The 122,596-nt window shown below is 52.0% G+C and overlaps 6 protein-coding genes across 11 annotated transcripts; 2 read left to right on the top strand and 4 right to left on the bottom strand.

Moving 5' to 3' along the window:
• The first annotated feature begins 14,503 nt into the window (after window positions 1–14,503).
• On the top strand, window positions 14,504–27,943 carry MYLK2 (myosin light chain kinase 2). Its single transcript, XM_045444957.1, has 13 exons — window positions 14,504–14,624; window positions 14,721–14,820; window positions 15,291–15,819; window positions 16,738–17,039; window positions 18,585–18,690; window positions 19,290–19,383; window positions 21,593–21,702; window positions 21,787–21,928; window positions 24,446–24,516; window positions 24,656–24,784; window positions 25,579–25,731; window positions 25,922–26,054; window positions 26,978–27,943. The coding sequence occupies exons 2-13, from the start codon at window positions 14,769–14,771 to the stop codon at window positions 27,056–27,058; spliced, it is 1,902 nt and encodes a 633-aa protein (XP_045300913.1). The 5' UTR covers window positions 14,504–14,624; window positions 14,721–14,768; the 3' UTR covers window positions 27,059–27,943.
• A 9,201-nt stretch (window positions 27,944–37,144) lies between these two features.
• On the bottom strand, window positions 37,145–40,030 carry FOXS1 (forkhead box S1). The gene has a single exon (XM_045444938.1). The coding sequence runs from the start codon at window positions 38,400–38,402 to the stop codon at window positions 37,410–37,412; it is 993 nt and encodes a 330-aa protein (XP_045300894.1). The 5' UTR covers window positions 38,403–40,030; the 3' UTR covers window positions 37,145–37,409.
• A 122-nt stretch (window positions 40,031–40,152) lies between these two features.
• On the bottom strand, window positions 40,153–52,955 carry LOC123580328 (interferon regulatory factor 4-like). Of its 4 annotated transcripts, none has more exons than XM_045444934.1 (8): window positions 50,393–51,513; window positions 45,831–46,020; window positions 45,417–45,517; window positions 43,731–43,836; window positions 43,547–43,612; window positions 42,376–42,744; window positions 41,663–41,781; window positions 40,153–41,186 (listed from the first exon to the last, which is right to left on the bottom strand). In XM_045444934.1, exons 1-8 carry the CDS (start codon window positions 50,621–50,623, stop codon window positions 41,052–41,054), a joined length of 1,317 nt encoding a protein of 438 aa, XP_045300890.1. In that variant the 5' UTR covers window positions 50,624–51,513; the 3' UTR covers window positions 40,153–41,051. The 4 variants fall into 4 exon arrangements, 3 of the variants coding, with proteins under 3 accessions (XP_045300890.1, XP_045300889.1, XP_045300891.1); XR_006703253.1 differs by having other exon boundaries at window positions 41,075–41,186; window positions 41,663–41,761; window positions 50,393–52,947; XM_045444933.1 differs by lacking the exons at window positions 40,153–41,186; window positions 41,663–41,781; window positions 42,376–42,744; window positions 43,547–43,612; window positions 43,731–43,836 and adding exons at window positions 43,865–44,833; window positions 45,006–45,144 and having other exon boundaries at window positions 45,247–45,517; window positions 50,393–52,949.
• A 54-nt stretch (window positions 52,956–53,009) lies between these two features.
• On the bottom strand, window positions 53,010–61,766 carry DUSP15 (dual specificity phosphatase 15). 2 transcript variants are annotated; one of them, XM_045444940.1, is made up of 7 exons: window positions 61,644–61,766; window positions 60,616–60,649; window positions 58,925–59,007; window positions 56,562–56,611; window positions 55,753–55,827; window positions 54,451–54,622; window positions 53,010–53,599 (listed from the first exon to the last, which is right to left on the bottom strand). In XM_045444940.1, the coding sequence occupies exons 1-7, from the start codon at window positions 61,653–61,655 to the stop codon at window positions 53,327–53,329; spliced, it is 699 nt and encodes a 232-aa protein (XP_045300896.1). In that variant the 5' UTR covers window positions 61,656–61,766; the 3' UTR covers window positions 53,010–53,326. The 2 variants fall into 2 exon arrangements, with proteins under 2 accessions (XP_045300896.1, XP_045300895.1); XM_045444939.1 differs by lacking the exon at window positions 61,644–61,766 and adding an exon at window positions 61,385–61,626 and having other exon boundaries at window positions 53,011–53,599.
• A 6,650-nt stretch (window positions 61,767–68,416) lies between these two features.
• On the top strand, window positions 68,417–109,352 carry TTLL9 (tubulin tyrosine ligase like 9). Of its 2 annotated transcripts, XM_045444936.1 has the most exons (16): window positions 68,417–68,498; window positions 71,867–71,910; window positions 78,205–78,297; window positions 80,125–80,208; window positions 80,393–80,504; window positions 81,271–81,456; window positions 90,432–90,500; window positions 91,096–91,170; window positions 92,325–92,415; window positions 93,340–93,380; window positions 94,287–94,374; window positions 99,962–100,020; window positions 101,035–101,231; window positions 102,971–103,084; window positions 104,482–104,606; window positions 108,963–109,352. In XM_045444936.1, the coding sequence occupies exons 1-16, from the start codon at window positions 68,484–68,486 to the stop codon at window positions 109,037–109,039; spliced, it is 1,470 nt and encodes a 489-aa protein (XP_045300892.1). In that variant the 5' UTR covers window positions 68,417–68,483; the 3' UTR covers window positions 109,040–109,352. The 2 variants fall into 2 exon arrangements, with proteins under 2 accessions (XP_045300892.1, XP_045300893.1); XM_045444937.1 differs by lacking the exon at window positions 80,125–80,208.
• A 1,730-nt stretch (window positions 109,353–111,082) lies between these two features.
• PDRG1 (p53 and DNA damage regulated 1) lies at window positions 111,083–117,547 on the bottom strand. The gene is made up of 5 exons (XM_045444941.1): window positions 117,361–117,547; window positions 115,668–115,743; window positions 114,588–114,662; window positions 112,607–112,687; window positions 111,083–112,008 (listed from the first exon to the last, which is right to left on the bottom strand). The coding sequence occupies exons 1-5, from the start codon at window positions 117,445–117,447 to the stop codon at window positions 111,926–111,928; spliced, it is 402 nt and encodes a 133-aa protein (XP_045300897.1). The 5' UTR covers window positions 117,448–117,547; the 3' UTR covers window positions 111,083–111,925.
• Window positions 117,548–122,596: the final 5,049 nt, after the last annotated feature.

Below are 122,596 nucleotides of genomic sequence, written 5' to 3'. Positions count from 1 at the left end.
CTTCTTCCCTAAATGTGCCTTTTCTTGTCTGGTAAACTTCCTTATAAGACTCAAGTAAAATCTTCATAAATCCTTCCTTGACCACCTGACCTCCTCAGGTAAGGATGATCACTTCCTTCCACCCAAATGCTTCTTGTATATTTCTCTAGTAGAACAGTTTCTTGTACTTGTTCACAAACTAGTAGAGACCCAGATACCTAAAATTTTCTTAGTCCTCAAAGACAAAAATTACCTTTGTCATCTCTGTATTTTTTGTAGCTGGCACAGAATTCACTAGGTCCTTGTTAGGTAGTGTATTTTCTTTTAGCCTTGATACTATTTATGAACTCTACTAGTTACCTACTCCTGTGCTAAGGAATATAAAAGCATCCATATTCTGCCCCAGGCCAGTCCTAGGCACCAGGAAGACAGTAAACCTATTTTATATTCCTTTTGTTTATTCATTCAGTGAGCATTATGAACAGGTCATTGTAGATTCAGTGATGGATGAATTGATGACAAAGCCAAGACGTGATTTGCAGATCCCTAAGCCTCCTGAAGACCCACAAACTGATGCAAAATACAGTTCCTCTACTCATTTCCCAGAAGTTGAGTATGCAGGTCCATAATGACTTCTGTAATTCATTTAGTAAATATTTATTTGGTGCTAACTGTACATACCTTGGGACTGCTTAGTCTCTGGGAATACAGCATTGAACAGAAATAGAAGAACTTGCCTTCATGGAGCTTACCTCTTAGGAAGGCAGACAGACCATAAGCAAGTTGCTGTCTTCTCTTCTGTCACATGGTAAATGTTTCTCTGCTGTGTGGAAAGTAGACTGGGGTCGGATGGGGGGCATGTGAGGGTGGAAACAAGACGGTGAGAGCTAATAGGAGGTTGGGCTAGGTGGTAGCATTGGAGGTGGTGAGAAACGGTTGGGTTCTGACTGTATCTTGGAAGTTGTAACTGGCAATCTGCTGACAGATTGGACGTGGAATGAGAGAAAGAGGGTCATTAAGGAGGGCCCCAGAGACCAAGTTCTCCATCCTTTGTCCTGTGAGAAATCCAGTTCTACCGTGGTCCTCATATCTCTTGTGGATCCCTGGAGGGCTTTCATTTTTTCTGGTCCCCTCTTGCTACGGTATTTCTCATTCTGTTCATCTCTTGGTCCCCTCTGTGTCTGTCTGTCCTCTGTAGCTTTCCCCCCTCTCATGTATCAGTTTTTTGACCGTTCACAATCATTCCTATATTTCCGTCTGGTATCAGTTTTTTAATATATTTTGCCCATTTTTTTTGTTTTTTTTTTTCAGGTACGAGAATAAATCCAGCCCTCAAGCTGAGGGTGTGGAAAGAGGGTTAGTGACAGTTATGGACCTTAGGGGAGCCTTCTACCCCATATGCTCCAGTCTGGATGATCCCACCCAGACACGCCCATTTCGGGGTAGTAATGTGTGACAGTCTGTAGAGGTAACAGAGTGGGATTGTAGTACTTTAGAGCAAATAGCTTAAAATTGAGACACAGACATCCATTGCCTCCTGCTTCCCAGAATTCCCCAGCTTCCCAGTGGCTGTCTACTCAGCACGGTCCGCCTAGGGTTGAGTTCTCTCTGGACCACCTCACATGACCTTCATTTCTAATACAGCTTCCCATTTCCTCCAAGGCTCAAAATCTCCACTTCTATCTTGCAGAGAAAGTCTAGTTCTTTAGGCCATATTCTAGAGGGAGCTTCTCTTTCAACATTCAGAGGTCATTCTGAGATTTTCCTAAACAAAGAACATGTCCTCTGATAGGAATTTACTGAGTTTTACTGAGAAATTTGGCTGTCACACTTTGCTTGGCAGTTTTGCAAATCTCCTAGCTCATGCACACAGGCAGATTGTTAGAATTCCCACAATTTCTGGGAAGGACTCTGTTTTCAATGTTATTTTGACTTGGTCATGGTTCCCCATTGCTAATAGTCCTGGGCTCATTAACATACTTGTAAGATTACTGTTCACTCTTACTTTGGTTGGTCGCTTTGTCCTTGTGTGGTGGTTGTGTTGCCGTCTTGACTGCTGTTCTATTCCTTACCGGTTCTTTATCCCTGGAAAGTGGAGCTTGAGTGGTAGACTGGCTGCAGTTGCAGCTGCCCCAGAGTTTTAAAGGAGATGAGACCCATGCACAAGGCATCGTAACACAAGATAAGATGGGACTCAGTAACGCCAGACACAAAAAGGGGGAGTTTAGACACTGCTTTTTGAGGTGAGATTGCAGTTCTTAAACACGTTTCTTTCTTTTTCTTTTTTAAGTAAAAATTGCCAAAGTCGAATGTCTTTTGGAAACAATTAAAATACAAACCATATGAAATAAACCATGCAAGTCTCCTTATTTCCCTACTCTCATTTTCCAGGAGTACCTCATTGACAACAGTTGCATATTCTTCTAGAATGTTTTTATGTACACACACAGATTTCTAGAGCATTTTTCTTTTTTTGTAACAAGAAGATTATAGCATTCTGCATTTGTTTTTAGTTGTAATTTGTCCTTTGAAACATTATACGTTCACATGGTGCAAAATTCAAAAGCTACAAAGGTAAAGTTCTCCGCTTTTCTCCCAGCTGCTCGGTTCCCTCAGAGATCGTGCTGCCAGGTGTGCTCCTTTGCAGAGATCGCATCACCATATGCATATTTCTATCTCCTCACTCCTTTTATTTTTATGCAAATAGCGTCCCGCTTTTCTACACTCTGTACCTTGCTCTCTTTGTGTTCTGGATTGAATGATGTGGTTCAGGTGCTAACGTGGGCATGTCTGCCTGGCTTCCTCTCAGACTGGAGTGTGAAGCCTCTTAGGAGAATCTGATGACATGGAGGTTGACCTGTAGTGGGGTCTAGGTCCCCTGCATGATATCCTAGGCTAGTGACCTGAGGTCCCAAGGACCCAAAGAGAGGTCAGCAACACCTGGTCTTTTACTTCCTTCTGGCTTAGCTGAGCCTGGGGGTGCTTCTTGGCTTGAGTATCTGGTTAAACCTGTGTATCCCCTTTGACAAATCTTGACGTTACTTCCTTTTCAGTTTCCTTCTGAGTTTTGTCTGCTGAGGAGGTTCCTCACTGCTGAGAGTAGCAGTTAAAAAAGCTGTTAGCCACGTGGCTGGGCTCCTATTTCTGCACAGGCAGAGGCTGAGTTACAGCGCGGTGGTGTGGATCCAGGTAGGAATCAGTCAACATTCTGAGTCCTGAGCTGCCATCTGCCTTGCAGCCTGCTGGGATGCTCAGTTTAGACAACATATAAAGTTTCCTGGGTACGGGACAAACCCAGGCCTATGGAAAGAGCAGGAAGGTTAAAGCGTGTGGTACTTTGAGTGGTGACGAAGGCGTAACCAGGGAGCTGACATGTTTGCACCAACGCCAAGAATTCCAGGACAATTTGTTATCCAGCTGAAGCCAGTGTGGTTGCTACCAAAAAGAAGCCTGGGGACAAAACATACTTTTCCCCTGTTTCCTTAGTCTTCTTGCATACCCACTCTATTTTCTAGTGCTGTAGAGAAGGTTACTGACATTGAAAATGTTTCATGGTATTTGTCATTTTCTTTCTTGCAAGAGAGTAAGACATGGGGCTCAGGTCAAAGCAGGGCTCTTATGTGCTGAGGGTATCAGCTTCCTGAAAGGGTTTTGGCAGATGCTGACTTTTCACCCAGAGAAACCATAGTTGGAGGGGTAGGGAAAAAGCCTTAGAAAACACTGGGTTTTATCAGGAATTTTTCACCAGCCTAACCTTGACCTGAAGGCATCCATTACCCTCTCCCTTTCCCTTGAAACTTTATTAGCCAGAAAGGAATAAAAAACTGGCCTGTCTGCTGTGCTGAGACCCATGCAGTTACGGGACTGGTATCCCAGAACATCCCAGGCGAGTATGTGAGTGTGCTAAGATTTGTGGCCAAGTGCCGTTGCTTGGTCTGTTTTGGCACCAAAGCTATTACCAGGTTTTCTTTCAGGAGCAGGGGTGGGAGATCTAGTTTTCAAGCGGGTCAAGGTGCAAAATAGAGTCAGTGGTCATAACTTGTAACATGAAAGCAGTTTGGGGCAGCATTGTTCAAGCTTGCTTCGTGGTAAGGAGAGTTGAAAAGTCTCTAGCCTGACACCGACGTGCTCCCCCTCGGAGCACACACACACCAGTCAGTGTCCTAGAGATAACCTGCTAAGTGACTCCAAAGTGACTGAATTTGCTCTATGCAGAAAATCTTGAGTGGGTTTTATAATTATTTTTTCAGTTTTTAAGGTGGGGTTTATTATTAATTATATACCATTCAGAAAATACCTGGTAATAGGAGAAAAGAAAAAAAAATCTATGACCCACCTTGAGCACTGGTGCAGAATTCTTTGTATAATGTTTTTTTTTTCTTAGATAAAACTTTAGTCTGTTTCTCTACATTGAAGGATATATACATGTATATATATTCATTCTGTTTTTCACTTAGCATAGTAGTAACTCAAATATATTTCCCTATTACTGCATACTTTGTAAATGCCAATTTTAACAGTCACTTATTGTTACATTGTTTTGAGTTTGCTTCTCCCCGTTGAAAATGCTTGTTTTGCAAAGGATTTTCCTAGAGTCTATTTATAGGACAGATTTGTTTGTGCTTCCAATGTATCATGTCTGGCTCTAAACTTGAAATGGCTGTTTCAAACCATTTTCAAGCTGTGTAATTAAAATATTAAAAGGAAATAACAAACCCCTCTCCAAAGCATACTTAATGGCATTATTCTGGCATACACATTTGCAAAATGGAAAGCTTTTTTTGGCTGAGGTGATGTCAATGTTACTGGCACTCATGCCCAGAGAAAAAGTTTACTGGCCTTTGGCAAAGCCTTTCTGGAGACAACTCTCATTATGTTATTTTAAAGTCTTAAAACTACATTTGCAGACAGACTTACAAAGTTAATTGGTATCTCCAAGCCTGTGAGATCAGATTTGAAAGAATACCCTTTGTCTTTCGTGACTCTACCTGGGGCTGTGATGTGTCTTTTGGGAAGAGTAAGAGCGGGGAATATAATCTCACTTCTGTTGTTGACATGCTGCGTGATTTGTAATAAGTCACTCTCCTTTTCTGGACTTCAGTTTCCACATCTGTCAAAGGCGGAGATTGAACTGGAAAGATCAGTAAGGCTCTTTCAGCTTGAGTATTTTCAGAATTTTTAACAGGCTGTCTGTTTTAACCACACCAGACCTACTTTCATATTCATATTTTTCTATAGCCACCTGCTCAACCACTGCAAAAGGGCACCTCTAGTGAGCTCTCCTGCCCCTGGATTGCCATTTGAACTTCAATGAAGTATGTTGGAGACCTGTGTGCTATCTTGTTGAGGGCTTTCCAAGGGTTGTTCTGGAAGCGGAAATCTAGCCCAGATCACTCCAGGGGACTAATCCCTGAATAATGTCCTCTGACACACACACATATTTTCTGATGTTTCTCTTGACCTTGGAACTGGTTAAAGACTGCACAGAATGTTCACTGAATTCTTACAGACTACTGCGAGGAAGTCCCTCCCATCCTTGGCTTTTCCAAGATGTGAGGATATCCAGTAGTGGTTTTTCTATTGAGGCAGTTTAAGGACATCACAGTGAAACCAATGATCTTGCCTTGCTGCTCTTCTGTTTCTCTCCACCATAATTCAGCTTTTACAGTGTTCGTGGTCAAGGGGATTTGGATTGTTTTGGGATAATTGTCACAGGCTTCAGGAAGAACACAAAATTATTTAGTGGAAAAAGTCCTAGATTAGGAATTGGGAGAATGGCTTCTGGCTTTCTGACCTTGAGCCTGTCATTTGAATTCTCTAGGCTCAATCTCCTCATCATAGAAGTTAGAATGATGTTTCTAGAAAGGACTTTCCTCCAGCTTTTCAGATGACAGTTTGCTCCCAGTTTTAACGTGACCCAAAGGCACTCTGAGCAGCAATGGTGACTGTCACATTGGGCACTTATTCATCCCTGTTGGCCAATGTGACTCAGTGTGACCATGCAGGAGTCATATGCTCAGTATTAATTATCAGTGGGTATGTGTCACCAAGGGTTGCCAGAAGCCCCTGCTGTTTACCCAAAGCTAACAACCTGACAGGACAGGGCTAGCAGCTGCTGGTTAACAACCAGCAAAGGGAGCAGGGAGACCTCTCAGAGAGAGACTCCATGGGAGTTTGTGCAGGCAAGAAAGGAGAGGGGTTTGAGTTGAGCCTGTAGAAATCACCCTTACTGGCTGGAGGTTGATGTCTGCACTGTAGGCTCACTGATTCTCATTTGCTCATTAGCCTTTTTTCTCGTGGTGATTTGTTACTGCAGCGATAGAAAACCTGGCACAAGCGTCAGAAGGGGCTGCCGGTACCCACTGCCCTTCACTAAACAGCTTTGCCTTTTGTGCAGCTCCCTCCCTTGCAACATTAGCTGTACTGACAACTGGGTCTAAGCGTTTCTGCGTTTTCCTCACACACACACAGAACGCTTCTATTACTTGGAGGCCTCATGAAAACGGGTAGGAATTAGGCCGGAAGCTCAGCAACTTGGGCTGGGGGACTTGTCCCCGGGATAGTGGTCCTCAGGGTGTGGTCTGTGGACCGGCAGACCAGCCTCATCAGGACTAGACGTGTGAATTCTCTAGCCGTTCTGCAGACTCTGAGTCAGACTCTGGATGCGGGGCCCCTCCGGGGGACTGAGGCACTCCCAGGCGGGAGGACAAGTGCCGGGAGAGAGACCTGTAGGTCCTGATAGACAACAGGTTTCCCAACTCAAAGGTCCCTATGGGCCAAGGAGCCAGCAGCCATTTTCTCCCGTGACCCTCAGTGCTGAGGCCAAACAAGAGGGGATCTGGAAGGCAAGAACACTCTTCCCCTCTGGAGCAACTTGGGGCGACACGTTTGTGAAATCCGTTCGTGTGACATAGGAGAGCTGCTGAGTTTGTTGAGTAGGTATTTATCTCCTTAGCCAAGGCTCCATTACCAGAATAAAGGAGAGCAGAAGGCTTGTCCATAGGGCCTTCCAACAAGTCATTTGACAGATGAGGAAACTGAGGCTCCAAGTTTAAGTTGGAGTGTCCCCAAAGTCACACTGCTAGTAGGTGGCAGTGTGGATCCGGGTCTGTCTGCCCCCAGGTGCTCTCTGCACCACCCCGGTTGCATCCCTTGAGTAGAGCCAGCTGCAGAGGATGGACATTCTCAGGAGCTCCTGGCTCTTTTTGGAATCGGGTGACACTTGGCCAGACCCTCCTGGGTGAAGAAGAGATTGTGTCTGTCAACCTCCAGGGCCAGCAACTTCACTTAGGACCTGGGAGCAAGTGTCTTATGAAGGCTGCAGCTCGGGCCGGAGCCCTCACTCAGCTCTCGCACTTGCCGCAGGAACCTCCAGCTAAGCATCCCAGAGGCCGGAGGCAGGCGCCCCCTCCTCCCTTTCACCCAGCAGGCATCTTCTCAGACCGTGCTGGATGCTTGGGTTCCCGTCAGGGAGGTGGCAGCTGCCAGTCAATTAAGTCACAAGCCTTAGCAGGACAGAATGGTGGCCAGGGTGGTCAAACTGCCAAGTGACCGCTGCCGGGAGGTGCTTTGCCCTGGCCCACTCCCCATCCTTCGTCTGGACGCCCCCTCACCATCCCAGGCAGGGCCCTCTTCTCACAGCGGTCGCTCAGAGCTTGCCAAGCACCCCCTGGATCTTATGGGAACCCAGTTTAGCAAATGGACTTCGAGTTTTATAAATAGCACAATGGTAGGCCGGGAAGCCATCCTGTGCAACGGGACAGAACATGCATTCCCCGCTTTTTGAGCCATTTCCTGGGATCGAGTGGTGGGAGTGACTTCCTGTGCAAAGTTGAATTACTTTCAACTCTCAGGTCTGTACTCCGTACCTGGGTCTCGCTTCTACTCTTTTATGTGTCTGCAATTGTCCCCCACCCCCACTGGCCCTGCCTTCCTGAAGTGGTGCTTCCAACTCTGCTCCTGGGACGTTTCCTGTTCTTGGAACAGCTGCACCAGCCTGGGGTACCCTCCTGCTACTTGATCCTATAGGGAGGTGTCCAGTGGCCCTGGGTAATTTTCAGATGACCTTGTTCCTCTGACGTCATTACATGGCTATTTTTGGCTTTGCTGTTTATTGCTGCAGAGTTGGGCTGAGATGGGGGAGAGCGAGAAAGTGAAGGTTTCCCATTGTCCCAGGGCCCCGCCAAAGTGGGAACATTTACTCTTCAACACTTACCGAGCACCTACCGAATGTCAGGCCCTGGGCTACCAACCTGATGACATAGTCCAAACATTCTTCACTCACTCACTCACTCACTCACAAATTCTTTGTTCTGTGGGCATTTAGTGATACGGGTAGGAATTAAGCATGGGGGCCCTGGAGCCGTATGGCTTGGGTTTAAATTTCAGCACCACTGGAACACTGTCTCCGATACCTTGGGCAAATTACTCTTCTGTGCCTCAAGTTTCCTCTTGGAAATGGGAGTGATAGTAGTATCTACTTCATAAAGTTGCTATGAAGATCAAAGGAATTAATACGGCACATGGTAAATATACAATAAATATTCGTGGCCATTACTATTAACAATGGTACCACTTTTTGTACCAGATCCTTGGGATACAAAGTTGACTGGCCTGATCCCTGTCCTGAGCTGGATCTGGATCCAGACCCCCAGAGCCCCAGTTACTGGGACAGGGGGCACCGTGCATACAACAAGTCAGAAGGGAACGCCTGCCGTGTGCGCCATTGTATCCGAAGCTGTGTGTCTTTTAAGTTTATTTATTTTGAGAGAAAGTGCACAAGAGCAGGGGAGGGGCAGAGACAAAGGGAGAGCGAGAGGGATTCCCAAGCAGGCTCCACGCCTGGCACAGAGGAACCCAACACGGGGCTCGATCTCATGACCGTGAGATCATGACCTGAGCTGAAATCAAGAGTCGGATGCTCAACCGAGCCACCCAGGTGCCCCTGTACCCTAACTTGTAAGGGCATTTCAAGGAAACGAGGTGAAGTTCTTGTCCTGGGAGAGCCTCAAAGCAGTGGTTCTTAACCCTGACTGCACATCAGAATATTCTGGGGAGATTTAAAAACATACCAACATTCTGGGCTGCACCTCCCCAACATTATGATTTAATTGACCTGAACTCAGGAGGGGCTCAGGCTTCGGGAGTTGTAAAAGCTCTCCAGACGCTTCCCACTTGCATCAGCGCTAAGAAGCATGGCCCAGGCTCTAGAGGCCTCTGAGAGCTCATCAGCTACACCAGTGGCGTTCTCTTAGGAGCGCCTCAAAGCGGGTCCTCTGACTTGGGGGTTCTCGGACTTGGGTGCGCATGCTGGTTATAGAGACAGAGTCCCGGGGCTCCCTGCTAAGGTGGCTTCATCTAAAACCAACTCTGGAGCCTGGGTACTGAGGCCAGAGTCCCAGGGCTCCCTGCTAAGGTGGCTTCATCTAAAACCAACTCAGGCCTTCAACTGAGAAGCCTTCCCTGACCATCATTCCCAATCTGTGTTGTCTTTTTATCTCATATACAGCTCATACCCCTTTCTGTCTTGAATTGTAGAAACCTGTGTCCATATTGATATGTTTCAAATTATTTATTAAGCTGTTTAGAGTCACCAATGGTCACTTCGAAAAAAACTTGGAAAATCCCAAGAATGAAAACCATCTCTACTCCCATACCTATTAAATATGTATACTTACATCCCTCTAGACATTTTGCCATTTTATTTTTTTTAATGTTTTATTTTTGATAGAGAGAGAGAAAGAGACAGAGCATGAGCAGGTGAGAGGCAGAGAGAAAGGGAGACACAGAATCCAAAGCAGGCTCCAGGCTCCGAGCTGTCAGCACAGAGCCCGACGCGGGGCTTGAACTCACAGACCACGAACGAGATCATGACCTGAGCTGAAGTCGGACACTCAGCCGACTGAGCCACCCAGGCGCCCCTGCCATTTTCTTAATAAATGTTTTTAGCAACAAAAAAGGATCCTACTTCATGAATGACTTTGCAATCAGTTTTCACTAAAAATGTGCTATGTGGTGATTCTATAGCTATTCTTCAACATCTGTGTTCCCAAAGTGGCCACTTTGGTCTTTGCCACAGAGTAGAGCATTCAGTATGTAATCTTAGCAATGAAACTACGGTTTTGAGATGGATCAGTGTGTCATTGGAGCTTCCAGAGGGATCTCTGTTCAGTCTGCCACACAGAGTGTCCATAGATGCTGCTTATCAGCCTCAGAAGGAAGAACAGAGTCTGCTGTAAGGACAGCTTCACCCAGGCCTCTCCCAGAGGCCTGAGAGGTACTCTCAGAGTGCCAGGCTTAGGGGCCGGAGGTGGGAGAGGGCAGGAGAAAACCGCCCTGAGAGGCTCCCATGTCAGGACCACAGGGAAGTTGGAGGGGAATTGGCCGTTCTCTTTGGAGTCAGAAAGGTTACTCAACTCCCTGGATTTTCCATCACAGCCAGGCAGGGAGAGGGTCAGGCTGGGAAACGTCTTCTCTGAGCAGGGCCTTTTAAAGCCTCTTGGCTGGGTCAATTTCCTTCCAGGAGCCAGGGGAGCAGTGCCCGGGTGAAGTTAACCCCTCAACTCCCAAGCAATTCTCCCAGGGATGGGTGAGCCTGGGAGCCCAGGCTTCTGGAATGCAGAGCCATCCAGGGCAAGAGGCCTAAGGAGCCGTGAACTCTGGCTGGAGAAACCTTCCTTCTGGCCTTGTTAAATCCAACAGGCATAATTGCATCCTGCTGACCTTAATTCCCCTGGCGGGTTTAATTGGTCCTGGCATTGCCCCACTTCCTGCCCTGCCCCTGTAGAGGCAGAGAGGGCGGCGGCCCAGCTGGTGCAGGCCGGGAAAGCCCCTTCTTAAGGGTGGGCAGGGTCTCTGGCAGCCCCCCGCTGGGCTGGGAGGTTTCCCTGCACCCCTCCCCGTGCCTGCAAGAGAGCAAATGAGAAGAAGCCTGGGAACTCCCAGGGCGCAGCTGGCGGAGCTGAGCTTAACCCTGGGCGAGCTGCAGGCAATCCCGCGGACCCGGAACCAGGCCAGCCTCTCATCCCAGCGGGGGAAGGACTGTGGAGGAGCCTGTGGAGGAGCCGCAGGGACAGCTGAGCCCTCTACCTGGGCCAAGCGCTCTACATACCGTGTGCTCCCTAAAGCTCCCCAGCCACCCTGGGAGAGGCAATGGGGCAGAGGGGTGATGTGCTGAGCCTTGACTTAGATGGTTCAAACCCAACTCTGTGAGTCTGCCCTGTGACTCAGTTTTCCTGTCACATCTGTGAAATGGGGATAGAAGAACTGACATTTATACAGCACTTAGAATGTCTCCTCCCCATGTTCTACAGGCTTTATATACCTCCCCCTATGAGGGAGGTGGTCAAACGCGACTGCATTTGTCCAAGCCTCAGTGGCTGATCTCAGAGCTCCTAACCATTGCCCTGGAGGTGTGTTGTCACAAAGTTGCTCACCCCCGCACCTCACCCCCTTACCAAGAGTTTAAGAGAGGCCAGTTATTTGGGAAGCATAACAGTAACAAATGTAGCAAATAAAGCCGCTTATGTTGTCCCAGCTTGGACAGGAGGTGGTGCTGGATTCAAAACTGAACAGTTTGCAGCTACTCAATGGCTGTGTGACTTTGGGGAAGAGTCTCTTACCTTCTCTCGGCATCAGCTTCCGCACCTTTTTTTTTTTTTTTTTTTAACGTTTATTTCGAGAGAGCCAGCGTGAGTGGGGGAGGGGCAGAGAGAGAGAGAGGGAGACAGAGAATCCCAAGCAGGTTCTCCGCGCTGTCAGCACAGAGCCCAGCGTGGGGCTCCAAACCACGAACCGTGAGATCGTGACCTGAGCGGAAACCAAGAGTCAGACGCTTAACCTACGGAGTCACCCAGGCGCCCCCCAGCTTTCGCACCTTTAAAATGGCCTGATCCTTGGCCCTGGAGTCCTTTGTGAGGATCCAGTGAGCTGCGTAAAGCCCTTGGCAGAGTCAGGCCTGGCACTTAGTGTGCACCGACTCAGTAACTGATCAGTACCGACAACCAGTTAGTAACACGGGAATGTCAGCAAGGGCCATCATACTAGAGAGATCCCACAGACCCCGTCCAGAGCCCTGCTAGTCAGTCACTTACCAAACACTGACTTGGCAAGTACACTTTGTGCTGGGACATACGTGAGCACCATAAAGCCCCTGCCCTCAGGGGGCTCCCAGAGACTGTCAATGGTGGGATCAGCCTGGAGCTGAAGGAGGCCAAAGCAGGAGCGTCCAGCGTTTCAAGCTAAACCAGAACATGCTGTGGGAACCACCAAGTAGGGTGCCAGGGGCTCCCAATAACACACATGGAGAGGAAGCATTTCGGGGGCGCCTGGGTGGCTCAGTCAGTGAAGCGTCCGACTTCAGCCCGGGTCATGATCTCACGGTTCGTGAGTTCGAGCCCCGCATCGGGCTCTGTGCTGACAGCCCAGAGCCTGGAGCCTGCTTCGGATTCTGTGTCTCCCTCTCTCTCTGCCCCTTTTCCTCTCTCTCTCTGTCTCAAAAATAAATAGACATTAAAAAAAAATTAAAAGGAAGCATTTCAACCTTCAGGACACCATCAGACCACAAAGGGGATACCTGGCAGGGAGAGGCGGGCAAGACACAGGCCGGGGAAGTTTTAGGGAAGAAAGAGGACTTTGGGCTTTGAGGAAGGACATTTCTGGCTCCACTCCTTGCAGAGTAACTTTGGGCAAGTTACTCTTTTGATCCCCGTCTTCTATTCTAGGAAATAGGATGGAAGTGCCCCACAGAGTGATCACGAAGATGAAGTTTTCAGACAACATGGAGACAGCTAACCGCAGGCCCTCAAAAAAAAAAAAAAAAAAAAGAGAGAGAGAGAGAGAGAGAGAGCTCCTTTCCTGGGTTCAGATCCTAATGCAGCCCCTGACAAGCCATATGACTTTGGATAAGCGACTTAACTGCTCCGTGCCTCAGTTTCCCCATCTGAATAGTACCTAGCTCATTGGGTTGTTCTGAATATCACATGAGTGGATCTTTATAAGAGCACTGGGAACAAGGCCGTGGGACACTGCTGAGTACTAGACAGGCGTTCGTGAGGATTTTTGCTTCCCAGAAGAGGCAGACTTTCACCTGGACCTCGAAGGAGGGAAACGGAGGACAGGTGGGCCAGGAAGGGCAAAAGTCACCAAGACTGGAGAAGGAACTCCAACTTCGGTCTTTATTAGTTTCTGCCAACAACCCCAACATTTGCTCCCTTAAAAAAAAAAAAAAAAATCACTCATTTTGACTGGTATTCCGTTCACATACTTCAAAGTCCAAATAGAAAAAGTGAAAGGGTGTGCAGTGATGTCTCCCTCCTACCTCCGATCCCCCGTTTCTTCCTTACGGCCCCAAAGACGTTCTTACCTGAATGCAGTGAAAGTTTGTGTGTTATTATAGAGATCACCCTCTTTTGCCCCAATGATAGCATATTCCGCACATGGCTTTAATTGCGCCCCCCCGCCCCCTCATTTTGGAGATGGCTTCGTATCATTTCGTTCACAGCATCCTCGATCTTTTTTACCGCTCCGTGATCTCCCCCTTGCTTAGACGTGCCGCTTGCTCCGGTCATTTCCGCCCCCCTCCCTCCGAGGGCAGGGGTGGTTTCCTCCACGTGGGAGAGCACGGGTGGAGGGACAGGATGGTCGCCACAGCGAGGACCTGAACCCAGACGCCCACTCCAGGGCTATTTCCGGGACACTCAGCTCAGCCAGTTCTCAAGGTCCCCCTCAGAGACAGGCTCTGGGCAGGCAGCCCCTGGATGATGGAAGGCTCTTTGGATACCTCTCCTCATCCCATCTCAGCTTGATTACCTCGGGCCTGAGTGGCCCCCAGGTCACCACCGCACTGGAGGACCCTTGCAAAAGGCTCTCCAGCAGCCCCCTCCTTCCAAACAGGCTTCGGGGGAGAACGAATCTGCTTGGTGGGGTGGCCCTGAGCACTGGCCGTCTCCCACTGCTGCTTGGGGCAGCCTCTGTCTCCCGGGGAGCCCAAGAAAAACATATCTTCAAAAGAAAAGGCTTTTAGGCCCATGGGCATGTTGAGCAAATGTCCCTGAGACAATTTCTTGCCCAAAGATTCCCCAAGTAGGTCTGGATGCCAGGGGCAGGGATCATGGGCGCAGAGCTGGGCAGGGGGGTCAGGGTGAATAGCCCCAGGCCTGCATGGCTCTAACCAGCTTCTGGGAAACCCCAGGAGACGTGGCACGCAGGTGGGCAGAGCCAGGGCCCGATGTGAGCATAGCCTTGTCCTCCAGCCCTGCCCGAGACCCCCTGGTGTGCCAGGCCCCCTTCCTGATCCTGTCCAAGCCGGTGACACCAGGCAAGGCCTGGGAAAAGGCTGCTCCCTCAGGGCCCCAGATGCCCCCCTCCCTTTTCTCTTCCTGCTTCTCCCAACACTACTCTCCCCCCAGTCGGTCTGTGGGAAGAATGCCGTGTCCTCTGAACGGGGGCCAAGAGTGACAGGTGGTGGCAGTCCGAGCTGCATGGCCCCTGGTGTAAGAGATCCTCTCCTCCGTCCCCGCCTCCCCTGCCCGCGCCCCTGCCTCCGCCTCTGCCCACCCAGCCCAATCCCTTACAACTGCCCCAGGACTGCTTCTGGGCAGCCGCTGCAAGTCAGACGGCCCTCAAGTTGCCCCTCTCTGCTCCGGGTACCTTTCTCCCCTCAGTCAGCTGGCCCTGGCTCCTCTCGGCCAGACAAGAGGAGGAATCTGACAGCCTGACACACCTCACTCTTCTTTCTGCAGCTAGAAAGACTTGAGTTAGACAAGCAGAAGCACACGCCTCCCTACCTCATGGCGACAGCAAACGGAGCAGTCGAGCTGGGAATCCAGAGCCCATCGACAGGTGCCAAGCTGGGGCAGGAGACAGAGGGAGGAGCCTGGGAAGGGGCGTTTGAATCCAGGGCTGGGCCCGTTCCTCAGTGGGAGTTCTGTGCCCCAGGCCTTTTTGTATGGCGTATGAAAGACCCAGAAATTACAACTATCTCTGGGTGATGTTGGGCTGGGTTGAGGGCCTGCATGAAGCCCTCCTTGGAAAGAACGGGAAAATGGGAAGCCCCCATGCATGGCATCTAAACATCCCGGGCAAGGGATGGTGGGGGCATCAAGGCGCATTAGAGGACCAGAAGTCTCCCAAAAGGGCCTCCCAGGTCCCGGCAGCCCATCTCTAGAGCCCATCAGATGGCCCCAGAGGCTCAGTGGGACCAGCATTTGCAAATCGCTGCCTAGGTAGGGACCTGGGCCCAGAGCTGGTCTCTGGCCAGCCTGGCTGAGGGTGGTGGGTGGATCCTGACTGGTGTCTCACTTCCTTTGCAGACAAGGCACCTAAAGGTACAGCAGGTGAGGGACCCCCGGCTACGGAGAAAGAGCCTGGTCCACCAGATCCAAAGAAAGGTCCTGGGCCGCCAGATGGGAAGAAAGAACCTGGCCCCTCAAACCCAAAGGAAGAAACCGGTCCCCCGGATGCAAAGAAAAAACCTGGGCCCCCAGACCCAGAGAAAGAACCTGTTCCACCCACCCTGAAGAAAGACGCCAAAGGCGATGCCCTAGAGAAAGGGGACGGGTCCCTGGCCCAACCCTCAACGAGCAGCCAGGGCCCCGAGGGAGAAGGCGACCTGGGTGGGGGCCCCGCGGAGGGCAGCACTGGGCAGGCAGCAGCCCTGCCCCAGCAGACCGCGACAGCGGAGGCCAGTGTCAAGAAGCCCAAGGCCAAGCAGGAGACCTCAGGCAGCCAGGGCCCCGGAGAGCCCAAGGTACACAAGAAGGCAGCCGAGGGCCAAGCAGGGGCCAGGAGGGGCTCCCCCGCCTTTCTGCACAGCCCGAGCTGTCCTGCCATCATCTCCAGGTGAATGCCCCCTGTCCGGCAGTGGGGACGGGTCTGAGGCTCTGGCCCCAGAGGTCATGCGTAGCTCCTCTGTTTTGGGCTTCATTGTCACCATGTTCAGCGCTAGATTGGGTGGTTCTGAGACAGTCTAGCATCTGTCCTGGGCATTGGCTCCACTACCTTGTGCCCCTGCAGAAACCAGGATGTGGTGAGCATTCATAGACACCAGGAATGTCAACACAGAGAGGTCCTCAAAGACCTCTTCTCTAAGCATCTGGAGTCCAGAGTTCCCCTTCCTCCGTGAACTTGGTTCTAGCCAAGGGCAGGACTGAGATATCGGGGCGGGGGTGGGTGGGTGGGGAAGATAACTTACCTTCTTACTATAATGCGAAAAGATGACTAATAATCGGATTGATAGATCATTACTAATACTTTCATAAGCATGACATAGCACCAGTCTTAGGCAATCTGTTAGACTTACCTGAATGCTAACCACATGAATGATATTAGAGATGTATTGTAAACCACAGTAGTAACACCGTATCAGTCAGAATTATATATTAATATCAGTTAATACCTTGATATCATTGATACATGATCTATTGAATTACCACGGTCTTTGTGAATCAAGAGCCACACACTGTCCCTAATTGTAGCCACATAACAATTAACCAAAACAACAATCCAATTAGTAGATATTAATGATCTATTAGAGCATTGTTAGTCAAGATAGTGACCACAGACATTTATGGTATTATTAATGTCCCTTGACTTCATTCAAAGTGAATTTGGATGCATCACCCCATGCATTTGAGGGAGCGGTGGGGGGTTGTATTAGCTCCAGATTGCAGAAGAGGCTCTGGAAGCATCGAGACCTCCCGGAGGCCAAAGCACAGCTCTGATTGCTAAAGGCATCATCTCTGCATCGTCATGTTCTAGGCCCGAGAAGCTGCCGGCTGAGAAGCCCCCAAATGAGGCATCAGAGCTCATCTTTGAAGGGGTGCCTGTGACCCCCGGCCCCGCGGATCCCGGGCCAGCCACGGTGGCAGAAGGAGGGAAGGACATCCCGGCAGGCAGCCAGAAGGAAGCAGGAGAGAAGGCTCCAGGCCAGGATGGCCAGGCTAAGGTGCAAGGGGACACCTCAAGGGGGATCGAGTTCCAGGCTGTTCCCTCGGAGAAATCGGAGGTGGGGCAGGCCCTTGGTCCCACAGCCAAGGAAGAAGACTGCTTCCAGATTTTGGGTAGGCCAGGGGCAGGTTGGGGGCTGGGGAGGGAGAGGGGCTCCCCAGATGTCCCCATGTCTCCCAGTTTGGAGCACTGAGTGTCGTATAACTCTAAGAAGTACAAGTTCCTGGTCTCTTCGGATGGAGAAACCGAGGCTTGGGGAAGGGGAAACGTAGCGAGTGCCCCAAATCCACAGCCAGGACAGGATCTGTACCTGTCCAAACAGCCCCACTCCAGAGCTCACTTTTTGCACTCTCTTCTACTTTGTCTACAATGGGGTTGTGGGGCGGGGGGGAATTAGGAGGTTTTGGAGCAGCACCAACTCTCTGGACAGTGGAATTTAAAGTCAGTCTGTAGCAGAGCTCAAAGGCCAAGCTTTGGTAGTTCAACTGCATCCTGGAGGGGGTAGGGAGAGTCATGAGAGCCATAGAGGGTTCATGAACTGAGGAGCACAGGTGTATGTGTATGGGAGCAGTGACCAAGGAAGCTGGGCACGTGAGATGGGGCAGGACTGTAGAGTGGCCTTAACTGATGGTCAGACAAGGAGCTGGGGGGTTAGTGGTCTATTAAGGAGGAGACATAGAGCATGAGTGGGCTTGGGGATCAGCTGAGTAGGGAAAAGGCTTGGGCAGGGGTGCAGCAGGGGTGGGGGTGGGGTGAGATGGGGTCAGGAGAGCCCAGAGTGTCCTGACACCCCCCTCCTCCAGGCTGAGGTGCCATGGAAGCCCAGTCAGCCCGCCTGGTCAGCGGCACGGTGCCACCCAGACAGGGTGGGAGGGCCTGGCGGCTGGGCAGCGGCCAGGAGCACTGCCTCCTCCCCCAAGCAGCAGCAGAGCCTCTGCCCCGCCCCCTTCAGAAATCACATCCTCGGGGTGACGGGACCTGAACAACCTCCAAGGACCGTCAAATGTATCACCAGCCCGGCTTCCCTGCTGCCTCTTGCTATTTATAAAGAGGTTTCCATTCCCGATGACTCAGCCTGTGGGCCGCCAGGGCCCGCTGTTCCCCGTCGTCACCGCTAGGTGGCAGTCTCTCCCTACCAAACACCGCCTTCCCTGTCTCCTCCCGCCCTCGCCCTGCCCTTGGGCGGTGCCCAGCTCGGGGCAGCTTGTGGTGTTATTAGAGGGGATGGTAGGCAGGTCCAATCACCTACCCCATCATTCAGACATAGTAACGCTGATCTGGCGCTCCGCCATTATCGTCCCCACCCCACCCCGCCTTTTTTTTTCTTTTCTTTAATGGAAATGCAGATAGCTTGGGATGGAGACTTCCTACTTTATAATGTGGGAGGGCCCAAGAAATCCAATCAGCTGTCCCCATTGTTGTGCCAGGAGAAGCTGAGCCCCCTCTGACAGAGTCCCAAGGCCATTTTGTGTGTTGGTGGCAGAGCTGAAACTGGAAACTGGGCCCCCTAGCCCCTATCCTGGAGCCAGCTGTCCCCCAGGTATCATCACTTGGTGAACTTTGCTGGATGGGGCCCAGGCCAGGCAGGAGGGGGTGGTGCGGGGGTACATCCTCAGCAGCTCCTGCCACCGACTGATGGCTCTGTTCTGCCTCCCCAGATGACTGTCCGCCACCCCCAGCCCCCTTTCCCCACCGCATCGTGGAGCTGAGGCCTGGGAACATCCACAGTCAATTCAGCCTGAACTCCAAGGAGGCGCTGGGCGGGTGAGAGCTGGGACCCGGAGCCCCTGGCCCACAGGCAGGAGCACATCGAGCACCCAGGGCCTCACGTCTTTCATGTACAAGGCCCCCACACACCCCAATTGGACATGATCTCTGCGGACACAATTACTTCTACGTGGTTAATAACCCCCATCGTACGCAAGCTGTCACGTGTGTTGATATGCACTCACGCCCCCGTCTCTCACACAGATACACCATCGGCCATTCAGTGTTGCCCATAGGAGATGAATGGTATTTTCCTGGCTGTTTCAGTTTTAGGCACCACCCTGACCCCCGCAAGGTGCTTCATAAAAAACCCCGCAGGTGACTTGCCCAGGGTCCCAGGGCCCATGCTTATCACAAGCCTGTGAGCTGTTACGCCAGGGGCCATCCTCTGGATGAGCCGACCTGTCCTGTGCCCGTGGTTTTTGTGGCTCAGCTACTGTCCCTGCAGTGGAGCTCATAGTTTCCGAACGGAGCCAGGCTGTCTGGGACAAGCGTACCGTCACAGAGGGGGATCCAGACGGGAACGGAACACAAGCCCCCTACCTCAGCCCTGTGTCCCCGGGAACCCCTTCACTCCCAACCTCTTCTCTCTTCAGCGGCAAGTTTGGAGCAGTCTGTACCTGCACGGAGAAAGCCACGGGCCTCAAGCTGGCAGCCAAGGTCATCAAGAAACAGACGCCCAAAGACAAGGTAGTAGGGGCTGGCTGCATGGGAGTGTGAGGGGGTCCTTGGAGTGGGGAGTGGGTACCTCTCACCTCCCTCTACCCGTATGTCTGCACCAGGGGTTTGCTGTGTGGACCTTGATGTTGCTGAAGGGGTCACTCAGATAGACAGATGGACAGGCAGACAACCCTGCCACAGGGCCTGAAGCCCCTACCCATAAACAAGACGCCTCAGTTAGTGAACTTATCCTTGCGACTTCCCCTTCTAGGCACAGGACATTCAGGCTTTCTGTTTGGTTCAATTCAGCAAACACTCATGAGTGTGGGCTCTGGGCCAGGCCCTGTGCTGGGCCCTGGGGGTCCCCAAGGGAAGTGAATGTGGTTTCTGCCTTCAGGGAATGCCGAGGTAATCAGGCCCCGTCTAGAGCTGTGCCTCCACACCCAGCCCGGGGCCGGTTCAGAGGAGGCCGAGGGCAGTGTTTATTTAAGGAATGAGTGAATGAGTGGATGAATGAATGAATGAACGAATGTGGGCAGAGGCTCACGTGAAGTGAGGGAGGGAGTCGGGTGTGTGAGGAGGTGATGACCGTCTAGCAACCTGTTGTGGTGAGGGCTGGAACTCAGGAAAGCTGGGGCGGGGGGTCAGGAAGGGGCTGTGGAGAAGGCTCCTGATTCAGCTGGCGGGTCTCTCTAGAACAAAGGCTTGAAGCAGAAGCTGATTCCGGTGGCGGGGCAGGGGAGAGAGTTTCAACCAGAGGGGAACCGTGAGGGGGAAGGCCTGAAGGCCAGAAACGGCAGAGACCTGCTGGGGACCCTTGGGTTGAGGCAGGGGAGCCGAGAATTGAGCTGGTGGGTATTCGAGGCAGAGACCCAGCACCTTCAGAGGCCTGGAGCCTGGGAAGAGCATGAGAAGGAGCTCCAGAGGCCTGCAGCCCTGCCCCTCTGTCACGGCTCTATGCACGCTGGGAAGGCGTGTAGTTTCTCCGTGCCTCTGCCTTTCTCCAACTCCCCTACTCGACTGCCGGGTCTCCAGGCCTCTGTCATAGACCTGGCTCGGCCTAGACGCTCAAGACACATGTGCTGTGGACATTAATTGGAGTCAGCTCTTGACTGCTTTCTTCCTGAGTACTTTTTCTGCGCCATTCGCTGTGCCAGGTGCCGGGGACACGGTGGTGAAGTCCATGGGTCCCTGTCCTCATGGGCTGACAAGCTAGAGAGGAGGAGCAGACAACTAAAAACAAGCACAAAGCATGGCGTCAGGCACTGAGACGCGCTAGCAGGAAAAGTAAAGCGAGGCAGGGTACAGGGAGTGTGGAGCCAAGGGGGCCATAAAGATAGGGTGGTGAGGTCAAGGCCTCTCTGGGGAAGTGACGAGCGCGGTGAGATACGAATGAAGGAGTAGAATCGCAAGGAAAATGGGAAAAATTTGGGCAGTGACGTGATGCTGGGGGGCAAGGGGGCGGGCAGGGGGAGAGGCTTGATTTGTGGCATCTGGCAACTTCCCTGGTGTAAATATTCCTACCATGGCTGATATCAAGCTACCGGTGTGACAGGTGGCTTTCAGCCTCTCTGAAAGTGACAGTTTAGCAGCCTCGACTAGGAAGGCAGTGATGGAGCAGGTGAGAAGGCACTGACTGGGTTTGTAATCCAAGAGGGTTTCCTGATGGCGGGTGTGAGGGAGTAAGAACGTGGGGAAATCTGAGATAGCCTCTAACTTTCTGTCCTGCGCACCTGGGCCAGGGGTCATGCCCTGTTGCTAACAGGCAAGCTGAGGGCAGCTCAGTTGTGGGGAGGGGGCCACGTCGAGGGTTTCATTTGGACCTGAGAGACTCCGCATGTCACTTGGACATCCAAGGGGAATGGCAGTTAGGCATTTGCAGCTGTTGGTGCCTGGAGTTCAAGGGTGCAGTCAGAGGTGGAAGTACGTATTTGGGGATCAATGACATTTGGATAGAACGGCAGGTACTGGGGCTTGAGGAGGATGCCCGGGGAGAGTGGTGAGCGGAGCACTGGCCCTCGGGCACCCCCGTGTTCAGGCGGGAGGAGAAGGGGAAGATCTGGCAAAGGAATGGTGTCCCAGCAGGAATGACCAGGGGTAAGGACACAGTCTCGGGAGCGGGGAAAGATAGGAGGCAGGGAGGCCAGCAGGGAGGAGGCCGGGCAGTGGTCCGGGGTGGAGGGTGGAGGACAGGGAGTGGTGACACTCAGGTGGGGCCCCTGGCTTCCCTGGTCCCCAGGAAATGGTGATGCTTGAGATCGAGGTTATGAACCAGCTGAATCACCGCAACCTGATCCAGCTCTACGCGGCCATTGAGACCTCGCACGAGATCGTCCTGTTCATGGAGTAGTGAGTGCTGGCAGTGGGGCAGGGGACCGGGTGGGGGTGCCAGCCGGCCCGGAAGCAAGCTTGTAGAGGGGTCTGTGCACACAGCATCGAGGGCGGCGAGCTCTTCGAGAGGATTGTGGATGAGGACTATCAGCTGACTGAGGTGGACACCATGGTGTTTGTCAGGCAGATCTGTGATGGGATCCTCTTCATGCACAAGATGCGGGTTCTGCACCTGGACCTCAAGGTACTGGAGCTGGGGCCTCCTGGGAGGGGTCAGGAGCAGCATCCGACCACCTGAAACCTGGTGGCAACCAGCTATCCCTCCGCCCCTCCCGTCGGTCCTTCTCTTCCTCCCTCCATCCTTGTATCTATAGATCCCGAAGGGTTTATTGAGTCTTCACTAAGTACCAGGAGCCAGGGCTACAAGACAGAGTGAAAGAGACTTGGTCCTAGCTCTCAGGGCGTCTAGTCTAGTGCTAAGTACACATCTCTTACAGTCCCGGGAGCCCCAAGCGCACGGTCTCACGCAATGAACTTGCTAAATGTTGCTAACGCGTCCACCTCAGTGCTGGCCCCTTGTAGGTGCCGCTGGTGTTTATTGATTCATCCCACAAGTATTTGTGGAGGGCCTACTCTCTGCCAGGCAGTGTTCTAGGTGGTGGAGATCAGGAGTGAACAAAGCAGATAAAAACACCTGCCCTCCGGGAACTTATGTTCCAGAAGGGTAGTCAGAAAAACAAATCAATTACGTATAGCATCAGTGCAGCAACACACACGTGATAGGCACTAACAAAAACGTTCAGTGAGAGGATATTCACATCCCTCCTCTGACCCTGCTCAGTAACTTGCAGGTAGGGGGTCAGGGACAGAGCGAATCGGGTTTATGCATCATGCCAGCTGTGGTCAACTGGAGCTCCGCGATGCCGGCCGTGGTGCAGAGTAAGCAGGGGCAGCGTGAGTGCTGGGTGTCACGTTTGCAGGATAATCGGCAGGGCTGGCGGAGAATATGGAGCATGACCACTGCGGTGGGTTAGCACCCGCTGGCCTCGTGGATAGCCCTTTCGCTCATTCACTCGACAAATATGTATCGAGTACCTGTGCCGTGCTAGGCTGCTTCTGTGTTGCTGTGCACAGTGCTGGGCACGGGCGTTACCATAGGGATGGCGAAGGACACGCCCCTTTCCCCCGGGAGCCTACAGGTTAGTGGGGGAAACGGACCTTCCTCAAATAGATCATCTGAAACCGGAAAAGCGTTGTGAAAAGTACATGAGAGTAACGGGGAGACGTACGAGGTGAACTTGGAGGAGCATGCAAAGGCCAGAGCAGGCCCGGGGCTGGCCAGCACCCGTACCGCGGGCTCACTTGGGGTCAGAGCTGTTTGGGGCATATGTGCCTTCTGACAGCCCGTGGGGCGGGTGTGCTGTGAGCATCCGCCCTGACAAGTGAAGCCAGGAGAGTAAGGAGATGGGTTCCAACCGGCCAACGTGGCGGCAGGGAATCTGAGGGGTGGTTGTAATGACCAAGGGCCCAGAGGGTGGCGGCCGGGACCAGTGGCAGGGATGGAAGGTGGCCAGACGGTGGCTACATTCTGAAGCTAGAGCCAGTCTGATTTGCTGAGGGTTTGGATGGGGGAGGGGGCAGAGGGCGGGGAGAGGAAAGAGCAGGGTGACTCCTGAGTTTCTGGCCAGAGCTGGTGCCTGCACGTGGCATTGGAGGCCTCCCGTTCCCCCCCGTGAAAGCCACTGCCTCTGGGGTAGAGCAGGGTCCCCAGTTAAAATGAAGTGCCCTGGGAAGAAGCTCATTCTGAAGCCTCTCTATCCTGAAATGTGTTTTTTCAGGAGAGCAGTAAGTTTCTCCTCGAAGAGGGGTTTCGTGGTCAAGTAAGCTGGGTGACCCAAGGCCTGACGGCCCTTCTCAGGGCTCCTCGGGAACTCTCAGACCAGGAGGAGGTCTGAGTCTGTGTCACTTCCCCCAAAAGATCGCACCCTGGGAGCTTTCTTTTCTTTCTCTGTTTTGTTCGAACACCAGGTGAGCGGGTGTCATTAGTGTCCTGCTCTGAGCGGATGCCTCGGTTCAGAAAGCGCCTTCAGAAAGCATGCTGTCAGGGTGCTCCAGTCAAACGCCACAGAGCCCAGATGTGTAACAGGGGCCAGGCCAGGGCCGTGAAGGCCCCCGGGGAACCAGGGGACTGACTAGCACCCGTCGAGGATCACTGACAACTCACCCCGAGCTGTGTGTGGCCATGAGTCGAGGGCTTCTGTTGTTTCGGGAGGTGCAGAAGATCTGGAAAGCAGGGTTTTTGTGTGAAGTCTCCTGCCTTTGAACCATTGTTAACTACCAAAAATGTTTCTGCCTTGCAATCTCAGATTAGCCCCGTGTCCTCGGGTTACGGGAGGAGAAAATGGAGGCCCAGAGCAGGGAGGGACCAGCCTCACAGGAACTTCACTCACACACTCGCCTGTGCTGGGGCCACAGGATTCCCAGGAGCCTTGGCTGAGCACCTACCCGGTGCCTTAATTAGACATTGGTGGGGGGAACAGGGAGGCAGGGAGGGGACAGTCCCTGCCTTGGGAAAGTCCCTCTCTGGGCTGCGGGATCCTCATCTGTGCCTGGAACAGGCAGGCCCGGGGGGTCACTGATCGGCCGCCCACACTGGCAGCCTGGGCCTCTGCTCCAGAGAGCCCGAGACATGGGTGGCCCTAGGTGGGGACGAAGGGTGAGCCAGGTCAGAGGTCAATCCGGGCCACCTCCTTCTCCTCAGCCAGAGAACATCCTGTGTGTCAACACCACGGGCCATTTGGTGAAGATCATTGACTTTGGCCTGGCACGGAGGTACCACCTCAGTGGGGGCGCGGGGGGAGAGGGGAAGGGCAGGGCAAGCCTCTGAGGTGGGCAGGGGGCAGGGGAGGAGCAGAGGGTGCCGGCAAGCGGGCCGGGGTCTTCACTCTGAGCTCTTGCTCTCACCCCCAAGGTATAATCCCAACGAGAAGCTGAAGGTGAATTTTGGGACCCCAGAGTTTCTGTCACCTGAGGTGGTGAATTATGACCAAATCTCCGATAAGACAGACATGTGGAGTATGGGGGTCATAACCTATATGCTGTGAGTCCTGAGAGAATGTGGTGTCTGTGGGACTGGGCATGTGGGTGGGCAGCTGGGGCCAAAATTGGCCCTGGGGTCCTGGTGGGGTAGGTCCCATGTCTCCACTCCCTCAGGAAGGGGGTTGCTGGGGTTGGGAGTGCTAGGGAGAACCAAGAGAAGGGAACTTTGTACCCATTTTATAGATGGAGAAATGAAGGCCCCTAAAGGCATAGTGTCCTAGCCTAAGGCTCTGAACAGCAGACCTTTATGACTCAGGGTGGGGGCAGAGGGGCAGCAGACATCTTTTATGCACTCATCATTCCTCTTCTCCATTGTAACCTGGGAAGCTGGGATGATTATGCCCATTTTACAGATGAGAAGAGTGAGGCTCAGAGAGGGGAAGTGACTTGCCCAAGGTCACCCAGCCAGTCAAACCCAGGTCTGTCCCACTCAAGAAGCTGGGGGTCGGGGCACCTGGGTGGCTCAGTCGGTTGAGTGTCCGACTTTGGCTCGGGTCATGATCTCACAGTTCGTGAGTTCAAGCCCCGCGTCGGGCTCTATGCTGACAGCTCAGAGCCTGGAGCCTGTTTTGGATTCTGTGTCTCCCTCTCTCTCTGCTCCTCCCCTGCTCACATGCTGTTTCTCTCTCAAAAATAAATAAAGATTAAAAAAAATTATGATAAAAAAAAAGAAGCTGGGAGTCTTTTCAGCTCATGGTGCTGCCTTCTAGGGTTTGCCTCCATCCCCTGAGCCCCCAAAGGTGACTCAGGGTCCCCAATTTCATCTCCCTGCTCCCTGACATCCCCTCTCTCCAGGCTGAGTGGCCTCTCCCCCTTCCTGGGAGACGATGACACAGAGACCCTAAACAACGTTCTCTCTGCCAACTGGTACTTTGACGAGGAGACCTTTGAGGCCGTGTCCGATGAGGCCAAAGACTTTGTCTCCAACCTCATTGTCAAGGACCAGAGGTGAGGCTCACCCCAGGACACAAACCCCGTGTATACAAGCCCAGTGCGTGCGTGCCTGCATATGTGTGTGTGTGTGTGTGTGTGTGTGTGTGTGCGTGCACTGCAGGGCAGGAAGAGGGCCGGGCAGTGGCTGGGCTCTGGTGTTTCGCAGGCATTCTGCCCATCCTCACCGCACTGCCCCCTCCCACAGGGCCCGGATGAGCGCTGCCCAGTGCCTCGCCCACCCCTGGCTCAACAACCTGGCAGAGAAAGCCAAGCGCTGTAACCGCCGCCTCAAGTCCCAGATCTTGCTTAAGAAATACCTCATGAAGAGGCGCTGGAAGGTACCACTGGACACGGTGGGGAGGAGGGAGGGGCTGCAGGCGGGAAGAGCTCCTGGCACCTGATCCCAGGCCCCACCAGCCCTGCCTTGGCAGTTTCTATCGACCAGGCCTCGCCCTGTCTGGAAAACAGGGTTGGCTTTTCTCTCTCTGTCCCGGGCTGGTTCCTCTCCTGGAGTAGTGACCCTCCACCCACCCCCTAGAAGCGTCTATCACTTCTAGGCATGGGGAACACACCAGTGGACAAAAGAGACAAGGATTTTAATTTTTATGGACTTACTTTGGGTAGGCGGGGGGGGGGGGGAATATTAAAAGAGGTTAAGGAAGGGCTCTAGAAAAGAATGAGGATGCTCAGGAGTGCCAGGGGAGAGGTTGCATTTCCTAATAAGGTGGTCAGGAAAGGCCCACTGTGAGAGAGCATGTGAACAAAACACCTGAAAGCAGTGAGGAGTAAGCCATGCTGGTACTGGGGAGAAGGATGTTCCAGGAAGAGGGAATAGCCGGTGCAAAGGCCCTGAGGCAGAAGCGTGGTTGGCAAGTGTGAGGAACAGGTGGGGTGGGCAGTAAGGCTGGAGGGGAGTAGGCAAGGGGTTAGGGAGATGAAATCAGAGATGGATGGGAGGCAGGGGGGTGGAGGGACTTGTTGGCCATAGCAAAGGGCTTATGTTTTACTTGGAGCGAAATAGGAGCCACTGAAGCATCTAGAACAGAGAGGTACTCAGGTTTGGCTGCCATACCTGTTGAATGAAGGATGGCGTCCTGGAAGATACAGTATCATGGCACCTCCTGTGGCCACTCTGGGTACTGCACCCTCCCTCCACCTGGCCTTTGGGGAATGAAGGAGACCTACTTAGGGGACGCTCTGCTGGACCACAGCTTCTCCTCTGCCCCGAGGCTGACTGAGACATTTCTCCCTCATCCCTCAGAAAAACTTCATTGCCGTCAGTGCTGCAAACCGCTTCAAGAAGATCAGCAGCTCGGGGGCACTCATGGCTCTGGGGGTCTGAGCCCCGGGAGCGCCTGAGGCCTGGACGCAGCTGCACAGTGGCCGGGGCTGAGGCCACACAGCCCAGAAGGCCAGAGAAGACGGGCCAGATCCCCAGGGTGGGCTGGCTAGGACAAGGCTGCGCCAGGCTGGGAGGCTCGGGGCTCCCCACGACCCCGCGCAGCGACTGCTTCCCCGACGTGAGCCGCCTCAGATGTGGCCTGAATCGATCCTGCTAACGCCTCCCCAGACAGGGCCCTCCCCGGCCCGTCTGTCACAGCCCAGATGCCACAGGCCCTGTTGTCCCCTCCCTGGCTCCCCCTCTTGGAATTGCTACCCCGGTGACCCCTGCTTGGCCTCACCTGGGGCATCCCTGGCCGGGGCTTGCTCCTAGCTGGAACGGGAAGGCTGGGGGTCCCAGCACGTGGGGCTTCTGCGGTTGTGGATGGGAGGCCCTTGGTGGGGCAGGAAGGCAGCGAGGCCAATTCCTGAGGCCCAGCTGCCAGGGGAACAGAGCAGGCTTTGTGAAAGAGGACCTCCATGCCCCCGCCCGCCTCCCCGCTCCCAACAGATAAGGCCTAGTACACACCATCTGGCCCGGCCCGGCCCGGCCCCCGCCCACCTTCCTTACGACCACCAACACACAGGAACTCCGTGTGAGAGAAGGACGCCCAGCCCAGGCCTGGCGGAGGGTGAGGGGAGAGGCCTGGGGGACAGGGAGACCACCCCCAAGCGTGCCTGAGGGCCAGGCTGGCCCAACCCAGCCACTCTGGACCCTCATCCCAAGGGTCATCCACGGCTTCAGATGATGGGGTCAGCAGGCCCAGGAGGAGGGGGAAAGCCATTGGGCAGTCCCCAACCTGCTCTCAGCTTGTGCCTTGTAAATAAATGTACAGGTTGGATGTGGCCCCCTTCCCTGTGTGTGTGTGTGTGTGTGTGTGTGTGCCCGCACTCGGGTGAGGTCAGAGAGGACTACTGTCCATCGAACACTGCCACGTGCCGGGCACTCTAGTGGCACTTGAGCGCATGGCGGGGTGGTTACCGGCGCAGCCCTGGGAGCCACACTGCCCAGCCCGCGATCGGGGCCAGTGGCTTCCCTACTTTGTGCCTCGGTTTGCTCATCTGTCACAGCACCATTATTGGATGCTTACTGTGTGCCAGGCTCCTGTCAAGTGCTTGTATGGATGTTAACTCATTTCTCTCTCACTGTAAGCTTATGAGGTAGATATTCTTATTTCTTTTAAAAAATGTTTTTAATGTTTATTTTTTTTTTAATTTTTTTTTTTAATTTTTTTTTTTTCAACGTTTATTTATTTTGGGGACAGAGAGAGACAGAGCATGAACGGGGGAGGGGCAGAGAGAGAGGGAGACACAGAATCCGAAACAGGCTCCAGGCTCTGAGCCATCAGCCCAGAGCCTGACGCGGGGCTCGAACTCACGGACCGCGAGATCGTGTCCTGGCTGAAGTCAGACGCTTAACCGACTGCACCACCCAGGCGCCCCTTAATGTTTATTTTTGACAGAGAGAGAGAGAGAGAGACAGAGCATGAGTGGGGGAGGGGCAGAGAGCGAGGGAGACACAGAATGCGAAGCAGGCTCCAGGCTGAGCTGTTAGCACAGAGCCCGACGCGGGGCTCGAACTCACAGACTGCGAGATCATGACCTGAGTTGAAGTGGGGCTCTCAACCGACTGAGCCACCCAGGAGCCCCAATATTCTTATTATTTCTATTTTACAGAGGAGAAAACTGAGGCTTAGAGAAGGGAAGGAACTTGAAGGCTATTCAACAGGTCAGAAGCTGGAGCATGAAATGAACTCTTCTGTCCCCCAGAGCAAGGCTCTGCCCATGCACACACCCTGCTTCTCGCCAGAACAAGGTGTGAACAGAAAACAGAGGCTCCGGGTGGCATCAGAAGTTCGGGCAGGACGGTGGTGCCTTCGCTGGAGCTGCAGGGATGGGGGTCTCCCCAGAGGCCTGGGTGGGGGGAAGGGGGGGGGAGAGCTGTTCTCTGCTCTTCCCCGTGGGCCACAGCCTCCTCTGCCCCAGGCCTGCATACAATGCAGGGGAGGGGGCTCCATCTGCTGGAGAGGGCAGCCCAGGGGGCAAGAGAGCTTAACACTAATAGGGCACAGCCTTTCTGGCTGTGAGGACAGCTGAGTCAGAGGTGGGACTGGCCTACGTGGGACAGCGGGTCTGCCTGCTTGGGGTGAACTGGTTCCAGCAGGAATGGCAGGGACAGCAGTTCGCATGCATTGAGCCCTGCTGGGTACCAGCCCTGGTCCAGCGCTATGTGTTCATGATCGCACTGATTACTCATGGTGAGCCCGCGTGGCAGGCACTGTGTTATGTCCATTTCTCAGATGGGGAAACCAAGCCTCAGGGAGGTTAAGCTACTTTCTCAGGGTCACACAGCTCGTCGATGGCAGAGCCAGGATTTGTACCCGGACTATGGGGCCCAGAGCCCCTGCTCTTAACCGTTACACTGCCTACCTTTTGAGAAATCTTGGACTTGCCCACCTACTGAGACCTTGACAGTTCACCCCTACCTCCCCTCCCTCCGTGAATATTGGCCTGGAGGGCAAGGCCAGGGTTCTCACCCCCTACCCTGGCCCCGTACCAGCAGGTGAGTGCAGTGTCCCACGGCAGCAGGTGCCACACGGGCGGGGTGTGGCAGACTTTGGGGACTAAGCCTGGGGGTCTTGCACTCAGGGTTTGAGAAGCCTGGGGAGCCTGGCTTGGGCTCTTGATGGGACTCGTGCTTATGGGCAAGGCCCCCAGGGCTGTAGATCCCTGCCGGCCTGCCTGCCCGCCTGCCTGCTCACCACCTGCCAGCTGGGCCAGGCCTGTGGTTTCCTCTGAGTTCTCTCAGTCGCTGGCCCCCACCCAGGCTGAGCCTCGGCCACACAGCGTGATGATGAGGGATGAGTCACAGCCGTGGGGCGGGGGGTGAGGAAATGAGGTCCGGCCACAGCAGAGATCCAGGGCCTGGATCCAGCTGGGGAAACCGAGGCCAAAACAAGGAAGGCCCCTCAGCAGAGAACGCGGGCCCCTGGACTCTGGGTGTAAGTCTCAGTCTCCTCCTCTACGGTATGCAAACGACAGCCTCCTCTGCTCCCCACTGCTACTCCTAGGGCCATTGTGACAGTCGCAAGATGGGATAGGGTGCCCATTTACCATATTTCACAGATGAGGAAACAGGTTCAGAGAGGGCAGGTGACTTGCCCAAGACCACACAGTAAATGAACATGTCCTAGGAAGGAAGCCCACCCAGAACCGTGGAACAGGGCTGATCACTGCTTCTGACCCTATCACCTCCTAGGAGCGCATCTTGGAAAGCTCTTTTTGATTTATCAGGGGCCCTCCTTTGTGCCTCCCCTGGTCTCTGGAGGTAAAGGATATAGACTCAACAATATGGATGGGGAAATGAGGGTTCAGAGAGATTTTGTCCCCTCCAAGGGCCACAGAGCACACTCAGAAAAAAAGCTACGGTGGCAGCCTTCAGTGTGGGGCTGAGTTTCTGCCTCTGGGCAGGCCTGGGCCCCAGCCCCATTACCACCACTAGAACCCCCATCCCCAGCAGCCTCGCAGGAAAAAGCTTCTCACCCTAGGGGCCATCCTGGTGGAGAGAGTGAATCCATGGCTCTTTGGGGCCTGCCAGCTGGAGCCAGGGCCAGGGCCAGGGCCAAGGCTCTGGTCTGTGATTCTTCAAGTCCCGGGTGCCAGCTGTGAGTATCCCCTAGCTGGTTGTGCCCTACCGTAGTGCCTGGTTGTGGGTCGGTTCCTCAGGCACGGGGCCCGTTACAATGCTGACGCTGTGATCTTCCCTGCAAGGTGCTTCCTGGGGCCACAGGGCCATGAGCTTCCCCTCCCTGCTCAGGGTCCTGGGCACCCCCTTGTGGGCTAAGAAGGGTTAACACCCTCAATGGAACAGCTCCTCCTGGCTGATTCCAGCCCAGAAAGCGTTCCTCCAAGACTATTTCCTGCCTCTGGGCCTTGGCCAGGCCCACAGTGACCACCCCCATGGGTCTGAGGCCGCATCTGGTTTGGATTACACCAGGCCTGGTGACGCTGCCTCTTCCTGTCTGCGTCCAGTGGCCTTGAATTCCACTGGCCACCTTGGACCCAACGGGGCAGTGGTGGGAAAAGATTCAGCCAGTGACAGGGTTGCCCGAGGGTGTGAAGCGGCCAGCGTTGGCCTGAAGGAGGTACATACCTGCGCCGAGCTCCCATTCGTGCAGCTGCCCACACACCTGTTCCTTTCGGCACGTTAACGCTGCGATTTACTGAGCGCCAGGCACAGTACTGAGTGATTTCCATTTATGAACTCATTTCATCCTCACCCTGTGAGTGGGTATTTTCCTTACGTATTTCATTCAGATGAGGCAGCTGAGGTTCAGGGAGTTTGTGGACAGGTCTCTGGGTTCCCAGCCAGTAAACAGTGGGGTCACGATGCAAAGCAGACAGTCCTACTTCTGACACATCCAATCATGTCACAGCTGTTTGTTGAGTCCCTTCTCTGGGCCTGGCCCCAAGCTAGAACCCAGAGGTGAACTGTGGGCACGGTCCCCACCCTCAGGGAGCTCACAATGTCTGGAACCCTACCAGGTGGGAGGTTGGGGGTCAGGGCGAAGCTGGAGGGCCTCAGAAGAAGACACTAACCCCCATTCTCTTCTTTTCAATGGCAGCGAGTGACATCCAAGCTGAGGGCAAATAAGGGGCAGGCCTTTTCCAGATGGCATGAGGTGGGTGTTCCAGGCAGAGGAGATCACATGTCCAAAGACCTGTAGCTAAGGGCAAGCTTGTCTTGGAGCATCCCAGTATGGCAATAGGGAGACATGGAGGGGTTTTGAGCAAAGGAGGCACAGGGCCAGATCTGTGGTTTACAAGGATCTCTGAAGCCAGGGAGGTAGGTGAGTGAGAGAGGGAGACTGGAGGCAGGGAGGCCAGAAGGAGGCTGGGCCAGGTTGGCTTGAGAGGTTAAAGAGAACTGTTGGGGACCGGAGGCAGACGCAGGTCTCATGAGCCTCTAGGGAGACAGGCTGATGACAGGGAGACTGCACTCGGGTCACACAGAATGGGGTTCAAATCTACTTACTTGCCCTCTCTGAGCCTCAGTTTCCTGTCTGTAAAATGGGGTAATAATAGCACCTGCCCCCCAGAGACAGTGCATTACATGGGGTGTGTGGATAGAGCAGGTGGCATAGGCTGCTGAGCTTAATTGTTCCACAACTATTTCTTCAGCCCCTACAGTGTTCCAGACAGTGTTCTAGGTCTGGAACAGCCAGGAGACACAAATCTTTGGCCTTGGGGAACTTTATTCTAGGTGGGAGAATTCTTTTTTTTTTTTTAATGTTTATTTATTTTTGAGACAGAGAGAGACAGAGCATGAATGGGGGAGGGGCAGAGAGAGAGGGAGACACAATCTGAAGTAGGCTCCAGGCTCTGAACTGTCAGCACAGAGCCCAACACGGGGCTCGAACTCACAGACCGTGAGATCATGACCTGAGCCGAAGTCGGACGCTTAACCGACTGAGCCACCCAGGCGCCCCTCTAGGTGGGAGAATTCTGACCGGCAGTAGTGAATTTGGAATGCGTTGATGGGGTGGGTGGGGGCAGTGTCTGGGAAGGCTTCTCTGAGGACGTTTGAACAGAGATCGAAGGGTATTCAGGGCATATTAGTGGAGACTGTCCCCAGCAGAAGGAAGAGCAGGTACAAAGGCTGTTTGGAGTGAGAACGGGGCTGGCAGGGGCAGAGCCAGACGGCACGGGCCCATGGGACGTGGGCTTTTGCCCTGAATGGGTCAGGGAGCCCCTGGGGGCTCCTCTGAGATTTAATCCAGGGCGAATGGATGAATGGGCGGGTGGCCATGACTCCATTTCTCCACTCAGCAAACCTTTATTGAGAGCCTGCTGTGTGCTAGTCACCGGGCTAGGGAAGTAGGTAAAATGAATAAGGCAGACCCAACCCCTCCTCCCTGAAGCTTACATTCTAAGGCAGAGACACAATAAAAAGTGAATACGCGTAGAAATGCATAAATCCACGTTGCAACAGGTGCCTGGTGGAGAACACAAATAGGATGCAGAGATGGAGAATAATCTAGGGGCGTCTAATCAGGGGGGTGAGGGGAGGCTTCTCTGAGAAGGTGATATTTAACTTGGCCTCTGGATGTTGAGAGGTCAGCCCGTGGGGAGTGAGCGTGCCAGGTGGAGGGGACGGCCAGCGTAAGGGCCTAGAAGTGGAAACAACACTCACCAGTGAGTTGGCTGTCTTCAGGAGCAGGAGGGTCAGCCTCTCATTTGTATCCAAAACAGATCAGGGCTCCCTGAGGGCTGTGGTCAGGAGGAGGCAGCCCTTGGCTTTCCAGGGGCCACCACGCAGGATTCTGGCTGTGTGACTAAATGGCCTGTTTTTAGCCTGGAACCACTTCCTTTGGCCCCACCAGCTGCCTCCCTGTCACCACCCAGTTAACCAGTGCGGAGGGAGTAGGGATTAGGCACCTCCGGATGTCCGGGGACAGAAGTTTGCCCTCCCCCCCGCCCCCAACCCCAGCAAAGGAAGGGGCAGACAGACCGGGCTGAGGCCACCAGGCCCTTCAGTGGGGCTGTCTTAACTTCTGATGTCATTCTTGTTGGCTGAATTGTAATCATGGTATGTAGGATGAGGCTTTGCACATACCAGTCCTGGGGGCTGAAATCATTACCCCCAGGTTACGAATGAACAAAGTGGTTCTCAGAGAGGCAAGTCCACTTGCTCAAAGTTGCACAGCAAGGAAGTGACAGAGCTGGGATGTGAACCCAGCCAGTTGGGCTCCAGAGCTCCTGCTTTTAGCCCCTGGCAGCCTGGCCTTCGGGAGTGATGGGAGCCTGTGTTGGGACAGCCTGTTTTGGCTGAAGACTGGATCGCAAGGTTCCGTATACTCGCTGCAGGCAGACATGACAGGCTGGCCGGCCCAACCTCCCCCTTTGTCCTCATCAATGTGGCAGCCTCAGAGTGGCCCGCCCTCATCAGGACAGGGTCTCCGGGCCCCTGGCTCAGGCGCTGTCTGGGGTGTGGGGAGCGTTGAGCTCTGGACAGTGGAATGCCATAAACCGGGGAAGGAAGCGGGTGGGCGAAAGAGGCGGGGAGATAAAATGTGGAGGGTGGAGGAGTCTGAGGAAGGCCCGGCCCTGCGGGTGGGGGTGGCGGGCTTCCCTGGGGGCAGGGAGAGCAGAGACCGGAGAACCAGCAGGTGAAGAACTTCCTGAAAGCCCCTCAGAGCTGCCAGACTTGGGCGGGAAGGGGTGGCCTCTGAAGGCAGTGGGCTCCCCTTTCCTGGAACCCCACGTGACATGCACTTCTTGGTATAGAAGGGATTCAGAAATTGGGCAGGACACGCCCTTTCAGCACTGATATTCCAAGAATCTAAGCTGCTGTGATTAAAAGCTCTGGAATATTCTTAAATACCACTGATTCTACCATTTCAGAATTTGATTTAGCCTGCCTCTGCAAGGCAACTGGGCACCCTTCCCCACTCTGACCTGCTGGGAAAGAGGGGAAGGGGTCGGGATCCCCTTCTGGAGACAGACAAGCCTCCAGGAAGGAGGGTCCCTTAAGCAGAGTCACATGGGACAGCCCCTGTCCGCCAAGAGCTATACAGTTAAGGCAGCAGAGGGGTTACCTGCTCCTGCTTTGCTGCGTGGCCTTGGGCACATCACTTGCCTTCTCTGGCCTGGGTCTGGGTCATCTGTACTGAGGTGCTCTCTCTGGGTTGGCCCCCGCGTAGGCATTCTGGATCTCTGCTAAGCACTGTCCGCTCCTCCAGGTGGGGGTGGCCAGGCAGGAGCACAGGGCGTCTGTTGGTCATGGAAAGAATGTGAGGGCAGGAGGCCCAGTGGGTGGGGTCCTCCGGCTGGGCAGCAAGCAGAGGGCAACATGAGATCATGGTGTCTGGGCCTCCTGGTCCAACACCTCTGGAGATGGGATCCCTTTCAGGCAGTCTCCCATGCGGACCCTCCCCTGGGACGCAGACTCAGAGTCAGGCTGCCCTTACTCCAGCCCCCACTGGGCAAAGGAAGTAAAATCAGGACCCAGAGTGATGGGCACACTTCCAGAATCATAGAGGGAGTCCAAGGCAGGCACTGAGCCCCGGGTCCTGCTTGGGGATTGGAGCAGAGGGGCCTGTCTTCACTTCTTGACTATGTTGGGGGTCAGAGAGGGACGTGGAGAGAGGGTTCGTGCCCCTAGCGGATTTGTGCACCAGGGTGTGGTTGAGCCTTTTTTGCATGTTCTCCCCAGGCACACCCCCGGCCCCCGACCCCAGTTCAGATGCTAACCTCCTCAGAGGATGGCTGGAGCAGGATGCAGAGGCCGGGGCTCCCCGCCGTTGGGCCAGCCTCCCCATCTTCCTACTAGTTCAGGACACAAGCTGGGAAGGGACTGGGGTCACCAGGTCTCCACAGGAATGCACCACAGGGAACAGTGCCCGGCAGAGGCCTCTTTCCCTGACCCAACTGAAAAAGAACTCTTACCCCCCTGAATCTGTTTGTCCCTGTCTCTGTAACTGTTTGCGCATTACACACACACACACACACACACACACACCTCAGAACAAACCCACACAAGTGCCTCCTTCCCCTCTCCTCACCCATGCCTTGCACACCCAGGACTTCCCCCTACTCCTCACCCATGAGGCTGCCTAGACGTGACGAGACAGAACAAACCCTCTCTCCTTCTCCCCATTGCTAGATGGACTCCAGGCTGGGGTCCCGCGCACGTGGTGGGGAGGGCCCCCACAGCTGGCCAGGCATTTTCCCAACCCCTTCCGGTCACAGTGAGCCCCCACCCTGCAGGGCCCCCCTCCACCCTGGCGGCTCTGGAGTCTGTGGGAACCAGACAGTAGGGACTGTCCAGCCAGGCTCGCTTCCTCCCTGGCCCCAGGGGACCTGCTGAGGGAGGACGGAGCAGCAGAGACTGAAATCAGCATGGCTGCCTGCCCGAGTGAGGGCCTCTGGAGGCACTGTGCCGCCTGCCCGACCAAAGGGTCTCTGGACCCCTGGGTGTCATCTCGTGGGACAGAAGACCCTCAAAGCCCCTACAACAAATGCCAGAAAGGGGGTTTCCCCAGCATCCTTGGCCTCTCTCTTTTCTCCCTATACCCAGGATCCAGATGGGGCATTGAGGCTCCACAAGGAAGCCCTGTGCCTCAGCAACGCTGGTATTGAAGGGTGTGGGGACACTGAGGTTTCAGGTCCCTGAGTCTGTTCCTCTGATAGGGGCCACGAATATACCCACGTCTTTTGCTTCTGCCGAGGGGGACGGCCAGAGGAGGCCAAAAGTCAGGGCTCAGTCACTTCTGATCTGTATCCAGGACAGTCACACTTCCCGCATAAGAGAAATGCTTTCTTAAAGAGTCATCAGGGGGCCTTGGAGAGCTGGGGGCTCAGGGAGGTCCCCCATTCATGTGGAAAATGCAAAGGGACTGGGGTCTGCCTTTTTGAGCCTTGGGCTCCCTGTCTGTGCAAAGGGGCAAGGGTGCCTTGTTGGTGTTGGCATTCCAGGATTCCAGAAAAGCCTCTCCCACCCTGGGGGTCACCACCAGCTCTCCTTCCATGTGCCACCCCTGCTTCCTCACTGCGGGTCAGGGGCTGGGGGCATAGCCACTTATTTGCCATCTGGGGTTGGAGCTAATGAGCCCCGAACTCTCTGAGCCTCAGTTTCCACCACTGGAAAATGGGGATAACATCCTGAATTGCATAGGGTCTGGGGAAAGGATATACACAAGCCCACGGCAGAATAAATGCCACAAATGGTCACAGTTATTATGACCACTGATAATGGGGGGGTGCTGAGTCACAGAGTTTGGGGCTGGAGAATCAGCCCCTCAGGCCAGCCCATCTTCACCCCCTGCCTGGTATCTCTTGGCTACACTCCTTTTCTCTCTTCCCTATTCCCTGCTCCCCCTTCCTCCACTTTCCTGGGAAACTCCCTGAGAAAGTCCCCAGCAAGAGAAAGCCTCATATGGGACATTTCCACCCAGGATCCCTTGACTCTGCCCCACAACCCCACAACCACAGCCACCACACACAGAGCCAGGCGTCCCAGCCCTCAGTCCCCAACCATCCAGCAGGCTGACCATCATCATACTGCTTTTATTGGCCCTGAGAGCCACAGAGTAAATCCCACGGGGGCCCTGCCTCCCCTCTCCCTCAAGTCTGTCCAGAGGCCCTGGGGCCTGGCTGCGTGTTCGCTACTCCAATCTTGGCTTCCTGTCCCAGCTGTCGTTGGCTTGCCAGGCCCGGGTCCCTTGAGAGTGCCCCAGATCCTAGAGTCAGGCTCACCCTGGAGGGTGCAGTTGGCAGGGGCCCTGCAGGGACTGCCCGAGGCCGGGCTGGCTTCACTCAAAGAAGAACATTCCTGGTGTCCGGTATAGGCAGGGGGTCAGCCCCAATGGGTAGCTGGAACCTCCCTGGACAGAGAAGCTGCCTGCAACCCAAGGTTCCTTGGGGTCAGCTGGCAGGGGCAGCGGGGCCCGGACTGAGGCTGGAGGAGTAGGTGGTGCAGGAGAGGGGACTGCTGAGGCCAAGAGGTGTTCAAGGCCTGGGTCAGTCCCCATGCAGAAATTCAGTGCCTGCAGCCGGCACTGGTAGCTGCTCCCAACGCCCGCCTCTGGGGTCAAGATGGGCGTAGGGGCCTTACTGAAACCCTCAGCCTCAGAGAAGCCAGCAGGAAAGCCATATGCTGGGCACGGGGAAGACGAGGGGGCCACAGGGAGCTCCCCCGGGCCTGCAGGCTTAGGTGCAGGCATCTCTTTGGGCTCCATGGGTGGCCGAGGCCTGGCGTCAGTGGTTGCAGGGCACACGGTAGCTGGCAAGGCCCCCACCAGACCCCCGAAGCTTAGGCCCTTGGGCTCTGGCAGCTCCGGCAGGAACGGGCACTGCCTGCCAGTTGTGGCGTCGGGGACTCCCGGATCCTGGCTGGTCACTCTGAGGGGTCCACGGCGTGCCTTGGCAGGGCCCTTGGCTCCCTCGGCACCTGCTCGCCGGGTGAAGCGTCGGCGTCGGCGCAGGAAGCTGCCGTGCTCAAACATGTCGTGGCAGTCGGGGTCCAGTGTCCAATAGCTGCCCTTGCCTGGCTTGCGGTCATCACGGGGCACCTTGACAAAGCACTCATTGAGTGACAGGTTGTGGCGGATGCTGTTCTGCCAGCCGGGCCGGTTGTGGCGATAGAAGGCGAAGCGGCCCATGATGTAGCGGTAAATGCCGCTGAGTGTGGCCCGCTGTCCTGGGGAGCTCTGGATGGCCATGGCAATCAGAGCTATGTAGCTGTAGGGAGGCTTGGTCGGCTCAGCCGCAGGGGCCAAGGGCCCAGGCAGGGGCTGTTGCTGCATGCTGGCCGGGCTGGCGGCGGCTGGGACCACAGAGGGGCCAGGCACTGCATCCAAGGCTGGTTAAAAGGCTCACTGGCCCAGCCTCCCAGCCTGGAAAGGCAAAAAGGGGTGGGCCCACCAGGCTGCCCTCCCTTCCTCCCTCACCCCGCTCCCCTAAGGCCCAAGAGGGGCGGGCAGGGAGGCCAGGACTGGGAAACTGCACAGCTGCCAGGGGTGAGGAGATAGGAGGGAAGGGACTGAGACCCTCAGCCCACATGTGCTGGGGGGGGGGGGGGGCGGTGGCTGCAAGGGACAGGACATGCAAACCGAGCGAGAGACAGAAACAGAAAGAGACAGAGGCAGTTAAAAACAGAGAGAAAGACACAGAGAGGTAAAGACATAACAAGAGAAACAGTGACGCACACAGCGAGACAGAGGCAGAGACATACCTAGAGAGACGAAGGTAAGACAGAGACAGAAAGAACAGACAGAGCCAGACACGCACGCGCGCGCACACGCTATATGGAGACAGAGTCACTGAAACAAATAAAGCTACAGAGACAGAGTGAAAGAGCAAGAGACACAGACACAGACACAGACACAAGATGTGTAGGGCAGAGAGACAGAGAGAGATGCACTGATGAGAGAGACAGGAGGCAGAATCAAAGGGGCTGATCTAGAGAACTGGGAGTCCTGTGAGAAAAGCCCCAGGGGCCCTCAAGTCCCCGCCTCCAGCTCCCCTTTTCCCCTCTCCTTCTCCTTCCGGGCCTGGGGTCTCCTTTCTCCCTGCCCCAGACCCGCCCCCCTCTCCCGGCAGTGCACAGCCCTTGAGGTCACAATACTGCTGCCCTCCTAGCTCCGGGGTGTGTGAGGGGCGCGGCCCCATGGAGGCGAGGGGAACCGCCAAACCCAGTATTCTGAGCTCTGGCGCCCTCTAGTGACCGCTGTGGAGAGGACGGCCATCTAGGCAGAGACCTCCCCCCACCACCCCTGCCCACCTCCAAGAGGCATTTCAAGCAAGTCCCTGACCCTGGCTGAGCCTCAGTTTCTCATCTCTAAACTGGAGCTGGCGACTCTTCAGCTGTCCATACTGTGGTGAGGATGTAACACGCCCCCTTACACGGAATCCAGCAGCCTCCAGGAGTTTAGCACAGAGTCGGGGTTTAGACCTGGCTCAGGAATGTCACTTTGGACTGAGGCTCCCCACCAGCTGCAGCCTTGCACCAGCAAAGCCTAGAACAGTCAGGATCCAATCTTAAGGATGCTCTCCATGCTCTCCCATCCATAAGTAACCAAGTCAGAGGATACCTACTGTGTGCCACTCTCCAAGTCAGCCTCCTGACAGCTCAACTTCCCTCTCTGCATTTACTCCTTGCATTTACCAACCTTGCTCCAAAGGCCTTTGTGGTTTCTTTTGAATAGATGGGGAATCTAAGCCTCAGAAAAGTTAAGTGACTTGCCTGAGGTCACACAACTAGTGAATGACAAACCTGAGATCTGAATCCAGGTTTGAATCTAGGATTCTATAACTCCTTAACATGACCCCTTCTATAGAAGAGGAGCAGGAATAGAGGACAGTCACTGCCCCCCCCCCCCCCGGAAAACAGGCTATGGACCCCAAGAGAGTAGGGACATGCTGTTTTGTCTAGTACTGGCCTGGAACAGAGTAGGTGCTCAACCAACATTTGTCCAATGAATAAAAACCAGTGATCCGGCTGATTTCTGTCCTTTGTTGAAGCATACAGCTCACTCCCTCCATAAAAGTGGCTTATTAATGTATCACTAAAAGAGATTTATTATGTTGCCATCTGTAGGAGAATCCCTATAAAGTCAGAAATCAAAAAAGGAAAAAAGGTCTGATATCTGGGGCAGAAAGTGACTTTACTGACAAGGCAGGATCAATTGCCTTTATGGTTGATGGGGTTCCCTCCCAATTCTCAAGGACTGCCTACAAACTGCCGTTTGCAAAAATCAGCGGGGCTTGGGGGAGGGACTGGACCCCTGCCTCCAACTTTGCCTTCTGCCTTACTGCTGTGTTTAGGGGTCTGGGTCAGTTTCCCCAAAGATGGTTATCTACTGGTGCCGATGGTTCAGTCATCAGCCCCCCACCCCCACCCCCGCCCCATTCAGGCCAAGTTTTCTGCTGTGGGACCCCTCCCCGGCCACATAAGAATACAGACCAATGGTAGGTGGGAGGAAGGTTCTGGAAACTCAGAACCTCTCAGAGGCCAGGCAATTCTGTTACTGTCTGGCTTCATGCTAATCCCTAAGGATCTAACTGGTAATCCCAACTTGAAGCAAACTTTCTAATGAATCAGTTGCAGGTAAAATGGGCACTCAAGCAGACCACTGCAGACCTCTTGTGCTCTCAACAAGAAATGAAGTCTTGTTTCTGCCGTAACTGCTGTTTCCAGAACCTCAAGGTCGAGTTTGGTTTCCTCCTGATTTCCCAGGCCCAGCTGCTTGCCGTCTGCCCACGCGCCGCGTTCCAGGGCTGCGTCTCTGCGGCGGGGAGGTTGAAGGGCAGGGATCTGCTTCCGCTGTCCCCACCGACCTGGGCGATGAGTGGGGGGCAGTCCCAAGTCCACTGGCTCTTTGGGCAGGTCTGGGATGGGGTCCGCTGGTGGGGAGGTGCTGACTTCGGAGGGGAGGAGGGGAGTTAGTGACCCCTTAGTGCTGACTCAGCTGTGGCAGCAGGTGAGTGATACCATCGGAGATGCGGGGCTGGGGACCCGCCTTGGCCGTGGCACCATGGTAGTGGCGCTTCCAGCGCAGGAAGAGCTCGCGGGCGAAAACGGGCTCCACCTGCAGGGGGCGTGGGGGCGGGGGGGAGCAAAGAGCCAACTGTTTCCGTTAGCGCCCCCTACATTCCAGTGGGAAGTCATAGACCTAGTGTCAGTCCTGACCCCACCGGCATTTCATTATTTTTTTTAGTGTTTATTTATTTTTGAGAGAGACAGGTAGAAGGAGCGTGCAAGAACGAGAGAGGGGCAGAGAGAGAGAGAGAAAGGGAGACAGAGGATCTGAAGCAGGCTCCATGCAGACAGCGGAGAGCCTGATGTGGGGCTCCAACTCATGAACTGTAAGATCTTGATCTGAGCTGAATTCTATCGCTTTAACCGACAGAGCCGACCTCCGGGCGCCCCACCCCACCGGCATTTTACATGCAGGGTCTTACAGATCAGAGGGTCATCAGGTCAGGAGCTGAGGACTGGAGGAAATCAGTAAGGGGCTGTTTGGAGGCGACTGGAAGGTGTGATTCTTCGCTGGAGGTGACTCACGTGGGCCATGACGAGTCGCTCCTCGGGCTGGTCTGGGGGCCCTGGGTACTCCTCACCAAAGCACAGACGGATCTGGTACTCAGGTTCCTGGTGGCCATCCTGCAGGTGGGCGCGCAGTTCTACAGGGACCAAGACTGGAGGCTTGGGAATCCCACCTAGTGCCCACCTTGCGCTCATATCCCATGGCCATGTCCTATAAGGCCTCATTCCCATTGTGTGCCCATGCCCTGTGCCCACTTCCTCGTCCCTATACCCGCCTCATGTCCCACGTTTGTGCCCACTTCCAGTGCTCATGCCCTGTGCCTTGTGCTCCTGTGCTCACTGTCACACATTTATGCCCACCCCATGCCCACTGCCATTCACCTGTGCCTGTCTTGTGCCCAGTGCCCAGCCTGTGCTTTGCGCCCTATGCCAATACATGTGCCCAAGTCTTATGCTTATGCCCCACACCCAATGCCCCAAACCGCCCCGTGCCTACATTCCCCATAAGCCTATGTCCACATCTGTGCCCAAGTCCCCCCCCCCCACCCCGCCTATAATTCGTTCCCACTCCCAGTGCTTATGTGTCACATCCCTTGTTTCAATGCCCATCCCAAGCCCAGAATCCCATTCCCCTGCGCTCACATCCTGTGTGCCCACTCGCCGCTGTCCACGCCCCTTCTGCCCAGCCACTCTGTCCCAAGCTGCCCGCGGCCCCACCGTCGCGCTCTTACCCTCGAGGAAGCGGCGCGTGTCGAGCAGCTGGCAGGTGCGCTCGCGCTCCAGCTTGTTGGGCTGCGCGCGGTGCGGGGCGAGCGGGCCGCGCCAGTACACGCGGCCCCGGCACAGGCGCTTGGCGAACACGCCCTCGGGGGCCACCCACAGCAGCACGCCGCGTTCCAGGTGTCCCAGCAGGCGCTGCAGCACGCGGGCGCCGGGCGGCGGCTCCGGGAAGCCGACCTGCGCGACGCGCGGTGGCGGCCCCAGCAGGCGCTCGGCTGCGTTGGCTGCCTCGGGGCTCAGGCGGCAGCCCTCGGCCGTGCGCGAGGTGGCCTCCCGCACCAGCTCCGCGCCGTAGAACAGCCGCACGTGCAGCCAGCAATCTGCGGGGCGGGCAGAGGGGGCGCGCCGGGCGTTGGAGGCGCCCGGCACCGCACGCCCTACTCCCCTCCCCCTCCCCCGCGCCAACAGGGCAGGGGAGCCCTCCCCCCCCCCAGGTCCCTCTGGCCCACACCTGGGGAAGTTTTGGTGCTCCCTCCGGATAAATGATGATGATGATTCTAGTATTAGCAGTAGTAGGACTGGCACCAGTTAAATAGCAGCAGCTTCCAGTATAAATGAACTGGTAGCTCGAGCTCCACGGTCAAAAGCACAGGGGCCATCTACTGGGGTACAACTACATGGCCATCTACATGGTACACCTGGGGCAATGTACCAGGACACTGGGGCCTTTCCAGTCCTAACCGCTGGTAGTCTAGGAGCTTCTTCCCAGCAAACAGTTTAATGCTGATAGAAACAACACTCCATACGAGGGGCCAGTGGGATGCTCAATGGTTAAGGCTGGGGGGTCTGCAGCCAGGCCTTTGCATTCTGATCCCCTCACTGCTACTTAGCAGCTGTGACCCCACAGTAACCTTCCCAGGACTCCTCACTGTCTGATTTGGGGCAAGGTTCTTAACCTTGGAGTGCGTTTCTGCATCTGTAAAGTGGGGACGATGGCAGTATCTATCTCACAGGCTGTGGGGAGAGCTTAGAAAGATGCCTGGCATAAACTGAGCCCTCAGCGAACATGAGCTGTTGTTATCCGGGCTGGGTGCTTTGGGTGAAGGGGCCTAGTTGGCCTCACCCCTTGGCCCTCCCCACTTCTGGGCACCTGCCTGAGGGGAAGGCCTTCAGATTCCTTACCGGGGTTGCTGAAGTCCTCAGAGGGTGATGGGCTCCAGCGGTGTGTGGGGTCCTGCGCCTGGTACCCTAGGGAAGGAGGGGAAGCAGCCAGGCACAACTTGCCCTGGGTCCCTCGACCCCTGAATCAAGATCCTGGAGGAGGCCAGGGAGGAAGTAAGGGCAGGCGAGGAGATCCGGTCCTTACTGTGGTCAGCCAGAGGGCCTGGGACAGCTGGTGGCAGGGAGCCCTGCTGGGCCAGCCTGGCGGGGCCCTCCTTGTCCTTATCCTCTGTGGTTGATCTGGAGCCATCCTGGCCATTGGGAGAGAGGGTCATGAGGGTGGGAGAGGAGACTGTGGGTCACCGGAGTTCCCAGACTGTGCTCACTGGGGCAGAGGGAAGTCTGGGCAGACTGAGGCCAGTGGGGTTGATAGAGACTTTGAGGTTTCAGAGCTCAAGACCCTTTCCCTCATAGAAGTAAAGAGAGTCGATGGAGGTTATGGAGTCAGAGGTGAAGCTCACTGTGCTAGGGAGAGACATATGAGGGCAGAGTGAGCAGGTAGGGGACCGAGGTGATAGAGATGGGGACAGAGGTGGCAGAGATGGGGACAGAAGTGATAGAGATGGGGACAGAGGCGATAGAGATGGGCACAGAGGTGGCAGAGATTAGAGGACAGACATGATAGAGATGGGGACAGAGGTGATAAACATGGGACAGAGATGGGCAGAGATGAGGGGACAGAGGTGACAGAGGTGGGGACAGACATGATAGAGTTGGGACAGAAGTGATAGAGATGGGGACAGAGGTGATAGACATGGGGACAGGTGGCAGAGATGAGGGGACAGAGGTGACAGAGGTGGGGACAGAGGTGATGGAGATGGGGACAGAGGTGGCAGAGATTAGAGGACAGACATGATAGAGATGGGGACAGAGGTGACAGAGATGGAGACAGAGGTGATAGACATGGGACAGAGGTGGCAGAGATGAGAGGACAGAGGTGACAGAGGTGAGGACAGAGGTGATAGAGATGGGGACAGAGGTGACAGAGATGGAGACAGAAGTGATAGACATGGGGACAGAGGTGGCAGAGATGAGGGGACAGAGGTGACAGAGGTGGGGACAGACATGATAGAGTTGGGACAGAAGTGATAGAGATGGGGACAGAGGTGATAGACATGGAGACAGAGGTGACAGACATGGGGACAGAGGTGGCAGAGATGAGGGGACAGAGGTGACAGAGGTGAGGACAGAGGTGTTAGAGATGGGGACAGAAGTGATAAAGATGAGGACAGAGGTGATAGACATGGGGACAGAGGTAGCAGGGATGAGGGGACAGAGGTGACAGAGGTGGGGACAGACATGATAGAGTTGGGACAGAAGTGATAGAGATGGGGACAGAGGTGATAGACATGGAGACAGAGGTGACAGACATGGGGACAGAGGTGGCAGAGGTGAGGGGACAGAGGTGACAGAGGTGGGGACAGAGGTGACAGAGGTGGGGACAGAGGCGCGAGGGATGACAGGGGCGAGGGGTGAGTTTGGAGGAAACAGGGCGGATGCAGCCGGCGGTGGAGCCGCAGACGTTGGAGGCGAAGGGAAGGGGCCGGCGGGGCCGAGGGCGTTGGAGGCGAAGGGAAGGGGCCGGCGGGGCCTAGGGCGTTGGAGGCGAAGGGAAGGGGCCGGCGGGGCCGAGGGCGTTGGAGGCGAAGGGAAGGGGCCGGTGGTAGTAGAGGTAGAGCAGAGGTAAGAAGAGGTCGAGCTGGCAGGAGAGACAGGGATGGTGACGAGGCAGCAGCTGGAGAAGAGGACAGGACAGACGACAGTGCCAGAGAGCACCGAGGGCAGAGGTGACTGAGCTGGCAAGGCTGCAGGGGCTGGCAGGACAACTGGCCTGGTCTGTCCTGTGGGCCAGCAGCTCCATCACATCTCCAGGGGGCTCCTGCCGGCTCCGGAGGATGTTCTTCTTCCCAGGCGGGGCGCAAGTCCTGGCCACTGGATAGAGCAAGAACAGCCTGTTGTTTCCCGGGCCTCAAGGGGAGCCCCCAACAGAGGAGCTCCCACACAAGAGTACCCCAGCTCATGGCATGATCCCAGGCAGGGCCCACTTCTCTCCAGGCCTCAGTTTCCTCCTAATCCCTTCTAATGGGAAGGTAAACCAAGAAGGTCTATGGGTCCTTCTGCGTTTACCAGCCCATGAGTTTAAGCTCCATAAGCCCACCGTTTCCCAGTTTACAGATGGGCAGGGTAGGGTCCTTATTGCCCAGAGAGCCATCCTCGGTCACTACCTCCAGGGGCAGGATCATACCTGGGCCATGGGCACTGCCGGACACAATCCGGTAGACCTTGTAGGGGTCGGAGATGTCCAGCTGGCTGCGCTCACGCACCTCACAGAAGTCAGCACTCTTGTTGAGGGCACAGCGGAGCCGGGTCTTCCATGTGGGGGGGTCTTCCTTGTCAATGCCCTCTAGGTGCCTGCCCTTGTGTATGGCCCAGGCCTGGGAACGAGCAGGGGCACGTGGGGAGGAATAGCCTGGAAGAGGGGGCTGCTGCCGTGCGGAGGAATGAGGGTGTACCGTGCCTCTCACCCTTCTCTCTCTCCCTCCAAGCCTCTGTCTCTCTGCCCCTTCATCCTTTTCACTGTTCTTCCCCCCCTCCCTCCAACCCATATTCCTCAAGCTCCTACTGTGCGCCAGGCCTGAGCCAGGAGCTGGAGACCAAATGGGGAACGAGACTGACGTGGTCCCTGCTCTCCAGGAACTCAAGTCTAATGAGAGAAAACAGCTTCAGACAGCCAAGCAGGAATCATTATATTTCAAGTGATGGATTATGATCAATTTTTAAAAATAGGATGATGGGATAGAAAATAATGGCAGTGATGTGCTACCTGGAAAACCAGAAAACTAAATCCTTACCTCTTGCGACATACAGAGTGGATGCCAGATGGTTAGAAAACCAAAGGTTAGAGGAGAAACTGGGAGCTCGTGGAAGATAATGTGGGAGAAACTCTTGTAGGGGCAGAGAATAGCATCCTCAACAATTTCAAAGGCGGGGACCAGAAGGCAAAACATTTACAATGTCTGAAACCGGCAAGGGGCTAATTTTAGAATACACAAGGAACTTTGCAAACCAACAGGAAACAGAGAGCATCCCCTAAAGAAAAAGTTCTTATCAAAGGGCAAGCCCGGGTGGTTTAGGGAGGAGGAAACCAGAAGCCCGTGAGCATATGAGAATGTACTTAAACTCATTAGTGTCACAGAGATGCAAATAGAAATGTGAGCTATCACCCACAAGCCGACAAAATTTAGTGAGTTGGATAATGCCAGAAGGTGGTGGGGATACAGAAGGTGGTGGGCCTGGGATGGTGCAGAACTTCTGGATGGTAATCAGGCATGCCTAGTCAAATGAAGTCTAAATATACCCTGTGAGCAGAATTTCTGATTCCAAAGGAATGCTCACAGAGGCTCATGAGGAGACCCGGGCAAGGATATTCACGACAGCGTTGACTCTGGTCCTGGAAAGCAAACTCATATCCACCCTTGGGAAAGCGGGCTGGGGGTGTGTGTCATGGTACCCAACAGGGAGTCTGTGCAGCATCTAGAAGCATCTAGGAGCAATAAATTAGATGCACAGGGAACAAGAATAAGTCTTCAGCGCATGATCCGGAGCAAAAAAAAAAAAAAAAAGAGTAAGGCACAGAATGAGATCTATAGACCACATGAAGTGTATATGGTAAGAACACACACAAAACATCAATGCCCACTCTGCAAGAAACTGTGCAGACCAAAGATATTCGTTATACACATTAGAGTGAGTGACTCTTGTGGTGGAGGCATTAAATAAATGAATAAATAAATAAATGAGGGCTACTTTAGAAGGGTTGTCAGAAATGCCTCCAGAAGGAAGTAGCATTTGAGCTGAAGCCTGAGTGCAAAGGATGGAGTCCGACAAAGAACTGGGGGGAGGGTGGTCTGGGTAGAAGACAGCAAGTGCAAAGGTCCTGAGGTGGGAAGAGGCTGACAGATGCAAGCAGGGCCGGTGTGGCTGGAGCAGAGGAGCCACAGGGGAGGGCAGTGGGAGATGTATTACTTGCCCTGGTCACATTCAGGGCTGGGGGGTTTTAACTGATGAATCCCATTCACTCGTTACCCCCAGAGGTTCCAGGCCCGGTGGGGAAACGGACACCAAACAGAAAAGCCAGCGCCTGTGTTGGTGCCACTTGCCCGTGGGGAGAGCTTTCAGGCTTGATTTTGTTGTCGGCAAACGGTGCCCAGAATACCTAACCTCGTGTGGTTGTGAGGGGTATGGAATGAGTGGTCTACATAAGGTGCTTTGCACGGTGCCTGGCACACAGTCAGTGCTTATTTATTGCAGTTTTGTTTTTCATTCTATTAAGGACATAACTGAAAGTTGGCCTGGGCACAGGGCACAGAGTGCTATCACCACGATGAAAGAGGGGCCTTTGTTGTGTTCGCCGTTGTGACCCCCACACCTGGAGCAACCTTGTTCGGCCTCGGCTGGGAACATGCGTGTCTGGGGGCTCAAATGTTTCACCATTCTGCACATGCCTGTGGGCCACAGAAGTGCCTTGAGTATTGATTTTGGCCTTGCCAATACATGTTAACGAATACGCCAACTGGCAAATGCGGAATCCATGACTAATGAGGATCAACGGGCCCGTGGTGGGGAAAGGGGAAGAGGAACTAAGAAAGAAGAGACAGATTGAAGCTGGAGCACGGAGATTCTCAAAGGCCAAACTTTATCCCCTGCGCTTAGGGGCACAGGAAGGTGTGAAGCCAGGGGATCCCTTGTGTGGGTCAGCGGTGGATTGAGGGAAGGGGAGGGCAGCCCTCAGAATCTCTCTCCTCTCCGGGGCCCCTGGGTGGCTCAGTTGGTTGAGCGACCAACTCTTGGTTTCAGCTCAGGTCACGATCTCGCGTTTCATGGGTTCGAGCCACACATGCATCAGCGGAGCCTGCTTGGGATTTCTCTCTCTCTCTCTGCCCCTCCCCCTGCTCTCTCTCTCTGTCTCTCTGAAAATGAATAAATAAACTTAAAAATTAAAAAAAAAAAAAGAATCTCCCTTCTCTGAACAGCCCATGTAACCACCTGTTCAACAGCTCTGTGGGCCAGTCACTGCACTCAGTGTCATTCCCCTCGAGTAGCTGGAGGCAGTCTGCTAGAGAAGACAGACTCATACAAGGCACTTACGATGCACAGGGAAAGTTCCTCCAGTGGAGGAAGCAGAAGGAATCAGAGATGGCTGGGGGAAACCATTGAGCTGGATAGATGCATTCAACAGACAAATGCATCAGGGAAGGTTCTGGAGGGGATGTTTAAGCTGAGCACATGGGAGTTGGCCGGGAGTAGGGGGAGAGGAGAGGGTGTTCCAGGTAGGAGCAACACCAAGTGCAAAGGTCTAATAGTGAGAGAGACATGAAGCATTTAGAAACTGAAAGAACTGTCAGGCCAGGCCTAAAGCTGGGGAGGGCGGGGTGGGGAGAGATGAGGTCAGGGAGGAGCAGTTCATGCGGTGCTTTGAAGCCTCCGTAAGGAGTTGGGACTTTATCACAAGAGCAATGGGAAGCTATGGCAGGATTCTAAGTAGGGGAGTGTCAAGGCAAGATTTACATTTAGGAAGATCTCTCTGGATGACTGAGGGGAGAGCTGAGAGGCAGGGGGAAGCAGGGAGCTCTGTGAGGTCACCCCACAATGGTCCTGCTGAGAGATGGTGGGAATGGGTCCAAGCAGACAATTGCAGAGAAGCTTTTGTAGGAAGATCCAGCAGACCTGGTGATGGAGTGCAATGAGATTGGAAGAGAGGGGAAAGGCCAGGGTCAGGTGCCTGGTTCTGGGGTCTGGGTGACAATCGGGGCCATCTTCCACTTGGGGAAACACCGAAGTTTGTCGAGGCGAGCTGACAAGTGTGGTACTGAGGATACGCTGAGTTTGAGAGTTCCGGGGGCCGTTAGACCAGCACACCTGGGGCTTGGAGGGGAGGCTGGAAACTGTAGGGCTCATGCTAAGGCTGTGTGGAGGAGGAGAGGGAGATGAGCAGGGAGGTCCTGGAGCCAGCGCTGAGAGCACCAAAAGATGAGGGGGTGGGTGGATGCTGAGGAAGGGGAGTGGCAAGGTCGGAGGAGGAAAACGGAGCAGGGGGTTGATGGGGGCAGATTCTGGAAACCAAGTGCCACCGTTTCAAGGAAGAAGGGTCCACCAGGCCCAAACTCACCCAGGCATCAAAGATGACGGTGATGGCATCCTTGGATTTGGCAACTAGTGACGTTAGCAAGGGTGGGGGGGAGCCAGATGAGGGGGGGGGATGGGGAGCTATGAGTGAGGGAGTTGATGACCAGGAACTTCTTTCCAGGCCCTTCATCCTATGAAAGGAGAGGGGAGGCCTGAGAATTGGAAGCTGCAGGTGGCTGTGGGGGTTGGGGTGGTGGCGGCTCTTGCTTATTGCTCAGGAAGAGAGATTCCAGAGTTGAAATGTTGATAGGAAGGAGGCAGTTTGGAGGAAGTTAATGATGACTGAAGCAAGTGAGGGAGGGCATCCCTGGAGGCAGTCACTGGGATGGGGAAGCACAGAAAATGTCCTCAGACTGCTGGGATTGGTTTGGCGGGGGGGGGGGGGGGGGGGGGGGGGTTGGAATCCCCTTGGGTGGCATCTAACTTCCCCGTGGAGAGGGAGGAGAGCTCTCCTTGGGGGAGGTGGGGACGGGGCAAGTCTTGCAGCTCTGGCTGATTCTGTTTTAAGAGGGCGTCAGAGGGTCTCTCGTATATGCGGAACACTACCGCAACCTAGAGACCGCTGCGCATAAGGGGAGCGAGTGGCTCCAGGTCGGCGTCCCGCGGCTCCCGCCCCCTTACCCTGAAGAGCGCCGCGTCCTGCTGCGCCTGGTAGCCTTGCTGGGCCGCGTGTTTCCAGGGGATGCGGAAGAGGGTCTTGCCTGCGTCCTCCCAGCGCAACCCCGCATAGCGCCCGCTCTCGATCTGCGCCACCAGCCAGTCGCGGAGGCGCTGGGGACCCCCGGCCCCCGCCATCGGTCGCCTGCCGTCGGGGACCTTCCCCTCCTCCTTCCGCCAGGGGTCGCCGGCCATCCGAGCCTCCGTGCGCCGGAGGGACCAGGTCCCGGGGAGAGCGGGACCCCAGCGCGACAGTGGATCGCGAAGCCACCTGGGTGGCGCGCGGAGGCGGCGAAAGTGAAAGCTCTGGAAAGACAAGTTTCGCTTTCCTTTCTGCCCCCCTCACCCGGGAAGCCTTATCCTTTCGCCCCTCCCTGTGGTAGCCTGGCGGCGCCGAGGGGGCAGAGGCACGGTGAGACGCCAAGACCCATTGGAAGGTAGGGGGTGGGTAGCCCGGGATATGTCCATCCCCAGAGTGGACGGGCACCCAGAGGCGTCCCTTGCCCCGCCCGTGCACCTGTTTTCTGTTCTTCCCAGCCTACGGGACCTAGACTGTAGAGGTTGTAAAGCCATAGTGCTTCTTAGACTAACTCCAATCAGAATTGAGAGGCAGAGACTGGTTTAAAATGTACACTCGTTGCCTCCATCCCAGACCCGCAGAATCAGGCTTTCTGGGCAAGAAGCCCAGTAATCTGCATTTAACGAGTTCTCCCAGGGGATTCTGATCCAGGTGGTCCAAGGGTCACCCTTGGAGAAATAGCTCCTTGAATATTGGAAGTCCTCATCTGCTGATGCCTCACTACAGTGTTGGCCAGGCTAAAGCCTTTCCTGCAGGGTCTCAGTTGGTTCTCACAACGGCATGGTGAGGTGATAATTACGCATTTTATGATTAAGAAGAATAAGGCTCAGAGAGGTGAAAGCCCTCTGGGTTCTATAACAGGGTCATAGAACTAGTATGTGGGGGCAGTCAGGATCTGAACCTGTGTCTCTGTGTCCCCAGAGCCCAGGAACCTAAACAGTTCCCCACACTGCCTTCCAACAGCTTACGCCTGGGGTTTACGGACACCCCCACCCAACCCCGCAGAAAGTGTATGCAAATTTTTTCATGCCTATGCATTTTCCAGGGCTTGTGTCTTTCATTCAATTGCCAAAGGGGGGTGGGGTGCGATTTGAAAGAGGTCAGGCAGTGCAGCCTTTGCTGTGCACATGGGGAAACTCAACCCCGAGGGAGCACAGAGCTGGATGCCCAGTCAGCATTGACCAGAGACTGGTAGCACTGTCCTTCATGGGCGCCTTGAGGGTCAGGGGGGCCTTCTTTATGCTCCTCACCCCTCTGTTCTCACATGCCAACAGCCACTCAGTTCTGACACCTCTATGGGTGTGGCCAGGATTCAGACTCACTGTAGGGCTCCAGTGGGGGGCCCAAAGCATTTCATAGGATTGAATCCAAGGGTAATGATGACATCTAAGTGCGAAACTGAAGTGTGTCAGTCTCTTCATATTTCTGGGTGGCAAAATCATAGTAACTAGGAGAATGGCGTGCCCTCAACTTCCCAGCCTGACTGCTTGGATTCAAATCCCAGCCCCACCACTTGCTAGCTGGTGACCTTGGACACCAACCTGTTTCCTGAGGAGCAGGTTGGGCAGCAGGTGAGGATTATTTCATCCATCCTCGAACTCCCAGTACTGGCATCTGGGCCTCCCCCACAGCTCTGAACACAGTCTTGGTGCATAGTCTCTGAACAGTGCTTGGTGCATAACAGGAACCCCATACAAGTGGCTATTAGGTCAGGGTTTTTTCAGACCCCTCTCAACCCCAGTTGAAAGTAACCTTTAGGTTAGGAAAACTCAGCTCGGATGACCTCTGTGTACCCTTGGGGTCAGTTTGCTGCTTTCTTGGGTTGCCCTGAAGCCTTCTATCCTCAGTGGCTGCCCTGGGGCTTTCAGCTCTAGGTGGGCAGGCTCTTAGTGGGAGAAGGTATTTGCAAATGATCTATCCAAAAAGGAGTTAATATCCAAAATATATAAAGAACATATTCAAGTTACCACCAAAAAGCCCCAAATAATCCAATTAAAATGGGCACTAAGGAACTGATTCTTAACAACCACCACAGGGCACAGACTGCCCAGGTTCAAATCCAGCCTCACCTACTCTAGCTGTCCTCAGGCAAGCTGCCTACCCTTTCTGAGCCTCAGTTTCCTCCCGAGGATTAAGTGCACTCATGCATGTAAACAGGCAGGCATGAAAAAGGCACTCCCCTATGGCTTCCCAGCTAGGATCTGTGAATAGGGAAGAGGAGGGAGCTGGTGAGGAAGAGAAGGGCCCAGAGGAAGAAAGAGGTTCAGGGAGAAGGAGGGGTTCAGGGGCCTTTTCAGGAGGCCAGGGCTCCGAGGGACGGGTTGGGGTGGGGGGTCAGGGCAGCGCATGGAGTCTCGGAGTTCAGCCCTGCCCACTGCAACTTATGGGAGGTGGCAGGCTCCAGCCCCCGGCAGAGTTCTGCACCCCCGCACTTGCGGAATGATTAGGAGGAGCTCAGACAGACAGCTTCTGTGTCTCTTTAATATCCTCCAGGCCCACCTAACCCCCACCCACCCACCCACTCCCACTCCCGCTGCCTTTAAGGGTGGAGGCCCGGGTGCCCCCTCCCCCCGGCCCAAGGACTAAGGCACCAGGCGGCTGCAGCAGGCCGGCCCAGACACAGAGACAGACGCGCAGAGTTGGAGGACACACAGACTGCGGACGCGGACGAGCAGGGCGGGCATCGGGGCGGGGCTCAGGCCGCCGCGGGGGCTCCCACAGGCTCTGGGCCCGTCCTGGAGGCCGTGGGCGGCCCAGACAGCCCCGAAGGGGACCAGTCGAGTCGGGAGGAAGAGGGGCGCGACGGCGGGCCGGGATCTTCACTTGCCGCCCTTGCGGGACAGACACCGCGGGAGGCAAGAGAAAGTCTGCTTGACGCGCGCCAGCAGCGGCAGCGGCCGGTGGGCCTCCCGGGGCGGCCGCGGCACCAGGCGCTGCAATGTTCCCTCGGAGGCCGCCGCGTGCGGTGCGGGGGACGCGGCCGCGGGCGCAGAGCCCTGCCGGCAGCGCTTGCACAGCGGCAGCAGCGCGCGCACCTCCTCCTCGTCGCGGAAAGGGCTTTCTCCGAAGCGCTCCTCCAGCTGCCGGCGGAGCTGGGGGAAGGGAGGGGGGTGGGGACGAGACGGGGATCGGTGCCAGGCCGCCGGCGGGTCCCCGCACCCCGGCCCTCGTCGCTTCCGCCGGCCCGAGAGCTCCCCACCTCGCTCTGGGCCCCTCCCCTTCCTGAGCATCCTCCCACCTCGCCCTAGACGAGCCTCCTCCTGCCTATCTTCTCCGAACCCCACCCCCCTTCCCCTTTGCCACCCCGTCTTCCGACCCGCTAAAGCGACGCCCACCCGCCCCCGGCGCAGGGGAGACCCTCTTCTCTGCGCATCAACTCCACCCACGCCGGTCTCTTCTTTGCCCGCCTCTTTCCTAACGCGGCCTTGCACATCAGCCTCTGAGAACCAGCCTGCCACCCCGGAGAGAGCCTTCCTGCGGCTGCTTGTGTCTCTCATCCCTTGTTCCGAGGGAGGCCTCGGTTCCTGCCATCCCCGTGTGCCCTCTGCCCAGTGGGCCTAAGAGAAGGAACTGATTTGGCCTCACCAGGGACCCAGGGGTGGAGTAGGGAAATGGCATTTCTCCCCAAAGGGGGTCAAACATTCAAATGCCTTCAGGTTCCAGGCAGGTAGAGCAGGCAGTGCTGGGACCTGGTCAAATTGAAGGGTCCATAGTCTGGCCCAAAGGCAACCCAATTCTAAACTAAAAAAGAAAAGGGAACATCTGGCTGACCGAACAAAATACACCTAGGGGCTAGATTAGCTCAAGGATCATGAGTTCAAGACCCGAGCAAAATCTCCTGCCAGGTCTGAAGCACAGGCTAAATTCTTTGCAGTCGGTGCTCAACTCAAGCAGGAAGAGTCTCCTAGCCCTGCCCAGCTCCTGCCTCTGCCCGAGCCCCTACCTTCCGGGAACTGCCCCAGCCAAACTCTTCAAGCTGCTGCCTAAAGCCTGGGTTGGGGTTGGCGATGGGCCGGGTGGCCTTGATGGCTTCGAGCACGTCCCGCCAGCCAAGCCCCGTCACAGTCATCACATATGCCGTCACGATGGTGGTGCTGCGGGAGATGCCTGCAAAACTGGGAGACCCCCCACCCACCCACCCACCAGGCTTCAGGGAAGGTCCGATCTCCTCCATGCCCTACCCCCAGGCACCCGGTCTCCACCTCAGCTCTCCCACCCTCTCCTCCTGAGCTCCCATCACAAAGAACCCACTAGGACCTGTTTTCCTATTTCCTTTGCGCGTGCTGTTCCTTCTGCCTGGAGTATCCCCCTGGCACTCTCCCACATCAAAGGTCCGAGTGAAACATCACTTCATCCATTCAACACACATTTCCTGACCATCTGTTATTTTTCAGGAACTGGGGACATGGCGGGGAATTAATAGACATTGTCTCTGCCATCCTAGGGCTTACAGTATGGTTGGGGGAGACAGACGCTAACCAGGGAAACAATTCAAGGGTGATAACTGCTCTGAAGATGAGTCCAGGAGCTAGGAGATCCTATAGGAAAAGGTATTAATCTAGTTAATGGAGAGGGATTAGGGAAGGTAGTGCCAGCAAGCTGAGTCCTGAAAGATGGGTAAGGGTCAGTCAAGAACATTCTAGGCAGTGTATGAAGCCCATGAGGTGGGAGCTGGTGGATTTGAAGTGTGGGGAGTTGGCCAAGGCGGCTGGAGTGCGGGAAAGGGGGACAGAGGGTGACAGGTTGGAGGAGCTGCTCCTATGATTTGGGCTCTGGCAGGGCTGCCTTGAGCCCAGTGTAGGGTAGGTGCTCAGTGGGAAGTTAAGGGATGAATGACATCAACTGATCCAGGGGCCATAGGAGGACTCAGGGGTCCTGTCTCCCAGCCCAGGGTTCCTGCTCTGCCCTATTTCCTCAAAAACCTAGAGGGGAGGAGAGGGAGCCAGAACTGTTGGAGAGTGTCGAGCTACCTTCCTATCCCTCCTGGTAGCCCAGCAGGTCAACATTCTTTTCCCTATTTTACAGATGAGGAAATGGAGCCTCAGGGAGAAACCGCTCTTTGGCCTTGGCCACACAGCTGGTAAGGCACAGAGCCCTGGTTGGAGCCCCGATCAGCCTCCATGAGAGGACTGATGGACTGTCATATATGGCAACAGGCTGGAGAAGGTGCCTCCCAGGTTCCCCATTCCCCATAGGGTGAGTGTGTGTTCCCCTACTTCCTGCCCTCATTCCTCTCTTAACTCACCAATGCACAAGGCAGTTCCCCCCATTGAGGCGGCAACAGTGGATGAAGTTGATACATTCTTTGAAGTGCTTTTTGCTAGAGAAGAAAGCAATAGGGTAGGGAGCGCTGGGGGGCAGGTCTCCTGGGAGTTGTCTCCCTCCCCACTGATGGGATGTCAAGAGCCCTGGGTCCTCAGGTCAGCCAGCCCATGCAGCGAATAGGGGCCAGGACTATAGTACAAGTGGAGGTATGTGTGAAGCAACAATGGTGGCATTTCAGCCAGTGAAAGAGGCCAATAATGAGAAATCCTGCCACAGAGGCAGGAGCACCTCTCCAGTGGGTCCCACGGATCCTATTATAGAGGGTTTATCTTGATCTTTCAAGGCAACGAGTGGGAGGAGACAGAGGAGTCCCACTCCTCTGGGGTCTGCAATCTGATCTTTGATCCCTCTCAGAGAGGGAAAGCAATTCGTGCAAGGTTACACAGCTAGTAAATGGCAAAGCCTGGCTGGAGCCCAGACATCTTAACTCCAGGGCCAGGAACTGGCTGAGCCTTCAGATCTGCTGGGGCATCTGGTCCTGAGACAGGACAGTCTCTCCATTTCTTCAGCTGAAGACACCGAGCTCTGGGAGATTAAGAGTCTTGGCCAGGGGCATTGGCCAGGGCATGGCTGAGACAGACATAGGTCTGAGTGACCACTGGTGCGAGGGTCCCCAGGACAGACAGCTTTCTGGTGTGAGTCCTCTCTGTCCTCCCCCAGGCCCCCCCCCCCTGCATCACCACAGACGGCAGCTGTCTGTCCATCTGTTGGTGTATCCAGAGAACTTACATGGGTACCTCAGGGGTGTCTGCCACAGGGATGCGAAGGTAGGTTATGTCCTGCAAGTACAAAACACACATGGGCAATGGGGGGCCCTTGGCTGCACCCCTGACCCTGGCCTGGGCTGCCCAAGCACCTCATGATCCCAGGCCAGTTCCCACCCCTCTCTGAGCCACTGTTGCCCTCTCTATCTGAAGAGGGTAGATAGCATGCGTGAGTGCCTCCCAGCTCTATCCAGAACCTTCTGAGAAGATGGTATCCTAAACTCATAATACCCTAAACTTGGGCATGAGGACTTGATAAAAAGGATCCAGGGACCTTTAAGAGGTGGGAAAGGGCCACAGCAGTAACTCTCCTCCGAATGAGGATTACAAAACTATAGCATAAAAAGGGCAAAACAGGGGGCGCCTGGCTGGCTCAGTCAGTAGAGCATGCAACTCTTGATCTCAGGGTTGTGAGTTTGAGCCCCATGTTGAGCACAGAGATTACTTTTTTAAAAAGAGCATGGGCGCCTGGGTGGCTCAGTCAGTTGAGCATCTTGATTTCAGCTCAGGTCATGATCCCAGGGTTGTGAAATCGAGCCCTGTGTTGGGCTCTGCGCTGAGTGTGGAGCCTGCTTGGGATTCTCTCCCCCTCTCTCTCTCTCTCTCTCTTCCTCTGCCCTTCTCCCCCCGTGTGTGCTCTCTCTCTAAAAAAATTTGAAGAATATAATAAAAAATAAAATTTAAAAAAGGGCAAAACATTTTATTACCTTGAAAAGAAACAAAGCCATGAAAATAAGTTTATATGGCTCATTAATTATGGTTATCAAACTATGTGCTAATTATTAAAATAATCAAGGAATGCATTGCCAGTAATTTCTCCAACAAACTTGCTATAATATCCTCTACTTCATGCTTAACCTTCACACAAGATCATAAAAATGATTTGTGCTCAAGAATCACTTTTCTCAAGGACCTCTTTTAATTCTTTGATATTCAAATGACTCTTTTCAAGTGCCTGGCCCACCCTCAGCCACAAGCTAAGGGACCCCAGGCCAGATCCTCATTTGTTAATGGCCTTGGGTGAGATTCCAGCCCTTCTCTGACTCACTTTTCCCAAGGTCACACCATCCTGCATCTTTTGCAAGGTTTGCAATTTCACTTTGCAACACATTTGGCCTTGGGATTGCTTGCCATTATCAAACCCTGGCTGGTAAATAGACGGGGAGGCAGGGCTGCCTGTGGGAAGAGGGGAAGGCGGTTGGAGTGGGGACTCGTTTGGCAAGCAGTCACTTCATTAGTCAATCTATTCACGACTTGACAACCTTCCCTGTGCAATCTAGTGACTGCATACTCCAAATACTCCAAAACAAGTCTGCCCTATAAAGCAAAGTCAGACTCCATTGACCTGGAAATTTCTTGTTTGAATGACACTGAGCACCACAGATTATTGGAAGTTGCTCTTAGAGACCGTCAAATCTGACACAGGGGGAAACTCAGGCCCAGAGACTGAGAGGAACCTGTCCAAGGTCACACAGCAAATCTGTGAACCTGGTTTGGAGCTCAGATCTCCAGAGCCCTTTTCTGCCCACTGTTCTTCCCCTTTAGTGGGTGACACAGACTCTAACAGATTAGGAGGACCTGGCTGTCTTTATGGGATAAGAATATGACTAGCTTTGTTATATCACCTGTAAATTGTTGGCTGTTTTGCGGCTGTTAACAACTCAGTGAGGTAGGTGCAACTGAGGCTTAGAGAGATGAAGTCCTGTGCCCAAGATTACAGAATAAGTGGTCTGGATTTCCTATTTTTCTCTTCTGGTTTATAACACCCATACCCCCTCTTTTCCAGGACTCCAGAAAACCGGTACCAACCCTTCCGGTGGGGGCTGTGCTTTACAATGTGCAAAGCATCTTCACCGTCCTGCAGCCCCTTTGCCTCCTCACAACAGCCTCTCTGGGGGCAGACAGGACTGAGGGATCAGAGGCCCAGAGAGGTGAAGTCACAGCTCAAGATTACATGGCAAGACACAGAACCCAGAATCATCCATTTGTAGCCATCCATTCAGCTGGGCAACGGGAAGCCCATGTAGGGTCCTCTTTAAGATTCAGGGTGAGGCCTCTGGGGTCAGATGGTCAAATCTTAGCTCCTCAGCTTCCTGAATGTGTGACCTCAGGCAAGTTACTTGACCTCTCTGGGCCCTAGTGGCCAAACAGGGATCAAATAGGGATGCTAATGTAAAACAAATCAGTTTTTAATGGAATGACCTAGTATAGGTCAGGAAGACAGTATAGGACCTGGCACATGGTAAGTCCTTGATAAATGGATGTCACTGGGGGTCGGAAGCCCCCTTCCCCACCTACACACAGCCCAAAGATGGGGGTAAAGAGTACCTGCAGCAGAGGCTGGGGTGACTCGTGGATGGAGATGATGTGTGTGATCTTATTCCGGCCCAGCTGGTCCGGGTCTTTGGCATCTGAAAGAGACAGGATGCCTGAGCCAATCTGGTGGGTGTGGCTTACGTGTCCCTGTTGGCCACGAAGGGTGGGAGCTCATTGCCCAGCTCCCCTCCCCACCTCTCCCTCTCCACTTTGGTCCACCCTCTGCCAGCTCCCTGCTCCTTGGCCACTTCCTGTCACGCTCCTGCCATGACAGGTCCTACCACACCCCAACGTTTCAGTCTTGTTGCAGGGGCACCCATAAGTAACAGCCCAGCCTCTTCCTGGTCTTGCCCAGGCTGTTCCCTTCCATGGCAAACACCCTTCCCTGGCATATCCTTGATCCAGCAACTCTTTATTTCCAGGAATCCTGTCTATAGAGGGGTTTGCTCACACAGAAAGCTGGGTGTAGAGGATGAAGTTCTCTGCGGTTCTGCTTATAACAGCAGACACACCAGAAATAGTTAAAAAGTGGGGGCAACCTACACGTCCACTGTAAGAGAACTGGATAAATAAGGTATAGTCATCCTTGAATACTGTGCTGCCCATTGAAAAGACCTCTATGTGCTGATGAGCCAGCGTGTCCACAATATATTATTAAATAGGAAACAGGTTGCAGAACAGGTTCCCATTTGTATTTTACATATTATATCTGTATCTACAAAGATCTATGTAAACTGACCCAGGGATGAACCTCATGCTTCCATCAGTGGCTATTTCTAGGAGCTGGAATCCCAGTGTGTGCAGATCTTTTATCATTAGAATAAATAACACTCCTCCCCTCCTTCTCCAAATGTCTACTTCATTCAACACATTTACTGAGTGCTTACTAGGTGCAGCCTTGGCTGGGTATGAGGGTGTGGGGGCAGTTTCATGGCCCCTACCCTCATGGGGCTACGGACTTAAAAAGGATTCAGAGCTTACTTAGCCTAATACTCCGAAATCAAGTGGCATGAACTGCCGAGGGGCCTTCCAGGGAGGAGATCAGATTTATGAGAGTGGAGCATCTAAGCCGGGTCGGATGGGAGAGGCGCAGGCGTGGTGGGGAAAACCCTGCCCCTCACACAGATGCCCCTCCCTCTCTGAAGTTTTCTCTGACTGCACATGGAAATGTGTGGAGTCTCAGGCTCAGCCTGTCTCTTAGCACAGGCCTGGAACAGATAGAGTGCCATGGCCTTGGGAAAGAGGGGAGGGACAGTGCTCACTACCAAGTTTCTGAGGTAGAGTCTAGTCTCCAGAGACCGCCCTTCTGTGTAGAAGGTTGGGGTGGGGTGGGGAAGGCTCCCAGTTTCCCAGCTAGAAGCAGCACCCCCAAACAGACCTCAACTCAGAACCTCAGGGCTGTAAGAGCCCTTAGAGGTGAGTGGACCTTGTGCTGAGGGAGAGGCTGGGGCTCAGAGCAGGTGCAGACTTGCCTGGCATCTGGCAGAAAGGGCGGTTCTGAGCCCTCGGCACTGAGGACATTCCCCGCCCACATATCCCTTAGTCCTCATGAGCTCCCTCTCCCTCCCAGCCTGGCATTGCTTCCCTGCCCCCGGCCCCATTCCTGAGCGCTTCCAAGGTGCGTGGGCTGGAGCATGAATGGTGGACACAGGCCTGGGACAGGCAGAGTGCCACAGCCTTGGGACAGTGTGGGCAGTGCTCACCAATGAAGTTTCCGAGGTAGAGTCCAGGAAGTACCTACAGGAGAGACAGGCTGTGGTCAGTGGGGTAGGGGTGCACGCCCTGCCCACCTGGCAGCTGGGGGGCCCACAGCCCATCTCTGTCCCATGTGAGGTGTCTGGACCTCAGGACTCAGGGAGCCATCTCCTCTCCCTCTTGGGCCTGGACTGTGAAAGGGGCCGGGGATGGCAGGAGAGGGGCACCAGGGGAAGCTAGCTTGGGCAGGGGTGAGAAGAGAGGGGAGGAGGATCACAGAGGAGTGGGGCAAGGGGAGAGGTGGACTTATCAGGTGCGGGGGGGGGGGGGGCTCTGAAGAGGCAGGTGGGAAGGCAGGGACAGGTGGAGGGTCAAGCAGAGGCAGAGGGGGAAGGATGAAGAAACAGCACCAGACAGAGTCCAAGGAGTCAGAGACAAGGGACACAGAGACACCTGGAGACAGGGAAAGGGACCCAGAGAGATAGAGTGTGGGAGTGACAGCCACAGAAAGACCCAGCAAGAAATAGAGTCGCAGAAACAGGCAGAGAGACAGAGGCACAAGGAGAACAGACCAGAAAGACACAGGAAGACCGAGACGTAAGCAGAAGACACAGGGACGCAGGGTCAGAGAGTCACCGGGAGATAGAGATCTGGACACACAGAGCGTCAGAGAGAGGGCCAGAAGGTCAGAGGCGGGCACAGCGACCGGGGCAGAGCCTGCGCCGCGGCGACACTGGGGGCGGCCAGGTGCGAGCTGCGCGATCCCCGACCCCCTACCTTGGTCATGCCATTCCCCATGATCACGGGGACGGGGGTCCGGGCGCACCCCCAGCTCGCCGCCCGGAGAGCGCTCGGGTCACAGCTGCCCTGCTGGCCCACGCCCGGCGCCTGCAGCCTGGCGGGGAACAGGGGCCCCTGCCCGGCCGCCGCCGCCGCCGCCGCCGCCACCACCGCCCGCCGACCCCCGGCCAGGGAGGGAAATGGTGGTGGAGCCGCCGCCGCCGCCGCCGCCACCGCCGCCGCAGGCTCCTCCTACCCCCTCGGTCATGTGGGGCCCCCCCCACCGTGGGTCGCGGCGGGGGGCTGGACAAAGCCCCAGTGTGCCGGGCCCAGGGCCCGCGGGACAACGGCAGCTTGTTGGGCCGCGTGGGGCCGCCACCTCCGGAGGTGGGGGCGGGGGCTCCCCCCCCCACCTGGCACCGTCTGGCGCGGGCGGGGTGGGCGCGGGGGCGGGAAGAGCCCCCGGCCGGTGGCGCAGCCGCTCAGATCACAGCTCGGGCGCTGCCCGGACCTCCCTGCGGGCCCTGGGGCAGCACGCCCAGCTCCCTGGGCCTGGCCGCGGTTTCCTAGCAGAAACGTGACGGGGGCCTGAACTTGGATCGCTGTGGGTCCCCCCATATTCAGACACTGTGTGGGTAATTCCTTCTTTCGGTCCGTCCCCACTCCTGCCCCGCCCCCATGCGGGCCTCCTACCAGCCAGCCATCCTCGTCTCCAATTCATGCAGCCATCTGCCCTCCCATCCTCCAGTCCACCCATTCATCCCTCCCTCGGTCCGTCCATTCATCCATCCATCCATCCATCTATCCATCCAGTCTCCCTCCCTCCCATCCTTTCCTCCCTTCTGCTTTGGGTCAGCATCTGCTGAGACCAGGCATAACCACCCTTAGAGGCTTCAAGAAATCAGAGCTAAAATGTGAGGAGAGGGAGGTGAGGGGCGGGGGTTACAGACACCTGGGTCCCTTGGAGTAAAGGAGACTCCAGGAGGATATAGTTAGAGGCAAGAGTCCTGGACCTGATAAGGTTCCAGGCCCTCTTCAGCTCTGCCCTGCTGGCTGACCCTGGACAACTTCCTCTGGGGTTCCAGCTACCCTATCTGTGTCTCAGGGTGTTGAAGTGAGCCTTTCTGGCTGCTAGGACCAAAGATGAAGAATGTAAAAATAGTTGAGACCAGGCACCTCCTGGGGGTCTGAAATAGAAGTAGCTGAGCCAGCTTGGCTCCTCCGGCCACCACCACCCGCCCCCCACCCACCATCTACATAGTAGGTGACTGGGGTGGGGGGGAATGTTGGTACAGAGCAGGACCGAGAGTTAACTCGGTTTGAAATGCAGTGACTGGAGAGAACTAAAACTCCCTGGCATTTCTTTCTCCCTTGAATTCACACTATACATGGGTCTGCCTGTCTCATCTCTCCCTGTGCACGGGGTTCTCATAAAAACGAAATTATTCAACAAATGCTTACTGAATACCTACTATATGCTAGATATTAGGGACACAGAGGTGGCTAAAGCAGAGATGGTTCCTACCTTCATTGGCTAACAGTGTAGGCCAGCACCACCCAACAGAAATGTAACGTGGGCCACACGCATAATCTTAAATTTTCTAGCAGCCACATTAAAAAGGTAGAAAGAAACAGGTTGTAAATAAGTTTTTATTTAACCCGATATATCAAAAATATTATCACTTCAACCGGTAGCCAATATTTTCAAATTATTGAGACATTTTACATCCTTTTTAGTGTATTAAGTCTTCATAATCCAGTGTCTATCTTACACGTACAGCACATCTCAGTTCTCTCTCCAAATAAATAAACTTTAAAAAATTAAATTAAAAAAAAACAAAACACTTCAGTGTGGTTCATTGTGGTAGGCAAAATAACGATCTCCCCAAAGACGTCCATGCTCTGATGGGAATTGTGAATATGTTATGTTACATGGGAAGGGGGAATTAAGGCTGTGGATGGAATTAAAGTTGCTCATGAGCTGGCCATCAGATGGAAAGATTGTCCTGGATTATTTGGGTGGGCCCAATGTAATTACCCAGGTTCTTATAAGTGAGAGAGGGAGGCAGGAGAATAGAGTCTGGGGGGATATGACGATAGAAACAGAGGTCTTGGCAATGAGAAAGAATGAAATATGGCCTTTTGTAGCAACGTGGATGGAACTGGAGAGGGTTATGCTAAGTGGAATAAGTCATAGAGAGAAAAACAGATACCATATGTTTTCACTCTTATGTGGATCCTGAGAAACTTAACAGAAGACCATGGGGGAGGGGAAGGGGGGAAAAAAGTTACAGAGAGGGAAGGAGGCAAACCATGAGAGACTCTTAAAAAATGAGACTAAACTGAGGGTTGATGGGGGGATGGGAGGGAGGGGACAGTGGGTGATGGGCACTGAGGAGGGCACCTGTTGGGATGAGCACGGGGTTTGGTATAGACACCAGTTTGACAATAAATTTCATATTATAAAAAAAAAAAAGAAAAGAAAAGAAACAGAGGTCAGAGTGGTAGGATTGGTGGCTTTCAAGATGGAAGGGGGCCATGAACCAAGGAATGCAGGTGGAAAAAGCAAGGAAACAGATTTTCTCCTAGAGCCTCCTAGGACCCAGCCCTGCCGACGCCTTAATCTCAGCCTAATGAAATCCACCTCAGACTTCTGACCTCAAAAACTGTAAGCTCAGGGCGCCTGGGTGGCTCCACTTCAGCACAGGTCACGACCTCACGGGTTCATGAGTTGGATCCCCGTGTCAGGCTCAGCGCTGAGAGCTCGGAGCCTGGAGTCTGCTTCAGATTCTGTGTCTCCCTCTGTCTCTCTGTGTGTCCTTCCCCTGCTTGTGCACTCTCTCTCTCTCAAAAGTAATAAACATTTTTTAAAAAACCCTGTAAGCTCACGTGTTTGTGTTGCTTTAGGTCACTGAGTTTGTGCTAATTACAGCTACAATAGGAACATCATACACTCGCCAATGCCCTTAGGAAAAAGCTCTATCTCTTTAGCATAGCACACAAGGCCTTGTGGGATCTGGCTTCTGCCTCTGTGACTTGGAGCAAATTTCTTAACTTCTGTGAGTCTCGGTATCATCAGCTGTAACACAGGAAGGAAAAACCTCGATAGGTCTCTAGTGAGATGAGGAGGACATATTTCAAGTACCTCGTAGAGAGACAGGCATATAATACATCTTCATTGTTACCATTGTCATTATGATTTGCCTGGAGCAACTGACAGGGAGTTAGGAAGCCTGGGTTCTGTTCTCCTCACTAGGGCTCTGTTTCCACATTTGTAAAAAAAAAAACAACAACAACAAAAAAGGAAACAGCAAAACATACAGGGTTGGCACCCTCATCTCTCCCCTCTTCCCTCTTTCCTGGTCACTGATCGGCATTCACTTCCACAAACATGCTTCACTCTCTCTGATTTCCAATTTTGCACATGCCATTCCCTCTGTCTGGAATGCTCTTCCCATCCCCTTTACCAGACTAGCTCCCATTTCTTCCCGCCAGTCTGCTGACTCCAATTAAAGATGGTTAGACCCCACAGTTACGCATTCCCAAAGCATCCTAAAATTCTTCCTCTATGATAGTATTGATATTCTTTTATTATTATGGCAAAAACCAAAAAAATAAATCCGGATAAGACTACTTTGGCTAATTGGCTTCAACTGTGTTGCTTAAATAAAACAAAATGTTCCAAATAAACTTAAAGCAGTTGGAGTTTCCTCTCCTCTCCCTTCTTCCTTCACTCTCCCTAGAGGAAACCACTATTGTGAGTTTGGTGTGCATCTTTCTAGTCGTATTTTTAAACTTTAAATGCCAATATATCCGTAAGTATGTAGAATACACTTTTGTATGTTTATAATTAGTACAAATTTCAACCTTTAAAAATATTTGTCATCCTGCAAGTCTCTTTTATTCACTCAACAGTAAGCTTGGGGTTATTTTTATGTTGATATAGATCTGGAACATTAATTTTTAGCATTATAGTATTTTTATTAGAATATATTCCATTTTATTAATCCATCTCGCTAGGAGTGGACATTTAGATTGTTTCTAATATTTCTTATGATTATAAAGAATGTTTTGGGGTGCCTGAGTTGGTTGAACATCCAACTCTTTTTTTAATTTTTTAATGTTTATTTATTTTTGAGAGGGGGGAGGGGGAGAGAGAGAGAGAGGGAGACACAGAATCTGAAGGAGGCTCCAGGCTCTGAGCTGTCAGCACAGTGCCCAGTGCGGCGCTTGAACTTACAAGCGTGAGATCATGACCTCAGCCAAAGTCAGATGCTTACCCAACTGAGCCACCCAGGCTCCCTGAGCACCCAACCTTGATTTTGGCTCAGGTCATGACCCCAGGGTTGTGGGATCGAGCCCCACATTGGCCTCTGCACTGAGTGTGGAACCTGCTTGGAATTCTCTCTCTCTCTCTCTCTCTCTCTCTCTCCCTCTGACCCTCTCCCCGCTTGTGCTCTCTCTCTCTCTTAAAAAAAAAAAAAAAGAATGTTGCAATGAACATTCTTGTACATATAACTTATGAACAAGGATGAGAATTTCTTTAGGGAAGGATGACCTGTGTCTCCCTCTCTCTCTGCCTCTCCCCGCTCATGCTCTGTCTCTCTCTCTCAAAAATAAATAAACGTTAAAAAAATTTTTTTTCAATGTTCTTATTTTTATCTAGATGATGTGTTTAAAATAATATTTTATAATTGTTTTGATTTACATATCTCAATTTGCTTATTGGCTACTTGAGTTTCTTCTACTGAAAGTTTTCTATTCATGTACTTTGTCCAGTTTTCTTTTGTGAGGTAAGAGTAGTCTTTTTCTTAATAGTTTGTAGTTCTTTGAGTACTGGTCCTTTGTTATATGTGTTGCAGATATTTCCTCCTCATCTGTAGCTTGTCTTTTTTTTTTTTTTTACCTTTATTTATTTATTTTTGAGAGAGAGAGAGAGAGAGAGAGCGAGAGAGCACTAGTGGGGGAGGGGCAGAAAGAGAGGGAGAGAGAGCAAATCCCAAGCAGGCTTTGCACTGTCAGCGCAGAGCCCGACACGGGGCTTGAACTCATGAAACCGTGAGATCATGACCTGAGCCAAAGTCGGACGCTTAACCGACTGAGCCACCCAGGCACCCCTGTAGCTTGTCTTTTAGTTGAACTGACGATGTTTTTTTGTTGTATGGCAGTTTAGATTGTGAGAGGGTCACAGATTTTTTCTGCTGAGTTGTGCTTTATTAAGAAATATTTCTCCACCATGACATCATAAAATATTATATATATGTATATTTTCTTTTTTTTTATTTAAAAAATTTTTTTTTTCAACGTTTATTTATTTTTGGGACAGAGAGAGACAGAGCATGAACGGGGGAGGGTCAGAGAGAGAGGGAGACACAGAATCAGAAACAGGCTCCAGGCTCTGAGCCATCAGCCCAGAGCCCGATGCGGGGCTCGAACTCACGGACCGCGAGATCGTGACCTGGCTGAAGTCGGCCGCTTAACCAACTGCGCCACCCAGGCGCCCCATGTATATTTTCTAATAGCCTGAAGTATTTGTTTGCTGTATTTATTCTTTAACCTGCTTGAATTAGGCATCTATTTTTCACTCCTACAGAAAGCCAGTTTCTCAACGCTATATACTGAGCTCCCCATCCTTTCCCCACTGACTTATGATGCCACCTCTATTGCACATCAAGTTAAAACACACACATGCACACACACACACATGCACACGGGCACCTGTGTCTGTTTCTAGGATCCCCTTATTATTCCATTGATTTTGCCTCTCTTGGGTTGAGACGGTTTCGCAAAAATCCTGACTGAATTTGGGAAAATACACATCTTTTTGATATTGAGTTTTCCAGTCCATGAACAGGGTATATTCCTCCATTTATTCAGGACTTCTTTAATGTCCTTCAATGTTTTGTAATTTTCCCTGTGAGAACATACACTCCACAAGGGCAGTTGCTTGTTGGTTTTGTTCATTGTTGTATCCTCAGAGTCAAGAATGAGGCATGCCATAAGACTAGAGGCTTAAAATTAAAAAAAAGACTAGAGGCTTAATAATTTGTTGTTTAATGAAGCATCTTGCATATATTTTATTAGATATATTCCTACATAACTTATATTTTGTTGCTATAAAACAAACAACACATTTTTTTAACAGTTTCTAATCAGTTATGGTTGGTATATAGATCCCAAGACAGTGGAGAAGTGAGGCAGGAAAAGGCAGGGAGTCAATACAGGGTTCAATGGCAAACAAATTGCTACTTCAGGCTATATGTAGTGTAGAGACACGATGGGATTCGTGTTCTAGAATGCTCTATAGGGGCGCCTGAGTGGCTCAGTGGGTAAAGCGGCAGACTTTGGCTGGGGTCATGAACTCACAGTTCCTGAGTTCGGGCCCCCTGTTGGGCTCTGTGCTGATGGCTCAGAGCCTGGAGCCCGCTTCAGATTCTGTGTCACCCTCTGCCTGCCCCTCCCCGACGTGCACTCTGTCTCTGGCTCAGTCTCAAAAATAAACATTAAAAACAAATTTTTTTTTTTTAATGCTCTTTAGCTGCAGTGCCAAGAATGAATTGTTACAGATAGGCACTAGCAGACTGGTCAGCAGGCGTTGAGGTGACTCCTGGCATCGAGTTGGTGCCTAAGAATTAGAGAGAGTGGCTGAGCAAAAGCAGGAGTGCCTGGCCACGTTGCCAACTGACCAACTGACAAGGTGACTGACTTAGGCACCGAGTAAAGAAACAGTGCCGTTGCATTTACCAAAGACTGGCCACTTTTCAGGCTAGGTGCTCTTAGGTCAAGCGAAACGTAGCTGGAGGAGGCGCAGTAAGTGCCTGCGAAAGGCAGCCAGTCTCCGGCCGGGTGCACCCCCGGGTCGCGGAGGCTACGGACTAGGAGAGAAAAGTCCGGGGAATAGGGAGATCTGGGACTCTGGGGCGCGCAGGAACTTCCCGCGCCCCGGGTCAGGCGCACCAATCGCGCGGAGAGGAGGTGCCTCGGCTCATCCAATCAGCACGGCGGATCCGGGCACCCTCTGTCGCCTTGGCAACGGGACGCAGGGGCTCGCGCGCGGCGAGGTGGCAGTTTGGGTCTGGTCCTGTGGAATCGTATTATGTCGCGCCCGAAGGTAGGAGTGCCACGGGGTCCAGATGCTTTCAACGTCCCGAGAGAGAGGGAGGGAGGCCGCGGAGGGATTCAGACTCGGGGGGGGGGGGGGTCCCCGCGGAGTGATTCCGGACAAGGGGGAGGAAAATGAATTCAGGGAAAAGACTTCAAGCCCTGGCTGGCCTCGTGCCGCCGCCCGAGATGCTGGGCGAGTCCGCAGCCGGGGCTTGCTGGCGGGAAAGCTACGAACATCTGGGATTCTAAACTGTACTCAGCGATTTCGGGGACCCTGGGGGCAACCTCAGAACCTGGAAAAGCTCTTAGAGATCTATTCATCCCGCCTCCTGTTTGCCTACCTATTCATCCATTCGTAATGCATTCATCCCCAAACGCTAATCAATGGCTTCTCTAAACCGAGCCCACTGCTGACCAGTGAGGAGGACACAGAGGTGAATCACATAAGTCCCTGTCCTCTAGGAGTGCACAGGCCAGCGCCCCCCCCCCACTTTAAAATGGGGAAAATGCGGCCCAAAGAAGGGAAATGAATTACTCTAGAATCCACCCTCTTCCCCACCAGCCTGCTTCTTATCCCGTGTTCTCATGCATGGCACCCCAGTTCTTTTAATTCCATCTCACAACAAAAGACAAGTGATTACATTGGGCTCACTCAGATAATCCAGGATAATCTATTTTAAAGTCAGTTGATTATGTCTGCAACTTTACTTTTCCTTTGCAATGTAACATATTTACAGGTTCTGGGATATTAGGACATGGGCATCTTTTGGGGGATCATTATTCTGCCTACCACAATATTCTATCATCAAATAACTGGAAAATGAAATTGTAAAAAGTACTATTTTAAAAAGCATCACATGGGCACCTGGGTGGCTCAGACAGTTAAGCCTTCTATTCTTGATTTCAGCTCAGGTCTTGATCTCAGGGTCATGAGTTCAAGCCCGCAGCTGGGCTCCATGCTGTGCGTGAAGCCTACCAAAAAAAAAAAAAAAAAAAAAAAAAAAAAAAAAAAAATTAAAAAATTAAAATAACATCACAAAATCAAAGTCCTATGAAATAATTTAATTTATTTTTCAACGTTTATTTATTTTTGGGACAGAGAGAGACAGAGCATGAACGAGGGAGGGGCAGAGAGAGAGGGAGACACAGAATCGGAAACAAGCTCCAGGCTCTGAGCCATCAGCCCAGAGCCTGACGCGGGGCTCGACCTCACGGACTGCGAGATCGTGACCTGGCTGAAGTCGGACGCTTAACCGACTGCGCCACCCAGGCGCCCCGAAATAATTTAATTTAAAATGTCCAATGGAGGTGCCTAGGTGGCTCAATTAGTTAAGTGTCTAACTCTTGGTTTCAGCTTTGGTCATGATTTCACAGTTTGTGAGCCCTGAGGCAGGCTCAGCACTGACAGCTCAGAGCCTGCTTAGGATTCTCCCTTTCCCTCTCTGTGTCTGGCCCTCCCTCGCTTGTGCTTTCTCTCTCTCTCAAAATAAATAAACATTTAAAAAAGTCCAAGACTTCTGTACTGAAAACTAGAAAATATTGTGGACAGAAATTAAAGAAGAGCTAAATGAATGGAGAGATAGATCATATTCAGGGATTGGGAGACTCAATACATAATGATGTCACTTCTCAATATGATCTATAGATTCAATACAATCCCAGTAAAATCCCAACATGCTTTTTTTTTGTAGAAATTAGCAAGCTGATTCTAAAATTTATATTGAAGTGCAAATGACCCCAAATTGCAAAGACAATCTTGAAAAAAAGCAAAGTTAGAGGACCTATGCTACTTGATTTCAAGATTTACTAGAAAGCTATGGTAATTAAGACAGTGTGGTGGTGACATAAGGGTAGATAAATAAGCAAATAAGATGTAGTCTAGAGACAGACCCACATATACACAGTCAACTGAATTTTGACAGAAGAGTCAATGTAATTCAGTGAGGAAAGGAAAAGTTTTTCAACCAAATACTCTGAGCAACTGGATAAACTGATGGAAAATAGAACTGAAAACATGAAAGAGTATAAAAGATACAATAATTAAAAAAAGAGTAGGACACCTGACTAGTCCTGGGGTACTTGGAGGGGCTTGTGTACCTGACTGAGATAAGAGTTCACTTGCTTTTGTGGGGGGCTAGTTTCTGTCTGTTTCATAAAGCAGTACTCTCTATCCCTTTCCACTGTCCTTATCCCTCTGAGGGATAGGATGGTGTGGTAGGCAGAATTCTAGATGGCCCCCAAGATTCCCACCCCTTATGTACACACCTTGTGTAATTCCCTCCCCTTGAGTGTGGGTGGAGTCTATGAATTTGATGGGATAGTTATGACCGTGATTGTATACTGTGCATGGCATAGGACTCTATCGTGGCTGACTTGGAGAGGAAAGGGTTGGAAGTCAGAGAGATGAGCTCCTGCTGGCCTGGAAGAAAGCAAACATCCATGTTGTGAACTGCCTAGGGGGTTACGTTGAAAGGAACTGCGTGGCCTCTAGTTGCTGAGAGCAGACCCCAGTCGACAGCTAGCAAGTAAACAGAGACCTCAGTCCTGCAGCCCCAAGCAACTGAATTCTGACAACAATCTGGATGATCTTGGACAAGGACCCCGAGCCCTGGATGAGAAACATAACGCAGGCCATCACCTTGGCTGTAGCCCTGTGAGACCTGGGCAGAGGATCCAGCTAAGCTACTCCTGGCCAGCGGAAACTGCAAGACATAGATTTATGCTGTTTTAAGCCACTAAGTTTGTGGTAATTTGTTATACAGTAATAGAAAACAAATGCAGATGACAAGTCTGTCTAAGCTACAGAAGTCATCCTGCACGAGACCGATTTTGATTTGTTTCTCATACCTGCCGTTAGGGATCAGTCTTGCCAGGACTGAAGGCCAAACCGTTTTAGACGTGGTAGAAGCAAAATAATATCCACTCTGCTTTAAGGATTTGAAAGGCCCATTTTGGATGCAAGAGATTAACTTTGCTCCGAGCCTTTGACTCAGTCCACTCCTGGATCATGGATCTAATCAAACATGTTTCAGCTCCTTCTCACAGAGCCTGCTGAGCTCAGCCCTTAAAACTCAGCCCTCAAAACTGGGGTTGGACCTTTGGAGCGCTGAAAACTAGGTGTTCACTCTACTGGTCATGCTTGCGGAACAATCTTATGAGGTGGGCCCTTGAATACCTGAGGATTTATCCCACGGACCAAGTTGCTGGGCACATATTGACCAATGTGAACTTGGCCAGGCAGGTCCTTCTTGTCTCAGCATCGGGCGATATTACATCTGATGGTTTCAGCATTTTAAGATCTGCGGTCAGTTGAGCTGGGAAGGCAGAGTGGACCAGTTACAGGACAGTTACATCACTTTCCTTTTCTCATTGCAGAATCAAATTTACAAGGGCCATGGATTATCAAAGGGAAAAGAGCGGTGAGTGGTCCCATGCAATCTAATTAACGCAGAACTAAATTCCTCCTCTCTCCTCCCTCCCACCTCCCTCCCTCCCTTCTTTCCTTCCTTCCTTCCTTCCCTTTTCCCATCTCTCCACCCCCACTTCTTTGCTTCAGTAATGACAATGATAATAACAAACCATCACTGAGCACTTACCATGTGCCAGGCTAGTTGTTTTACCTGTAGTATCTCTTTGAATCTTTACCACAGTCCTTTGAAGTAGATACTGCTATTGTGTCCATTTTATAGATGGGGAAACTGAAGCCCAGAGAGGCTAAGTAGGTAACTTGCTGAAGCCTGTACGATCAGTTAGTGGCAGAGCTTGTTGGGCTCCAGGGCCCACGATGCCCAAAGCAGGAGGGAGCGGTGTGGACTTCGCTGGAGGTTTTTTGTGAGAAGTTAGAAGTTACACCACACACGCCGTGGCGCATATTTTCGATACTTCTGTTTCATTAGGTATTTCTATTCTTTCTAAAGTCACATCTGGCCATGTCACCACTGAGGAGGGTGTGTGTGGTCTCTGACCCCACCTCTCGTGCAGCGCCCATCGACTTTGCCTTCTTTCTCTACGTACTGAGAGAACTTTGCCACCAATTTCAAATCTCTTACTCTCTTCCACAGAGCAGCTCAGCTCTAGTCTGGGTCCTGACCCTAAACTTACACACCCACTCCCACCCCAGCCAAAAAAGGGCACTTCAGTTAACAGGGTCTATTTTATTAGGTCAGACACCAATTAGAAATGTGTTTAGCTACAAGTAACAGGAAACCCAATTAATAGTAGCTTTAAACAATTATATTTGCTTTCCTCATATAACGAAGAGTCAAGAGGGCGGGTGCAGAGTGGTTCAACGCTCTCAGAGCTAGCATCTCTGTGATCGCCTTGACCTTTTCCTTCTGGACACTAAGTGGCTGCTACAGCTCCAGCCTTCATGTCACGATCAAGGTGGGAAGGAGTGGTGAGGGAAGTCTCAAGCCACATCTCTCTTTCTTTCTTTCTTTCTTTCTTTCTTTCTTTCTTTCTTTCTTTCTTTCTTTCTTCTTTTATTTTTAAGGTTTATTTGTTTTTGAGAGAGACCGAAACAGCGTGAGCAGGGGAGGGGCAGAGAGAGAGAGAGAGAGAGAGAGAGAATCCAAAGCAGGCTCTGTGCTATCAGCACAGAGCCCGATGTGGGGCTTGGACTCATGAAACTGAGATCATGACCTGAGCTAAAACCAAGGTTTGGTTGCTTAACCGACTGAGCCACCTAGGCGCCCCATCTTTCTTTATTTTCATCAAAAGAACCAGTGCTTTCCAGGAACCCACCCTCTTTAGCCATCTTATGTTTTTATCTTACCAGAATCGTGTCGCCTGGACACCCCTAGCTGCATGAATGGTTAGGAATATAAGTTACATAAGTGACGTTATCGTGTTATTATTCTGCACCCTGCTTTTGTCACACAAAATTCTATTTTCAGTATTTATCCACGTTGGTGCACGTAGCTCTGGATGCATTTTAACCACTATCTGTGTTCCATTGTAAGCCACGAGTTATTTATCTGCTTCCTGTTGAGAGGCCTTCCGGCTGGGCCTTAGAATTGAATTAGAATTAGAAAGCACACCCTGAGACAAGGGTGTGTGAGCAAGTGGTTTATTTGGAAGGTTGGAAGGTGATTTCAGTAAGGATTGGCAGGGCAGGGGGGATGCGAGGCATCCAAGGGAAGGAAACCAATAAAAGGGGCATTACAGACAGGTTATTGTGGTGGGCCAGCGGGGCTCAGTCCCACTGGGGATTCCTAGGAGATAGTACAGAATACTGCAGACTCGTCCCCACTGAGTGTTGAGGAACTGGAGGACTTACCCATCAACTCCAGTCGTCATTAGTTGTATGCTGGTGTGGGAAGGGCACTTCGGACCTGCTTTAAGCACTGGTTGAGCTGACTGCGTGCACAGGAATGGAGAATGTCCAAGGGACAAGGGTGGGTCACCAACCGTGTGCTGCAGGTTATTTCCGTAAAAAACAGTAATAATTACAAACGAACATCCGTGTACATATAATGCCTAGGGTATCTATCTAGGGTATAGAGCTAGGATGGAATTGCTGGCCATAGAGTATGTGCAAGTTCAGTTTCACTAAATACTGCCATGTGGCTCTCCAGAGTCCCTTCTACCAGTACAGGAAGAGTTTCCATTTTAGCACATTGTTGCCGAACTTGGACGTCTAGGTTTTTGCCAGTCTAATGTGCCTGAATAGTAACTGACAGTTTTAATCTGCCAGATTGCTCTCTAAAGATTTATCTGATTTACAGTTCCATCAGCATTATAGGATAATTGTCATTTCTCTACATTCTTGTGAACACTTGGTATTTGTCTGATTTTAAACATTTCCCCGAGCTGATGGATATTGAAATTGGGTCTCTTCATTGTTTTGGATTAATGTTTAAATACTCCTTACTTTACTACTTTATAGCAGGGGTTCTTAAAATTTGAGCTCAAATTTTCTACTTCAAAATTATTATGGACTCTTGTCAACTTTTATCATAAACACTTCGAAAATTAGAAATTTCAAATGATACATTTAAAAAATTTTATTAATTCATTTGGAAAGCAATAATGGACTCATTACCTGGTAGTGTAAATGATGCAGTTTTACGAACTATAACCGTATTCTCCCTCCTCCAAATTTATTATGATGAGTAGTAAATGTTTGCACATCTTTGTGTATTTCTTAAATGTCTGGCTTAATAGACAACATTTGGCTTCCTGAACCTTCTGGATTCAATCTGTTGTGATATGTTGTTTTGGTTGAAGAAGAGGAAGGAAATCCAGCCTCACAAATATATGTAGTTGGAAACTTGGACCACCCACCAAGAACTGCTGTTTTAGGGAATTACAATACGTATCCTTAACTCATCAATGTCTACTGTGAATCAGTATTATACCACTTCGTGCACAATGGAAGAACCTTAGAACAGCTTGCTCTGTTTACTCCCCTGTGGTCCTTTGTGCTGTTATTTTTGTCATGTATTTAAAAAAAATTGTTAATGTTTATTTTTGAGAAAGAGACACACACAGAGCACGAGTGGGGGAGGGGCAGAGAGAGAGAGACACACAGAATCCGAAGCAGGTTCCAGGCTCCGAGCTGTCAGCACAGAGCTTGATGCAGGGCTCGAACCCATGAACCATGAGATCGTGACCTGAGCCGAAGTCAGATGCTCAACCGACTGGCCACCCAGGTGCTCTGACTCTTTGCCATGTATTTAAACACTAAAGAAAGTGCTTCAGGGTCATGGAAAATTATCCCTGATGGAGATTCAGATGTACCAAAATGGATATGTGAGTAGAAAGAGAGATCAATTGATTGATTTTCCAGATGATGTGAAAATGTTAGGGTTTAGGAGCTAACAGTCAAGAAGGAATTCTTGAGACATCTTTGGTGCAAAAAGGTGGTTTATTAAGGCATGCAGACAGGATCTATGGGCAGGAAGAGCTGCACAGGGAGCGCCTGGGGTGGCTCAGTCAATTAAGCATCTGACTTTGGCTCAGGCCATGATCTCAGGGTTTGTAGGTTCGAGCCCCACATCAGGCTCTATGCTGACAGCTCAGAGCCTGGAGCTTGCTTTGGAGTCTGTGTCTCCCTTTCTTTCTGCCCCTCCCCCACTTATACTCTCTCCCTCCCTCTCTCTCTCTCTCTCTCAAATATAAATAAACATTAAAAATTTAAAAAAAAAAAACAGATTCACTGGGGTTGTGAGGAGTGGGTGATTATATTGGGTTTGGGATAACGTAAGTCTCTAAGGAATTTGGAAGCAAGGTTTCCAGGACCTCGAGGGGCTAGCTGTTGTTAGGATACAGTCATTTACAACGCTCTAGTAAAACCTTAGTCATGAGACCCTTCAGATGGATGTCAGTGGGCCATGTGTTTGGAGGACGATTGCTAACATATATCTTGGTTACGGGGGGCAGGGGGAGAGGTAGAGATAAGGGATTTTCTTTACAGGATCCTAGAGGTCAGGCTAATGTCAAGCTAAGGTTACCTTTTATCTCTAGCAAAGTATTAACATGGAGGCAGTTGAGTTTCTGGAGGAAGGTCACTGTCTCAAGGACTTGTCAGTGTGCTATAAGTTGTAAAGAAATTTAACTTTTTTTTTTTTCTTTTGCCTTTGTTTTCCACTCCACAGAGACCGTAAGCCCTTTCTTCTGACCACTACTTAGGGTTAGGGGCTGATCATTTGATTCCTCCTAAAGCTGAGTGGAACATGGGTTGGGCCAAAGCTTTACAGTGAGTTGGCTCCAAGGCCAACCTCCTGTACTGCCGTTTTGAGCCTTTGCCCCGGAAGGGGGTTGAACTACAGTTCAGTGTTTGTGTGTTTGTTTGTGGGTTGTTTTTTGGTTCAGTTTTGGATTCCATCTGGTAGGGCTGCCAGAATGCCCACACCACATCATTGGGCAGGAGTATGGGTTTTCTCTCTGCATCACTACGTTCTCTACTGCTTCTTTCTTAAGCAAATTTGCCGCAAGGTTGTTTTGGTTCGGTTCGGTCTGCTTTGGTTTCGGAATGGGACTCTTCCAGATTTTGATTTGTTTGGCCGCCCTCCCTCTTGTCCAAGCACAGCTGCTTTCTCCTGGTGACTGCTTCTCCGTGGCTGGCTCGTTCCTCCCCTTGCCCGAACTCAGACGCCCCACCCCCCCCAGACCTGGACACCTGCTATAGCTCTCTGCTTCTCCCTAAGGGCTTTTTTCTCTCTGGAATCGGTTCAGGTTTTCTTTTGTCCATTGCTCCCCCCTAGCCCCATAAGCAAGTGTGCTGTTTAGTTTGCACATTTTTCCCCTCCCTGCTTCTATAGGACTGAGAGTCTTTCGCATCCTCTTCCACTATAACCTGCGATGTTTTAATTTGCGTTTACTTGATTGTTGGGAAGGTTGAGAATCTTTTCTCGTGCTTACTGGTACGTTTCCCCTGCTATGAATTGCCTGTTCGATCCTTTAGGCATTTTTGTCTTTTTAAAAATGATTTGTCGAAGCTCATTATGTACTTGGTCCAAATGTCTTACAGATTGTAAGCATTACAAATATTTTGTCTTAATCTGTAACCAGTCCTTTAAGCTTTATTCGTGGTGTATTTTGTTACAGAGTTCTGTTGTATATACGGAAAGGTGCATGTGTCGTAAGTTTATAGCTCAGTGAATTTTCGTCAACTTAATACACCCACATATCAGGAATCAGAACATCACCAACACTCCAGAAACCCCACCCATGCTCTCTTTCTATCATTCCCCCACAAAGGTAGCCATTATCCAGACTTCTAATGATGTGTTAATTTTTTTAATCAAATAGTTACTTTGAGATAATTGTAGATTTATATGCAGTTATAAGAAATAATGTAGTGAGGAGCGCCTGGCTGGCTCAGTTGGTAAAGCATGTGACTCTTGATCTCAGGGTTGTGAGTTCAAGCCTCATGTTGGGTGAGGAGCCTACTTAAAAAAAAAAAAAAAAAAGTATAAGAAATAATATAGTGAGTTACCATGTGCCCTGTATTTGGTTTTCTCCAATGGTAACAGAGAATACAACTATAATGTGGTATCACAACCAGGATACTGACATCCATACAGTCAAGATAAGGAAAGTTCCCATCACCACCGATCCCTAATATGACCATCTTATGACCACATCCACTTCCTCCTTCTCCCTCTGCCTTCTTCCACAATCCTACCTCCCCCCTGTCCTTAACCCCAAGCAACTGCTAATCTGTTCTTCATTTTAATAACTTTGTCATTTCAAAAAGTTATATAGGGACACCTGGGTGGCTCAGTCAGTTAAGCGGAGAACTCTTGATTTTGGCTCAGGTCATGATCTCACAGTTTGTGGGCTGGAGCCTCGCGTCAGGCTCTGCGCTGACAATGAGGAGCCTGCTTGGGATTCTCTCTCTCCCTCTCTCCCTCTCTCCCTCTCTGCCACCCCCCTCCCCCACTTGCATGTGCGTGCATGCTCTTTCTCTCAAAAGAAAAGCTATATAAATGGACTTGTACAGTATATAAGAACGTTTTAGGATCGGCCTTTTTCACTCGGCATAATTCCCCAGAGATGCATGCAGGTTGAATGTACACATATTTCACTCCTTTTTATTGCTAAGTCAGTATTCCATGGTATGGATGGACCGCTATTTAACCATTCACCCATTGAAGGACATCTGGGTTGTTGCCAGCTTCGGGCTATTCTGGATAAAGCTGCTGTGAACATCCACGCACAGGTTTCTGCGTGACCCTGAGCGAGCGATCTGTCACCCTGTCTTGCAGAGAGCAGAGAGCTTCAATCCGATTCAAGACCACTCTCGTGAATACTCTCATGGATGTCCTTCGCCACAGGCCGGGCTGGGTAGAAGTAAAGGAGTAAGACGCATCCCCACCCCCTGCCAATCTCGGCCCTCTTTCCCTTTGACTCGCCAGGCCTTGTCTCCCTCTGTTTTCTCCCAGTTCCTGTGGGTGGCTACTGGGACTTGTCCCAATTTGGCTGTGACAGGGACCAAAATTTATTTAGCACTCCGAGTGTACCAGGCACATTACAGATGCCATCTCTGCCTTGTCTAAGTCTTAGAACTATCCAGCAAGATATGATTATGGTCAGAGGGATCAAGCCAATTGTTGAAGGTCACACAGCACACGTGTGTCAGAGTGCGAGCTGCTCCCAGTTCAGTTGGACTCTTCCGTAGCCAGGGTCCTAGAGCTCTCTGGAGAATCAAGGAGTGCAGCCATCACAGACTAGCTGGCTTGAATCCTCTAGGGATGGCAGGTCGAGGTCAAGGGCTGCTCGTCCCTGGCCACTTACTAGTCCTGTGACTTTGAACGAGTTACTTGACCCCTAAGCCTACATCTCTTCTATGGTGGGCCCTGGGGATGCTGAGATGAACAACGTCTGGCACATAGCAGGTGCTAATGTTAGTGAGGGCTAAGGTTGGGCTGCATATAACAGAGACCCAAAGCAAAAGAGGCTCTGACGGACCAGAAGTTTATTTATCTCTCCCACCAAAGTCCAGGTGTAGGAATTTCAGAGATCGCATAGAAATTTGGAGCCACCTGTTTCTGTCTTTCCATCCCGCCATCCCTTGAGTGAAGCCCTTCTCACGGTCTAAGGTGAAGCTCCAGTCTTGCATCCACAGGGCGAGCAGCAGTAGGTAGGAAGGAGACAAGAAAGTACACGCCCTGCCCTTGAAGGACACAGCCCAGAAGTCCCTCACGTTGGCCAGACTTAGCCTAGCTGCAAGAGAATCTGGAAAATGTAGCTTTTATTTTGGAAAATGTGGATTACATTTCCCCAGGTAAATGTTGGGAATTCTATTACTGTAGACAAAAGGGGGAGAATGGATAGGAGGGGGGAGGGCCACCAGCTGCCCTGACCTGGTGCTCACCCAATGTTGTTGCATAACAATGCTGAGCCCGTTAGACACTCTTTACTATAGCAGTTTACACGCCTGACCTCTGAATCGTCCAGCAAACCTTCTTCTGGGAGGTGCTATTGTCATACCCATCTGCTGGAAAACGGGACACCTGGGCATGGAAGAGTAAAGAGTGCCATGTTGGAGGTCACTTGGCTTGTCAGGGCTTGGACTGCACCTAGTCGGTCTGTGTGCAGAGTCCCAGGTGCATCTCTACCCTCTCGGTGAATGAGGAAACAAATGAGCCAATGGATGAATCCATGATTCCCACTGCCTGGTACTGGAGTCTAGTCTTCAGTTATTGTTGTAATTTTGTAACTTAAAAAAACAAACAAACAAAAAAACAACATTGGAAGCAACGGTGGTGGCATTATTTTCTTTCCTGTCACATCCTTTTCAAGCACCTCCTCTCTGCACCCCAGCTCTGGCGTCGGATTCGGTAGATTAGCCTGGGTAAGAATGCTGATGCTGCTGTGCCTTGGGCGAGCGAGGTTCTCCTCGACTGAGGGCTCCAGGGATGATTGTAGTCACCTCTTGAGGCTGTTCTGAGGACTCAGTGAAGGGAGGGCTTTGTGGACAGGGAAGGGCTTACAGATGTTATCGGGAGGCACTGCTTGGTGATGTGGGCCGGGGGTGGCAATCCAGATGCTTCTAGAGCCCAGGCAGGTAACCTGATCAGGTGAGGCTGGCTGGTTGCCATGGGCCGTAGGCAGCGGTAGGTAGGGGCTGTGATCTGGAGAGGGTACGTCCCAACTTGGTGGCTGTTCCTCACTCCCGCCGACAGGTGCCAGGAGGCATCAGGACCCTGTGTGGCCGATACCTCGGTTGTTCAAAGGGAACCCAAAGGAAGCCGGCAGCCTGGATTTGTGTAGGAATATTTCTCCCGTTCTCACTCTGGCCTAGCGAAGCACACTGTGGGCAGGGCTGGCCCACGGCACCCCCTTGAGGCTCCTTATGAACCTTGCTTGTCCCTCAGCTGCACCTCCATGGGCCCCAGGCCCTCAGCAGTGCTGAGGTCCTTACTTCATGACCTTTGTCCCACCCACCCCCAGTGAAGGGGACTGGGATTTCTACTGGTGTGACGTCAGCTGGCTCCGGGAGAACTTTGACCACACCTACATGGACGAACATGTGCGGATCAGTCACTTCCGAAACCACTACGAGGTGAGCTGGGTGGGCTGGTGGTGGCGGGGGAAGGGGGGGCACTGAGTCGGCCACTTCATGTCACTCGATGTCGCAACGAGCAGGGGCTGGCACGGGAGTGCAAGGAGCAGAATGGAAAAGTATAAGGGAGTTTGGGGTACATGCCAGGTGGGGAACATGTGCACAAGATACACGATGGGTTAAAGGATGTGAGAGGGTAAGGATCTAATACCCGAGCAGCAGGCTATCTTGAGGTGGGGACTCAGGTCACAGGCTGGTGGGCATGTCAACACTACAGATGTGAGGGGCAGCCTGGCTTGGGGGGCAAGGGCCGCAGGAGCAGGATGCTTGAGCCATATGGTGATTTCAGGGAAGAGACAGATTGAGCAGTTGGGAGTCTAGAGCTGGGAGGGAGGTCCGGGAGGAATCAGATCACAAATCACACTGGAGGAGCCAAAGATGCTGAGATTTGAAAAGGTTAGTGCAGCTTAGAAGTTAGCAACATGAACTTCAGAGTCAGACAGGCCTGGGTCAAGTCCTGGCTGTGCCTTCCGTTAGCTGGGTAGCTCTGGGCAATTGACTTAGCCTTTCTGAGCCTCAGTTTTCTTGCCTGTAAAGCGGGGATGATTATAGAATAGCAGGCTCTCAAAGTTACTCTTACTGTTATTGCTACTTCGTGGGCCGAGAATGGAGGCTGTGGGAAGCAGTGGCGATGGCTGGGGCTGGGAGGTGGAGCAGGGCAGGGGGCACGAGCACTAACAGCCTGTCCACCCATCCCGCTGCCCAGCTGACGCGCAAGAACTACATGGTGAAGAACCTGAAGCGGTTCCGGAAGCAGCTGGAGCGCGAGGCAGGGAAGCTGGAGGCAGCCAAGTGCGACTTCTTCCCCAAAACCTTTGAGATGCCATGCGAGTACCACCTGTTCGTGGAAGAGTTCCGCAAAAACCCGGGGATCACCTGGATCATGAAGCCTGTGAGTGCCTGGTGCCCAGTCCGGGGACCAGGGGGAAGGGGCAGGGGGAGGGAGGACTGCCCAGGCGCCAGCAGGGATCCTTTATGGCGCATCCCAAGACAGAACCCCTGCCTGGGATTTCAGCCTTAGATGCACCATCTGCCTCCGCAGAAGAGCTTTTTTTTTTTTTTTAAGTTTATTTATTTTTGACAGAGAGACAGAGCATGAGTGGGGGAGGGGCAGAGAGAGGGAGACACAGAATTTGAAGCAGGCTCCAGGCTCTGAGCTGTCAGCACAGAGCCCGATGCGGGGCTCGAACTCACAAACTGCGAGATCATGACCTGAGCCGAAGTCAGACGTTTAACCGACTGAGCCACCCAGGTGCCCCTCCACCGAAGAGCTTTGTCTCCTCTTTGCAGTGTTTGAACCCAGCAGCTATGACTGCTAGTACACAGTAGGTGCTCAATACATGTTTACTAGATGGAAAAGTATCCTCAGGACACCAGGGCAGTGAACCCAGAGCCTTGCTGGAGCTCAGATCCCCACCTCTCTTCCTGGCATGAGAGAAAATGGTGGCAGTCAGGCCATGCCAAGCGCTTTGCCTGCATTACCTGATTCTCCAGATGGTCTTTGGGATGAGGTATTACCTTACTTTATTTTATTTCATTTCATTTTTAAATATGTATTTATTTATTTTGAGAGAGAGAGTGTGTGTGCGCTTGCGTGAGAGCAGGGGGTGGAGGGAGAGGTAGAGAGAGAGAGAGAGAGAGGGAGAGACTCCCAAGCAGGATTGTCGTGGGGCTTGATCTCACAAACCATGAGATCATGACCTGAGCTGAAGTCAAGAGTCAGACACTTAACCCGACTGAGCCACCCAGGCGCCCCAATATTACCTTGGTTTAAAGATGAGGAGACTGCGACCCATTTATTCAAGCATTCCACAATGTTTACCGAGCGCTGGCTACATGCCAGGCACAGAAGTAGGTGCTAGGGACACAGCCCTCAGCAAATTGGAAGTGGGTCTCTACCTTCCTTGAGTGCAGACGATACAGAAGATACCTGTGTGAGTACGGTTGTTCTAAGTGACACTAGAGAGGAAACAGTAGGAGGTTCCCTGCTGCCCAGCGGGCTTTTCTGAAGGGAGATTGGGCTCCAAGGTCAAATCCCTTAGTTTAAATACTGCCTGTACCACTTACTTGCTGTGTGAGCTCAGACAGGTTACTTAACTTGTCTGTGCCCCAGTTTTCCCATCTGCAAAGTGAGACTGTGTTACCTGTCACATAATGTTGTGGTGTGATTAACACAGGTAGAGCATACCTTAAGCACTCCATAAATGATAGCTGCCATTGTTATTAGTGTTATTAAAAGAATTGTTGACTTTGACTGAAAGTCAAGAAATATTGACTGTGGCCTGAAGGATGCAGAGGAGTCAGCCTGGCGAAGGGCAGAGGTAGGGAAGAGCATTCTGGGAAGAGGGACTGCATGCATGAAACCCTTGCATCCGGAGGTAGCCAGCCCTTCGGGGATCAAGAAACTGAGTGGAGGGCGGGCGCGACAGAGCACCTATGAGCCCCTCGATTGTTCCTCATGCCAGGGCTGGTTTCTCACCACAAAGCCACCATAGCCTTGAATGGTATCATCAAAGCCCCCTAATATTTTCTGGGCTTGGGACCGTGCCAGGCCCCAGGAAGGGAGCTGGGGGGAGGACGTGGGGGGCAGCCCTTCCTCGTGCAGCTGGGGACTAGACCTGGTGTTGGCTGATATGCACATTCAACCAAGAGCACAGCTGCTTGGAGGGGGAATCGACGTGCCAGACAAAAACGACGGATCCTCCCGACTGGGTCCCAGCCAGCATTGACCCCGGGACCTCCTGCACCTGTCCCCTCCTCTGCAGCCGGAGAAGAAGGGGTTCGTTAGGCACAGGAAGACTACAAGCCACAGGGCGGTCCCAGCTCCCAGCATTAGCCTCTCAGACAAATGGTAATTTGTGCTAATTGGGATGAGCAATTGCATATTAAGTTGATTCCTTTCCCAGCCCACGGCCTTTGTTAGAGGCAGACACAAGACAGCTGTAATTAAGAGGAGGCATCTTGGCTGTGTGTGTGTGTCCTTGCTCCTGAATAGCTGTGGCGCCCTGTCTGGGGTGTGGGGAGCCGGGAGTGGGTGCTCTGAGCTCTAACTCTGTATCCGCCACGCATAAGCCCTGGGCAGGTTCCTCAACTCCTCTAAGTCTGCGTCCTCATCGTCCTCATCCATAAAATGGAATGAATGAGTGCCCCTACCTGCCGGGCTTGCGAGAGAATCCAATGCGGTTATACACATTATATAAAGGGTTTGGCACTTAGGTGTCCAGTCATTGACCGCTTTTACGGTTATTTCCAAGACTCCAGGCGACACCTGGAAAGCACGAGGTCGGTGCTTCCCAAACCCAAATGTGCCCACAATCATCAGGCAGCCTGGTTAAAGGCAGAGACTGATTCGGCAGGTCTGGGTCGGTCTGAGAGTCTGCCTTGCTAACCAGCTCCCAGGTCAGGCCCTTGCTGCTGGTCCACGGACCACACTTTGAGGAGTGAGACCCTAGCGGAATCATTTTCAAAACTGAGAGTGCATCAGAATTTTCTGGAGAGCTTATTAAAGCCCCCCTCCCATCCCCCAGGGTCCGATTCAGTAGGCCTGATGTGGGGCCAAAGAATTTGCATTTCTAACAATTTCCCAGGTAGAGCAACCAGGGTTCTCTGGAGCCACAGAACCATGAACCGCTGGGACGGAGTATTAGTTCTGGGATCCTGTTGTTTGGATCCTTTGGGGTGGGGAAAATGTTAAAAAAAAAAAAAAAAAAGGACATTACTCCAAATTCAGAAAATAGAAAAAATCCCGAATCCCTCCACTCCTCCCACAAGGCCTGTCTCTGTGAGCCAGCTTGTCCTCGTGCACCCACACACAAGAGTTTTCACATAGCTGCCATGGCCGGCGGGTCAGGGTAGCCACTGGCCTGCCTTTTCCCTCTGGCATCTCCTCTGCACGGTGCCCTAGGGCCTGCTGACTCTTCAGCTTCCTCCTCCACTCCCGGCAGCAGAGCAGGGGCGATGCGGGTGGGGTGGGCGGGGCGAGTTGGACTCAGAAGGGAGTAAGCAGCATCGTCCCCTCCCTGCCATCCTCAGGAACCCCTCTTCCCACCGAGCCTGAGCCCCAGCCCACCTCAGAGTATAAGAACAAGCCCTTGGCTTTGCCATTTAAAAGTCCAACTGATGTAAAAATTGCATCGATCCCAACTTCTTTGCCATCGAAACATTCTCCCTTCCTACCAGCTCAGGCCCTCTGAGTGGGCAGGAGGTCGGCAGGATGCCTTGGGCAGCAAATAACAGAAATCACGACTACAGGGAGCCCAAACAAGAGGGCTGGTAAAAATAGTGTTTCACATGGTCACAAAATAGTGTTTTTAAAAGGATAAAATAATTTGGTTATAAAAAGAAGCAACTCTATTGAAAAACAGTTATCAACCGGTTAGTCTGGGTCCTCTGAGAAACAAACGAACATGCCGGGAGTTTTGCCCATGAGGAATTGGGGGAGGGAGTGGGGGGAGCCTGGACGGCAGTCAGACCCCAGCGAGGGAGAGAGGGAAGGAAGAGAAGCACCTAGAGGCCGGGCAGCAAGGCCTGGGGGAGGCCTCATGCCAGAGGAGGCCCCAATCTCCAGGGAGTGGGCCAGCCTTCAAGGCCCCCTCTGTCCTCCGTCCGTGGCAGGAGCGTCCCCTGCAGGCGGGGCCCCACAAGTGCAGCGTGGATTGCGGTAGTAGAAGCTGGCGGTCAGTCCAGCACCTTCCGCAGTTGGAGACCTGCTAGCATGTTCTCACAACGGCCACACAAACTATTAAATGATCTGTATGCAGTAACAGTAACAATATATGTGCTTTTCATTAACAGTGAAAGAGAGTCTAACAGCAGGCCCCATTGTTACCATACTTTCAAAATCATCACAAGCAAAAACAATATTTTGAGACACCTGCAGCAACTCTAATGTGATCTAAAAATAACCGAGATTTCTTCTGAGAGTAAAGTCACAGGCTTGGCTAGTACTACTAGGATTTGTTGTCTGCATTCATAATGGGAAGCAGTGGGAAAATCTGGTTAGGATGAAAAACTTTCTTCTCATTCAAGTTTACAGACCCCAGGACATTTCCTTTAATGACGAGAGGTCGCTTCCAGGGATGATTCAACATCATAGGGCAGCTCGACATCATCGGTTCCCACCCCAGTGGGCTGGCCGCTACTCTTGGTCACAATGTAGCTGCCAAGCTCTAGCTTCACCTCCTCACGCCTCCACTATTGCCACAGGATTGAAGGAACACCCTGGTCTTGTGTGCCCCTTTTGAAGAAGACACAAACTCCCCAGAGGTCACTGCAGTAGACTTCCCCTGGCATCCTGCTGGCCCTGCTTGAACCGGTCACATGGTGGGGGCATGGGACCACCGTGGGCATCAGACCCCGCAGAGGGCAGGGCCACCAGGAAGAGGTGAACCAAATGAGGTTCTGTTGGGAGCGCCTGGCTGGCTCAGTTGGTGGAACAGGTAATTCTTGATCTCAGGGTCGTGAATACAATGCCCACGATGGGTGTAGAGCTTACATTAAAAAACAAATACCCAAATGGGGTTCTGTTGGCAGAGAAAAAAGGGAATTTTTTTCCATACTTGGCGTTGCTGAGTGGACCACCAACTACATCTGTAACACCCAATGAATGCCACACAACGAATGCCTCATGAGAAATGATCCCCAGGGGCAGGGCACCGGGGGCCATGAGTGGCCACAGGTGGTGCAAAATCTAAATATGGTTCATTCTAACAATCCGTTCATATATATATGTTTTTTTACATTTATTTATTTTTGAGAGACAGAGCACAAGTGGGGGAGGGGCAGAGAGAGAAAGAGACACAGAATCCGAAGCAGGCTCCAGGCTCTGAGCAAGCGGTCAGCACAGAGCCCGACGCAGGGCTCAGACTCACAAACCGTGAGATCATGACCTGAGCTGAAGTTGGAGGCTTAACCGACTGAGCCACCCAGGCGCCCCAACAATCCATTCATATTATTTTCCAATTGAAAACATATCTTTTTATAAAAATAATATTTTACTCCCAGATTATCAAGTAAGATTGATAGTCCCAACAGTAGGACTATGTTGACCGTGGGAGTTGGGGGGCACCTGGGTGGCTCAGTCAGTTAAGCATCTGACTTTGGCTCAGGTCATGATCTCACAGCTTGTGAGTTCGAGCTCTTCGTCAGGCTCTGTGCTGACAGCTCAGAGCCTGGATCCTGCTTCGGATTCTGTGTCTCCTTTTCTCTCTGCCCCGCCCCTACTTGTACTCCGTCTCTCTCTGTCTCTCAAAAATAAATAAATGTAAAAAAAAAAAAATAAATAACTACCTGGGTTTGTCACCTACAGGCTGGGTAACCTTGAACAGAGTGCTTGGCCTTGTTCCTTGCTTTCCTTGGCTGCAAAAGGGGGATAATGTTAATGCCTACATAGAAGATTCTTTGTAAAGCTTTAAGGAGCTCATGGGCATAAGTCTTTGTGCCTGGCACCCAGAAAACATCTGAGAAGTATTGGCTACCACTGTTAGAAACCATTCCCCTAAAGTCAGTGTGCTGGTCCTATTCCCGCACCCCAAAACTCGGTGGCTTGAAACGAAAATCCTGTCTTATTTATTAGCTCCTGCTAGTTTGGGCAGCATTTGACAGGGAAGGCTCGTTGCTGTTTGAGCATCTACTGGGACGGCTCCCGTGAGGGCTGCAGGATTCTCTTCTGAGCTGGCTCCCTCACTGGGCTGGCAAGTCAGTGCTGGCTGTTGGCCGGGAGCTCAGCCAGGGTGGAGGGCTGGACGACTCAGTTGCCCTCCGTATGGACCTCTCCATGTGACCTGAGCTTCCTCACGGCATGGTGGCTAGGTTCCAAGGGCAACCATCCCCAAAGAGAAAGCTGTGTGGAAGCTGTGTTGCCTTGGAGGACCCAGCACTGGAATCCACACAGTGTCACTTCTGCCATATGCAGTTAGTAGAGACAGTCCCAAATGCTGGCCCAGATTCGGGGCGGGACATTGAATTTACCTCTTGATGGAGGGTGGAGGTAGCAAGGTTCTGGGAAAACATATGGGAGTGGAAATATTTTTGTGATTGTTTTTGGAAACTACAGTCTGCTGGAGCTAGGGAGCAGGTGGTGGTTTCCAGCCTCAACAACCGTGATAGATCACCAAGCAGGAAGTTTACTTTTCACTCTGAGGATTATTCCCTTAGGAGGGCATCTCCCGGAACAGGCGTGTTTGCCAACATACTAGCAATGCTTCAAACAATAAAGGCATTTTATCACCTCATATAACAAGAAAGCCAGAGGTAGGAAGTTCCAGGTTTGGGGGATGTGCTCAGTGGTGCTGTGAAAAGACCACATTCCTTATCTTTCTTCTCTGTCATCACTCTGCATCCTCAGTGTATTGGCTTTCCTCCATCAGACTCGTCACCTCATTGGTGACGGTTATAGTCCTCACCTCCCCAGAGTGTAGCATTCAAAGAAAGGAAAGGAGGCAAACCTCTCTTTCTCTCTCTCTCTCCCTCCCTTCCTCTCTTGCTCCCTCCCTCTCTTTCTCCTCTTCCTCAACCCCAATGTATTTTTTTAAATGCTTGTTTATTTACTTCGAGAGGGAAGGAGGGGCAGAGAGGGAGAGAGAGAATCCCAAGCAGGCTCCGCTCTATCAGCAGAGCCTGATGCAGGGCTCGATCTCGCGAACCATGAGATCATGACCTGAGCTGAAATCAAGAGTCAGACACTTAACCAACTGAGCCACCCAGGCGCCCACCCCAACATTGTTAACAAGGAAAAAAAAAATCGTTCTCAGAAGCCCCAAGGCCCCAAGCCGATGTCTCTTTGGGCCTCATTGACCAAAACTAGTCGCATGGTTCCCGTGAGCTGCATGGGAGGCTGACCACACAGGTATCTGGTCTTTCCAGCCTCCGTGTGAGAGCTGGGCTCTCCCGGCCAGAAAGAAGGAAGGGGAATGGCTACAGGGAAGGTGGGGGTGGGGGGTCCTAGACCCAAAGGCAGGAGTCTTTAAAAAAAACTTCTTAATTGAAGTTTAGTAAAGAGAATATGCCCCAGTCACAGAGGCACAGCTTGGTCAATTTCACGAGGCGAGCACACTTGAGTAACGAGCACCCAGACTGCAAACAGGGCACTGCCAGCCCCTCAGCAGCTCCCCTCTGAACCTCTCCCACTCACTACCCCTCAGGTCCCTAACAGCATGGATTCATCATTTGTCTGCTTTCGTACTTTGTGTCATTGGAATCGCGTAGTATGGCTCCACTGCGTCCGCTTTCTCTCCCTCAACATCGCGTTCAGGCGACTCATCCACACTGACGCGGGTCGGTGCATTGTTCATCATCATTGTCGACACGATTCCGTTGAGTGCATATTTGTCCATTTGGGAGTTTCAAGGTTGGAGCTATTGTGAATCGTGTGCTACACGTCCTGTACATGTCCACAGGTGCCCGGGGTTTCTGCCGAGCAGGTGCCCCGGAGAGGAGTTTCTGGGTCAGAGCAGATGCCTATGTCCAGCTTTGGTGCACGCCCACCAGCCGTTGTGAGTTCCGGTTTCTCCACAGCCTCGCCAACACTTGCCGTTGTCGTTCTTTAGTTTTACCCACTCTCAGGGAGTATAGGATGGCATCCTCTTGGGGTGTTCATTTGCATTTCCTTGAGGCTAATGAAGTTGAGTGACTTTTTCACTGTTTACGTTGGGTCATCTTTTGTGAGGTGAATGTAAGTCTTGTGGGTAGCTGGGAACTGTGGGAAGCCCTTTATGCACACTATTGCTCTCCCAAATAGCTGTGCGCATGTGGCTTCCCCTGAAACGCTACCAGTACTCCCAGGTCTTGCGGGCACCCCATCTTCTGGGTGTACACAACCCCGAAACAGGCACACAGCACAGCAGGCAGAGCGGGGGCTGAGTTTCAGCTCCCACTGGCCCCATGATGGGGAGCCCTTGTGCAGTGGACAGCCTACCCATCCATGCCCGACAGCCCTGCCTGCCCCTGCATTGTACAGAGAACATCACATTAACCAACTTGGCCCTGCTCCGAGAAGAACAGAGGGAAATGAGAGTTTGCATTACCTGGGTGCCTTAATGCCAGAGAAAAGACGCCTCGAGGGGATCTGCTCAGTGGCTGCAGATTACCCAAAGGGCTGCTCTGGGGCCCAGGGATCAGATTTGTTTTAGGAAGCCCTACAGGCCAGAGCCAGGCTGCCAAATTTTTGGCTCGACACAGGTTAGGCTGTGAAAGCTCCATGAGGTCTGGGTCACGGCTATAGCATAATGCCCAGCACACAGTAGTCACCTAATGGATGCCTTTGGGATGACTGCTTCATAGAGCGATCCTGCAACAAATGAGCTGCATCGGGAGGTAGGGGGAGGGTGGCGAGCTCCCTGGCAGGTGACCATCACAGAGGGATTTCTCAGGGGGGAGTAATGCCTTTGGTGCTGACTGCTCTGCATGATATTAAAGATCTTTCCAGCCCCTAGACTCTGTGAAGCCATGAATTATCCATGCTGGGATTCAGTAAAGGCAGACTGATCAGTATTAGCTGAAGCAAAACCTAATTAGGGAGGCAAATTGATTTCCAAAAAAAGAATTGGATGATGTGTTCCCAAGACTGTTAGAAATGGTTTTTTAATTGTCTGTTGTTTTGTATTATTCATGCCATTGTATGCCTTTGTGAGCGAAGTCGGCTTCTCTCTTTCCTCCCCCCCTTGCCTCCCTCCCACCCGCCAGCCAGGCTTAGTGCCTTCTCAGTGGCTGGCCCCATGGGGCTGGGCTGGGCCATTCCTCTGGGGAGAGCTGGAAGCCCATGGGAGAGATAGAGACAGAGAAATGGTGGGGAGGTGCCCCAGGCACAGGGGCCAACAAGGAACCACCTAGAGCTGAGAGCAGACCTTTCTGCACTCACCCCCACCCCAGGTAGCCCGCTCGCAGGGAAAAGGCATTTTCCTCTTCCGGAGGCTCAAGGACATCATGGACTGGAGGAAGGTAAGCTTACCCCTCCCCCTTGCTCCGGAAATCTCCCTCTGCCCTTGCTGCCATGAGGGGCCCCTCCTTCCCTCCTCCAAAGCTTGAAGGGCTGGCAGCGAAGCTCTGCCCCTGGGAACGGAGTCTCTGAAGCCAGATTGCCTGGGCTCAAATCTTGATTTTGCCCTTTAAAAGCTGTGTGACCCTGGGCAAGATGCTTCTCCTCTCTGTGCCCAAGTAAATGGGGGAGAGTAGTAACAGTACCTGCTGAGGATGAGTTGCTATGCCTAAAACCTGAGAACGTGGCCTCTGTACCTGGGCCTCCTGCTCACCTGATTGGGGAGAGCTTGGCTGACTTCGTCCAAGTCCCAGGCCGAGCCTGAGGTAGCTCCCTCCCTCCCCATGACCCATCCTCATCCCAGGATGCGGGGTAGTAGAAATCCCGCTTCCAATCCTGCCCCTGCCACTCAGCAGCTGTGTGATCTTGGGAAAATTGCTAACCCCCTCTGAACTTTAGAGATGGTAATGGTGCTACACAACCAGCACCTGCTGCATGAGCAGGTGCTCAGTAAGTGAATTGCCTCCCTCCTCTGTATGTCTGATTCCTTCCCATCAGGGCACCGCTGGGAAGAAGCTCACCAGCTCAGAGGCCCAGCCAGCCCGGAGCGCTGTCAATCCACCCGGAGGCCATGTGAGTACAGGTGCCAGGTGGCCCGGGGCCCAGGAAGGGAAGGCCTGGTTGCCTCTGTCTTGAAGCAGCTTGGCGGTGGAGGGGGAGGGGCCTGGGGGATGATAGCAGGTGTAGAAAATTCTGCCCTGAGTTCCAGTGGCTCCCTACCACCAGGCCCTTGTGTGACCTCACCAAGTATGCACCACTCGCCTTTGGGCCTCAGTTTTGTCACATGGTTACCGTGAAGGGGACAGCGGCTGAGAAGGGGCTTTGCAGACCATGAGGTGCTGTGCAGGTGTGAGAGAGAGCCTTGCTGGGCTGGCCAGGAAAGGATTCGCAGGCAGAGAAGGGAGAGGAAAGTCCCCGGGCACCTGCGTGGCCCTCCAGGCAGCACGGACCAATGGAATTTTCTACAGAGGCGGAACGGCGTATGCCTGTGCTCTCCAGTACCGTGACCACTAGCTACGTGCTGACGCTGAGCACCTGAAATGAAGCCGGTGTCCCTCAAGGACTGGATTTTAAATTTCTTTTCGTTCTTTTATCTACATGCCATTTACCATCTTAACGACGTTTAAGCGTATAATTTAGGGGCACTAAGTGTATTCACATCATTGTGCAACCACCACCACCATCCACCTCCAGAACTCTCGTCCGCTTCCAGAACTCTGTCCCCAGGAAACACTAACTCCCTGTTTCCCAGCAGCACCCCCAACCCAGCCCCTGGCAGCCACTCTTCTACTTTCTGTCTCCGTGGATCTGACTCCTCCAGGGACCTCGTCTAAATGGACTCCTACAGTGTTTGTCCTTTTGTATCTGGCTTATTTCACTTAGCGTAATGGCTTCAAGGTTCATCCACGTGATAGCATTTAAATTCACTTATTTTTAAGCAGTTTAAATGTAAATAGACAGCACAGGTCTAGAGGTTAAACGCGGAAGCTCTGGGCCCAGCCTGCGTGTGGGTCCACGTCCCAGCTGTGCCACGGAGCAGCTGTGTGGCCTTGGGCAAGTCGCCTCCCCTCTCTGTGCTTCAGTTTGCTCATCTGTAAAATGGGGGATAACGTTCGTCCTTCCCTGATAGGGTTGATTTAAAGACCAAACGAGGAGAGTGTCTAGCACGATGCCTCCTGCACAGGAAATGCTCCGTAGATGTTAATAATAGTTATTGTTACAACCAGGAAGCAAGAAGTTCTGATGACCAGAAGGATGAAATCCCCGTGGAGAACTACGTAGCTCAGCGCTATATCGAAAACCCCTACCTGATAGGAGGTGAGATGGCGGTCTCTGCCCAGAACAGAGGGCCACTTGGCTCCTCTCACCGCTTCGGGCAACATCCTCCCTCCCCTCCCCCAGTGACCCCATCCTCTCTCGTGGCTTTCAACACCCCCAGATGCCAGTGACCTCCCAGCTTTCTGCCTCCAGCCAGGACCTCACCCCGGCAGCCCGGATCCTGATGTCCCACCGACCCTTGGGCACTTCCCGGCAGCTCACACCCAACATGCCTAAGATCCAACCCTCGCCCTCCCACTGCCATATGGCTCATTCCCCAGCCTCCCCGTCGGGATACAGCCCCTCCAGCCCCTGGTTGCTAAGCCAGAGGTCGGAGACCGTTGTGGGTGTGTTTCTCTCTTCCCCTCCCATATCTGACCTCCATCAAGCTCCCACACAGCTCTTGAATCCATCTGACCCCCTCCATCCTGGTTCTGGCCACTGTCCCCTCCCATCCTCACTGATGCCCGCTGCTACTCTGGTCCCCTATGCTCTGCTCCAGCACAGTACCCAGGGGGACAAGATCCCCCTCAGTGGCTTCCCATGGTTGCTAAAACAGAATCCGAATATTGCACGTGAGCTGGCCCCTGCTGACCTCACTGACCTCGTCTCCTTCCACTCTGCCCTTGGACCGAGCCCTTTGCTCAGGCAGTCCCTCCTGCCCCAAGGCCCACCCCCTCCAGGCTGGGGGGGCACCTCTCTTCCTCTAGGCCACCACTTCTCCACGAAGCCTTCCTTGAGCCCCCGTCTCCAGCCTTTCCCCCACATTAACCACCTCCCCTCCTCGTCGTTACCTTCTCCTTGTACCTCTTGTGCTTTTATTGGCATTCACCTCTGCCTGTCCACTGCTCTAACCCCCAAACCTACCATGCTGCCTGGCACACGGTCAGTATTTGTTGCATGAATTCTTTCCTTGCCTGACAGGCCGCAAGTTTGACCTGCGCGTCTACGTGCTGGTGATGTCGGTGAGTAGCTAAGATGGGGCCCCTCCTCCAGCAGCAGGTAAGGAAGAGCTGGGCCAGGAGACAGGGGGCAGAAGCCATTCTGGGGGGTGCCTATGTGAGCCTGCCTGGGAGAGCCCAGGGAGCGTCTGAGGGTAAGGCGGGGGCACATAAACAGATCCCATTTCTGCCATCTCAGAGACCCGAGTCTGGATTTGCCGTCCGCCTGTCCTTTATTCACTCAGCCATTCGTGGTAACCGCAGCTGACCTTTACCGAGCACCTCCTAAGTACCAAACCCCGGTATTCAGCAGGCTTTACTACGTTTGGTCCTCCTAACGACCAGGGAGGCGGGTTCTATTATTATCCTCATGTTACAGATGAGGAAACAGAATCAGAGGGGGTTGAGTGGCTTACCCGAGGTCACGCACAGGTGACGGACAGACCTGGGCTCCCAATCCAGGCGGCCTAGTGTACTAGGCGGCCTAGTCTACTCTCAGACAAAGAGCTGCCATACCGCCTCTCCCCACCCATTCGTTCAGCAACCGTTCAAACCGTCGTGAGGTGCTCCTCAATGTGGGGCATGAGGACATAGGGGCGTGGGAGGCGGGCTCAGCCCCTGGGCTCCTGGAGCTGAGCGTCTGGTGGGGAAGGTGGACACACCCGGAAGGGTGTCGTGCGTGGTAGCGGAGCAGAGAAGAGTCTCGTTCATTCGGTTCCCTTCTGCGTCTTCTCCCTGCCCCTGACACCAGGGAGGGAGGGGGTGGAATCAGAGGAGGCTGTTTGGACGGATTCTTGAGGGGTGATGTGAGAAGGAAGGAAGGAAGGGCACTCCAGGTAGAAGAAACAGCGGGTACAAAAGCTAGGAGGGGCAGATTGCTCGTATTCACCCCCCTCCCCTTCCTCTCCCTCCTTTCCCTCCTCGACACAGTACATCCCGCTGCGGGCCTGGCTGTACCGGGATGGCTTCGCCCGATTCTCCAACACCCGCTTCACACTGAGCAGCATCGATGACCAGTGTATCCTCGGATCCCGTCTGCCCAGCCCCCTTGTGCCCTGCCCCTCCCCATCCCCCCAGCTGGTCAGGGAGAACTTCTTCATTCCACCGAGTGCCAAGCTGCGGTCTCGGCACAGGAGATACAGCAGTGGACAAGACGGGCCTAGTTCCTCCCTCCAGGAGCTGGCAGTCTTGTGGGGGTGGGGGAACCCCCGGTGATCCCAGGGGAGCAGCTCCACTCTGCTCAGAGCAGCTCACCCCAAACTTCTCTGCTCACTCCACACTGACTCACATTCACAGGATGGGAGAGCTCGAGTTCCTTTGGAGAATGTTTGCATCCTTCCATGTGCCTAGACATTGGCTCATACATTCACTCAAACACAATGCCCTCTTCACCCATAAACTGGCAGAGACCAAAAATATGATCACACACTATGCTGGTGAGGCTGGGGGAATACGTGTGTCGCTGGTGGCATGTAAGTGGGTACAACCACTCCAGAGGCAATCTGGCAAATGTCTATCAAAAGACAAAAGCACATACCCTCTGACCCAGCAAATTCCCTTCTGAGAATTTACCCGACATGTACACTCACAATATAGGAAAAGAGAGGTTTAAAGGCAATGCACTGCTTAGCCTTGTTTGTGAGAGAGAGAAAAAAGGAAATAAATCAAACCGCTCATTTACATGATGGAACACTATGCAGCTGTTAAAAAGAATGGGCCTGTGCTTTATGTACAGATATGAAATAATCCCTGTGACGTATTGTTAATTGGAAAAGAACAAAGTATAGAACTCTGAAAAGTATGCTTCCATTCACATTACAAATTATATCTCTGTATATGTTTGTATCCATGCGCAGACATCTCTAGAAGGAAGTATAAGAAATTGGGAACGGAAGTTCCCTTTGGGATGAGAACTGGGCGGGTGGGGACAGGGGTGGGGAGGAAATAGTTCCTCAGGCACATTTTGATGCCTTTTGACTTTTGAACCACGTGAGTGTATTATCTGGTTAGAATACTGACATCAAAAATAATGTTTCTAAGATTTTTAGATGTGGGGCGCCTGGGTGGCTCAGTCGGTTAAGCGTCCAACTTCGGCTCAGGTTATGGTCTCATGGTTCATGGGTTCGAGCCCCGCTTCGAGCTCTGTGCTGACAGCTCAGAGCCTGCAGCCTGCTTCGGATTCTGTGTCTTCCTCTCTCTCTGCCCCTCCCGACTCATGCTCTGTCTCTCAAAAATAAATAAACATAAGATTTTTAGACATGAGCATCAGAAGCAAAGAGGCTGGCAATCCAGAAATGGAGAGATGATAAATCAGCAGGACTGGATTACCTGCCTGTGGGGGAGAAGGCTATGGAAGGTGCTGCTGCTGCTGCTTGGACAACACAGCTAATGCTTCCAGCCAGTTCCACCCCCTGCCTTAATTTGGTCTCTCGATTATGTGTCTGTCCCGAGCTCATGCACATGCGTCGCCTGCGTGTTAGAATGGGAGTTGGCCCTGCAGAGTATTTCTAACAATTTCCTCCCCCTATTTTTCCAAGTCCAGCATTTTTTAAATTTTTTATTAAGAAATTTTTTTTTAACGTTTATTTATTATTGAGAGACAGAGAGAGACAGAGCATGAGCAGGGGAGGGGCAGAGAGAGGGGGAGACACAGAATCCGAAGCAGGCTCCAGGCTCGGAGCTGTCAGCACAGAGCCCGACATGGGGCTCGAACTCATGAACCGTGAGATCATGCCCTGAGCCGAAGTTGGACGCTTGACCGACTGAGCCACCCAGATGCCCCAACTCTAGCATTTTTAGTATGTTTGTTTAATTATGTGATTCTAGCAAGCATTTAACATATGCAAGTCATCATTCATTGTAGTTTTATTTTTTGGCCGCCATGTGTTTTGTTAAAATTAAATGACACGCGTAAAACCCTTAGGACAGTGCCCGGCACAAAGTGAGCGTTCAGCACACGTTAGTGGTCCCCTGTTCCCTACTTAAAGGTGCTTGTATATCTCGGCGCCTTGTTAAACAGACCCCGGCCTTTCCCAGGACTAGTTTCTAGTGAACAAGCCTTTGCTGTTTTCACAGTGAGTCAATGCACATGATGTTCCACAACTTCTTTTAATTGTTTTTAATTTTCAAACGTTGAAATATTTAAAATATATACAAAAATGCAGAAAAAAGACTATAAGAGAAATCCAGGCATCCACCACCCAGATTTAGCAGATATTAATATTTTGCTATATGTGTTTCGTATATTACTCACCAACTTTTAAAATAATAAAGCAACTTTGGATCATAAAGTAATAAGACATATTTTAACCTGACCTTAAATATACAGATTTACATTTTTTAAATGTTTTTTTCCTTTTATTTTTTTAATTTACATCCAAGTTAGTTAGCATATGGTGCAACAATGATTTCAGGAGTAGATTCCTTAATGCCCCTTACCCATTTAGCCCACCCCCGTCCCACAACCCCTCCAGTAACCCTCTGTTCTCCATATTTAAGAGTTAGAGATTTATATTTTTATATATAGTTCACATACAGTTATTCAAATATATATGCATGTATGTGCACACACAAAATATAAAAATAATGACCTCAGCACTGTAACAATAAATAGAAACAAGTTAAAACACCCTTGAAGGATGGCAAAATGAACGATAAAACATCTACATGCTATTGTACAGCTGTTATAATGAGGCCAATTAAAATATCCTGGAAAGGTATCTAAGACAGACTATTAAAATGAAAAACAACATACAGGTATAGACCTGGTGTGTTTATAATCCTAGTTTTGCTCTTAAGGAAATATGTTTCTATTCAGAAGAAAGTCAGAAAGGATGTTCACTAATTTATAAACTCTGAACACCAAGGAGGATTAGAATCAGGCCAGGAACGTTTATTTTCACCTTTACACGTTTTCCTGTATTATGAATTGTTTTTACAACCATTATGTATTACTTTAATAATAAAAATAATAAAACACTTAAAGAGTATAGCTTTCACAATATAAGTAGTAAAGCCGTTTAAAGGCAAATCAGAAAATTCAGAAAATGTACAAAAAGGAAAAACAGAAAAGAAAAGAAACCTTCTGTGTTCTTATTTTCTTTTTTAAAATTTTTTTTTTCAACGTTTTTATTTATTTTTGGGACAGAGAGAGACAGAGCATGAACGGGGGAGGGGCAGAGAGAGAGGGAGACACAGAATCAGAAACAGGCTCCGGGCTCTGAGCCATCAGCCCAGAGCCCGACGCGGGGCTCGAACTCACGGACCGCAAGATCGTGACCTGGCTGAAGTCGGACGCTCAACCGACTGCGCCACCCAGGCGCCCCTGTGTTCTTATTTTCTAGAGACAATTACCCTGACGTATTTTCTCCCAGGTTCGTTTGTACAGTTTGTTGTTGTTGCATTTTATTTAAAAAAAAAAAATTTTTTTTTTCAACGTTTATTTATTTTTGGGACAGAGAGAGACAGAGCATGAACGGGGGAGGGGCAGAGAGAGAGGGAGACACAGAACCAGAAACAGGCTCCAGGCTCTGAGCCATCAGCCCAGAGCCCGACGCGGGGCTCGAACTCACGGACTGAGAGATCGTGACCTGGCTGAAGTCATACGCTTAACCAACTGCGCCACCCAGGCACCCCATTGTTGTTGCATTTTATAAAGGAGTGATCTCAACTGTATAAACATAACTTTTTTTCACTACACATATCAGTATTTTCCTTGTAGACATTTTTTATTAGTTATAAAGTATCCCACCGAGTAGACTTACTGGTTTATTAATCTTCCACCCTGCAGGCATTTAGAAAGTATTCTGCTTCCTCCAATGATGACACACAATGCTGGAAAGAAACATTTTTCATAAATCTTTTACCATATTTAATTTTTCCTTCAGACGACGTTGCAGAGGTGTAAATACTGGGTCAAGGGTATATGGGCCAGATTGTTTTACAGAAGGTTCTTTTGTATTTTTATTACCCTTCCATTGACAGGGCCCATTTTATCCCAGCTCTCCATGCTGAAGACAATCATTTGATTTTATTTTTTCAAACAGTTTGGAACTTAAAAAAAAAAAAAAAAAGTTTATTTATTTAGAGCACGCATCAGCGGGGGAAGGGCAGAGAGAGAGAGGGAGAGAGAAAAACCCAAGCAGGCTCCGAGCTGTCTGTGCAGAGCACGACACTGGGCGTGATCCCACGAACCGTGAAATCATGACCTGAGCTGAAATCAAGTCGGATGCTCAGCCGACTGAGCCACCCAGGCGCCCCTGAAGACAATCATTTAAAAAAGACTTTTCTGGGGCGCCTGGGTGGCTCAGTCGGTTGAGCATCCAACTTCGGCTCAGGTCATGATCTCGCTGTTCGTGAGTTCGAGCCCCGCACTGGGCTCTGTGCTGATGGCTCAGAACCTGGAGCCTGCTTCAGATTCTGTGCCTCCCTCTCTCTCTCCCCCTCCCCCGCTCGTGCTCTGTCTCTCTCAAAAGTAAAAGAACATTAAAAAAAATTTTTTTAAAGACATTTCTAAAACAATTAGCACCCGTAGATGAAGCCTATATGGGCATTCATTACACTTGCAGTGATTCTGTGAGTTTTGAGTTTTTCCAAATAAAAAGGTTAAAAAATATGTAACTGACTTAATGGGGAAGCAGGGTTTTGCCTTAGAGTTTGCGTTTCTTCCAATTTGTAATTCTTCCTCATTTACATCCCTTTATTTATTGCTTTTTAATTGTTTTTTAATGTTTAGTTTTGAGAGAGAAACAGAGCGCGAGCAGGGGAGGGGCAGAGAGAGAGGGAGACACAGAATCTGAAGCAGCTCCAGGCTCCAAGCTGTCAGCACAGAGCCTGATGCGGGGCTTGAACTCATAAACCATGAGATCCTGACCTGATCTCGTGAAGTCAGATGCTTAACCAACTGAGCCACTCGGGCGCCACCCCTCCCCTCCATTTCCATCTCTTTAAAATTATGTATCTTCTATTACTAGAAACGTCAGGCATTTTCCCAGATGGTCTTTTAGCAGTTATGTTTTCCCTGATGTTTTCATACCCCTATATCTATGTATCTATTAGGGTCATAAATTTTTATTGTTAACAATTTATGTGGGATTTTCATGTGATAAAAACATTAGTCTGTCACATTTGCTACAAATCTTTTATCTAGTCATGCTTGCTTTTCATTCTTGCCCTGATATCTGCTTATTTTTATTTTTACATGGTTGGCTCTGTTCATCCACTGACTTTCTCTGTGATTTCTATTGTCGTTTTTAAGCTAAAAAAAATCCCGCTGAAAGATTTCATAACTAATCAACCCCACTTCTGTCCAGATTGGTTTTGATTGTTTGCTTACTCTTTGCCTGTTTCCCCCACCTAAGTCCCCCCACTTAATAGGGCTCAGGGGTTAAGTGACTTGCTCAGGGGCGCACAGCCAGTAAAAGGCGCAGGTGGGATTTGAACCCAGGCCCATCTGAACTCAAGGCCCACATATGTGACGTCTGGGCCGTTGTGGCACCTTCCTCATCAATGTCCAAGCGCAAGTCTTAGTCTGATCTCTGGGGGTTCCATGGAACAGGGCTCACCCTTCTTGTTCACACTTGTCCTTGACCACCTACCTCTCCCAGATGTTCACCTCACCAATGTCGCTGTGCAAAAGACCTCTCCTGACTACCATCCAAAGAAGGTGAGGAAGCTGTGCTTCTGGCCTCCAGAGCCAGCCTTTTGGGACTGGGTTGGGGTGAGGAGATGGTGTATCACGGAGACCAGGACAGGCCAGTCTTGGGCTCATAGTTCCAGTTCATCAGTGAGGTCAGGACCACCCTTCCCACTTGCAGGACCTAGGACAAGAGTACAGAAGGAGGCCCACACATTGTGTGTCTGAATATTTAAAAGTTACGAATCAAAGACACACACCCTGTAACAAAATGTGTTCTATCCTCCTACCTTGAAAGTATTCTTTCTTTCTTTCTTTCTTTCTTCCTTCCTTTCTTTCTTTCTTTCTTTCTTTCTTTCTTTCTTTCTTTTCTCTTTCTTTCTTTCTCTTCTTTCTTTTTTTCTCTCTTTTTCTTTCTTTCTTTCATCTATGTATCTATCCATCTATCTATCTATCATCCATCCATCCATCCATTTATCTATCTAATAACCTACAAGGCCAAGTTCGAATTTAGAATTCTCAGACTTCTCAGAGTTAAGAGCCAGAACAGAGGGGCACAGGGAGAGCTGGCTCCCAGCTCACACCCGCTCCCGTCTTTTCCCTCCCCCAGCTCCATCCTACACAGTGGGGGCCTCCTGCATATATGTACGCCTAGCCCTCCGAAAACAGTAACCAGTTGGTCATCTTTGGGCCTCAGGGTACACTCATGGTCAGTGCAGTCTGTCCCCGGGAAGGCCGGCCCAGGGAAGAAACCTGTGCAGGGTGTTGGGGCAGCGACTTCTGGGAGCCTGGGGACCCAGGCTGTGCTCTAGAAAGAAGCACAGGCTCTGGGAGGGCACATCCACCCCTTCCCCTGAGCATGCAGTAGCTTTGCCCTGCAAGAGGGACAAACTCAGAGTCCTCCTAACCACAGGACCCTGGCGGGAGCCTCTTGTCGAAACCCAAGGCCCGTGCTGATGGTGACTGTTGGAGGGTCCCGGCCGGCCAGGTCCCAGTTAACGGAGGCTCCCTCTCCCCCCGCTCCCTGGGTGCTTGGGGCCCCAGGGCTGCAAGTGGATGATCCAGCGCTTCCGCCAGTACCTGGCGTCCAAGCATGGGCCGGAGGCGGTGGAGACGCTCTTCAGTGACATGGACAACATCTTCATCAGGAGCCTGCAGAGCGTGCAGAAGGTGATCATCAGCGACAAGCACTGCTTTGAGCTGTACGGCTATGACATCCTCATAGACCAGGACCTCAAACCGTAAGTGGGTGGGCCGGCAGCCTGGAGAACGGGGGGGGGGGGGGGGGTACGTTTCACACACTCTGCACCCAGACGGCCCGGGTGTGGTCTCTGCCGCTTCCTGGTTGGACGCACTTCCTAGTTTTGTGACTCAGTTTGCCCATCTGTAAAATGGACATTGTGCTTACAGAATTATTATGAGGGATAAATGAGGTATTGTCTGTAAAGCACCGAACCCCGTGCCTGGCACTAAAAGACCTTTGCTGAACATCTGCTGAGTCAGCAATCCTTCCCGAGTACCAGGCAAGAAACTTCTCTGTAAACCCTGCTGCTCTCAGGGTGCAAAGTGCCGTGTAAGGGAATATTGTTACCATGTCACTTCCTGTTAAGAACGTGGTGCATTCATGGGGCGCCTGGGTGGCTCAGTCAGTTGAGCGTCCAACTTCGGCTCAGGTCATGATTTCACGGTTTGTGAGTTCCAGCCCCGTGTCGGGCTCTTGCTGACAGCCTGGAGCCTGCTTCGGATTCTGTGTCTCCCTCTCTCTCTCTGCCCCTCCCTGCTCATGCTCTGTCTCTCTCTCCAAAATAAATAAACATTTAAAAAAAAAAAAAAAGAAAGGAATTTGGTGCACTCCCACAATCCCCACAGAGGAGGTTGAGCTGATGAGGAAGACAAGCCTGAGGTGGCAGGGACCATCGTGATGGCCCTCATGTGATACAACAGGACACAGAAGCCCAGTGGGTTTGTTCTGGGCGTTTGGGGTTACACATTAAGTCAAAGGCAGAGCCAGGCCCAGGGTCATAATTCCTGGGCTGAGCTACTCCCTGCCTGCACTGCGGCTCCCGAGCTCCTTCCCCAGGGTCACTGGATAGGTGCTGAGGGCTTTCCGAGCCAGCAGTTGGAGCCCTAGACTGATACCTATGTCAGACCCAAGTTCAAGGAGACAGGGTCCAGGTGCCAGCGGGTCTCTCCTTTGCCCCCTGCTACAAGATGCGGCTGCGGGTATTAAAGTGGACACTGATGGGGAAACAAGCTTGGGGGTGGGAGGGGGGCCCGAGTCTGCCACTCACCTGCCAGATGGGTCCTTCCCTCTCTGTGCCCCAGGTTCTTGTCTGTAAATGACCGGATTTGCACAAAACAAGAGTTTGCAAGCTCTAGGCCCTTGGGCTGCTTTTGGCCACAGACGCTTCAATTTTGGAGTTCAAATGATTTTCCTTGTAAATTCATTTGAGCATCTCGAAAAACTGGGAGATGTTTACACAACAGTCTGGATGTTCGCCTTTTCTGGAAAACTCAGAACCCTGGGCTCACACTCCCACAGGGTGACAGTCTCCTGGAGGGGCCACCGCTTTAGAGTGGAATGTTCTTCCCGGTTCACCGCTCTCCACCCCTCCCAGCTCCTGCCGTCCTCAGCGGCCATTGCCCACACATGCAAAAGTTCACTAGGAAACAGGACTTTGTCTTGTATTCACAGCTCTAGTGGGAGAAGGAAGAGCAATACGAGGGCACCAAGATCATTCCACCCCCTCCAGCTTGCCTCGTTTGGGTACCACCTGGCCCCAGTGGGGATTTCAAGTTTGTGACAATTGTTTTCAAAAAGTTTTAGCCACTGAAACCTTTCTTCTAGTGGAAAAATGGAGACAGCAACCTTGGTTGAATTGAGGGTTGGGCCTAGGCACCCCATCTAGCCTCTCCATGAAATTCCAGGGTCCCCAGGGACCAGGCAACCCTAAGGCTCTCCATTCCCCTCCTTCCCCAGGTGGCTCCTGGAGGTCAACGCATCCCCATCGCTGACAGCCAGCAGCCAGGAGGACTATGAGCTCAAGACCTGCCTTCTGGAAGATACCCTGCATGTCGTGGACATGGAGGCCAGGTGAGGGAAGGCAGCCTCGCTCAGGCACCCCTGTATGTGACAGTTGGGGCTCCCATCAAGGAAGACAGAGAACTCAGAACCCTGGGACTTGAGTGGCCCTTAGAGATGGTTCGGGCCTGCTCACCATTTTACAGATGGACAAACTGAGATGTCCACACAGGGTTGGATCCTGGTCCAAGGACTCAGCCCTTTTGAGGCACAGCAGGGCCACCTATAGCCTTCTGAGATTCAGTCCAGCAGGATTTCCACGAGACCCTGGACTTCACCTGTCTAAGCCTCAGTTTTCTGGTCTGTAAAATGGGAAACCTCATGTTAACCCCCAGGATTGTTAAATTAATCTACTACGATAATTTATTATAAAGTGCCTTGCTCATAGTAAGTGCTCAATAAGAGACTATCTACTGTTATTTTTTTTAATGTTTTTATTTATTTTTGAGACAGAGAGAGACAGAGCATGAGCAGGGGAGGGGCAGAGAGAGAGGGAGACACAGAATCTGAAGCAGGCTCCAGGCTCTGAGCTGTCAGCACAGAGCCCAATGCGGGGCTCAAACCCACAAACCATGAGATCATGATTTATGCCAAAGTCAGACGCTTAACCGACTGAGCCACTCAGGCGCCCTGAGACTATCTACTGTTATAATGATGTGCATATGATGGGAAAACCCAGGGTCTGACTTCAGGAATGGCTGAATCCAGGGCTCAGTCAGTATTGGTTGATTCCCTTTCTCCTTCTCCCTGACCCACCTCTTTCCTGTGTATTAGCTTTTTCCCAATTATTCCAGCAAAAGTTTGAGAGCTAACTCTCATTCTTATTGGTGGGGATTATGTCAATGCCTATCTCTGAACCAATCATTGTGACTCTGATTGCCTGGGCCTACATGGTGTGCCCATCTCCCAGGGGAGTAGGATCAGCCCTGAGCTGAGCCATGTGAGTGAGAGAGGGAGGAGTGGTTCTGAAAAACACCCAAGGTACCCTGAGGCTGAAAGAAGCTGAAATGGGTGCTGAGCAGGTAGAACCTCAAGTGTCCTCTGTATCTACCATCTTTCACTCATTCAACAAACATTTGAGCTCCTACTAGGTGCCAAGACCTGTGCCCCACACCGGGGACACAGTAAAGGACACAACAGACCTAGTCCCTGCTTTCCTGGAGTTTATAGTCTGGGAAGGACAGCAGACTTTAAGTATAAGAAGGTTCATGTTACCGAGGGCAAGGGTGGGAGCCTGGGCACAATATGGGAGACGATCCCTCTGAAACCTGGGAAATGGGTGAACAAAAGAAGAAATGCTAACAGAATGGGCACGAGCAGGGTGCCGGGAGGGATCAGGAGCCTGGCCTGGGTCTTAGGGCTTCACCGGGTGCACCTTCATTAGCCCCTTGTATCTCCTGCCCATCTAGGCTCACAGGAAGGGAGAAGCGAGTGGGAGGCTTTGACCTCATGTGGAATGATGGCCCTGTCAGCCGAGAAGAGGGGGCTCCTGACCTGTCGGGGATGGGGAATTTTGTGACCAACACACACCTTGGTAAGTGGGGCCAGGTGGGGAGTGGGCACGGGGGATGTGTCGTGAGAGGAGCCAGGTAGTCTAGGAGGCAGCTTGGCATAGCAGTTAGACCGTTTTAATTGGATCTACAATTTACCAGCTGTGTGACCTTGGGCAAGGGACTTAACCTCTCTGTTCCTCATCTGTAAAATGGAGACAAAAGAGTTTTTATCTCAATATATGCCTAGAACGCCACCTGGCACATGGCAAGAGATATTATTCATCTATGAGGAGGTGGATTGCAAAAGGCTTAGGTGGAAAAGAACTCCAAAAATGTACAATGTGGTAAAAGAAATTAAGGACTTCAGGGCTTGACTTTAAACTTGGTTTTTAAAAAGTGAAAAATTTTCTTGATTATAAAAATTATTCACTCATTGTAGAGTATTTGAAAACTAAAAGGGAATAAAAAACCATCCAGACATAACCAGCTTCAACAATCTGTTGTATTTCCTTCCAGTTTTTCAAAAATGCCTATATTTATACTTTTTTCTTTACAACATTGGCATTGGGCTGGAGTTTTGAGTCCCACTTTTCCACATAGTATATTCCATGTCATTCAACAATACTAATAAGAGCCTCTCTTTTGGAAACACTTTTTGGCCAGGTCCAAGCTTTACATACATCATTTCATTTTTAGGCAGCTTGTATCATTTTATAGATGGAGAAATGGTCTCCAGGTGTTACACAACTTGCTGAAGGTCCCAGTTATAAGTGATGAGGAGCTGAACTCCAATCCCTCTTACTCTAAAACCTGAATGCTCGGGTGCTAGAAAATTCTATCCCTTAGCACAATTAAAAACAAAATTACTCTACAGCTGTAAAATATTCCAGCTTGTATATAGGTCAACCTTACTAAATCAATTTCTCATAATTGAACATTTGGTATGATTCCAATTTTTTTCTTTTGTAAGTAATGCCATGCTGTGATGAACATCTTCTCACATCAAGCTCAGCTGAAATTCTGGCTATTTCTTTAGGACAGATTCCTAGAAGTAGAAGTACTGGGTCAAAGGGATGGACTTATTACAGCCAAATTGCTTTTTAGAAAGAGTACACAGATTTGCCTGCTCTGAATAAAACACACACACGCACATGCACACACACACACAACACCACAGAAAACCTTTGTCAACTAGATAGGTAAAAAAGTAGATTTGTTTTTATGTGCATTCTGTTTATTCCTGGTTATGTTGCAGAGTTTTTCAATTCGTATTTCTTCTTTGGTAAGCTGTCCATAGTCTTTATGCAGTTTTCAGTGGCTTGTTCTCTAAATTTATAAAGGCCTTGGATATCAATACATTGATGACATTACCCCTCTGTCAAATGTATTTATAAATATTTTCCTGAATTTGTTATTTGCTTTTTAAATTTTATTTAAGTGGCTTTTTTTTTTTTTTGATGAAAAGAAGTTTTATATCTTTTTTTAGGGTTTGATAGGATTTAGGATTGAGTTTGGCTGCAAGCAACTGAAAAGCCAAATAATAGTTACACAGAAAGGGAATGATCTGTTTTGAGCCACAGGATGTCTTGGGGTAGGTGACAGGGCTGACACAATGGATGCAAAATGCCCCCAGAGACCCAGCGCTTTCTTCTTTCCACTTGGCTACACTTAATGGGTTGCCTTGGTGCTCATGCTTGTTGCCTCATGGTTGCAATATGGCTGCTCCTACTCCAGACACTGTGTCTTCATCCCAGGCAGGAAGAAGCAGGAAGGCCTAAGGGCCAAGGCTTTTCCTTCAAGATTTGATTCTTTATTCCAAAAGGGAAACCCTCCCAGGGCTGACATCTTACTGGCAAGAACTGGGTCACATGGCCACCCCAGCTGCAAGGAAGCCTGGAGTGTCGATTAATTTGCTTGAGAAAGGAGAGGAGAGGGGATTTATGAAAGGCTTTTCTACAGCAGTGCCACCTTGTGTTGTTGCAAGATGACTCTACAGAGCTTTCAAGCTTTGATGTGCATATATATAATCATCTGGAAATCTTGTTAAAATGCAGATTACGATTCAGTAGGTTTGGGATGCGGGCCTAACATTCTGCTTTTCTAACAAGCTCCCAGGTGATGCTCTCCTAGTTGACTGTTGCTATGTAACAAACAAGCTCTCCCCAAACCTAGAGGCTTAAAACAACTTCTGTCCCATTTGCTGATTCTTCAGGTCTCGCCTGGGGTCATTCATAAGGCTGCAGGCACCTGGCCAATTCACTGAGACACAAGGCCTAGAATAGCCTCATTCGCACGGGTCGTGGTTGTGATGCTGGCTGTCAGCGGGGCCTCTCTTTCCAGGTGGCCACTCATCCTCCAGCAGCCCAGCCCTGGCTTCTTCCCATGGTAGTCTCACGTTCCAAGAAGGTGGGAGACCTAGCAAAGCCCCCTGAGGCCTAGGCTCTGAAGTCCCACGGTGTAGTGTCATTCCGTCACAATCCATTAGTCAAAGCTGCTGTAGCCCAGATTCACAGGGCAAGGAAATGGAGCCCTCCACTGGGTCAAGGAGCAGCAGTCACCTTGCAGGAAGGCGTGCATATAGGAATGGAAGTAGTTGTTGCAGCCATCTTTGGCAACCATCTGCCTCAGATATTAATGCTGCTTATCCCTGGACCCTGTCTGAGTCGCAAAGATGCAGAACAGTGGCTCTCCATCTTGGCCGCTATAGGAATTATGCTGGAGCTTTCAAAAGTACTAATGTCAGGGGCGCCTGGGTGGCGCAGTCGGTTAAGCGTCCGACTTCAGCCAGGTCACGATCTCTCGGTCCGGGAGTTCGAGCCCCGCGTCGGGCTCTGGGCTGATGGCTCAGAGCCTGGAGCCTGTTTCCGATCCTGTGTCTCCCTCTCTCTCTGCCCCTCCCCCGTTCATGCTCTGTCTCTCTCTGTCCCAAAAATAAATAAACGTTGAAAAAAAAAAATTTTTTTTAAAAAGTACTAATGTCTGCTGAAGGTAAAGATACAGTTGATCTGGCCCTTAGGAGTTTTAAAAGGTCCCAGCTGACTAAAGCACAGCCTAGTTGAGAGCCCCTGCTTTAGAAGTCTCTAGAATACTCCCCAAGTCTCCAGTCGAGCGTCTGGGTGCGAGCACAAGAGATGCTGGTCGAGGTGGGAAGAGCCGGGATGAAATGAAGGATTGAAGGGTCTCTGGGTGGAAAGATCAGCAGGTAACTCAGAGATGAGTCTAGAACTCCAACAAGAGGCTTGCATTGGACACAAAGATTTGGGAGTTATGAAGGAACCAGGTGGTTCCATGGAACTCACTTTGGAAAACCCAGGGGACGCATATAGTGGGCCTCAGCTCGGTGAAGCCTTGATGATCAGTTGAGTACCCAGGAGGCTCTGGGGTGCTGAGAGGGCAGATGCCTCCAGGTCAGTAGTTGTGGCCACAGCGATGCAGTCATTCAGCCAGCATCTGTGAGCGCCATCAGTGTGCCTGGCACAACTAAAGGACCATGGTGCTGCCTCACAGACCAGCCGTGAGAACAAACGAGAAGCGGGTAACGCCGTGAAGGTGCTGAGAGGAGGTGTCTCAGAAGCTCCTGTCGGCCTCTCAGCATGGATTGCCTGGGACACCCTTCCAGGAGTAGGGGCCACTTGCGGGGAAAATTCCTCTCTTAACCACTTGTGCCTGCCATATGGGGTTGGGTAAGGAAGGGAAGGAAGCTAACGCTTAACCTGTTAGGTACCAGGCACTATGCTAGCTTGCAATGTTTTCACCAAGCGAAGCCAAGAGGAAAGGTAGTGTGGGGTAGTGGTTAAGAGCTTGGCCTGTCTGTGCTGACAGTGCAGGGCCTGCTTGGGATTCTCTCTCTCTCTCTCTCTCTCTCTCTCTCTCTCTCTCCCCGCCTCTCTCTCTGCCCCTCCCCTGCTCACACTCTCTCTCAAAATTAAAAAAAAAAAAAAAAAAAAAAAAAAGCTTGGCCTCTGGAGCTAGATCTGGGTTCGAGTCTCAGTTCCGCTACTTGCGGTATGATTCGAAGCAAATTTCTTACCCTGTCTGAAACTCCGTTTTCTTCTACACGTCATTCCTGTGAAGGCTCAGCAAGTTCATCCGCATTCAGCACCGGGGTTGAACGTTACCTTTTTCTGGTGATCCTTACATTCAGTCCACAAAGCAGGTATCCTGGTTGATCGATGAGAAAACTATGCTCAACAGGGGAGAATGATCTGCTTGAGAGCGTGCAGTTCAGGAGTGGAGTCGGGACGAAACACACAGGGAAAAACACAGGCCATCCGGGGTTGCACGGCTCCTGCGGGCCCTCTCTCTTCCAGGAAGTGGGAGCACAGGCCCCTCCACGCCCCCCATGTCTCCTCTACCAAGGACAGGCCATCCCAGCTAACACTCCATTTCCCTTCCAGGCTGTGTCAACGATCGGAAAAAACAGCTGAGGCAACTGTTCCGCTCCCTTCAAAGCCAGAAGAAAGCCTCCAGTTAGTCCCCGCGGTGGGGAGGAAAGCGACCCTGGGAGGTGCCAGCACAGTCCTCTCCCCCCTCTTTCCAGCACAGCGGTGCCTCCAAGCACTCACCTCCCTCCCTCTGGCCTGGCAGCAGCGTTGCTGCTTACTGCTTGTTCCAGGTCCCCTGGATGCCCCCACCTGGGCACCTCTGCACCAGGAGACGGCCAATCCCTGGGACTGGATGCGTATTAACCTTGAGGGATTGGCCTGGCCATCGGGCCTCACAAGGACAACCGCAGCAAGTTCTGCTACCCCAGAGAGATCCTGTCTAATAAATGAGAACAGACCTCACTCGGAGTCACTGGGCACTGGGCCTGGCTCAGGGCATGATGCTGACCGGAGCCAGGCCCTCCTGGCTTTGAGCCTTTGATGTCTTGAAGGTCAGTGCTTAAAACGAGCCTTCAGGAGCAAGGGGTCAGGGGCTAGGGAACTGGTCTTAAGGTGTGCTTGCAAAGCAAGCACTTACTGGATTACTGGGGGTCTGGGGAAAGGCTGAGCCCTAAATACACCTTTCCCTCCATGCAACACCCTGACTTGGTGTGTCAGGAATTCATGGAGCTCCCCTGACCATCTTAACACCAACAGGCCAGAGCATCCTTGTTTTTCAAGCGGACAAGGTAAGGATTGGGAAGGCCAAGCTGCTTAGCGAGGGTCTCTGCAAAGGTGCACTTAGGAGGCAGCTAGGTGATGTGGGGCCTCTACGCACCTTCCCAAGGTTGGGAGCTGAGCTTTTTAAGCCAGAAGGCCTTGGCCTGGCCAGCAACGGGATACGGCTTGGGGAGTTGGGCGCAAATGAAAGTTCTGCATTCTCTACACATTCCACCATTCCTAAGCCTCCTGTTGGTTTAAGAGAGACTGCAGCAGAGTGGGCTGTGGGCAAATTGCTCCATGGGGGACCGCCTAGGAGAGCCCAGGCAGCTCCCGCTGCAACTCTCCCCACTGCAGGACAGTTCTTTTGGCTGCAAATAGCAGAAGGGGAAGGGGAAGGGATTTCTGGAAGGAAAAATACCGGCAGACCCAAGAAGTGAACCAGCCGGCCTTGGGAAGGCCAGAAGCTAGGCCACTCTGGGCCTCCTGCCTCAGATCGTGGGAACCTCCTTCCACCCATGTGACTGAGGCAAGGCCAGACAGCCCTGGACACAGGTTCCTCATTTCCAGCACAGCCAACCTGCCCGGCTCCTTTGGCCAAGCATCCACCCTGCCACACAGGCAGGGACAACGTTCAGACAGAAGTCACACAACCAGGCACACATATCAGACAGCAGCTACCGGAGCGAATGCTCCGGTCCCTTTTTTACGTTTTTATGGAATATGTACTACAAAGGTGAGGTGTCCTTCTCTTTCACCCATGTGCTCCAGCCCTGCAGTTTCTGTCTTGGGGAGGGAACCATGCAGTGTTTGCACACAAATTATCGGCTTAGGAGACCCTGCTCTGTCGTCTTGCTTTTCTCACTTACTCTACCCTGGAACTGGCTCCCAATCAGTGCACAGCAAGCTTCCTTATCCCTGACTGTAGGTGTAGCATATTCCCCTGTCTGGAGCTGTTGACTCCTTTAACTAGTCTACTATGGATGGACATCTAGCTTCCAATTCTACCTCCCCACTTTAGGACCATGATGGGGAAAACAATGTAATTCTACTTTTAAAACTCAGGAAGATGCAAAATTGTAGGTATGGGACCAAATTTGGCTTATGTAGGGTATTTTGTTGGCCAAAACCTAAGTCTTTAAAACTCTTCTGTATTAGTGATGTTTAAAAGGCAGGAGATTCAATTTAAAAATCCAGATTTCTAGCTCCTCTTGAAAAAAAAGTAACCTCTGGACATACCAGCCTGTGTTCCCACGTGATCATCGGCTGGAGCCAAGTGCAGTGAGGGGACCGGGTGAGGCGTGCCCGCTCCGTGTTACCAGTGTTGGTACTGGCGGTCTAGTCCTGCTAGCATTTCAAGGCTGGTGGTGTCCTAAAGGCAGCGTGGCCTCGATTAAGGACCAAATGAGGTAAAGAACAGAAGCTATTATTCATTCGTTTAGGAAACATTTATTAAGCTCTCAGTGACATGAAAGACAGCGTGCTGCCTCACAGCACATTAGGATCTGAGACCAGCGAAGGCAGGCCGGAACCCTGAGTGGCGCTGACCCAGGCCCCGCCTTCAGAGGTGGCAGAGGGCCTCGTGAAGAGGCAGCTCCCCAACCCGTCCCTGGTACGGGACTCTGCAAGGCCTTCCTCACTAAAAGACAGGTGCAAGAGTTTGATAAGCAGCACCCACTCTGGGCTCCATTCTGAGGGCAAGCAGGAAAAAAGGGTCAAAGTGGAGGCGGTGCTGAGGGAGTGGTGCGTCTGGCCCACAGATGGCTGTGGTGAACTACGAAACACTGATTCGGCCTTTCATTCAGAAACCACCTGGGAGCCTCCTGCTTTATTCCAATTCCACTACATGCTGCTTGAGAATGCCTCTCTTCTGGAGAGGAATGCAGGAATGATGCTCCCCGACGTCCGGGGCCCATCTGAACAGGGGCCCTTGTTAAAAGTGCCTGTTGTGGCCATTCTCACACCCCCACAGGCGCTGCCCCCACTCAGCACTGGTGGCTGCCAGGGCCTATCAATGGGCCTTGTGTCCATCCAGCCCCAGCAGTCAGCCCCAGCAGACACTGGCAGGCTGAGGGCTCCCTCCTGCCATCACGGAGAGCCAATCCCCCCAGACAAAGGCTTTTCATGGGGCAGATCTTCTTTACATCTTAAAGTGTAAAGACGCCCATCTTCTAGCAGGGTGGATCGTGTCCTTGCAGGTTTCAAAGCTGGAGTCCTGGGTCCTCCATGTCCTCAGGGGGGATGCTGTCCTAGGTCCCCCATCTCATTCTTGAATTTCATCCTTTTAAAATGATCTTGAGAGCTTTAAGCTCATCCTGGTTGAGGGGATTCAGGTTAAAACCCTTCAGCTCTGGTTTGCCTAAAGGGAGAAAACAATCCATCAGCTAGTTGGGCCTCCTGTTGTCCAACTCCTGCTGGCCCTGGAGTCAGGCCCAGGAAAGGGGCTTATGCTGCATTCATGTTGCCAAACACTTGGCCTTGAGGTCTGACAGGGAAGGGCCTCAAATTCTGCAATGCATTGGATAAGGCACAGGAGTCACCAAGAACCTGACTCTGCTGCCCAGAAACCTCCAGATTTCTGCCAGACCCGTGACCAATCTGGAGGGGTTAGGTTTACCCAGAAATTTAGCTCTGGCCTTAACCACCTGACTGAGGCCCTCTGAGTGCCCTGAGTCAGAGCTATCCTGCTTCTTATACCATGCCTAGGATTTCCTGTGAGATAGCCCAGGCTGTTCCTTGTGCCTGGAAAAGGACTCCTGACAGGAATAAGACCCCACGACCTTCCTTGTTCATTCCATCTCTGGGCAGCTACAACCACCGTCCCTGCCCACAGCTTCAGCACTGCTCGCTTGCTGCCCAGGCCTTTGCCCGCCTGGGAGAGGCTTCCACCCTGCTCTGCAAAGTCCATGCTGACAGTCCTCTCTCTTCCTAGTTTCCATTTCCCGCCATGCCAATACCTTGGGCCTCAAAGAGGCGGTTGACCTTCACTTTAAGTTGTTTGCGGAGTTTCTCTATTTCTTTATCCAGATGGTCCTGATCTGAAAAAAACGAGGTGGGCAGAGGATGAGGTTATACCACAGACAGACCCACCCAAAGGGAGAAGCCATCCGCTTCTCCCCCCACTCCTTGAGATCAAGGGCTCCTGGCATTCGGGAAGAAGGGGACTTGAGAGACCAACTGAGGAAGGAAGTGAAGCCTAGAGAAGGGACGCGATCTGCCCAAGATGGTCGAGTAAGCCCAGGACAGGACTGAGCACTCGCCTCTCCGTTCACTGACCTATTTTCATATGCAAAGTACCTTGGGCTGCTCAGTGCGTGGGGAAGGCAATATGGGACTTTAGGTCACCCTCCCACAATGAAATCACAGAAAATTCAAACATCAAACCAGAGTGAAGAAGATGGTTAGAAAAAGCATGGCTAAGGAGTTTTACAAACCTAACTCCATCAATGTGAGGGGTTTTTAGGTAACAGGACTGTGGTAACATGTGACCTAAACAATCAATGGACAAGCCCGATGCTCGGGCTTAACCTAATTAACCCTGGTGAACAGAAAAGGTTATCTTTGCCAAGACTGTTCATACCTTAGGGCACACTGCATTATGAGAAGTAGACACCACAATGTTTGGTGACACCACTGCCTGATGTCACCCAAACAACCACCTGCTGGTTTGTCTTCCCCACAGATTTTCATTCTTTCCGGCGGGGAGAAGGCCTGGGCAGCGGTTCTAGCGCTCCTGGTAAACGAGCAACGCTAGGCCCTCAGGGGCTTGGTTAGCTTGGGGGACCCGGAGAACCAGTGACAATCATGTCCCAGAACCCCTCGAGGTATGGTGACAAGACCGTATCTGTGGACCAAGACAGCTGAGGACCAGATCCTGAACCCAGGCAAGCAACCCCCTCTGAAAGCTTAGCCTGAGTGAACTGTGGCGCAATGACGACTCTTAATTTTATAACCATAGTATTAGTGTACATTTTTCAAAAGCGCAGTCAGAAACTTCTTTAAGCTGTTCTAGTCTCCTTTGCTAAAATTTTATTTCAACAGCGCTAGGGAGACTCTGCCTTCAGGGACGGGCGACCTTGCTGGTCCTCTTGGTCTATACATTTTCCAAGGGTCGGGAGAGAAAAAACTATGCATAATCTTTCCTTTTCCCAGGCAAGGACCCATTTGCAGCTTGACTTTTTGCCGTTATGCTCCTACAAAGAGCCTCCAGGGTCGTGGCTATGAAGATCTGAGTACATGCTGAGTGCCCAGGCTGCAGCAGACCCCGGAGGCTCACTCTCCCCAAACCTCCATTTTCAATGCAGTCTCTACTACAGGGGACCTGAAAAATAAAGAGCTCACTCTGCCAGGCTCCCTTGAAGCGACGGGTGGCCCCATGACTTAGTTCTGGCCAATGAGATGTCCGAAGTCTCTAAGGAGGACAGCCTTACTTTGAAACAGAAAGCAAGGTCATACACGGAGCAGGCCCTCTGCCTTTCTTACAGCCTGCATGAGGACACGAGGCCTGCAATGACCAGACCGCCACCACGAGAATACATGAGGGTGACCTTGCTGTGAGCAGCAGTGCCAGTCCTGGACTGCCTGCCTCTGGACAACTACTGAGGAGAAAAACAGAACCAGATTTCCTGAAGCCTTGGTTTGTTGGGTCTTCTGTATTTGTGGCACAAACTGTTTCTCACTGGTAAACAAGCACTAGGCTAAGTACATATACTGTTTTATCCCAACTTCACAAGTGTGCTACGGAGATGCGTCCCCCCCTTTAGAGATGAGGAAGTAACTCAGAGTGGCAGAGCAGGGACTCAAACCCACACCTACCTGAACCCTGTAACACAGTTGCCTCTCCTCAAATGGCCCAAAGCCTGACTCTCACTCAGTTCTGGGTTACGATTGGGGCTGGTGGGGGAGATGTGTCCCTGACTCATCCCCAGAAGGCCTTACCTTTCTCAATCATCTCCTTCGTCTGAGGGTGAGGCATCCTGATGAACATGTTCCCGAAGCAAACCATCACATCTTCTGAAAGGGCAAATGGTCACTCTTTCAACAAATATTTTGGAGCACCTACTCCCTTGACAGGCATTGTCTGAGATGCTGACAACACAGTAGAACGAGACAAAGTTTCTGCCCTCACAGAGCTTATGTTACGGCGGAGGAGAAAGAATAAATAAGCAAAGATAGGACCTGTCAGACCCTGATAAGTCTAAGTACTCCACAGAAAAATAAAGCAGGGTAAGATGATGGGGAATGTCAGAGTAGGGGACGAACTTGTCATTGGTATTAGGTGGTCCGAGAAGACCTCAATGATCATGTGACATCTGGGCAGAGACTTGAAGAAAGTGGGTGTGAGCCCTGCAGACATCTGGGGAAAGAGTGAGCAAGGCAGAGGAAACAGGAACAGCAAGACCAGGGTGAATGGAGTCGATGAGCAAGGGGGAACAGGAGAGGAGAGGATGTTGGAGAGTTCCAGGCGGTCTTACAGGACTCCGCCTTTTACTCTGGTGAGATGAGAAGCAATGAGCAGGTTTTAGGCTTTCTGGTGCACTTTAAACCCTGGGCCTGGCCTCTGCCCATCTTTCCAGCCACATCACACGCCCCCCCCCCCCCCCCCCCCCCGCTTACTTTGTCTTACCCACCTGTCCTCATCTGAAAAGCCCTCAACCCCTCCTCCAACACCCACCTCATGTCCAATTCCTTCCTCAGCTTTCTCACAACTTCCAATTATGTATTTATGCTGTTTTATCTGTAAGAGCACAAGGGCAGGAACTGCACTGTGTCCACAACCCCCACCCAGCACCTTCCTAGTGCCATCAGTGAGCCAGCAACTAACCCCCATCATGGAGATGAGCCGCTGAAACCCTGAGCCACAGTCCGTGTCAGACCTGCAACACTTTCTCCCTCATCTCCACAGGCTGTGTCACACACGTCGGGCTTCCTGACTTGTCTTTGTTACAGATAAGTTGAAAGCCTTAGAAGGAAGATAGAACAGGCCTCCAGAGCCACAGTGATGAAACCCTGACTTACCGGAGAGGCTGAGATCCTTCTGCAGAGCCCGCAGGCCCTCCCGGTTCTGATTCCTTTTGGTGTCCAGATCCACAATCTGCAAAGCACAGGGGTAGGAGGGAACTCAGCTCCCTCTTGCCCCAAACCATTACCTTCCAACAGACCAGAGGCTTGTAAAACTCAACAGACACAAGGCATTGTCCCTGGGTTTTTTCCAATGTCATGCCCAAAACACACTGATGTGCAAATGTACTTCTCCTATTCAGTTTCCAGGTCCTTAAAGACAATACTCCGTGCAGGTGCTGTCCCCACAGAGGAGGTGCTGGGGAAAAGTTCGCTGACTAAATGGATAACTTATTATTCACTGGAGTGCTAGTTCTCAAGCTGCAGAGCATTTCAGAATCACCATGGCAGTAGAAACCGCTCCCTGGACAAGTCCCTTCGGCTGATGCTGACCTAGTATCAGGAGAAAGCCAACAATCCTGGACTGCAATAGCAGGGGTGGGGGCACTGAAACAGTGCTAACAACACAAAAGCTACTAAGGAAGTGAGGAGACGCTACGGTATCCTTCTGGAGAGCGCTGGCTCTGGAGCCACGATACCCAGGTCTGAATCCTGTTGCCCGCCACGAGCTGTGTAATTTCACCTTCGGAGAAATGGAGATATGAATAGCACTTAGCTCATAGGTTATTGAGCCAGGAACTAAATGAGTTCGCATAGTCCTTGACACACAGTAAGTACTCGGCAAATTTTAATCGCTTCTTTATTATTATCATCCAGCACACCCTGATGCAGTGTTTCATTTAATGGGCACTTATTCATCCAAGTCTTCCCCTTCTCAGTAAACACCCGACCAGTCATCCAATTATTCTAACTGGAGACGAGTCATGAATCACTCTTCACTCCTCCCACTCCCTCACCCCCATATGTAACCACATCAAGGCCTACTAAAGCCCCAAAATATACCTCTGACCCATTCGCTTGTCTCCATCACCACCAGCCAGAGCCAAACCCATCTCTTGCCTGAACCTTGGCAGTGGCTCCTCACAGACCAACCCCCATGCCCCCCTATATTTTGTGCTCCACACACCAGCCAGAGGAACTCTTTTAAAGCCTAAATCCAATTACATCATCCTCCCTCCCCCCATCATCTCCCTTCAAACCCTCAACGCTTAAATTAGCACAAGACCCAAGACCCAGACTTCCAGGTCAGGTCTACAAGGCCCTTCACGACCAAGGGCCCACTTCTCCTCCAGCGTCCCCACCTGCCCAATCACAAGACCACTCTTTTCTCTTGTACCCTGAGAGCCTTGGCCAAGGCAGAGCACCCACAGTCAGTGGAGCGAGGCAGCAGGAACTGCCCTTTGAAAAAGATGTTCAGGTAAACCTACGAAAGAGGTAACGGCTCGGGATCCCGAGGGCACGGCGAGGGAAGGAGAAAGGATGGGCACAGGGAATCTCTGGCACAGAGCAGGCGCCCACTTAACACGTGCTACTAAATGCGTGAAGCGAGGCGCCGTCACAGGCGTCTGGTCCACCTTACCTTACCGCCGCCCCACGTCTGTAGTCACAGCCATGAGCCCACCAGCCCAGGTCAGCCCACTGCGAGCCCCCGCTGGAGCCGGATTCCGCGCCCAGCGCGCGGCCTTACGGCGCTCGCCGCCAGGCCCCAACCGCCGAACCCCAGCCCCAGCGCCTCGGACCGGCCTCCTACCTGTCGCTTGTCCGCCAGCACCTCCTCGGCGAGCTCTTCCACCTCCACCAGGTACCGAAGCACCCGTTCCGCCTCGGGTGACAGCATGCCCACCACCTCCGACTCCACTCCACTCGGCTCGGCTGCGACACAGCTCAAATTCCGTTCCGGCTCCGCTTCGGCTGCGCATGCGCACGCGCAAGCGCCGCCCGGGCAGGCCTTCCGGCGGGCATGCGCAATTAAAAGAACTGTGTCGCGCAGGCTCCAACACTCGAGAGAGAGGCGGGCCTAGCTTTGGGGGCGGGACTGGAACGCCCCCTGCAGGCCCAGAGCGCCTAGCGTGCAGCGCTGCCTTTGAACCCACCCGCCTGTCTTTCTCTATTTGTTGAGCACCTACTAGGCGCCAGGCAGTTTTAGGTGCTGAGGGCGCAGCAGTGAACAAAACAGTCTCTATCCTCATGCAACGTCATCCTAGTGGGAAACACCGACAATTCATGACAAAACATATAATTACATACTATGGTGTTTGGGAGTAATAAAATCATTCTTCCCCTGTTTCAGGAACACTAAGAAGGAAGAAGGTCCATGTGTCAGAGTGGCTTATATTTAATCTCTGACACCTTCAGTTTCCAATTTATAAAAATGGGAGTGAACAAAATTCTCCCTCATTGTGTCTCTGCCGGATCAGAAGGAGGTAGGCATCATTTTAAAAATTCAGCTTTCACCAGTATTCATTGAGCCCCTGTCTCAGGCCCAATGTTCAGAGTGGTTGACCTAGACCCAGGGAAGGGGCTGGAAAACCATGTGCAGTGAACAATGAAGTGCCAGCTCAGAAAAGAAGTTCTGTAAGTGTTAGAAAGCAAATCGGTGTGGGCCATAGGCTTTGGAAGGATGTCCAAGAAAAGGCAGGCAGGTGGAACATGGCTGCCACTAAGAACTAGAAGGTTCCCTAGAGATCTTCATGCCTGAACCCCTCATTGTACAGCTGAGAAAAACTGAGGCCTAGAGAGGAGTGAGGACCTTACACAGCCAACAGCCAACCTAGGATTCTGACCTCCTGCCTCCCTGATTCCAGCTTTTTATTCTCTCCTTTGGCCCCTGGTAACCAAACCCCTTAATGTCCCTTGCCTCACTTGAATTTCACAATTTTTTGTACAGATAGGTTATTACCGCCCATTTCATAGCTGCAAAGTGAGGCCAGGAGAAGCACAATGCCCTGTCACACAGAAAATCAGGAACAAATGTGTGTCTAGAAGCATTCTGGTCTCCATACCACAACTGTCTTTGGATCCTGGGGGAAAAAACTCCCCCCACCCCAGATTGTGGCCCCAGAAGCCCCACCTCCTCTTTGCCTGGCCTTTGGCTTCCTTCAAGTGCCAGAGGCATGGCTAATTTTCCCTGCAGCTGCCCTGCGTGGGGAAAGAAGATTCATTAAGGATTCCTCACTGAGGGTGAATTTGTCGCCAAACCCAAGATGTTTTGTGTAAACACCTTCTGGTTCAGAAACGTAGGCACAGGCCCTATAAAGGAAAGAGGAACATTTGCCAAAGGAGAAACGGGACTTACCAGGCATCCCTGGGGCCTAGACCCCAGGACCGGGTCTCCTCCACCTTGGGGCCCAAAGAGGGCTGGACCAGGCTAACCCTTGACCCCTGCCAGATGAGCCTGGATGGGGAAGGGTTAAAGTGGGCTCCCAAACTGACTGCGACTGGCCCTTAGAGAGCACCCCTGGGGGGAGAAGTCATATGTTTCATTTATATCCCAAACCATCTATTTCACAAATATTTATTGACTGCCCTGATCCCGTTATAAGGATTCCACCATGGGCAAAAAAACGGACATGGTCTTTGCCCTCAGAAAGCTTCCAGTCTGACAGGAGAGACAAGCAATAAACACACGAACAAGTAAATATATCATATATCAGGTGGTGATAAACGCCATGGAGAACAACAGAGCAGGATGGTGGGGAAAAAAATTATAGAGGGGCTATATGAAATAATGTGGTCAGGGGGCTTCTCTGAGGCAGTTGCATTGGAGCAGAAATGTGGAATAGGTGAGGGGTGAGCCATGTGAATATCTGGGGGAAAAATGTTCCAGGCAGAGGGAATAGCAAATGCAAAGGCCCTGAGGTGAGGCTTTATTTAGTAAACTGGAAGAATAGGGAGGCCAGTGTCGGTAGAACAGGATGAGCAAGGGGAAGAAAGTAGGAGGTGGGGTCAGAAAGGTGAAGGAGCATGGAACAGAGTTCTACAGAAGGGGCTGTGGGTGCCCGGCCCAGATGGGCAAAGCCCTTCCTGGAGGTCACCTGCAGTCACTGCCGCACATGTCTGTGGCTTCCTGTTTCTCTCTGCCCACGGAGTGGAGTGGGGGGAATGCCGGTGAGTTACGGCCCAGAGACGTGACCCTTAACCAAGAAGAGAGGAGTTAGTGACTGAGTACCCCAGCTTCTCTGCCCCTCTGTGGGACACCCAAGAGGAGGCTGCCACAATCATCCAAGTAGGAGAGGATGGTCACTGCACTGGGAAATAGTGGGGGGGGGGGTGGGCAGGCAATGGTGAGGGATTTCGTGGCCTTTGCGCTCCCTCCTCCATTAGCCTGGATTAGTTTTCTCCTGCACCTTTGTCACTGCCACATACCCCCTACTTATCAGCCTGCTGTCACCTCCTCCCAAGGGTCAGGAGTCTCCTCTAGGAGCACACAGCTTCCTGGGCTTCTCCCATCTCTGCACTCAAATACTACCTTTTTCTCCGGTCATCTCCCTCCCCAGCCATAAGCTCCAGGGTGGAGACTGTATCTGTCTTGCTCACCGCTGTGAATCCCGAACTGAGAATGGTGCCTGGCACACAGTGGGTGCTCAGCCAATGTTTACGGAATGAATGAGGAGACTCAATACGAAGCAGAACTTTGTCAAATCCAAAGTGTTCAAGGATGAGCAGAGCTAACCCGAGGGTAACTAGTTCCGATCCCAGAAGCCTGGACTGCCCCAAGCTGAGGATATTGCAGAGGATAGATCCCTCTGCAGCCTGGGGTGGAGGTTCAGGAGTGGGCAGGTGATCCCTAACCAGAGAAACCCTGCCTGGTCACATCGGGCATGCCCCCAATCTTTAGCCCAGGCAAAAGGGACGTGGCTGCTGGGACTTCGGTGTTTGGAGGCTGGAGCCAACAAGAGCAAAGCTACACCCGTTCCCCTGGGGTCCCCTTTTATTGTGCACCCCCTTTGGGTATGTGCCCAGTGAGCAGCACCCACTTCTCCCCTTAGGGGGGACTGCCCTCAGGCTGCTGGAACCTCCTGGGGTGACTTACCTTCCCCTTAAGCTATGACCCATCATTGTAGAGATATGAAAGCCCACCTTCCTCACCTGGGATGATCGTGGGGGTACGGATGGGTAACTCCGAGGAATAATTTGCACTCCACAGCCCCCCCCCCCCGTGGGATCAGGCTGAAGTTGCCATCCACGTGACATCTGCTGGGCCTGCTCGGCTTCCCCTCCTTCCCTGCCCTGCCCTCCTCACTCTCCCTATGGTCAAAACTCTCCGATACTCCCAACGCACTCAGTAAAAGCCTCCTCACCGAGACCCACAAGACCCTGCCTGTGCTGCGCTGCCTCTCTGAGGCATTTCCTACCTCTCTCCCCACTGTTTCCCTCTGCCCTACTATCTGCGTGCCTACTATCTTCTCAGCAAGACCTACCCCAGCCACTCCACTGTATTTGAAAATGCAGACCCTGCCCCTCCCTGTCCACTGATGAACTTCCTCTGCTCTACTTTTTTTCTCCTTTTTTTCCCTAGCATTTGTCCCTTTCCAGGGTGTTATATCATTAACTTCCTTATATTTGTTGTTCATCTCCCTCTGCTAGGAAGGAAGTTTCACAAGAGGAGGGATCTTTGTCTCGTTTGTTAATGACGTATCCCAAATGCCCAGAACAGTACCTGGCCCCCAGTCGGTGGTGAATAGACATTTTTGAATGAATGAATGAATGAACGAATGAGGAAAAGAGCCAGGACTCTAACCGAGGCAGATTCTCTCTGAGGCCAGGCTCTTAACCCCTCTACTGCAGGTGGGGGATGGGAGTGACAGATCCCGCCAGGGCTTGTTGGCTAAGGTAAGGGGATCAGATTTTGCTCACGGATCAGTGAGAAGCTGCTGGAAGGTTCTGAGTAAGTATGGGACATGATTGGGTGTATTTTGTGAAAGCCCTCTCTGGCGGTGGGGATAGGATGGGCTAAAAGGGAGGAGGGTTACAGTCCAGGGAGTGGGCGTTAGGAATGGGAGGGTGGTGATGAGGGCTTGGAGAGGCAACAGGGCTGTGGCTACCCTGGGACTGGGAGCAGCAAGAAGTCTGCTCCATATCCCAATTCTCCAGGCAGCCTGGGTGGTTGCCCCATGGGCTCTGGCCCGTGAGTAGTCCGGGCCGGGCCTCCCAGCTGCTGACAACAGGCCCGTCCCCCAGATGGACTGTTTGCTCTCCCGGGTGGTCCCCAGCTCCTCCCTCCGCTTCCTTTGCGCCCTTGTGGGCTTGGCAGGAGGTGGGGAGGCCTCCACTCCTTTTCCTCTCCTGACCCAGAGAATAATCCTTATATTCATATGATCCTCCTCCTCCGTGCCCTCACTTCATCCTCCCACATCCCCCAGTAACACAGAAACCTGATTCCCATAGGGCAGATGAAGATATTGAGGCCCAGAAAGGGGATGAGACCTTCCTGAGGTCATGAAGCCAGATGGGGACACCAGGTGGGGACCCATCTTCCTACTCCCCTCGCCTCGATTTCATCAGGCAACAGATGGTCCCATGGCTTGACTTGAAAAATCTTAAGTGACCTCAAAGAGAATGCAAGCCTTTGGGGCGCCTGGGTGGCGCAGTCGGTTAAGCGTCCGACTTCAGCCAGGTCACGATCTCGCGGTCCGTGAGTTCGAGCCCCGTGTCGGGCTCTGGGCTGATGGCTCAGAGCCTGGAGCCTGTTTCCGATTCTGTGTCTCCCTCTCTCTCTGCCCCTCCCCCGTTCATGCTCTATCTCTCTGTGTCCCAAAAATAAATAAACGTTGAAAAAAAAAATTTAAAAAAAAAAAAAAAAAAAAAAAAAAAAAGAGAATGCAAGCCCAGAACATTCCAGGCCTCCCTGAGCTGGCCGTGACGACTATCTTTAATACTAAATCTATTCATTTTAAATCCCAGGAATAGATTGTTCTTTAAATTTTTTTTAACATTTATTTATTTTTGAGACAGAGAGAGACACAGCATGAACGGGGGAGGGGCAG

Source organism: Leopardus geoffroyi, chromosome A3 (assembly GCF_018350155.1).
Source record: "Leopardus geoffroyi isolate Oge1 chromosome A3, O.geoffroyi_Oge1_pat1.0, whole genome shotgun sequence".
Lineage (NCBI taxonomy): Eukaryota > Metazoa > Chordata > Mammalia > Carnivora > Felidae > Leopardus > Leopardus geoffroyi.
Note: the sequence above shows the minus strand (reverse complement) of the source record. Positions and strands in the feature narration are given on the sequence as shown.

Coding starts and splice junctions, on each gene's coding strand:
- MYLK2 (XM_045444957.1), top strand. CDS start 14,769: ATGGCGACAGCAAACGGAGCAGTCGAGCTGGGAATCCAGAGCCCATCG. Junction 18,691..19,289: donor TCCAAGGAGGCGCTGGGCGG/GTGAGAGCTGGG, acceptor TTCTCTCTTCAG/CGGCAAGTTTGGAGCAGTCT. Junction 21,929..24,445: donor TTCTGCACCTGGACCTCAAG/GTACTGGAGCTG, acceptor CCTTCTCCTCAG/CCAGAGAACATCCTGTGTGT.
- FOXS1 (XM_045444938.1), bottom strand. CDS start 38,402: ATGCAGCAACAGCCCCTGCCTGGGCCCTTGGCCCCTGCGGCTGAGCCG.
- LOC123580328 (XM_045444933.1), bottom strand. CDS start 50,623: ATGGCCGGCGACCCCTGGCGGAAGGAGGAGGGGAAGGTCCCCGACGGC. Junction 45,518..45,830: donor CGGCAGTGCCCATGGCCCAG/GTATGATCCTGC, acceptor TGCTCTATCCAG/TGGCCAGGACTTGCGCCCCG. Junction 44,834..45,005: donor CCCACCTCTGTCACCTCTGT/CCCCACCTCTGT, acceptor GCTACCTCTGTC/CCCATGTCTATCACCTCTGT.
- DUSP15 (XM_045444939.1), bottom strand. CDS start 61,405: ATGGGGAATGGCATGACCAAG. Junction 59,008..60,615: donor CTACCTCGGAAACTTCATTG/GTGAGCACTGCC, acceptor TGTCTCTTTCAG/ATGCCAAAGACCCGGACCAG. Junction 54,623..55,752: donor GGGAACTGCCTTGTGCATTG/GTGAGTTAAGAG, acceptor GGGGTCTCCCAG/TTTTGCAGGCATCTCCCGCA.
- TTLL9 (XM_045444936.1), top strand. Junction 80,209..80,392: donor AGCCGGCAGCCTGGATTTGT/GTAGGAATATTT, acceptor ACCCACCCCCAG/TGAAGGGGACTGGGATTTCT. Junction 104,607..108,962: donor TGTGACCAACACACACCTTG/GTAAGTGGGGCC, acceptor TTTCCCTTCCAG/GCTGTGTCAACGATCGGAAA.
- PDRG1 (XM_045444941.1), bottom strand. CDS start 117,447: ATGCTGTCACCCGAGGCGGAACGGGTGCTTCGGTACCTGGTGGAGGTG. Junction 112,688..114,587: donor GAAGGAGATGATTGAGAAAG/GTAAGGCCTTCT, acceptor CGTTTTTTTCAG/ATCAGGACCATCTGGATAAA. Junction 112,009..112,606: donor CCGCCTCTTTGAGGCCCAAG/GTATTGGCATGG, acceptor TTCTCCCTTTAG/GCAAACCAGAGCTGAAGGGT.